Here is a 144,179-nt window from a genome sequence, read left to right on the forward strand (position 1 = left end):
ATCTTAGGTATTAGAGAAATATTCATTCTACCGGCTTACCATGATTTCTGAGGTCCAGCTTTATGTTGGCCCTGTTTGTAATTCCAGCAGAAAACAGAGGGGGAGCTGTGTGTCAAGACAGTAAGAAACAATGAATGATCAGAAATCTCATCATAAAGTTATTCTAGTTAATCTGCCCAAAATAAAATTCATAACCTCATTTCTGTTGATCAAGTCAATTTTGAACTCTTCTGCTATATATACTGAGATATTCCCACCTAAGTACTCACTACAGGCTGACACATAATGCCTTTGAAATAACGTCTAAGCTTGATCATGATATAAATGACAGGACGCTAAAGAAAACACAAAAATGACCCACCTTCTTTGATGGTGTGAAACCCTCTCAATCAGTATAAATCAATTGCAGAATGGCTCAGCAGATGGCACAGTAAGAGTGACCTGTACTGGAGGCAAGGTTCAGCTGTAAAGCAGCCATTCCTTACATTTCATTAAACACTGAGCCAATCATCCAGTAATTAAAAATAAAAAAAGAAGATACATAGCCAGACAGGTGAGGGAGAAAAAGACTTAAATACCCAGCATGCTTTAAGGCTGCCTATTAAGAGTTAGATGTAGAGTGTATATAATTCATTTTAGACATATGCTTCAGTATCCATCTCCAGAATGTTTATTTGAGGTATGCATCTTCGTACACATCTGCTGTTTAAGAACCACAGACAGAAATTACAAATATGAACACAGGAGGAGACACCTTGACAAAGAAAAAAAGAAAAAGAAAAATCAACCATTGTCGTCCCTTCATCTCCGGCTCTGATAACCTTTGTCTTTGTGATTCTGTTGGAGTGTGTTGGCGGTGTCTCTGAGGGGAACCCTGCTGAATTGCATCCATTAGGAGAGGCTTCTTTTAATGTGCACAGCCGTGGAAATGACACACAGTTGATCACAAATGAAACGGCGATGGGCACCAAATGCACCTAGTTCCCAATGTTAATTGTACAGCAGCATCCTACGCACAAACCATCAACTACATAATTATGCCTTCAACACGGAAAATATAAAGCATTAGTGTCTTATTCACAATGAAATGAAAGAATTTTTTTTTTAAATGTGAAATAATGCAAACTGTATTTAAGAAACACAGAAAATGCTTTTGGGAAAGCAATAGGGGTCACCTTTCAGGAAGATGATTAGTGGGCGGAAAAAAAGATTACACCGATCAGCCTTCTGAATATATTCAAGGTGCACTGTGAATTTAGGAGAACAAAGTGTTGAAGAAGCTCCTTGATGTGTTCTAAACCTGAAGGACATGGCTGGAGGGATGTTGTTTCCTCTATGTTTTGGCAGTAATCAAGAATCAAAAATTAAACCATGGAAAGATTTTGTTTTTAAAGATGTAAGAAAGCTGTCATGATATAAGATATAGGGACCTGCAAGTAAGTAAGATGCATTAACTAAGAAAATCTATACGTACTACTGTGCAAATACTATATGTAGTACTGTGCAAAAATCTCAGGCACCTAAGCACATTGTTTAAAATTATTTATCTTAGCAATAAGTGTGTACTTGCTCATAAATTCAATATATATTATTAGAAATGATAGATACACATAAATACAGTAAAAGTAACAAGATTTTTATTTTTTTTATTTAGATGTTATGAACTATTCTGAACAATAAAGTTTGGTTTTCCAGAGGTCTTCTTGATACCCTCAACTCCATCACCAGAACTCTTGATTTCATTTAATGCAAACAAAGTATTGGATGATAACTAAAAAATAATATTGGGCTTCTTCTTCAAGGAGAGACTTGGAAATAGCTGAATGAACACAGCGACGTATGGAAAATCACTACATACTGCATTATTATTTGTATTTATTATAATATCAATGTTTTTCTATGCAAATAAATGCATACTGCCCAGATTTACATCTTTTTAAATATAGGTTGCCTAAAACATTTGCACAGCACTCTCTCTCTCTCGCTCTCTCTATACAAATATATATATATATATATATATAAATATATATATATATATATATATATATATATATATATATATACACACAATCATTTTATTGTAACAAAACCTCGTATGTGCATTTTTCCTGTTTTTCAGTTTGGGACATAGTTTACCATTTTGGAGACACATTCTGACAACAGCTATGAATATATATATATATATATATATATATATATATATATATATATGCATGGAAATGGCTATGCTTAAACCTTACAAACATAAACCTTACAAACATAAACAATTGTTTTACTTGTTTTTGTATTAATTTTAATGTTTGTGTTTTTGAACAAATGAATGCTTCTTGCACAGACAAATCTCTACAGTTTCTCAGATGCCCAAGACTTTTAGTGTAGTAATAGGAGAAGGAACGGTGCTTGAAAAAACGGTACTGTGACGAAATTTTATTCCACGTGATTTGAAACCATTTATATACTGAGATGCTATACTGATACTGGATAATTGATGCTTACATATGCCAATCAGAGGCGACCCCCCCTTTAAACAACTAAGGGTTAAGTGCCTAGCTCAAGGGCACAGCGGCAGTAGTGGAATGTTATCAGTTGGGCTCAAATCCATGACCTTATAGTTCATGGCCATGTTCTCTGACCGCAGGGCTAAAACCGCCCCATTATTACATTACAAATGCTAAATACAAAACTCCTCTTAAACAGCAGTTTAGTAGATGTGTGCAGGTTGCACTGCGGTTCCTCGTGATGGCTAACGGAGGGCAGAGTGCGTTTTCTATACGTGACAGCATAATCCACTCAATCTGCACAAGTGTATTTTTGTATATCCAGTAAACATTTAATGCTTCTAATGTCTAATTTGATTTTGTGTGGTTTTAGTGATTTAAGTGACTTGTAAATGTCTGTGTAACAAGTAGAATCAGTTTAGGCATCATTTCATGGATATTATGTGTAGCACTCATATTGTTGGGCTGCATGTAAGCACAGACAGATCTAAATATATATCAGTACACATTTGCAATGGGAAAATCAGAGCTGATCTTCAAATGGAAGCATGTAAAAGCCTAGGAAATGAAACATGCATGACAGTATGTCAGTATTCCAATTCCAGAGTTTTACTCCTTAATCAATTTCTCAATATAGAGATCTCTCATCAGTAAATATGTTTTCAAAGAGAAATTAAGTTAATTAGTTTTGAGAGAGGTTCAGTAAAGAAGCGATGCTATAAATGTTTATTGTGCAGCGTATAGGTCTTTCTCAAGAATCGCATCTCTCTAGTCTCAGCCTTGCGTTAAAGTTAAAAAGCTCATCAACACACTAAATGAATAGTGAATACGTAGGCTTAACGTTGTAATTAATGACGCACAATTCCACTCATTAAATTTGTTTTGATGTATCTGGAACATAGCAGGAAAAAAAGCACACACTGCCGTTTCAAAAACATTTTAATGATCTTTTATTGTCCTTTGTCCCTATGAATACATGAAAATACATTTACGTCGACTGTAGTTATGGCAATATTGTACATACACACACATATAAACATGTATGTGGTGCGTTTCAAAATGTTATATCAATAGCAAATGTACATTAAGTACACATATGTGCAAGTGTATCTCATGTACAAATACAGTATATGAAATGTAGGTACATTTCATATAGAATTTTCATATATAAAAATGCACACTTACACACTTAATAATAAGTGCACACACGTTCACATGCACACTACAATTCACAAAGGAGTAAAGCGATTTATTATAATCCAAAAACTGAATCTGCATTTAGAGACCTTGAAGAAGACCTATACAGCCCACAATATCCTTACCCATTGTGGTTTTGTAAGTAGATTTCAAAGAGTTTCAAAGTTATGTCTGTATCTTAAGTAAGTGTGCAATATTTTTGCCTCAACACTCTGTGGTGCGTCTCATTTGTGCAGCTACTAAACTGCTCAGTGTAGGGACAGTCTTTCTGAGGTAGACTGCTCAAGTCAAGGACAAGCGTTTTCTTTTTTTTTTTCCTTCCACTTTTATGTTTTTCTGCTTTTTTTTCCTTTTATACAAATGCATGACATTCAAAAAAGACAAGAACATAGGTACTACATGTATGTATGTAGCAATGAGGTAGAAATGGTTTTAGAGAACAATGTTTGAATAAAAAACTGATACACCAGCAACATCTGGAAGAGTGCCGAAGAACGCAGGACACAGAACATATATAGGAAGGGAGAGGAAAAAACAATAATAATAATACACAAAGCAATATTCAAGTGATTTGGGGTTGTTTTGTGTGCTTTAAAACTTGTACTTCAGAGTCTGTTGCTTTCTCCATTTAATGCAGATTTAAACTGAACGCTTTTGCAGTCTCAATTACTTCCAAGTCAAGAATGGCCTGTCCAGAGATCTTTCAGAGGGGGGTATATGTAAGGGAATGCTGGTGGTATGTTCACACAGCACAGTGGTATTCTGCAAGCCTGTTTCAGATAATGACACAGAGAGATGCTGTCCACGATATGTCAGAGCGGCTCTGTGGATCAGTGCTATTTGGCTTAAGTACACACAGAACTTTTTTATTCTGAAAGAAAAAAAAAAACAAAAATTAAAGTCTATGCTGCTGAATAAGCACAGGCTAAACTGCTGTCATTTGCCATATGTTTTTATAAGCCAGTCGAGCAGAGCTTTCATTTTGGATCTTTACATAAAATGGCTGCATTTGCTTTGGTGCCAAGATAACATACTTGACTTTAACACAAATTTGAAAAGTGCATTTGACAAATTGCACAATAACATTTACTTCCTTTTTTTCAAGACGGAATACGTAATTACAGGCCAGACCAAATCCCAAGGTGATCTACTGGATAGACACCAAACATGGGTGGCATCTCACATCATGCAATGAATGCAAAATGGTAAAACAAGTGGCATTTTACAGCTAATAAAAGACTAACCGCACGTCTGTCGTAGAATGAAGGGATATGTGCTGGCGGAAGTCAGATATGCATGTAGTGGAGGGACTGATGGCTTCAGCGGCTAAATAAGCACCATCAACGGGGGAAAATTGCAGTGCCGAAGAGAAACGCGTCCGAGCTCTACATCAGCAATCCCGACGCATTATGTTGTAGACGGGAGCAGTAAAGGCCTGGGAGAAACAGAAACAAGGCAGCTTCCCTCAGAATGCCTGCAGGATTCTCCTTCAGCGGCATACGCTGGCAGCTCTGCACCACCCGGCTAGTGCTTCACAAAACGGCATGCTCAGAAATGCTCCAAGAAAAAAAAAAAGGGTGAGAGTAAACATAAACAAACAAACAAAAACATACATTCAACACAAGGCTTTCTGTTACTTTCCTCGTGTGCAGTAAACATAGGTGCAGGCTTCCTTAACCTCTGGTGCTACTGCCCAAGCATGTGACTAGCTGTTGACTGTTAGTGAAGAAAAGAGCTGCCAACAATAGAAGCAGGGACACCAAAAGAGGAGTCCAGAGAATGGTGCCCTCTGAGTGCTACACAAAACCCATGAAGCATGTGTATGAAGGGGGGTAGTGCGCACCATGTATTGTGAGCAGAAGAATTGCACAGATAGTGTCAGAGTAGCATTTGTTGATTCTTTTGATTGGGGAAAAAAGCAGCTAGTTGTATGAGCAGGCTTTCTAGCTGAGCAAGCCTAAAAAAGGTTAGGACGTCAAGCTAGCCTGTTTAATTCTGCTTTCAGAGGAAACAGTGCTAAACTGAGGTAGAAAAAGAACGCAGGGTACACATGATCCTTCAGGATTGTTACACGGATGACACACAGCAGCAGAACAAAGTCAAAAACAATAGAAGAACATAAACAACCTCTAAAGATTATATCTGGTGGTCTTTTTTGGAAAAAAGTTTTGGTTCACCCCAGCGTGTCTGTCTTTTCTGTCCGTTGACAAGAGACAAATACACAGAGTTTTACAAAACACAAATATCGTGGTCCGCTGCATCTTCTCTTTTGTGGCTAAGGCTTCGAATGAACCTTATCAGCACAATAAGCTGTGCCCGTCACTTACATGTGAGCTTGCGCTATAGAGTCAGTACTGTGCTATGCATGAGGACAGGGTGCTATAGTCAAAACTGGCACACAATTCAGAATTCTTCATTCTTTAACCCTCTGTTTCAAGCAGTACTCAAAATGGAATCATTTTCTTCCAAGATTTGACAATGTAAAGAAAAGAAAAGAAAACATAAAAGAAATACTCCTCAACTTTTTTTCTCCCAAACAACCCAGAAATGCTCTGGTTACATTCATAGTCATATCCTTGTCATTTTTTAATCAATTGAGGTGAACCTTTTTACCTAATTCAAAACCAAACCCAATGTTAACTGCTATATGTAGTGCTTTGACACAATCTTTTGAGGTACTGTACAAATCACAATCACTTTCCTGAGTTTTTGAAGAAAATCAAAAGCAAATGAAGTTTATAAATTAGGGTCCAGATTACAAATGCCACAAGAACCTTCTTTTTTTCCCACTTGGGGCCTGCAGACCAGACTCAGTTGAGGAATACTGTTGTTGTTTTTTTTTGTTCTTTTTTTTGACAGAATTGACAAAAAAGCAGAACATGTCTGTTTTAGTCTCAGGTTAAAGCTTTCTATATTAGCACATGCCACCAATGTAGATTGTGAGGCAAACCAACCAAAATACAAAATAATAAAGCACCACTTTAGGCACTTGATAGCAACAGAATCTCAAAAACAGCAGAATGGTATTTACACACAACGAGTTCATCTTCGCAGTCATCTCAGGACAGTGCGCCTCATTAAGTGACACTCGGCTTCAGCAGAGTTGAGCCAAAGAGCAGGTTTCTCTGTTGGACTATGTGCAAAGGGCCAGACATGGACTTAAGCATAGCTATGCATCATTCAGGTCTATCTGAGTGTCCTTACTGCTGTTCTTTAAGGGTCACTAGCATTTGTAACACCCACCCTTCAAAACTGCATGTTTCACCCAAAGAATTCTGAATTGTATCCTCTCCTTAGAGCAGGAGAGTTTGCCCCCATATGGTTCCCCTTAACCTCCCCTCTTACTGACTACAGCCAAACATTTTATTCCACTCAGTGTATGTGTCCAGTTCTTTCTGTGATATGCTGGGCTGGATTTTGCAAAAGACATTCTCAAAGTCTTGGTACGACAGTGGCCTCATTTGACCCGGCATGATCCCGGAAAGGTCCGCGCTGGACATGCCATGCAAAGGTCCCACAATAGCCTCCTGGCAGAGCCGGACTACGTCCAGCCCCGAGAATCCTTCGGTCCTCTGGACGAGCAGCGCAACCTCTTTGTCGCTGAGGCAGTAGTTGTGCTGGGAGAGCACCTGGCTGATGAGCTGGTGCCGTGCCGTAGTGTCTGGGAGTGGGATGAGCAACCTCTTTACAAAGTACCTCCGCAGAGCCTCGTCGATCTCCTCTGGCTTGCTAGTGGAACAGATGACCAGGACGTGGTCTTCTGGTGAGCTGAGCACCCCATCCAGCTGCAGGAGCAACTCGCTCTTGATCCGGTTCACCGGGCTCTCCTCGCTCAGCTGGGCCGACAGCAGCAGATCTACGTCGCTAACAAAGACTACTGAAGGCTGCCGGCAGCGAGCCACAAGAAACGAAGCCTGCACCACCTTGTCACCCTCTCCCAGCCACTTGGTGACCAGTGCTGAGCTGCTGAGCTGGAGGAATGCAGCGCCCAGCTGACTGGCCACGCAACGGGCCAGCAGTGTCCGCCCTGTGCCCTGAGGTCCGAAGAAGAGGATGCTGCGCGGCAATGGCGCCAGGCCGCTAAACATGTCAGGTCTCAGAATGGGCCACAGGACCTCCTCTTTGACAGTGGCCTTGGCCAGCTCCAGCCCTGCGATGTCGTTCCAGTCAACAGGAGGCGTTTGCTGCAGAATCTCTGTGGTGACCATTTCCACCAGGCCGGCATCACTGTTCTTTAACTGCTCCTCAGCCGGGTGGCCACTTGAAGTCACTGTGCCGATGGAATGGGACAAGTGCTGCCTGTGCTCCTCACCATGCTCGCTCATGACTGGGGAGCCAAACTTCCCAAATGACTCTCCTGATCGCACCGAGCCCACAGATCCTTTGGATGACCCATAGGATGGAGGGGTGATGGCTCTGCCAGACTGGCTGCCAAATTTACGCTGCTGGTCTGAGGACATTGGCTGTTTTGTGGGCTTAAATGGCAGAGATGACGTGTCAGCACTTCTGTCAAACCCATTCCCTCTGCTTGAATCAGCAATGCTGTTATCTGGCATCCTGTACATGGGGCTTTGAGTCGAGCGCTGTTGACTGTAGCTGAAATTTCCATAACTGGAGTCCATGTCTCCTTGTCCTGTCATGTAAAAAGCTTTCCTTTTCAGTGAGTTGGCCGAGCTACCGTTCAGAGGTGTAGGTGCAATCGGCGCATGGCTATGTGACTGGTAGGAATAGCCAGGGAGAGTAGAGGGGGGCAGTGGGGTAGGCGCCGCAATGCCTGAGGGCAAGTAGGCTGAGGGAGGTGGGGCTCCCCCGGGGCTGTAGCCGGGAGCAACAGCAGCCTGGGGGGGATAGCCTGCAGGAGGGTAGTTGTAGCTGGAGAGGTTGGGTGAGCCTGCGTTGTAGCTGGGCACCAGCGTTGGAGGAGGGGGAGGAGGAGGAGGCGGAGGAGGAGGCTGGAGGAGCCCACCACTGTGCAAAGGGGAGGGGTGTGGGGAGGCCAGGGATGGGGTGCTTTGCCCACCGCTGTAAGTGGAATGCAGGTACGTGCCATTGTAGCCACCAGCAAATTCCTGAGAGGGGATTCCCGAGTGCAGGGCAGCAGGCGTGTGGCTCCCGCAGCCACTGCTTGAGTAGCTGGGTTCGCTCAGGCTGCTCGGAACCCCTGCGGCGCTGCAGACACTGGCCGTCGAATCTCCCGGGGGCAAAGCAGCTGGAACAACAGCTTTGCTCGCAGATATCACATCTGCAGTGCAGTTCATTGGGTAGATCCCCTCTTGCCAGGCCTCGCTTTCTGATTTGCGCCCGTTCAAGAGTCCTGCGGCACCTTCTGGGTATGAGCACAGCAGCGCCCTCTCGCCGGGACCCTCCAGGATGCCAGAGTACTTCTCAGCATACTTCTTCAGGAGGTTAGAGGCGGTGAGAGCCGAGATGTCATCGTTTGCCCAGGCGTACTGGTAGGTCCTCTGCAGGTGCCCGCGGTATGCCTCAGCCTTGTGGGCCGGGGAGCGGGTCGTGGAGGAGATGTCGAAGTGCTGCTCTGCCCACTGCGCATGCTCTGGGGTCCACTGCATCTTTAAGCCTAAATATACCCAACAAACAAAACAAAAAAAAACAAACACCAGTGTCAGAAACTTGATGAATAACGTTCAGAGAGCACAGGATCAGCAAAGGCCCCCCTTTTTTGTGAAACTCTGCAGAATCAATGATCCAATACATGATTGCTTTTAAACAGAGAGAGAGAGAAAAAAAACAGCAAGAACAACACAAAAATATTACTTTCTATTTCCTACTCTGCAGCTCTCCTGGAGTGCAGGCTACATATCACAGGCCCTGCTGACAGTTAGTATCACAGGAGCAGTGTGGATTTGGGCACCCAGCACCTGGTTAGCACAGTATAATGCACCCTGCACAGAGCGGAGTGACACAGACATCGCAGGTCACTCTATAATCCAACTCTCATCTAAAGCAGTCCCAGACAGTTTCAAATCTGCTTGGAGGAGTGCAGCAAAGCAATCTCCCAGGCAGCGCTCCGCTGCTTTCATCACACAAACCCCACAGCACGGCATGAATTACAACAGCTCTCTGTCTGCCTGCTGCCTCCTGGAGCACTGCGAACTGGAAAAGGGGAAAAAACATGCCTCTCTTGTCTTTCTCCCTCTCTCTGGCTCACTTGCTCTTTCTTCCTCCCTCTCTCTCTCTCTGGCTCACTCTCTTCTCTTTCCAGCTTCTCTCTTTTATTGCCTCCAGGGCTCAAAAGCCACCATCAAGTTTAATCCCAAACTCCATCTGCAAACACAAGTAGTTACATATGCTGTCATCTTAGACTCAGCATGGGATTATCAAAGAGACATTTACTCGAGAACCATCGGGATGACACAAGCGGTCTACATAGACACACACACACAAACACCCACACACACACACACCCACACACCCACACACACACACACAGTATGGACTACTGATGAGAGTGGAAGTCAGCCCTCTTATCCCACAGGCATGTTGTTGTAGCCAAGCACACATACTTGCTGCTTATCTAGACACACTGGACATTACATTTACATACACACTGATCTATCACTGAAACAAATAATACAAATACAGAATCTTACATTCTGTGCCACAGATCTCATAATTAGTTCTAAAATATTTAACATTTTATCTGATCATTTTGTCCATGACACAGTAAACACAGCCTAAAAGTACATTTTTCCAGTAGTAGCCAACAAAGGGGATGCATGGTAATATCAAAATCATATTGGTATCAGCAGACAATCGCTTTAAACAAATATCGGCATCAGAAACATGTTTGACCAGTATGTCAGACTGATTTTAGAGCAAAACGTTGAACTGTTATGTGATGCTGGACTACTGTACTAAATTGTCTGCATTTTATTCATTTTACTGCATTTAAAAACCTACACAAATAAATAGGTTTATATTCTCTGCTAATCTGAGTAGATCTAGTGCCAGTTTTAGTAGTGTTTATGCATCATAAACATTACTAAAATGTTTATATATCAACATTGGGATCATCATCAGCAAGCATGTACACAACAATTATTAGACATTTTGTCTATAATTCTTGTATCAGTGCATCACTAGCCAACAGTCCATAGATGATATACCACCAATATAACCCAAATACAGCAACGTAGAGCTTTCATAAAGCTTTCTGTCCCTTATCACTGTATGGCACAGGTGCAGATTGTTCTAGTAATGTCAGAGATTTGTAGATCTGTTCAACTAGCAATTGCACTTGAACGATGTGAACATTTTTGACTGATATCGATACTAATTTTAAGGGGCTAAAAATTCAGATAGCTGATATCAGCTGATATAATTTTATACACATCTTTGTTTTACTGTATTTTATACTTTTTAGCTAAACAATGCTCTACTGACTGATAGGCTTGTGAGAAAGTCTTAATTGCAAATAGTCTCATACTGAGCTGCCCAGTGGCAGAACTCTTTAAGGTTTTGTCTGAATGTTGGGAGATGCTGTGACTAAAAATAATTGTCTACAATCATGTGCTAATTATTTTCACCTGATGTCGGTAATACCACAGGTCTTTAATATCAGTTGATATGATCATCCAGCTGATACCTTAGGCCACAATGCTACATAATAAGCACAGTGATTTTTGGTCTACATAGATCAGATGAACTAACAGGTGGAAGAAACAGTTCTCAAGGTGGTGATTTCTGGAGTCTTGCACTAAATTATAAACAAAATCCACAGTGCTGAATTAGCACCTGCAGTGTAGGTTTAATCACTGCTACACCGAAATTAAGACTGTAGGAGTTCAACACTAGAGATTTTGCTGTGTGATTCTCCACTGTTAATGCTTTTAGGTCTGGGACTGAGGTAAGCCTGTGTGCGCAACACTGACCCATAGTATAAATCTCAGGGTCTATTCCAGGAGGCCAGTATTGCCAGTATTTAGCAGCCTTTTCCCTCTACTGTAGCAGCGAGGCATGCGGTTTTCCCCAACAACCACCTTCCCAGCAGCCTGCCTGCACAGCGCACTCACACACACACACACACACACACTGAGCGCTAATTAGCAGGATGATGCTGCGCTAATTGTGTTAATTTACAAGGTTTTAGTCAAAGGGATCGGTGCTATGGCTGGCAAGGCTGTCAGGCCTGTGAGCTAATGACTAAGAAAGGCTAAAGACAAAGCGCTGGCATCAACATGGCAGGCATGCCAGGAAGCCCATTAATAACATCAGCAGTAAAAGCTGCACTCCAAACAATGGCAGGAGTCAATACTATTACTCCGACAAATCATACACGTTCAGATTATTAGGAAATTAATGCCACATTTTATGCACTTTGCTGGAAACTGCTTTTGATTTGCTATTATGTTGCATTTTGCAGTATTTTATGTGTGCTCCTGGCCAGCGTTTTACGCATCGGGCTATGCCTGGTTACTGCTGTGGGACATGTGGTATTCCCACAGCAATTCATTTGAGATGTATGTAAAGATTTATCTCCAATAATAATGTGTACTGAGTGGAGGACATATATTTTCCTTGATCTGAGGATGAGCTTTCATTTCTGTGTGCAGACTATAAACTGTGGCGTGTACTCCAGAGCTGTTAAAGATTACCTTGGGAATTTGGCGGCTCAGTTATCTTTGAGCCTCTGTACATCCACTCGTTAATACATTTATTACTCATCTTTCAAGTTCCACTTTCAAATATATATATTTATATTCTGCTCCTCTCTAAGAGGTAAGTCTTTATGGAGGACGTGGGTGTTGACTTGTGCTGGAATAAAGTAAGACGTTCGGAGAGGCTGAAATCCTCTGCAGCGCAGTGTGCACACGGAGATTTCAAACAATACTCCAGTCTCTCATTCTAATGACTTTTATGAAATGCACCACACGCTAACAAAAGAGCAAATTCAGCTATAGTCATTTAACAAGCCTAACAAATTACCAGCTTCTTACAATAATAAGACAGGAATGTCTTCTTCAAACCGTTTAAAGTGTTTAAGTCGACTAAAATGAGACATCAAGAGATTTAGTTACAGGGGTAACATGGGGGCTGAGCGAATGCACTGTATTATAGCCCAACTAAATCCATATAATGCTCTCTAAGTGACAGTGTTTATGCACGTATTCCTGCCATTCTACCACATAATGCAGAGTCCTCGCTAGGTTATATGCTACTTTGCATGATCTTAGCCATGCCTGTCTTCCAGATTACACGCTAAAATCTGATCAGGTGATTCGTGAGGTGAGATTTAAATAGAGAAAACAACTGAACTATGGAGGGGTGAAGGAGAGGGGGAAATCAGAAAGAGAGTGATTAACAGAGGAAGAAGAGACAGAAGATGCAGAAAGAAAGCGAGTGAGAGCGAGAGAGACAGAAAGGGAGAGCAAGAGAGCGAGGGAGAGCGTGAGAGAGAGTGCACTGCAGAAGATGAATCATCTCCAGTTTAGTTTTAGACTGCACTAAATCAGCTGCAGCTCCTCCGTGCTCTTCATGCTTCTTCAGCCTGGCTTCTAGAGCTGTGACACAACAATAAATAACACAAACACACAGACAAACCTATCTCTTTCTCTAAATATAAAAATGTCACTCCTACTGCTCCCATATGTCATATCCTGCCACTGTTTTTGGTGAGAATGTGTAGTGCAGTTCTAACCATGGAGCCCTGTTTACTTGTATTGTGTATTGTACAGTGTCATCCTTTAACAAATGCTGTAGCATTCATTCATGTTATATTTCACAACAGACAAATTCACTTATGTACACATCCTACATTGTTTATTTCACATGCAATGTGTATTTAAAACACTGTCAAATAATGCTGGGCGATACTGATAATATTTAATATCATATCAGTTTCCAAATATATCACAGTATCAGATAAAATTTACATTTCATTGATAATGACCCCGTACTTCATGAGCACTGTTAAAACATGTTCATATTAAATGCGAGTAAAGTTTGTCAGGTGAAAAAGACAATAAACTTGAATGGGAAAAAAAATCTGGAGGTGAACCATGATGTCTCCTTTCCAAAAAAATCCCTAAACTGCGCCTCAGCCAACATAATGTCACTTGTTGCTCACAGTTGCAAAAAAACTAACTAGCTAATGTTAGCTGTTCGCTGAACTATACGTTCCTTGCAGAACCACATCACAACAGGACTGCCTGATACTCGCCTGATATTTCACTCTCCCCTGCCGAAGGACATAGCGAGACAGAATTTTATACTAAAAATAAATATTTTGATTTTGGCCGATCTGTGTTGCAGTTTTCTGATGTAAATGACGTGAGGCAGGTAAGAGTATTCGCGCTGTATATGAATGCTGCTATTGTGATGACTATCACAATAATTACCTAAACTTTTATCACAGTTTAAAATATTATCATTATTTTGTATTTTAAAAACACTGCATGTAAATGACAAACATACATGTTGTGTTCTGTCCTTTTAACAGTATTAATAGTAGTATAAGAATTTTATACTAAAAATAAATTAGCATGGGTTAACTTACAGGTCCTAGAAGTATATAGTGCACAAAAAACAATTTAAAGAACTAAACACAAACTGACCGGGACACTGTTGTTTCCTGGAATAGAATGCTATTATAGATATAATGCTCATTATCTTTCAACACCTTTAACACTAAAAATTCATATCACAATGTGTCAATATTTCATTATATCACTCAGCATAAGTCGTGTCAATATAAAAAATGACATCACAATAATTACCTAAACTTTTATCACAGTTTAAAATATTATCATTATTTTGTATTTTAAAAACACTGCATGTAAATGACAAACATACATGTTGTGTTCTGTCCTTTTAACAGTATTAATAGTAGTATAAGAATTTTATACTGGATCCTGTATGAAACACGTGATCAGAATTTGACTAAAATGCAGTGACAGTATTTCAGTGTCCACAATGTGTTCAATATACCTTATTACTGAACATCACCACAAGTTCCTAAACACAGAAATAGAATCTGCTCAGTGTTCCAGATGTTTGCATCACAAATGGTCACTGAAACAGCCCATTTAGTCTATCCACAGACACTGACCAGAAAAAAAAAAATTGAAAACAAAATTAGACACAACAAGCACTGACCTGCTCTCTCGCCTTAGCTGCATTTGGCATAATTAGTGCTCATTTCATTAGAGGATGCCTAAAGACAGGCGGAGGACCTCCGCTCAAATTCCACTCATTGGCTCTCCACAAAAGCCCTTTGTTTAATTTACCAGTGTCTGCGAGGCTACCTTTACAGTACGCCTGGCAAATCTTAGATTACACTCTCACTCAGAATTCACCCAGCTAAAACAGACAGTACCAGGCACGCAGCATTAAGAGATAAGGGTTTATAAGAGCAGCTTTGGCATTACAAACAGGTGAGCAGTATGCAGCTGACAAAACAAGACTATGATGTTGTTTAGAGTAAAATGTGCAAATTACGTAGTAGCAAATCATTTAGAGCATGAATTATTACAAACACCCACACAAACACAAGTCACAACTAACAAAAACGCAGAAGACCAAAAAACACACATGAAGTATGCGGCTGAAGCGTTAATTGCTCGTCCAAATAATTAAAGATGTGCAAGTCCTGCATCACCTTTTATAGGCTGCACAGTCTTCCCCAAGCCTGACAGTAATTATGTATGGTTTGTGCAGGCATCTAATAGGTGTGTTATTAGTGAGAGTGATCAACAGTAAACCCCCGGAGAGGAAGCTCTGCTACAGCACACTGTTTAATTTCAGACACTGTGATCATGGCCAATGAAACAGAGAAGCTGACCTTTTTGGGAGCTATTAATCTGGCTAGCCTTGGCCGATTTTAAGCAAACAGCGGCGCGCCCGCGCTCTGTCCGTCCAATTTCCCAGTGCGTAAATTGGACTGCCGCTTGCACAATTCTCTATTCATTACTGCGCAGCTGAAAGGAAGCACAGAGGTGGCGGAGTGGTTTTCTTTTCCTTTTTTTAGTGCGTGCGTGTGTGCGGGAGTGTATGAACACGCAATGGCTTCTAGCAGAATTCCCAAGCTCTCCCGCTTGCTCTCTCCCCCTCTCTCTCTCTCTCTCTCTCTCTCTTTCTCTCTCCCACTCTCCTGCTCTTACTCTCCCTCTTGCTTTTAGGCTTGGGGGGGATGGGGTTGCTTTAGGAGGAAGCTGTCGTAATTGAAACGTGGTCTAATCAGACTCATTACCATTTTGGCCAATTTGCACCACCAAAGATGCTTATTAGGTAACTGTGTTTAATAAAGCGCTCTTTAGAAAGCTAACTGTAATGAGCTCTTTAGAGTCAGGTCCGAGCGTGATTATGCCAGTGGAAGTGTTTAGCTGGGCTCAGGCAGACGGCTACATTTAGTCATGTACAATGTCATAATTAAGCCACACAACCTGCTTTCCCCAGCGCACAATGAACGCGGCTGCAACCGGAGAAACTCGGAAAAATATTTATAATTACTGATCATTACAGCCCAGGGATTTTTTTATCTGTGGATGTAAACATAATTATGAGAGCCTCTTCCTTTCATAATGCGCACACAGCACACTCAACATGACAAGCGTGCGAATACTGTGGACAGACATTAATTACATTTATAAATAAAAACAAGCTCATATTCCTCTTCTAATGCACTGTAGAGATGTGTTCCCCTCTCTCTCTCTCTCTCTGTTTCTCTCTCTCTCTCTCTCTGCCCCCCTCTAGGTGGGGGGATGGGATACAGTTCTAATTCAATCTCTGCTGGTAATCGTTATGGCAACAGAAGGCCATTCATCTTACATATCAACTTAAAACCATTTAAAGTCAATTTGGAAATCCATGTCCCACTCATTCTGATGGGTCCGTGAGACCAGAGGGCATCATTAAGCTCCTAATTTAGCCAAGAAATTCAGTCAATGTCCTTTTTCCTGCTGTACAGCACACGTTAAGACTCCCAGCACCCAGCCGCCGGAGATGATGGAGGAGAGATCATGCAGTGTAAAGCGTGACCAAACAACAAACAGCGTTTCAAAAGACAGAGAGAGAAAACCTGCATAGTCACCCTACCTCCAGGGTACAGTAATTTAATTAAGCATTCTAAACACAATTAATCAACTAATTAGCCTTAAATGCATGTCACAGGATGAAGTCCACATCATTTAGTGACTTGGCTAATTGTGATCTTGAGCTACCCTATGAGAGGAAAATTATGATAATATAAACATTCATAAACGCTCTCAATGGGGGCATTTTAGATCACTTTGACATTAGGAGGTCTAAATAAAACTGCAGGGACGTATGTTTTACATGAAGAATGTCAGATTGGAATGTGAGAACTGTAGGTCTTTACCATGTCATGAATTTGCTCAATGTCTCTCAGTGTTACGTCACCCTATGAACAACTTTCGAACAATGTTAAGAACGACAGCCCACATTTATCATGTATCTCAGAGTAAGAGCACTGATCTAAGATCAGATCTCATCAGGTCATGGAATTTTATTCACTGTTAGATAAAAAGCATGAGTTGATCCTAGATCAGTATTATTACTCTAGAAAGTCTGATTAATATGAGCCAATGTTAGCAAGAACAGCTGGGCCTGAATAAAAATACTATTTTTGGATAGAACTGTTACAGTCCAGATGCATGCAAATGTAATTACATCAAAGCTGATTTGGTCTCTGTAGTATGTTTTCACAAATCCTCCCTGTAAAGCTGAACCTCACATACTTTCCAACTAAAAACCTGCACCAGTGTTGTTTGTAGAGAGAGCCTGCACAAAAACATTACTGTGATTACAATGGAAAAAACTCTGAATTGGTCAACGACACATTTGCAGTTTAACAGTTCCAGCTTTAGTCCAGTTATGCTGCCCAACGGTTAAGTGGTGGCGTCCAGCTGTCTGTACTCGAACTAATAATCATGACACACATCAGCAGCTAAATGAACGCTTCTGCTGCTCAGTCTCAAGCACAGCAGTTAAAGTGACTCACATTATTTGTGTGGACTAAAAAAGCAAATGAGTACATCTGATTTTTAATGCAGGTAACAAGTTCTTAGAAAACAACAAATAAATATAACTAGGGATGACATTGGAATCATATCATTATTGCCAGTTATTTGTTAAAATGAAAAATATATATAACTGTGCAAAAGTGCACAGTTTTTTTTCATTTTTCCAAACATTTTATCTTAGCCATGAGTCTGTTTTGTTCATAAAACCAAGTCAGATGCAAATAAACATTAAAGAGTAATAAGAACGTCATATTAAAGTAGTTATTTAACTAAAGTAGTTAATATAGGGCTGGTACGGAGAACAAAGTCTGGTTCCAGATTTCTGTTTGAAGCTTCCAGCTACCGCATGTATTTGCTGAGTTATTACATGATAAATACAGATAAATTTGGGCTATTCCAAGGAAAGGTTTGGAAATGATTAAACAAATGCATTGATATACATTAAACAACTACTTACTGTATTAATATTATTTGTAATTATTCTAATATTAGGGTTTTATATGTGTAAATAAATGCTTACTGCCCAGATAAACAGCCTTTGATTCAAATTTTCTCAGATTCCCAAAACTTTTGCATAGTACTGTATATATCAGTAGGGCTGGGCAATATGACCATATATATCACTATCGTGATAAATTATGTCACAGTGCAACACAATATGCTTTTCTGAACATACTGTGAATATCAACAGTACTTGTAGAACACTGACCAACTGCATATTTCATTATAATAAGAGCAAATTTAGTCCGGTTTAACTGGATTTAGTGCAACACAGTATATGAAATATTTAATAAAAATCACTGTATTTACAGTTTTAATAGTATTTTTAAATGTTGCACTATTAGTTCTTTTTCCTCTATCCCAACTGATCAGATGTCTGAAAAAATAAATAATGACACTGTGTATCTTGAAAATTTCTTGAAGTATCACAATATTGTATTTTTGCCATATCGCCCACCTCTGTCAGCATTGGACGGATTTTCAGATTTGATGTTTCAAACCACTATATAATGACATGTTTATTGTACTTCAGAGGAGTAGAAGGTTTAGGTGATTCTGGGCTTCTGTTGCATTTCAATTAATTTCACTGCAGTTAAAAAATCTATAGGAATGTTATATTTCTCTGTAATGCAGATCCAGCTGGATCTAGAGCCAGTTTCTATATTTTTTTTATCAGCAATGTTAGATATGTACCTGAAAAATATCAGACGTTGACATCGACCCACAATTCCAATATCAATGCATCCCCAAAAAAAATCAAACAGAAATTCCAGATATGTAGTGTGCCAAGCCCAGTGTTCCGGCATAGTGTCCTGTGGAAGTGTATACTCACAAGGCAAACACTGATTTTTCATTCCTTCAGATCATCACAGCTTGAGGCTTTCTCTACCCTGTCTGTTTGCATTTCCAGACCCATCGTCTTAAGAAAATGTGAACAAACCCTCGGCTTAAAAAGTCCCCTCATATTAATGGTAACATTTACCACCATGAAATGGAACAGCATTAGGAGGGATAACTGTGACAGCAAATTGGGCTGAGTGGGGAAACTGCTTTATCACTCTTCTCATTCTTCTAATAAGATTACACCTGCATTTAATAAGTTCTGTTCCTATTGACATGCTTTTGATTTTAAATGTTAAATGAGATGCTTCTCCTCACATACGACATCCAGTGTGATGTTCGCTGTGTTCAGATGAGATCTGCTGTATTATATGTGACGCACAGGACCACAGATGATGGCTTTGCTCATGCTGAGTGTAATCCAATGTAAAAAACTGCCTATGTGCTACAGAACAAACAGGGTAATATAGATAGAACGGAAGAAAAATTTCTGAAATAAAAACACACAAAGCCACTGCAGAGCCTGATGCAACACTGGGGATAAATCCACTAGGAAAGAAGGCAAATGGGAACATGTAAAATATTGGTTTACCCACTTTCCTCTAAAAGGATCTGCTGTTGACTTTACTAAGCTTAACAACATTTCTCTGTCTTATAATCATCTGCCTGAGTTTAGAACCCAAGCGCTTGCTTGGAGCTCAGTCAGTCAAGCTGTCAGTTAGACAGGTCCACACGTTGGTGTATGAGAAGAGAGTACCTGGAGGAGGTTAATAAGGTGATTTACTTCTAATGTGCCATCTGCTTTTGTCTCAGCGCCACTGTCAGCATGCTACAACTTAACTCCCTGTATGTAAGCGTACATCTCGCAGCAGCCGCAGCAGTCTGTGATGGAGCGGCTCCATTACCGCTTGCGCTCGCTCGCTAAAGACAAATACCACGCCGGGCCAGGAGACATTTGGAAAGAGAGAGGTGGCGAGAGGCCGAAAGTGAGCAGATGCGCGCCGTATGTTAGGAGTTGGGTGTGAATTTATATGGGGCACTTATCTTTAATGTAGTTGGCATGTCAGTCAAGCAGTCAATTTCCGAAGACAAGGCCACTCTTTGTAACTGGGCGTAATATTCATGATTGTGTTCGGAGAGAAGACGTGGCGTGCGCGCAGCCTGCTGTGACAGAGCTGTAATCATTTCAATCTGCTAAACACCGATTATGCCTCTCAAAGCGGCTGACTGTTTCACTGATGCAATGCTCCCTCTCCTCTCCCTCTGTTCTCCTGCCCCTCCTCTTCCCTCCTCTCCTCCTTCCCCTCCTCCTCTCATCTGTTCCTCGTCCACTTTTTCTCCTAGTCATCTCCTCCTCAGCCTTTTCACTTCTTCTTTCCTCTCTTCCAGCACACTGGTCACTTAATGTGAACTTAAGCAGCTGATGAACTCTGTCTGTGTCAATCAGAAGGAATCTGAATTCATAAACATCTGATTATCTTGCAAAGAGTTATTTACGTATTGTGTATTTACGTGTTGTGTAAAACCCCAGGCCACAAGTATCAGCCTGCCGGGGTTTCGTTATGAGGATGGTTTCAATATTCATATATGGATGAGTAGAAGAAGTGCTGTGCAAAAGTCAGAGACCACCCTTTAGTTATTTAAATTCCACTCAAAACAGCCATCAAGTACACATGATTTTTTTAGGTATGCATGAGGAAGAGTAAGATAAAAGGAAAACAAGTGGAAAAAAACGTTTTAAAAAAAATTATTAAAAGGTAAAGAGAAAATGGGACTGTTAACAATCATGCAAGATTTGTTAAACCGCCAAAACTGTCACCATCAGATAAACAGTACTTAAAGCTTTCATCTTTGAGATATGGGAGAGAATCAAGTTCTACTCTTCCTCCAGATTTCAAAAATCCATATATTTCTGTTGGTCTTACCACTGTGAGATGATAACTCAGAGTTATGGGTCTAAAAGAATGTGTAGCTGTCAAGAGGTCCTTACTGAGAAAAGGAAATAGACAAAAAAGTGTTAATCAAACAAAGAAGCTGCTGACGTTCTCAGAACAATGGACTGACCACCCCAGACCTCAACATCACTGAATGTGTTTGGGATTACTTGGATCATGAGATGAAGAAAATAGAACCAACTTTCTAGTGAGGAAAAACATTCCTGCAGATTTCTTTAAAAAACCGAAAGCAAGTCTTACGAAAAGAATGGAAGCTGTAATAAAGGCAAAAGATGGACACAAATACTTCAGTTGCTGAGATGTTTTCTGTTAATTATGTGTTTTTATGCTGAAAAAGGACATATATTAGGAAATGATTAAAGGCATTCAGATGTTGTAAACTGCCAGATGTTTTATTCACCAAGCCAAACGGATAAGAATTTCAGTATCAAACCAACAAACTCAAGTCTGTTTTCCTGTGCACTATACATAGCGTAATGCACTTTACCAGTCTTCTGCCCCCCACCCCCTCAATAGGACCTTAACTCCTCCCCTTCTTCGTTGTCATCCATCAGTCCTAACACAATGAGCTAATTATTTAGCCAATAACCGCTCCACGACGCACATTACGCTGAGGTAATTATAAATCATTACACATGCTACGCTTTCTGATATTAAGTGGCTGGTAAGTACGGTGGATGCATCATATTTCAAGAGTGGACAATATACGTGAACGTGACAGCAGGGAGAATAATGAGTATCCATTATCTTATATTGCTTGCAATAATAATTTTCAAGACCCTCGTTTCGTGAAGGGTGGTCCATCAGATGCTTAGCTCAAAGACTTTCCTACGTAATCCAAAATTGATCTTTAAAGGTCATTAGCAGAAGTGAGGTAACACAGAATCCATGAGAGCCCCCCCACGTGCCCTGTTTATCTATGTGCTTTTTCACTTCTAGAAAGGTACAAACCAGCACACTCACACACACACGTTCATGCACACATGCATGCACAGACTATGTGGACCTACTGTACAACCTAAACTGAGCATTGATTTGAGCTTTCATACTTTCATACTACTAAAGCAACACTTTCAGTTGACTGTCCATCAGTGGACAATCTGAAATTTGACATCTTTGATGCCATGAAAATAAAATATGCCAAAGATTTTTTGAAAATCCAGCTGAAGGTTAACAAGAATTCAGTGTCATTTTTTCTTTTGTTTCTTGTCACTATAAAACATATCTTGGCAACAGGGATGGATTACTGACCAGGTCTGTGGGCCCAGTGCCCAGCGGCTTCTAGCTGCCAGGGGACTTGGGGGCCTCAAATACTTGAAACAATCCACTGCATATATAAACATTGTATTGAGTATGTACAAATAAGTGTGGACAACATGATTATATTTTATTGTTATTGTGATAAATTACGTCTCAATATACATTTCTGAGCATTCTGTGGATATCATCAGTATGTAGTGACCAACTGAATGTGTCATTACAAAAAGAGCATAATTAGTGCTGTTTAATCAGATTTAATGCAGAGCAGGGTGTGAAATGCTGATAAGTCACTGTATAATCACTATATTCATAGTTTTTGACAGTATTCTTTTAAATGTGGCAGTGCTGGGGCTTTTTTGTCTGTTCTAATAAATCAAACGTATCTTTTCCACTTACCAAACATCTAATGTTGTGATATGTGTCGTGAAAACATTTTTAACTATCATGATTTTGTATTTTAGCCATATCACCCACTCCTATGTAGAAATGACTACATACGTGAAATAAATGAAGCAATGGTATCTGTTCTCAGGCCCCTTAAACTTTATCACTGATTACTGACCTGCAGGACGCTGTTGCTGCTATTCAAAAAGGATATTTTCATAGTAGTGTCAGTGTTTACGCTTCAGTGTATGTAGGACTGCTTCTGTTTTTGCACTGTGATTTAGTTTGGCCTCAAAGGTAAATAGAATTTTTAACTCGTGTGTGTTTTTTGACATGCACACTTTTTGACATATAAATCTTACATAAAAAGCATAAACTGCTATGATGCAGACACAACACATTACTGTATATTAAATAAGGCTAACTTTCAAAACTAACATATATGTGAACTGTTTAACCTCACTTTTCATGTCTCTATTTATTTATTTATTTAAACTTGGGGGGGCCTCAAAAGACAATGATCTGTCCCGGCTTGTGAATGCTGAGGTGTCTCTACTTCTGAATACACTGTCTAACACAGCCAGCTCTCAATTGTGCGCCTAAACACAAACCAAAAAAAGACGCATCTAATCCAACATGGGTGGAAATTTGGTCTAAATACATAACTGTATACTGGTTATGTGTAAAACATCATAGCTGTCTAAATATGAGCCACAGTTTAGATAAATTGCAGATGGTCAGATGTGCCATGTAAGTGGTCTATCAAACAGAGCGTGTCTGCAATTCTGAGTACCAAGTCCATGAAAGTGAGGAGCAGATGCCTGTAAGCACTTATTTGTCAATCATTTTTACCTCGGGGATAAAGAGTATACTTGTGGATGGCATTGGCCATTATTGATATTACAGGGAGGAAGGGAGGGGAGAGAAAAAGAGAGAGAGAGAGAGAGAGAGAGAGAGAGAGAGAGAGAGAGAGAGAGAGAGAAAGAAAGCAGGCCTTCTTAAACTCATTCACTGTAATGAAAAAACAGATAAACCGTGAAGTAAATGAACAAAATGCTAACGCATGAGAGGCCTCAGAGTACATGTATAGCGGCAATCTCGGATGAAGTCAGAAGATTAGCAACAGAAACACACTCATGGAAATGTTCCTTTTGTACATAACCAAGGTACTTCGGGAAAAACAGTGTTGTGAAGAGCACTTGACCTTGTTCATAACAAAGCCTTCTTTTGTAAGTACAGAAAAATAGCTTATTGACTATGGACATGAAGTTCCTTTTGCCGTTTATCAAACCTTTGAATTTAGTGAATTCAAATGCTTTAAAACTTAATTTCCAAAACTTAGTAATTTAATTTCAATAAAGGAAACAGAAATGCGAAGTGAAGAGTGTCTTCCAAGGACAGAACGGTCAGAGGCACTTTGAATAAAAAATATCTTTATATGGTCTTCTATAGAGGAGAGTAAGCACAGCCAGCAGACAAAAGACAGATCCATGTTGATAGAGCTCAGTAAAACATTTAAATAACAAAGAAAAAGGAATAAAGATCGTCCCTAACAACTGATTATAACTTATTAAATGTTAAATAAGACTTTTTAACAAGTGTTCTCTAATAGCAAATGTGCAATTAAAAACAAAAAAGAGAGAGAGTTAGTATATGACTATGGTGAAGAAAAAGTTCCAACTTCCAAGAGCCAATATGTATTTTTTTTTTTTTATATATTTTTGCTTATGCCACAAATACTATCCGAGTCACCTAAACATTCTGCTCTTCTAGAATACAATAAATGTGTCATCAAATATCAGTCTGAATATCAGACGAATCTAATCTGATGCCAATATATTTTTCTCAGCAGTTATCTGCAGATGCCAATATCATTGCGCATTCCTGAGGATAATACTTTGCTGATGCCTGATATGCCATGTTTAGCCAACATATCCTACACTGAACCAAAACAGGAGGGTCAGCTATACTAACAATTAAAGAGTCTGGCATAGAAAAACTAATTTCTCTCACTTTTTAACAGGAATGAATGACAGGAGTGAATTCTGATTGTTTTTTGTACACAGACCCACACAAATGTCACAAGTGGACATAAGTGTGCATAAAATCAAAGAAAAACACAGAATCTAATCCCTTTAAACGTACAACTTTCAAATAAAGTTGTCTTAAACCCTTTTCCTTCAGTGTGTTAAATTTACATGCTGCCAAGGCCTGATCAGGCTGCTCACAGAAGAATTTAAAGATTTCATTGAATTGTGAAAAAATTTCACAGAATTCACACATTAAAAGAGAGACTGTATGTAAACACACAATTGCATGGTACTGTGAGTCTATCCTGCTGTATTTTTATGAAGGCTCAACTGATATATTGTTAGCTGATATCTGTGGCCCTTGGTTTTATTAGTATCAATGAAAATACTGCAGATAATGCACCAATAATTAGCAAGTTTTTTTTTTAATTAGCAATGTTGAAGCATCGCCAGGATTCAAATTCCCTCCTGATGACAGAGTAAAAGCTCAAACAGATGTGTTGCCAGCATGAGACACTCACTGTTTAACTATGTGACACCTGTACAGGCTGAACTGAAAAACCAGAACACAAAACACCAACATGGTTAGAATAACAAAATCATGTTAACATGAGAATAACATATTATAACACACAAATAACATTTAATGAAGAGAAAAAAAAAATGAACCAAACCAAAATTGAACCCGCAAAGAGTATCATGGGTAGCTAGTTTTATAATTTAAGACTGTGAATTTCTGCTTTATGTGAGTTTAAGGAGTCTAACAACTGTCAATCATGTCTGTCAGTAAAGCTCTTTTTAACTATAAATAGTGAAGCATAACATTTAAATAACAAATCTGAAATATAAAATTGTATTTGCTGAGAATCTCAGTTAACCTAAAATCAGCGTCAGCCACGTTTATCGCTCAGGCCCTTATTTTTTTACACGAGGGCCTGGCAGATCTAAAAATGTGTCTGACAGCAATTGTCTGTTTTCTTAGTAAATCAACAAAATATAATTTGACCTGGAGTGCCCATACCTCTGCATAATAGGTAAGGTCAACTTTGCAACAGGTGTGAAAATGTGGTGCTTTTGTTTTTGTTCCAGTGGGTCAGCAAGCCTAAGACACGGTGATACAAAAGGTAACAGAAAATAACAAAGCCAAAGAAACTTCTTGTGAGCCAAATTAAGACACTTCGCAGCACTTCAAGGATGAAAGGACTACAAACTGAATTAAAGCTTTTTTCCAAAGAAGTTATTTAACTATTTTAGCTCCTCAGTATTTCATTACTGCTGTTTAGATTATTCATTTTAAATGTCTAGATATAAAATGACATGATCTTGTTTTATAACTTATCCACTTCCTTTTTTTGTGAAATAGAGGGAGAAAATGTAGGAATCTAAAGAGAGACAAATAAATCTGAAAACTAAAATGGAATTTGCAGTTTGCAGCAAATGTGGTGCAAGAGAATTTACAATACAGCTCAACTTAATGACAAATGAAATCATTTTTTGTGCTGGACATGTTAAATCTTTATGAGATCTGTGCAGCAGAATGTAGGTGCGGAAGCTGGATTTCTCCAGCTCTGAGGGAATTTAATAGAGATGAACAGCCTCTATAGAGAAAATGAACCAGCTCTATAGAGAAGAGCTCTACTGAAGCACTTAAGCACTAAATGAATCAGCAACATTATGCAAATCATTAGCACATAAGGCTTTTGGTCCTTCACCATCAGACATTATAGACATAAATAGTTTTCAACTTCAAGACTTTTTGCAAACACTGACAACACTTCTGAAAAGTTCCGTGACACAAAGGGACATTTTGATCCGTTCTTAAAAAGAAACAGTAATAGCGCTCGACAAAATCTAAAAGAGATGCCATGTTAAGGCCTCGCCGCTGGCAAAGGCTCACACGCAAGCAAGTCTTCCTATCCGTGAGCAGTGAGAGAGTGTGAAAGTGATCTATCAGTAAGACCTGCATGGAGCTGAACTCGTTTTGGCTAGCGAGCTTCCAGCACTGGCTCGAGTTTGTCCGCAGATCAGAGCAGGCAGCTTGTGTTCAGCTGCTGCATATGAAAGTGAGCTGGCCCGGACTCAAACTCTCCCCGCAGTCGATGTGTTGAATAATGTATCTCGAGGTGTCACGAGGGCCTCTGCAGCCTTTTCTGAGCCAGATTTAAATGTTTACACTCAATTGAGTACAGCTATGACACACACACGCTACCACACACACTCATGCAAACAAATATGTACACACATAATCGGCATTTTACTGTTTTATAGAGCACATGCTGAAGGTTTAGGTAGATCAGAATCTGCATGCATATAAGCATCTGAGCGCTTATCATGCTGCATTAGTGCCACACTTAATGCCTGTGTAAATTACATCAGGCCTCCACTGGATACAAAGTCAGAAACAATTAAACATTTGCTTCAATCGAAGACAAAAATAGACATAAGCATCAGCAAACCCAATGAATGCCTTTGTTAATTGCAAAATATTTACATTTTAGTTACAATCAGTAAAGAAATCAAGTTGTCAAACCAATACTACACAGTTGTATGCAAATGTATGAACGCCCCCCGGTCAAATTACATGTTTTGTTGATTTTCTAATTGAAACACATGGTCTACAGGGGGACAAATTTAAACAAGGCATTTTTCTGCAAATTTCTATTTATTTGCTTTATGAGTTTAGCGTATTGGATAAAAAATAAACCATGAAATACAAAATGCACCATAACTTTTGCACAGGCCACATTTTATGTTTTTTCCAATATGTTAAATTCAGCAAATAAGTAATCATACATTAAAAAGTGTAGAAGTGTGATGTCTGTAGATGATGTGTTAACTTATTTTTATTATGAAAATCAACAAAACGTCATTTAACCAGGGTTGCCCAAACTTTTGCACATGAATTTATATTTGTGCTGTCCAAAGAAAAACAAATATCTCCAAAACAGGAACTTCACAGGAGAAGGCAAAATACTTTTTAATGCAAGTTAGAGTAAAGAGATTTTATTCCATGCAATTTTGGAGCATTTCTATTGGTCCGTTCATCATGAAGGTTTCACACCATGTAAAGTGCTCAAATGATACAAAAAAAAAATAAAAAGCTTGTTTTTTGGATAACAAAATTATGCAAATTTGGTTATACAGAAAACAGTAGAATTTTTTTTTCGAAAATAACAACTTTTCAACTGACGAGATCATTGCAGTTTACAAATTTTACATAAACATTTAGTGTTTCAGCAACAACAACCTTGAGATGTTCCAAAATAAAAATGTAGGGATCCATGATGATATTGGAATCATATCGGCATTGTTAAATAATTATTTGAAAAAACTATCACTATTGGACAGATGACGTGACGTGACGTGATGTATGTTTCAAACTGGTATTTGATGGCATATTTATTGTTCTCCGGAAGAGCAGAACGTTTAGGCGATGCTGGGTTACTGTGCTACAATATCTGCATGTTATTCATTTTACTGCTTTTGTAACCCTACAAATATAAGAGTTATATTTATCTGTAATGCTAATCCAAGTGGATGCAATTTCTCAGTTTTTTAAATGTATGTTTTGGCACTGGCATTGGCATCAGCCAATATGTACAGCCGCATACAAATGTTTGGGCACCCTGGGTCAAATGACATGATTAATTTTCTAAGTTAAAATAAATATAAAAATAAACATGTCCTCTACAGAGAACACATTTCTGCACATTTTAATGCACAAGCACTGTTTATTTGCTGAATTTTACCATATTGGGGAAAATTTTATTACAAAATGTAGCCTGTGCAAGTTATGGCACATTTTATATGTTATATGTATATAACTCAGCAAATAAATTATGAATTATGTACAACAAAAATATTGTACATTAAAATTTGCAGAACATTTCCATAATTTATGTTTGTTCCCTGCAAAGGATGAGTTAACTTATTTTCTCTTAGAAAAAACATGTAATTTGACCAGTGGTGTTTAAACCTTTGCATACGACTTTACATAAAAAAGTATCGGATACTGGCCCACAGTTCCGATATTGTTTCATCCTAAAAAATCTGTCAGGTAGCATGGCCTCCTGCCAAAGTCTAAACATAAAGAGAGCCAGCGTGCTGGAGACAGGCTGAAATGCACTTAGTCACGAGACACGCTCCAAGACAGCATAAAAAAACATTTCTGAATAAAAAACGCATGGCCTGGTCTTTCAGCGAACAAATATAATAATACACATCACATCACACCAAATTCTTCATTACATTGTTAAATGTACTTGCATGTCAGCATTCAAATGCAAATTTAAACGTTCCAACCTTTCCACATAATCATAGATGATTTCAGAGCGGATGAGCCGCTGGTGTTGACAGAGCTGCCTGCGCAGCCTAATAGCCCATGATGGCGCTCTGTCTGCCTAGCGCTCGGCTGGCGAAAGAGACAAGTGTTTCACATTTGGCATTTTCTTATGCAAAGCAATAATTCATGGGGTCCCGGGCATATGTGGAGCGCCATTGTTCTGTCCAAGCGATGCTCATTAAGGCATGACACCAGAGGCCAAAAGACTAGTGAGCCCGTCTCGCCACTCAAGAGCTCTAAAGCACGCTAAACACAGCCAGCGCCACCGGAAAGGCCTGATTCGCTACTATACAGAGATTAGCACCCAATAGTGTCTCTATCTCTCTCTCGCACACTCTCACACAAACATAGGAGGGCAGTATGTGGAGGCCTTTTTTATCAATATGACACCAGCATGATCTAATGTGGTCAAATACGTATCTATGTCTATATGTGTGAACAATTTTGACTCCAGCAAGGAGCTGACACTAGAAATCTGACGATACATGACGAGTCTGAAAGAACTTTCCCGGTGGCTCCTGTGTAGAATCCCTCAGCCCAGGATTGGTGTTTGAACTGGCAGAGAGTGGTGGCGTGGGTGACAGTCAGCTTGGTCTGAGGATTCTCTCTCTCTCACTTTCTCTCTCTCTTTTTCTCTCCTTAGTCTCATGCATACTCACTCTCTCCCTCATAGACACGCTAAGTCTCTAGGGATCACTTACACACTTCAAAGGAGAGGAGCCCAAGACTGCGACCTTGCTACATGAAGCCTCATTGACCAAACCCCACTCCCTCCCTAGACAGGCCCAGTCCCAAGGCCATAATCCCCTCAAGGATGACTCCAGAGCACCACCCCAAATTGCTGGCTCCAGAAAAGCACCCCAAACTGCTACCACTGGGAAAAAAAGCCCAAGACAAAGCAGGGCATGAACACATAGGGGATAAGGACAAGGAAGAAGATTATACTAGGGGTTCAGGATATATCGGTGACCGATATATTATTTGATGATGATAATAATTAATAATTAAATTTTCTCAGTTTTTCAGTTCGATTTTGAAGTTAAAACTGATGTTTTAGCGCCCGGTATTTGGCTTGTGCATAGTGTTGTAGTCAAGACCACTAGAGGCAAGTCCAAACCAAGACCGAGACCAGGACACATCAAGTCCTTGTCAAGACCAGGACTTCGGAATGGTCGAGCCCAAGTCGTGACCGACACTGAGACAAGACTGAGATCAAATTGAGATTTTTTCAGAATATAAACATAAAAAAGTGCAAAAACTGAAAATCGTTTGAAGTTCATTGCACATTTATTTTCATTCATTATACTTGATATATATTAGTAAAATAATATCATTTTATAATATATTTTTTAAAATAAATAAAATATATTCTAAAAATACAATTAATTATTATTATTAAATTACAATATTAGTCCAACTTTGCATTGTAACTTTTGGAAGCAAATTAAGGAAAGGTTTTCTCTGTACCTTCTTCTCTAAATCTTATTCAGAAGTCACCATCTAAAGTCAACTGAATAACTGAATATAAACATCCATTTTATCGTTAAATGAAAAATTAGTAATAAAAATATTCTGCCCTGCACTCAGGGATTGTATGAATTTTCAAGCCCACATCAACAAACAAATAATACCCAGTTAAGTCATCATGGAAATGATCAATCAGATCTTCAATCGGCAGCGCACAGATTTTATTTAAACATGTAGACAGTAGGACCGTCTTATTCTGTTTAAAGGAATGGTTGAAATTCAATCATTTTTGAAAAAGTACAGGGGCACTGCACTCGGCTGGTCTCGAGAACAATTCCTGAGTTCACCATACACTGAGAACGAGACAAGACAGAGTCAGAATGATGTCGAGACATGACTAAGACCACTAATTTGCGCTCTTGAGACCAGTGGGAATTTCTGTTCTTTTAAACTCTCACAAATGGACAGCAGAGTGGATTACACCAGCACCCCACACACAGAAGACTGAGATACAAAAATCAGCACAATAAAAGTCCCTGGAAATGTGATCACTTTGTGAACTGCTCTAGAAATTAATGTCTTGTAAATATTGTAAATATTTGCATAGACTTGCACTTTCTGATTTAGACATGCCATGGCTATGTAAAATTAATTGATTATCCATCTAGGAATGCAAATTAAAAAAAAAAAATACACAAATGAATGCAAAGTATTCTAAACTAAAAACATTAAATCACAAAATAATGGATGTTTTTTAAATGGAATGTCATTGGATGAAGTTTTTATTGTTTTTTTTTTTTCAGTTTTCAGCGAAGTGTGCCCTAAATTTTGTTTTTTTTCATCCAAGAATTTTCATTGCAGTGCATTGTTAGTTTTAACCCATGGAGGTTTATATGGAGTATAGAGTGAACTTGTCTCAAAATGCAAAAAAAGTACAATAATCAATTAATAATATCTCATTAAAATCAGATCAAATATCAGTATCGGCCCTGAAACTCCTTATCAATACAACCTTTATTTATACTTCCTGATTTAGCAGATGCGCCTCTCCTGAGCAACTCACAAAATGTGCAGACAACAGATAACAGTGATGCAAACAAAATAGGCCCTGCAAGACCCGTAACTCAAGGACAAGTGCTTTATATGGGCTTGATCAAGTGCAAATGCAACTTAAGTGCCATGTAGGCAGAGAAATGTACCTCAGGCACTGTGTAGATATAGAAATAACTCAGTAACAGCAGTTACTATACAGCAAGTGCAACATATGCAACCCAACCTAAACGCTTTAAAGCAGGGTTTTCTCTGTCACATTTGAGAATACAGGAATATAATGATGAGGTGAGCTGGGTTACTGCTGGATGTGTGTACACTGCTGCCTTTCACTGCGTCTGTGCAAATGCGAAGGCAGCAGGCAGTCATTTGAATTACAAACCAACAGGCCTGGGCTGCTGCAAATGAGCGCATTACCTCGTTCAGTGGTCCGATTCAGGCCTGTGATTACTTCACACTCACCCTCCATTACACACACTGCAACAAAAGTGATTCTGAAGTGGAAAAATAAACCCAGCGCTGGATAATCTGATTCCTGTTAACATGTTGTTGATGTAATTAATGAAACCATTTTAGTATCGCTCTGCTGTTTGTGCACATTTCTGTTTACAGAAGAAAAACTCAAACCTTTCACTAAACAACAGGTGGAGACAGGCGAGCTCTTTCTGATGAGGTATGAGAGACACATGTAAGAAAAACAGGTCAAACATTTACATCTAACCCCCTGCAAGAGTGCAGAGGTGAACTTTTGAACAAGCAGATAAAACCAGGGGAAGTGAATTATTAACCCATTTAATGCCAATTTTGTCCCAGTTATGCAAGTACATGAATTTTACTCCTTGGACACCCTTGTGACAAAATCTGTGTGAATTTTCAGAAAATATTTTGGAAAAGTGAAATAAAAGAGAAATAAGTTTAATTCTTGCTCACAATTGTGACCAGTGGGAAACTACAATGTTACACCAGTAGTTTCCCACTGGTCAGTAGTTTTAGTTTTTAGTCCCAGTTTCCCCAATTGATTAGACCCAATTACACAAGAAAAAAAATAAAACAAATGACCTGATAATTGAAGAAAACTCTGGCAGTATACTGATATGATGATGGAAATGCTGTATGTAGTCTCTGTTTGGATCATCATGTTTTAGCATGACCAACAAATCAGCCAAGTCAAACTATATGAAAGAATACAACTGATAGAAGTATACAGCAAGTGAGATCCACTGTGTTATCCTGCTGGTCACAGTTTGGACCATTCTCATGTTTATATCTCCTGTGAGCATGATATAAATGTGGTAGTACAATCTTATTGTAAGTGAACAATTGTAGCATGTGTTAGCTAACTTCCTTTTGTAGAGCTCCAACACAGATATGCATATATATATATATATATATATATATATATGTATATATATATACACACACACAAATTCAAAACAAAATTTCATAATTGTTACCTTTGGGATGTATTTTTCTCCAAATAAATATAGTACTATATATTTGTTTTTTTTCCAAATATATATAGTGCTGTGATTATTATCTAAGGAGATTAGATATAAAACAATCTACTTGCACGAGGAAGGTGAAAGTCAAAGTGGAATAACAGGAGTTTCTAAAACTGCACCTAATGTGGAGGGACTGATGTGTCTAAATTTTTAATAGGAATTATCTGGATCGTGAGAAGCAGAAAATACAACAAACTTCCAAGACTGAACTTTGGAGGTGTGCAAAAACATCCCTAGGGTTTTCTCTGAAAAAAGTCCCCTGAAAAAAATGGAAGCTGTAATAAGGCAAAGAATGGACACACAAATTACTGGAAAAAATAAGTATTTAATCACTGAGGCTTCTGCATAATTTTCTGTTAACAATACATTTTCTATCACCAAAAAAAAAACAAAGAAAAACATATAATGGCCATTTTGGCTGAAAATTAACAGTGGTCTCTGACATTTTGCACAGTCCTTGTTGCTGCTTCAACCCTGCAACTTGCTTCAGAATCTATTCATCCATCCGTCCATTCATCCGTCCATCCATTAGAATGTTACACTGTATCTGGCTCTTCTGTGGTCTGTGCAGTGTACAGTGAGAGCCACTGGCAGTGCCATGCTTTGGTAAAATGTGCTCTTTGCTGCTTAATGCTCATCACACAGAAGCACACTCAGCCAGTGAAACGCAACCCTACACAGGCAGGCCTGTCGCCTCTGTCCCTCACATACTCCCTAACAATACCCCACAGTCCATCACCCTCCTGTTCTCTCTCTCTCTCTCTCTCTCACAGTAAAGTAGGATTTTAATGCGAGTCTAAATTTAGCAGAGAGGAACCCTCAGTTCAGAGTTAATTTGCAGGTGCTGTCCCTCCCTAAACCTCCCCACAGAAAACACACAGGCAGCTGCACTCAGACCTGCACCTCCTGCTACTTAAATAAACATTATGCTCCACCTAAAGGTTTTACCCAAAAAGGACTATGCAGCTATAATGCAACACAGCAGATGCTACAAGCATATGACCCACTGCAGTCTCCTCAATATGATCATCAAAAAAGTTTTAGCTGAGGATGTAGGAGCTATGATCGACCTGAGCAATATACTGATATATAACATGACATGTCAATTTTAAATATCATCAGGAATTAAACATCATAATATGACCTACTGAAATAAACTGCAATGTATCAGCTTGACCCAAAAGATAACCTGGAAAAAAATAAAATACTAAAAATCAGCAACCAAGTAAATTAGTAGCTGGTAATAAAACCCCCAATTTCATGAAGAGCTTACTGACTATATTTATACGTAGAGTAATAGTCAAATTCATTTGACAGGTTTTCACTATGTTTAGCCAGTATTATTATTTAATTATATTATTATTAACATCATTATTGTTACTATCTACAAAAATGTTCAGCATTTTTATTATTCTGCAGCCAGCTACACTGCATACATCAACACTGAGGTATCCCGTTTATGTGCTAGACAACGCCTTGCTTGGTTGTGTGATGGATCAGTGTAATACAAGTAAAGAGATGAACCAAAACACTTTCTTTTCATTCTTTGAAAAACAAACTAAAAAAATGGACACAGAATGATAATAATAAAGTTAAAATGCACAATGCCAGCCTTAATTTGAGGGTATTTACGTATATACATCTAAATCCTATGGGAATCACAGCCCTTTCTAGCTGGAGTATAAATCTCTGACCTCACAATGTGATTGCAGTTACTTATTAAACAATTCAATGTAGCATTAAATCTCAAAATTCACCCGGAATCATTTGTGGTATAATTCAGAGTTATTTTTAAAAATACCCTGAATACACAACTATTTGCACAGTAGTGGAATACAGATAAAAACAAACAAAAAAACCAATACACCAGGATTTACATTTCTTGCACTTTTTTGTTTAAGTCTACTTTTTTTAACAAAACTGTAAAATAAAAATGCAATTATTGGATTTTAATGTTTAAAAATAATCCAATAATTTCTACTTGGCCAAAAAAAATTACCCTATATTTTACAATATTTGTACAATCAACTTTAACATTACAAAAACTATACACTTGTAGTGTAAGCTTTAGATCAGTGCATCGTAATTAACCTCATTAAACTAATGAATATTATTCAGTAATCACATGGAAAACAATGCAAACTGGCTAAGTTACAGGACTGAGGAATGCAAATCTAAAGGCATGGGCGTTTCCATGGAGTTTAAGAGATGTGTAGAGATTTCAATACAGTATCAAAAAATCAGTGTATCGAAATTTAAAACTGAATTGCTGATTTACCCCTCAGTATCATTATCTTCTGAGGGTCTCTCATTTACTTTCTTGGGTGGGAGGAGGACTCAAATGACTGGGCTTTTTTCTGAAGTTACTTACAAACCCTAAGGGTTGCGATCTACATAGTATACAATTAGAGCTCTGTACAATCAATACAATCACACTGAACCTGAAAATGTGTGTAATCACAATGCACTGATGTATTTTTGTACTCCTAATTCATTCTGCTACCATCAGCAGTGACATCATCAATAAAGACAAGTGAGCCACGATGTGATGAGACATTATGCAACAAACCCTGACAGTTCCTTTATTCCCTACTATACTTTTCTCAGCCCTTCACTCTGCATGTTAATCTTAAAACTTTGTTCCATGTTTCTGAGCTCTAAAGGCTTTTATGTATTTTTTAGCAAGCAACCTGACCTTTCTGTTCTTGAGGCGTACCGGTGCTTTGCATCTTGTGTTAAATCATTTAAGGTCATGTTGATGTATTGTTCACTTTATGGTAGTGCTAACACGTCTATGGCTACATCCTGGAAAGTGGTCTTGAGCTGTTCAACTGTTTTTCACAATGAAATAAAGTAGTCTTTGTTCAGTCACTACTGTGGTCATCTGTGGTTTTGCTAAGTTTACCAGTGCGATCCTGCTATACAACAATGCATTAAACAGTTGATCTTGGCACATATAATGTCTTGCTTATGTTTCAACTGTTTATTATTTATTTACTATGTTTTTTAACTCACATTACTGGCAAAATGCTCTGCGATGAACTGGTGACCTGTCCAGGGTGTTTCCTGCCTTTTGCCAAACGACTGCTGGGATAGGCTCCAGCACCTCCATGATCCAGAAGGATAAGTGGCTTAGATAATATATGTGTGTACTGGCAATATCACTTTTTGGGTATTTTGAGAGACACCAGCAACAAACATTGAGTGAGACTGCAAGATCTAGAATCAACTCTAGACCTGTTGTTAGCACTTGTGCATGAACTAATATTAGTTAAGCTGGCCAAAAAACAACTGAGCACATACTTGTCCAATTACTTTTGGTTCCATGAAATAGCAGAACTATGTACAAAAAGGGCTGTGTACAAAATGTATTAAATTACTGCACAGTCCGCTCAGCACAGTCGTGAATACTCTTGAAATTAAAGCCAACATTCTGCACTGTAACCTCACAGTCACTGTTTCATTTTCATCATATTTTCATCAAACTGTGTCACTGTCCAATTACAGTTAGATTAAGTCTAACTATTTCCATCCAGCAGGTATTTTCATACGTTTCCTTTTTTTCTGATATAGACTAATAAAAACTGAAAGATGTGGTGACTGACCAGCCCTGTGGCTTATGAAAAATGTAGAGCTTTGTGGCTACTGGATATCTGAATGAAATTTAAAGAGCCTCAGAGGTACGGCAAAGCTCCAAACCACTGCCTTCCCCTGGTCGTCTACTGATCGCTAGAAAGAGGACAGGCGAGAGAGAGAGAGAGAAAAAGCGAGTGAGTGTGAGGGAATAAGTGAGCGAGAGTGAGAGCGAGAGACACTTGGGGCTCATTTGATCAGTCTGACCAGCAGATCAGAAAATCAGTTTGGATTCATATTATATTGATTTCTAAGTCTCTCCTGATTGAAAATCCTTTTTAAAGTGCAGAGCCAGGCTTAATCTGCCTCTGGGAAACCGAACTTGTATATTTCACAGAAAGCTAAGACATACCTAATGTGCTGCAAGTTAACCAACTTTTAATGGAACAAGTTTTACTTCGCTAAAGCTGTGGGAGAAGTGACACTATGGAAGATCAATATATGCAAATGAAATGGGTCATTTACATATTTTACATTTTAAAGGTACGCTTATATCTAAGAGGACATTCGGTGTACTGTACATCGAGGTCCTACTCAAGCTCTTCACTATACAATAGTAGGCGTTAGGAGCAGACAATTGTCACTTATATGAACACAGCTCTCAAAACTCCCTTCTGTTAGAGCAGCCTGGGAAAGCTTTTTCAGAAAAAGGTACGTGCCTGCAGAATGTAATTACTGCTACTGACCATACATCAAAATGACACTCTGTTTTCTTACTATTAACACACAAGTCTACTTACAGTGGATTAACAAATAGAACACGTTTGGTACAAATGTTCAGCAAGTGACCTGCATGTCTCATGTTTTTGCAGTTAATGCGATCAAGCCAGAAGATACACCTTACAAAACAGAGTCTGGTGCTGAAAATGTAAAGCAGGAGAGCATGAGGCACGACTTAATAACACTTACTTTATACATAGTTAAACAGCTTTAAGTGACTCGTATTCCCATAGCAGCGTCATCTGCAAATTCTGACGTCTATTCAACTTACATTTCTTGAGATTCACCCTGAAGACCTGAAGTTTTGTTCATAAGCAAAAGTCACATAATTAACACTCATATTATTTTCATCTCCCACTTTGTGGCTGTAAATTAGCACCAACTTACAACAAGAGCATAAAACTAACTCACAGCGAGCACTATGCAGGCTAAAGTACAGCCCCCACATGGCAGGGATAGTTTGAACTTTTTATTCACACAATGAGTATGAACATTTATTGTTATGTTAAAGGGGAATACTACCATATTTCTGCATAATTCAATCTTTAGGGTGAAAACAAAGTCAACAAAAATGGTTTGGTATGAAATGCTCCATTCTAGAGAAAGTTACCGAGTCAGAATTGTTCACAGCAGTAGTGATGGGAACCAGACGTCCGAGGAATTACATATCACTGAAAGCTCCCTCCTGCAAAGTTACTACATTAAATGGTTGTGAAGTTGCTGCCTGATGCCTGAGACATTGTATAACCCTTTAAAATCCGAGGCTTATTACATACCAAGGCTTATGATTCAGTAACTACAGGGACAAACTGGTTGAACTGTTCTTTGGTTATAAAAGTGTGTAATAAAAACTTGGGCTGGCCGGAAGGCCCTGGTCATTAAAGGAGTTAACAATAGTTCTGAGAGAAGCTTTTGGCCTGAAACTAATTTTAAAACATCCATTCATGGTGCGTGTACAGGCAAAACAGCCCCCCCAAAAAGTTATTTTTTCCTCATTTATCACTATTTCACCATCATGAACATTACATATAAAAACTCGGAAGACAGGGGCAGGTTCACTGGTGGTTTTGTATAGCAAATAAAGTGGCTCTATTTGTGAAATAGACATTACACCTCCTGCTTCCCATCACTGCCTGGCATGTATTTCTACAATTAAACATTACACATCAAACCACTGAATGACTGTTCACATCTCAACCGTTGAATTATCAGTGGACATAATACATATTTTACCTTATCTTCATCTTGATTTGCTTTTTTGTGCTCAAAAATAAATTTACCAGTATTTGAAACTTTATTTTCAAGGGTGCATTTTACGCATGTAGGTTGGAAAGCACATTTGGTTCAAACAATAGAGAACCGCTGTGAATTTAACAGGCTAGTGTTTGTTATGACTGGCCCTTCAGTCTGTTACAGAGATGTGGATGTTGCTTGTCTAAAATGACATTCATTTGGCTCAAATATTTTAAGAATGATTTAATGAAAATCAAAATGTGTTAGGTCGTCCCTGGTTCTCCCCTTTAAAAAAGAAATAGATAACAAAGAAAAAGCTGTAAGTCTGGGTGTGCTGTCCAGACATTGTTCCTTCAGTACTGTACAAACAGGCTGCAATTAAGAATCCCAATAATGCTTTAATTGAACGATTAAGCGTTAAGAGCAGGAGACAAAAGGGACGGACAGCGTGGTGGTCAGCTGTAAATAGCATTGCTCCGTCTGGAGCCCCTGGTGTTCAGCGGTCACTATTGACTGCAGTGGCCGGGGAAGGTCAGCTGTGGAACACGAGCCGCTCAAAAGGTGGAATGAGGCAACTGAAGCAATCTTTGGTCAATATGAAATAGAAATCTCTGGACTGTACTGCACCAAAGTTACTGGAGTGAGGTAGCCCTGCTGCACAGGGAACTTTCCCGAGCGGAGGGGGTGTTATGGGAAATTGGCTCACCCACTGGCACGCTCTAGCATGACTCAAATGGAGGAACATGCTGAACACATCGGAGAATACAGATCTGAGCTCAGAGCCGCCCTGTATGCTGCACACAGGACCCAGCCAAGTGCATCTCAGCACTGTGGAAAACTACTGAGTGATTTATCAGTCAACAAGATTATCCTTCAGGCCTACAGGTACATCAACAACACCACATATAAACAGACCCAAGACTTCCCATTAGCAGCCATTCAGACCAATGACAAATATCTCAACTGCTCCACTCTAAAAATTGTTTCTAAATGGTTCTTGGTTTTGGAATGTGCAATTCTTAAAAAAACAAAACAAAACAAAAATAAATAAATAAAAAACCTTTAATAGGTATGGAACCAGGTTTTTAAAACTTTAAAATGCTTATTCACGCACACCTAAAAGCACCTTGAAGGCACCTGAAAAAGCACCTTGACAACAGCAGGCATGATTTTTCTTCTTTCTTCACATTAAGTCCTAAAAGCACTCTGAAAATCCAGGAAGAAGAGTACTGCAACTAAAAGGTGCACACACTAGGTACACCCCGTTGTACAAAGAAAAAAGTGGGGAGCTTCATCAACTTCATCAAACACAAGAGCTGTATAAAAGCGATATGATAAGCGATCCCGAAAGTATTTAACAGATACCTGCAGATATCAGTGGGGAATTCATGTTTGCTATGATCCACCTTCTATTTTCTATTCCCTACAATTTTTAGACACCATGTTGCTTGTCATATATTTGTTTTGACTGCAACCATAACAATGCAGCTCTTATTGCTCAGGCAAATTTTTACAATGCAGAAAACTGAGCTGATTAAAAAATTTTCAAAGCATCACAGTCGTTCAGCTTCGGAGTCGCTAGGAAACATGGCATTAATATACATGTGTCACACTTGATGTCTGTGTGAACAGGCCTTAAATTTAGAGTGTGTGGTCCAACACTCCATACGGGCTCAGAGCGTTAATGTTATTTCCTGTAAAAGCTGGGTAATGTATCATGTGCTGGGTCAAACAACAACGCTGATTGTGGCATTACATTCATGACAACACTCTATCTCTCAAAGCAGCGATATCCCTTCCACACCAGTTGAAATACACTGCCTAAAATTTAACTGCTGTAATTTTAAGAGAAGAAAACAAAACAAAACATTAAGTCAGAACAAGCTATTTTAGGTTTGTGAGCCATTATTTTAGCACGGGAAGCAAAGATTCATTAACTCAGGTTCATGAACTGCATTAGCACTATTCTTATAGCAAAACCGAGTGGCAGCTTTGAGAAAACTAGAGTAGCAATACGTACCATATTATCTAAATTTAATTTCTGGCCTTCTACTGTTTCCTTTCTCTCCTAGAGTGTCCCTCTGAGAAGAACAGTGTGTTGTGCAGCACAGTGCCGCTCTGACATGTCTCCCGCATAACCACTCATCTGTCTCCCTCATTCTCTCTCTGACAAAGCAACAGGTCTCTGGCACACACTGATCTATTTCTCTCTCATGCTCTCTTTCTCTCTCTTTCTTCCTCTGAAAGAGCGATACCTTACAGCCAGGGTTCGTCTGTCATCCCTGTATCGATTTGACAAGAGAGAGAAAAGGTATAACTCACAGCTAATGCAGGTGTGAAGACTAATGCTCAGCTGAGCAAAAGCACACCCAGACTGCACACACACAGTCACACACGCTAAACAGCGAGGCAAATACATGCTTCTATATGATGATACTTAATAAATAATTGTCAGAATTGTAGCATCTACAACATACATCACTGTGAAAAAGTCAGAGACCACCTTTCACTTATTTAATTTCCAAAATTTCAAAACAGCCATTAAGTGCAATTTATTGATTTTTCTGAATAGATTAGATAAGAAGGAAAGTCATAAGGAAAATCGAACTGAAACAGACTGAAAAAACAGCAGTTTCCAAAACTGGGGTTCAAAATATTATTTAAAGACACAGAGACAACGGGGCTCCTAACAACCATACAAAATCTGGTAGACCACCAAAACTGTCACCATCAGATAAACAGTAATTAGAGCTTTCATCTTTGAAAGAGAGGAGGAAATCAATCTCCGCTCTTACTTCAGATCCACAGGTGTTTCTGTCCATCCTTCAACTGTAAGAAGACAACTCAACACTATGAGTCTGAAAGGATGTGCAGCTGTCAAGAAGCCCTTACTGAGAAAAAGAAAAAGACAATAAAGAAGAAAATTAGCTAATCAAACAAAGAAGCTGCTGGTGTTCTCAGAACAACGGACTGACCATCGCAGAGTCCAGACCTCAACATCACTGAATGTGTTTTTGATTACTTGGATTGTGAGACGCAGAAAATGCAACCAACTTCTAAGACTGAACTTTGGAGGTGTGGAAAAATGTCTCCGCAGATTTATTTAAAAAACTAAAAAAAGAGCCCTGAAAAAATACTGAAAAAATGATATTATATAGCTCTTTAGGCTTCCGTGTATTTACCTGGTTAAATATGCATTTTTTTGCTGACTTTTACTGATTGTTTGTTTTGACTGCAACTTAACTAAATGAAGGGTGGTCTCTGACTTTTGTACAGTATATACAATGTGATGAGTATTTAGAAAGGACCATGAGGAAAAAAATGACTTACTTTCCAACTATAAATATAACATATAATATCAAGTGTCCAACATCTCCAGCTCTGAACACTGATGTGTAAATAATGTGATTTTTTTTTCAAAATGAAAATGACTATGATGTTTCTATAAGGGCCTGGCCGTATGAATCTGTGTGGCTGCTACGTCAGTGTGTCTAACCTTCGACGCCACAGCTGGGTAGTCCATCAAGAGCACAATAAATCAAACGGCCAAACAAAAATGCTGCTTTTAACCTCCCGGCCCAGAGTGTTAATAAATATTAATAGCTTTCATTTGCGCGCCACTTTCAGCTCTATTTAAGAGCCATAAAGGCATCGTCAGCGCACATTCACAGCAACGCTCACATCCCAGCCACGTGGCAGAAAACGCCGGCTGACAGCACTACTGCACTTCTAAGTGGATGAATATTAAATTGACATTTTGCGCTCTCCTCTGATCAAGCACAGTTTTCCTTCCTGCGCGTGAAACCAATCGCAAATAAAGCCACTTGGCTCATGGTCCTGTTGCTCTTTCCCCAGATAGAGCGCGTGACGGCAAAGCGGGTTTACAGCGGCTGAGGCGGCTCACTGGCTGTCTTAATGGCAGTAAATTGAAAGCATTAGCTGGAGTGAGGCCTGAAGGACAGCTAGGGAGAGAGAGAGAGAGAAAGAGAGAGAGAGAGAGAGAGAGAGAGAGAGAGAGAGAGAGAAATAGTGTAAATGCAAGACAAATGAAAGACTCCAAAAGAGAGACAGCATAAGCTGTGATGCAGAAACATGAGTTTGAAAAAAAAAGAGAGGTACATCAACTTGTCTTGATTGAGAAAATAAAGAGTAAAGCTAAACTGGTGAATGCAACAGGTGTTTCACCTCCCACCTAGAATGCAGACAGCACATTTAACTTACATACCACTAAACATAATATCCTCCTACCTGCATCGATTAAATTAGGGATGCACTAACAATCGAATTCTAGACAGATGTCCATATCCAAGTTTTCACGTACTCTGAAATCATTTATAAAATGTAAAATCCTTGACTAAATCCACCTTTATTAGCTTTATATATATATATATATATATATATATATATATATATATATATATATATATAGCTTCATTCCTTCAACTAAGAGCTCTGACCACGGATGTATGATATCGGTATATATGATATCAGTATCGGAATCATATCAGCATCAGACAGATGTTTAGATTTGGATGCGTCTAACCAATGCTTGATAATGTATTTAATGTATTTTACTCTTGAAGAGCATAATGTTTGGGTGGTACTACGCGTATATATGTGCTTTTTATTCAATTTACTGCATTTGTAACATTATACAATGACTATTACATTTCTGCATAAGGGTAATCCAAGTGGATCAATTGCTATATTTTATAAACGTTTATTTAGGGCTAAAAGATTGATCATATTTTATATTAAAACTGCAATTTGAATGAGTGCAATTGTCAAATCGCAAGAGCTACAATTTTAATTATAGCCTTAACAAGCTGAAGGCAGGACCATTTAACCTAATAACACAGAGTGTGTGAAGCACCTGAAAATGACTTGGACTAATCATGCTGTGCACATGACAACCACAACCACAGCTAACTGGCAGTCTGGCATGCTCAGCGTTCAAGCCTCAGTCCAGAAAAAGTGGACATGTCAAAAAAAAAAACAAAAAAACAAAAACAAAAAAAACCCAGCCTGAACCTTAAGTTATACAAAATAATCACAATTTTAATCACAGTCTCAATATTGCTCAGCTAGATATTTTCCCCAAATTTCCCCTACATTTATGTACCAGTTTTGGCAGATATGTACATGTAAAAATACTGGCATGGGCCCACAATCCCAATATCATGCACCTGTCACTCTTGATGACTAAAATAATTCATTTATAAAGATAATAATTTGTCATTAAATAATGTAATGAAATATACAAAGATGTGCTGCTATTGAAGCGGCTTTAACGTCACGTTCACTGGCATTCTGCTGGTCCACTGAGCGTAATGAGTTTGTGTAGAGCAGAGTGAGACCCTGACACACACAGGTACTGATCAACAGCTCAAATAAACCACAAAAGGCCTTCAAGAACAGCCACCTTCCATTAAGAGCAAATGAATGTACAATTATTTATGCAGTTAAGAAACGACTGAATGTGAATGTGCTGTATTTGCATGTTCTGTATTCTCTCAATTAAAAGCTAATTAATTAGATACAATTCTATTAAGGAACAAATCCCACTCATCAATAAACACAACCTGGGGTCAGTCGCTGCTCAAATGAGAATCGTTTTCTTGTGCCGCAAGCCGCTAAAAATAACACATCATTTTCTGATACTAGAACTAGAACAGAACGGTAAAGAAATAAACACTGCAGACATGCAGAGATGACCTCTGCATTCACTTCAACAAGAAGACACTAACGTAATTTAACATGAGTTATTTTGAAAATGGAAACATATGGACACGTATATGAAATGCTTGATCAATTTCCTTTGTGGTTATGTTTAACTTAACAATCCTATATTTAATAGCAGAAGCCAAACAGAAGAGTGGAAAAGGTCCTGAAGGCTAAGGAAGATACAGTAGCTAATTTCACACAATCTGCCAAACCTGTCTGAAATATATGATCTAATCTTCATTACCTGGACTCAGGAAGGTAATCTGAAAGAGAGTTAAGCGATATTAAACAATGCATCAAAATCTATCAAAGAGAAGCTGAAAGAAAAGAGAGCAAAACAAATTAATGGCAAATTAACTGCTGGAAGAAATGAAACAACTTTTCACAAAATACAGTATAAACAAAGTTATTGGCAGAACTGAGATGTTCATGTTTATGTTTTGTCCATAAAATAAATGCTTGTCATTATGTGTGCCTTCAGCGCGTTAATGGTGGTCTCGGCTGTCCTTAAATGACGCTTACGATGTTACCTTTTTCCTTACAGATAATGAGCATATTTGTTCTCAGTCTGCCTTGGCGGGCTGCAGTCACTGGAGTTTAGTGAGACAAAGTCAAAATGCCTCAGAACTAACTAACAAATTTTAGATTTGTCTGAAAAATGTACAAGTGTGTATTTTTCCAGTATAATTTCAGAATGTCATTAAAGCTAAAATATCATTTTTGGGATGCACTGATATGAGGACTCTGGCCCTATCCGTTGGGCCGGTCTCTGATACTCTTCATGTGCATATCTGCTAATGCAATACCAATACATGAACATTTCAGACCAGATCCACTAAGATTGGCATTACAGAGAACTATAATATTAATTTCTGCAGGATTAAAAAAGCAGTAAAATGAATAAAATGCAAACATTACAGCACAACAGCCCAGCATCCCCTAAACATACTGCTCTTCAGATGTTCAATAAATATGCTCTGAAATATTGGTCAAATCTAAACATCGGTCCAATGTTGATAATTATATTTTAATCAACTGTCTGCCGATACCGATGTGATTCCGATATATGCATCCCTGGATGATTTCTCTGTTTATTTTAAGCTTCTACTCTAAGCTTCAAATTCTTAATCAAACAGGGCTTACTGCAGAGTTGAGTCTGATATCGCCCTCTACTCTCTCTCCATCTCTCTGTGCTAACAAACTGATGAGAATCCTTACGAAATTACACACACGACACATTTTGTGACATCACTGCACACACACAGATGTTAATCTTAAGAACTTCAGTGCAGCGCCACCCCATCTAACTTACTGCTTTCTTTCTTTCCTTCTACCACACGCAGGAAATTACAAAATTGTATTCCTCTTCACCTAAACACTCGAGTGAAATGAGCTGAAATTCACACACACACACACACACACACACACACACACACACACACACACACACACACACTCACACTCACACACACACAGCCTAAGGGCAGTAGGGAGGTTGTATTCCACGGTGCTGGAGGTGGTATGACGTTGCAGGTTCTATTTCCAGAGAGAGGGTTGAAGTGAGGCTGCGGAGAGTGTAACACTGACCCTCGTGACCTTTGACCCAGAAACACTGCCCGAGGCTCCTGCTCGCCAAATCCTCATTCGTTTGCAATTACCACCATGGCCCTTTTCTCACGAGAGAACTCTACCTAAATCGGTGTGCCGGTAAGCAACATTTTAGTCAAAAAGGCTTTGAATCGGGGCCACGCTGTGAGCTCTGTTCTGTAAAGGTGGGCAATATGGCAGAAAAAAAAAACTATCATACTTGACAGTTTGGCAACACACAATGTGTCTCACAAAGCTGTTAGTAATGCCACATTTTAAAAATGAATACAGAAAAACTATGAATACAATTGGTGGTCATCAGTTTTTATGTTCAATTCCAATACAGCCAAATTAGCTGATGGACACTTTTTTGGCCAATTTGCTTTTTTTTTTAACCCAAAGCTCCTACTGTGCTGGCTAAGTGAACACATGAAACACACTAGCACATTTTTAGTTTTGTCTATTAGCCAAAGTCACAACATAAATAACATTATTTTAACAGACCAAACTGGCATTTTAAATTCATAAATGAAAAATCAGCTGGCTATTCAAATAACATGAATCAAAAAAGTGCTACATTGAAAGTATTTAGCATTTAGTGTTTAGCACAATGAGTCGTGTATAATTATGCTATATTTTGGTACAGGTGTAGCTGCAGCATTCAAATTCAGCGTGAGAGCACCTACTTAACTCCTGTTATTTACCTCACAAAATTGCAACATAAATAAGCCAATGTTAAAATTATAAACTGGCCAATATCAAAATAATAAATGTGTGTATATATGTGGAGCAAAAATCTGTCAATTCCAATGCTGGCCAATTCTAATCATGCACCCCTAAATAAAATGACTGTTTTTTCATTATTCAAAAAAGAAAAAAAACTAATTAAGAAAGAGAAAAATTGAAAAAGTAGAACCAATAACTTAAGATAATAGCATAATTGGCTGACATCCAATTAGTTGCTTGTTTCTGTTTATTATACTCTGGTTGTTGTTTATAGGCTGTCTGTAATAATTGGTCTAAATATACCTTTATGATACACACATTTGTTCAGTGTTCCATAAGTATAGACTACACCCACAATATACTCAGAAATGTAGTGTACTGTGTAGCATTGTGGGTGTACCCAGTACTTATGAAATACTGAACAAGCGTGTGTATCATAAAGGTATGTTTAGACCAATTATTGTAGACAGCCTATAAACAACAACCAGTGTATGATGAACAGAAGCAAGTAACTAATTGGATGTCAGCCCATTATGCCCTTATATTACATTATTGGTGCTACTTTTGTTTCAATTTTTCTCCTGTTCTTTCTTAAATTTTTTTCATTGTATTTAGGGGTGCACGATTAAAACTGACCAACATTGGGATTGACAGGTTTTTGCTCCATACACACATTATTATTATTATTATTATTATTATTTGATATTGGCCAGTTTATAATTTTAAAAATAATTTACATTATTTGATTGATTTTATTTGACTTGCTTCACAACTTGTAATACCAAGGATATACTCAAAAAAGCTTACTGATCATTACGATGCACTATGTTATCAGAATCATATCTGTATCGACAGCTATGTCATTAGAAAACATATCAGCATCAGACAGATAACTGATGATGAATTAATTATAGTCTGGAAGAGCAGAACATTTAGGCGATGCTGAGCTGTAATGTGAATCCAGGTGGATTTCGTCACAATTTGTACATTTTATGAATGTTTATGTATTGATGAGAATCAGCAGATTCGTACATGAAAAACAGTAATTAACAGCTTTGGCCCATAATTACCATATCGGTGCACCTCTACTGATAATGATGATCATATTTTGATATTGCCCACCACTAACAATAATGTATCGTCATATTGCCCACCCCCAGCACCATGTGTGTCTGCATGTGTGTGTGTGTGTGTGTGTGAGAGAAAGGCACGGGGCTTCACTGTTTTGTTTCACTCTGTCAGTGCTCTAGTTGCATGTGAAGGGAGATGAGAAGCAGAGTTTTCCTCAGCGCGCTGGATCCTGCAGCCTGCGTGTCTGCACTCATCTGTCACTGCTTTACATACATGCAGTGACACCTCCAGTCTCGGTGGGCAGCCGGTGTCAGCGCGCTGCCCTGCTAAAGGCAGCCAGGCTGGGTACGCCTCTCCTCCAGGTACCCCTCGGGAGAGGCATTAGGACTCAGTGACAGCATGACAGGCCCGCACACACGCACGCACGCGCACGCACAAAAGCCTGCCACACACACATGAACATGCTCAGGCCTCCTACACAACCCCCTACACTCTCCCAAGGCAGAGCAGGGTTTTTTGCATAAAGCGCTGACTTAGCTACACATAAATTTCGTCAGACACAAAATTATTTTTCACCCCCCCTGGCCTCCAAGCTACATAACTTTTGGAATGAATAATGGAAACAAAGAGGTAAAAGGCTTTTGGGAACATTAAAAATATGTGGGGGATGAAATGTCGTATGGGTAGAAAATGGGGGGGGGGAGAAGGAAAAAAATACTTCTGTGGGCAGATCTCCTAAAACAAAAGTGGAAAAAAATAAAAATGGAAAATCAGCACTAATGGTCCAAACAAGTGTTCAGTCGCTTTGCCTCATCATTAACATGAAATATGAAATTCATAATAATTCATAATAATTTGTGAACAATACCAATTTTAAGTGAATAAAAATGTGAAAACTGATGTCAGCTAAAATAAATTTATATTTATATATTTTTTATATTCCAAATGTTTTTGTTAAACAGTGTTTCACTAACTGATATGAATGTCACACTTCTTCTCAAATATTCCAACAGCAGAAACTCTTTAGGTTTTGGCTTCTTTTGATTTATCTATTAAAAACAAATCTAGTAGATCAATTTTTTAAATTATTTTTATATTTTTTTGTGTTGTGTCATTCATCATTGTATGAGTCATGCTAACAGTTAGATGTGGATACACTCTGTATTCAATTTACCAGTTCAGCCTGTATTGCCGCCATACAGTTAAACTAAGGATTAGTGCTGGGTGATAGTGATAAAACTCGATATCACAACATTTTCCAAATATGTCACAATATCTGATTATATTTAATTTCATATTAATGAAGTCACTACATTAGCTTTAATAAAGTTCATGAACTCGTGCTTTCTTTGCTAAAAGATACTGGGCTGTTATGTTTTCTTAAAATTACACCAAACAGAACCTTACACAGTACTGTAACTGTTAATCAGACAGAAAGCACTGTAGGAAAACTACACTATTCACTATATAGTTTTTAAGGATTTAAAACTGTTCTTTCAAAACAACCTGAGACACTCAGCAAATTGCATACATTGCAGTTAACGGTCAGGCCCAGATACACCACTTGTATTTCTATTTTGTGCACTTTACAACACTTTAAAATTACTAGGACTCTCATAATTTTTGGGCATTATGTTTCTGGATCTAATGCTTCTTGTTAATCAAATATGTTAAGAGAAATATTGCTAAAACTGAAAAGCAATATTACGGTATGACAATATCATGATATACTGGTATAGGCCTGCTGAGGATGACCCTTATTGGGCTCCTAAGTGTCTAAAGTTTCACCCTCTCATTAGGAGATCATGATTTTCAGTACTGGCATTACCACAACAGCAGCAACAACAAAAACATTTTGGCTAATACTAATAAATCTGTGGGTCATCAAAATCAGCTAAGCGATATATCGGTCAGGCTCTAACTCAGAGTAATCTAGATCCTGGCCTCCACCTGCAGCCTCTCTCTCTGGTCCTCGAGGGCCGAGTGGAGCAGGTGAGCATGGTGCCACGGAGCCTGGCTCTCTTCTGGAGCTGCTATTTTGGATGGTGCAAAGTCAACATTACTCCCTGAGGTGTTCTGCTGATAATGAGCACAAAGGAGGCGTCAGCCCTCATAAACCTTGGGGATGATGCTGAACTCCTTATGAGCGCTCATTTTTTTTTTTTTTGCTCTCTCTTTGTCTTTTAAATTAATCTAATTCCATGTGGACACTTAAAGGAACAGTCATATAGGCCACATTCTAAACAAGCTTTTTATTGCTAGCTGCTTCTTAAAGGGAAAGACACTCTTCCACTTGGAATCCAAAAAAGGACTGAATAAGTAATTATTTTTTTTATTTGCATATTGAAAATCACTGAGAAAATCCATTACTCTTTTTTAATTTTCATAGGTTCAGTAGATGACACAAGCTGACGAAGACTACAAAAAAATTCTGTCCCAAAAAAAAAAAGTTGTTTTCCTGTCTCTTTGTCTTCATTTGTTTCATAAATTATGAATTGCACTATTTCATGTTTAATGTCTTAGTGTCACCCTGAGTATTTGCACTGTTTAATGTTTATCACCCTCAGCACTGTCTATCTATTGCTTGTCTCTGCTCTGTCTTGTTTGTCACTGCTTAATTATTGTCCTGGTCTCATGTAACACCATAACCTGAGGAGAGTACTGCATTTCTGATGTACACACATGCACAACAGATATCACAAAGTAGACTTTGATCATGTGATGATCTGGATGACAACTTAAAAGACATATAATACTCCTAGTACGCTCCTATCTAGATCCCTTTGATAGATAGATAGATGAATAAATAATTAGCACAGAAAAGTCTGAGAATGAAAGGCTGGCAATAAAAAGATATAAAATTAAAACTACTTAATAACAATATTTTGTGTTGTGGTAAATCTGCTTGACAATATGAATAATAATAATAATAAAAATTAAAACTGTTTAATAAAGATCTGTTGTTTTGAAGGTCCATTGTGTTTTGTTGGTGGTCGAGTTTAATTTTCATGTAGTTAAATTCAATCACTAAATGCAGACCTTGTAACATCCACAGCAGCAGTGACTGTTCAGCTCCTGAAAAAGCATTTATTTGAGCCATCTAGATGTTACATGTTCTGTTGATTAAGTGATAATAAGTTAACACATCATCTACAGGCAACTTCTTTGTATTTTCTGTAAATTTTAGTGCACAGTTTTTATTTTTTTGCTGAGTTTAACATATTGGAAAAAATAAAATATAAACTGCTCCACAACAACTTTTGCACAGGTCATGTTTTATGTTTAATTTTGTTTCTATTGCGTGAAATTCAGCAAATAAACAGTAATTGCACATTAAAATGTGCAAAAATGTGTTCTCTGTAGAAGATGTGTACTTATTTTCACCTGGAAAATCAACAAAACATGTCATTTGACCAGGGCACCCAAACTTGACTGTATGTAAATATATATATACAGTATTGTGCAATAGTTTCAGGCATCAGAGAAAAGTGTAATGTAAATCTAATGTAAAATTGAATATAAAACGTTTTACATATGTCAGTCTGTTCCTTTAACCATTTAAAAAAACCTCTCATTGTGGTTCTCAATACCTGGCTTAGCTAATCAATACTTCATTATGTTAAATCAAGTGTGCTGGTGATGAAATTTAACAATCTATGCAATGATATTACTTTTCAATTTTTATCCTTCAAACTAGAACACAAGGTATCTGCTTTTTTCAAAATAAGAAATTCTTGTTGCTTTTTACTGTATTTACGCTTATTTGCCTCTATTCTAATGATATATGGTGTTTTTCAAGGAAAAAGAAAAAATACACTGAACACTTAATGCCGAGATAAATGGCTTTAAATAATGTGTTTAGGTAAGTTAAGACTTTTGCACAGTATTATATATACACTATAAACATATAATGTGTGTGTGTGTGTGAGCACACACACTTTTTTATCCATATCTTTCACACCTAATATAGTGGTTTGTACCAGAATCTCATTAAGAGAAACCTTGAGGCTCATTCGAAATCAAATTGGCTTGACTTTCGAACATGGAAACAGGGTCATTTTCAGCACTTCTTTAAAAGAGGTAAAAAGAAAGGCAGGAAAATTGAAAGAAAGACAGGCAAGAAATAGCAATAACAGAGTAAGAAAGAAAAATGATGGGCGCTTGTTGGAGGCAATTGCATCACGAAAAATAAAAACACATCCAGGACCCAAGGGAATGGTCATTACAGTGCTGCACACCTAGGACTCTGAGCCCTAAATGTTAGTGACATTAATCAACTGACCCACAAACTGATACCCCATTGTTTAGGAACAATTAATATATGGTTAGAAAATTAACAGCTTGCATTAATGTAACTGAACCACAGAGGGATGCTAAAATGTGCCCTGGTTGACAGTGCCATTGCTTATCCAGCACTAGTGTGAGGGTGGACAGTCTGTGCAACAGCCTGCTTCATCCATGATGTTGAATTAATCAGAATATTTAGATATATACAAAATGCATGCAGGGCAGTTCCAACAATTAAATTCATCAAATGCACATTTACTTTCTAATTACCTTAGCTGGAGGACATGCATGAAGGGCACTCCTCAAGCTCAGGCAGACAGGCAGCTTATGTGGCATTCTCTTATGCAGATTTGCTTTAATAATTGATGGGGATTTTAGCAGATGCAAATAATATCAAACAATTTTCCACTGGTCTTTACATAAGTAGTATGTGCGATTGGTATATTTCAGCAGTAACCATGAAATAGGGGAGACTATCACACTATAATACATGATAAATGTGTCCAAATTAAAGAATTGGTCAAACGGATGAATATTCTCTATAAACATCTGATGGATTATTAGGGAAAAAAGTCTCTTTTTTTACAATGATAAAGTTACAATTCCTGTCATGTGACCAGAACAGAGCCTGTAATATGCCACTGACACACAAGACATACAACTCTTCTTATTGCTCCATTAAAGTACCTTCTACAATGCAGTAATCACGGAGCCTCAAAAAAGCCTGGTACGGTATAAACCGCCTGCAATTTATTACACATCTGATATAAAAGTAGCTTTCCAGATCCTGACACAAACAGGAATATAAGCCACAGGCCCAAATAGCACCACAGAGGCCGCATATTAAGGTGGCTCTGCCGAGGCGGCAGGGTAATGCTGGGGAGAGAGGAGGGGGGGGCAGTAAAAAGCAGGGGTGAGCTGGGGTCAGCGGTGTGCCGGTGAGCACGACAGCTGAAAAGTGCTGCTCCGCAGACGGCTGAGATGAGATAATTACATTACGGCCCATCATTAGTGCCGGCCGTCTCCCCACCAGCCAACATTAGAAGCCTCCAGTCAGAGCCGCCAGCCAGACGACTAGCCAAGAGCCCTGGTGCAGCTTTAGCTTCCAGCTAAGCTTCTACAACACTCCCAACGATCGTAGACTAACAACCGGTGCAGCGGAACACGCTCAAATATACTCAAGCATGTGGTCTAGCTCCAGCTTAGAATGTTTCAATGAAACAAATACTCTTTTGTGATCAAACGGATGGTTACGTGGCTTCCTTAGCATTGCCTTTTACATCTTCTAATTCATAGACTACAAATAGCCCGGGACAGCATCCAGAAAGCAGTATACACTGGTCTAAAGGTCCTGCCAGCCCCCCCGAGCCCTAGCCGGCTACCGTGTTGGTCTACCAGTGGTGTGCGCTAACCGCTAACCTCCCTCTGAGGCTCCAGATGCTTCAGGCAGCCCTCCCTCTACAGGCTTGACACCTTAAACCTACATGGCACTTTACCAAGGCTCTCTCTCCTCTCTGCCTCCAACCCTTTACCGAGCCCGCGTGCACCCTGCCTTCAGTCCTTCAGACGGGCCTCACACGGCGCCTCTCTCCACTGCACCCCAGCTTCTCTCCCTCCGTCAATCCCTGGCACCTTGCCAACCTGTCAGCCAGCCGGGCCCTTCCGAGGATGAATGGAGCGTTGGGAAGTTAGCGTGCAGCGCAGAGCGGCAGATAGCACACATCTCCCTATGATCATCATCCTAATTAAGATCTGACTGCTTTTATGTGATCTTTAGTAGTACATCAAAATATCAATTTGAGACAATTAGCTGCTGAACGTGAAGACTCAATTCATCATTCCTGAAGGATTTCTCTTTTCTTTTTTTGCCAATGAGGAACGGGGGGGAAAAGGCAGCCAAAATATTGGCACTCACATTCAAGCACATGAATGTTTTCTGTCATGCATATCAATGGACAATTTTTCTCAGAGGCTAATTTCAATACATTAATTACAATTTTATGTTCTCATTAGATGATATAATTCGCTCTCGAAGCTGAGCTCAGAATGACTGTGATCTTCTAAAGCCATGTTTTTCCCCGGCTTAGTGTAATTTACAAGGCTTCCGATGAATTTAAATGTCAAGAAACATCAAATAAATGAATAGCGGCGAAGGGTTTTTAGCACCCTGTAATAAAAGCGAGCGATGCTTGTTGGAAGGAATGGGCTGACTTTTTGCTCTGCACCCTTTATGCAGTAACAGACAAGAACTATTTCACAATTTTGCATCAATTAAAACCCTCAAAATGTTCACATACCGAAAAGACAGAACAAATGAGAGGGATCCAATGAATATTTATCTGACCAAGGATGAGAGGTCTTGCAGCCCACAGAGAAAAAAAGGGGTGAGGGAAAAAAAAAAAAAACCCTTGGTGTTCTCGCTGATGTCTACCAGATAACCAGGAAAAGCGTTGTGGATGCCTGTGACAACAGTAAACCAGACTTGTTGCATGTATAGCCTCTGAGGCCACAGAGTTTCCAGCCATCATGGAGATTTTTTTATGCTATTTCTTACTTTCTTACATTTCCAGACACTTCAGCAGCCATTGAAATCCTTCCTGGAGTGCACAGCAAAACACCTTGAAGGACGACTGAAAATGCACGTCTCATTTTTCAAGGTTGTTCAATGATAAAAGCACGTATTCCTGCAGCGGCAGACAGCCACGGACAATCCATCTGCGCCCCTGATATTCTGCACTCTATAGAAACTGTTGCTCTGCTGTGGGGCAGGTCCTGGTGGAGTTGTGATCAAGTCATTCAATTTCACATTTCAGAGGAGCGCCAAACAAGCAGCAAACAGAAACAACATTTCCACAAACTGCTGGGAACTGCTTCAAATGGCAAAGTCCAGGATGAGACGAGGGTTAAAAGAAACCCTATCTTAGCGAGAGCAGAGACAGAAATTCAAACTGCCCTCTGATCAGCCCTGAAACAGCTTTGATTTCACTCTCTGACTATTAGAAAATTTTGTGATTAGCTGCCAATGTCATTCCAAAACCTAATTCACAAAACCTTAGCACACGGGTATTCATCATTGGCAGAACCCACAGCATTTCTGGCCATGCATCAAAAGCATATTTAAAAACCACTAGTCTTGCACTCTAGGTCAATGCAAAAATAATTATTTTGATCTCAGAAATATTAAAAAAAAAGGTGCACTTCCTTTTCTCGTGGCAAGCAGAGAAGTGCAAAGAGAAAAATAAAAGCTCCATTTCCTGACCGTCTCTCTCTCCCTCTCTCGCTCCCCCTTTGCATCCCCTTGAACTAAAGAGGATAAAATCTCCCTTCTTAAAGGCCATTAAAAATCAAAAGTTTATAATGTCTAATTAGAATGTAAACAGAGAAATGAAGACATCAGTGATTTAGGTAGCCGTCTCTGCTCCTGCCACTGGGGGTATGCTAATTGCTCCCACAAAGCTGGGAATGCGGGAGGATCTTGGAAAAGGCCAGATTAAAAGTATTACTGCTAAACCTAGTTTTGCACACCTGGGGATTGGCTATTCTGAACCAATCCCCAACAGGCGCTGCGCTGTCTCTTTGCTTTATGTGCAGTGAGACAGCTCCAGTGAGGACCAGCTCATTGTTTGAGATGGCAGGAAAAAAGAGAAACAGCACTGAGGTCTTTGCTTATGCTTAGTTCTAATGGTCTACAGCACTTGTGTCAAGAACATGGACTGCGTTAACAACTTTTCCCCATGTGTTAACTACATCAGAGGACACCATGTTTTACTCCTTGTCTAATCCATCACTGTAAATGTCTATCAGCCAGATGTATAAACCAGAACAGAACATGTCGGTTTACATTCCCGAGATACATACCGCTGAGAAAACAGCCGTGCTTTAACACTTTCAGATTTCACCACACAAAACTTAAGCTAACCATACTTGATTACCTCTGAATAAAACAACACACCATCTCCTCTGACATCTTTTCTCCTCATCTATTTCAAATTCCATTGTGGAAAGCTGAAAAAAATCTCAAAAAGGAATGTATCTCAAATCTTGATGTCAGCTTAACATGATTGCTGTGGTTATGATGCTGTCAGCTTGTGCTGCCTCCGCCATGCGTTGTAATGAATGGAAGTCTAGTGCCAACAGGAACACATTTACAGCAATCTGTCAATCATAGTTACTGCTGAAGATTTCAGTGCTTCTCTCAACACACAGATATACCAGATATGGATCAAGCTGCTGAACAAAACGTGTTACAATAAAGCACATTCTTTAACTTAAGAAGGCCTGAAAACATTATCCATATCACTTTAGATTCTCTCATTTATGAACACTCTGAACAGACAAAAGCGGAAAGTGGAATAATGGTATCTGATGAAAGCTGTTCTTTAGAAAAAGTCTTAAACTGATGAATAAAACTGACAAAATGCCACTTTTTGATGTGAATTAAACTACACTGGCTTTCTATCATGTGTACAGTCAATTTACCCAATTTACAAATTTGTCTGTGCTAAATAATAAGCAAAATAAATGACAAGTTAACAATATGTATAACCCTTTATTCACAGATTTCTGCAGGGAAGTGAGCCTGTATCTCAGCTATTTAATCACCAGGTCACTCTCTTTTGGCTCAAAGTTGCTAGTCGCTGCATGCATTTTCTGTATTATGAAATATTGTGTTCAGAACCACTTGGAGATTGTTATCCAGAGGTTCTAGAGCCAAAGAAAACAGTCAGCATCAGCACCTCATAATGTCTGATGTGGTAATAAATCACTGCATGCATTATTACTATGTTATAATGTTACAACAGTGTTATACTGGAACAAAAGCTGTACTGAACATTTAGGCTAACAACAGTGTTCTTTTCTGTTTAGACAGGCTACAACAAAACAAAAATGCCTGAGAAGTATCCAAATTTGATATCAGTTTGTAATGAATTGGTTTGAGTTCAGAACCGACACTTTGGTGTACCATGGTTTGCTAACTACCATTTAGAGCACCTGCCTGGTTTATGAATGAGCACCGGGCCTGAAACAGTGGAAGAAAATTCCCCTCGGCTCCACGACTCAGGAGATAATCTGTGATCGGACAGCAGAACAGCATGCAAACAGCAGCCGGAGTGCACCGACACAGCACAGATAATGGACAATATGCATTTAAAAAACATCCATCCTGTATGCTGTCAGTCACAGAGAGGACAGAGGAAAAAAATACACGCAGAGCCGACAGACAGTGAGTCTAAATGAGCCAGTGTGTGTGTGAGTGTATATGTGAGTGTTGGGGGAGGGGGAAGCAGAGGGAGCATGTCAAGGATTCGAGGTCCTTCATCTTTGCAGCAAAGCATACACACATTACACACACACACACACACATCTCTCAGTATAGCAACAGACAGCTGCAACCACTTTCTAATGCGCCCCAACTTAGATCAGTGAGAGAACTGACAGCGGACTCAGAAACGCACAAAGATAACACAGCCAGCTGCCACGGGAGAGAGAAAAAGAGAGAGAAAGGAAGAGAGAGAGAGAAAGGTTGGGGGGCTCTCTCTCTCTCTCTCTAGAAATGGGTTTTGTATTTGCATGCGTCTCTCTCCCTTGGGGTTTTCCTCCGTTTTCAGATGAAAAGCACACGAGACAACACTTAACATATTTGCTTAAAGATGACAACCCGGTACTGATTTCATTTGAGCTGGGCTTTGTCTGGAATGAAGATGGGGGAACTGAATGAGATTTGTTACAGAGACTGACAAATGTATCCGTCTGTACGGATGAGTGTTTCATCAATTTGAAACAGCCCCCGAGATCCCCCAAGGTGCTTGTCCGCCGGCGAGCCGACTTAGTCTGAAGCTTCCTTTAATTGTCACCATTAGATTGAGATAAAAACTGTCAGTCTCATTTACACAAACAATCCCGGGAGGACAGTGCCGGTTAGATGCCAAACAGCGCGCACTGTGCCGGCTTTTTATAACACTGAGGATTTAGTCAAACTACTGACAAATGAGCACAAAGAAAACAGTTGCAGCACAAAATCGCCTGTATTAAATTAACTCCTGCAGATTTGAATTCGACTCTGGAGGAGTTAACCTTACACCGCTAATGTGTGCGTGTCACACTGTACATGTGCATGGGTAAAATGTCAAAGGGATCAGATGGAAAAAAAAAAAAACATACAATGCTGCCTACAGCTTATGCCTACTTTTGAACTGAGAACCATGAAGATATGTTTCCTCTAAAAGCATGTTTATGAAAAAAGTCAGCCCTTAATAGATACAGAGAATGTATTGCGCACAGAAAGAGTCTAAACATTTGCTTTTGTATATATCTGTGTTTGTGTGCATGGTTTAAAAGCCTCTTTACGGTGAATTAATTCAAAGTCTAATTAACAATAAAATAGCATAACTACATAAATTTACTTTGGATCATAACTTATACCTAACACTACACACAATCATCATAAATGAATTAAAATAATATCTTACAAATCAATAAATCAGTACAGACAACTATTAAAACATTCATCAAAATCCACCACAATTCATAGATAAACAAGAATCTATACGAGTGCAAATTTGCAGTAGTGTAGTCTGCGAGTGCGAAAAGGGGGAATATGTATACATTCATATTGATTCATATTATTACACTTATGCAAGATCCAAAATTATTTCAGAAACAATGTTTCAGCAGTTTTCCATAGCAAAATAATACTGGATACTTAAGCATTCGAGCATGCGAGTGTAATATAAAGTTACCATAACTCGCAATGGCTGGTGGGTTTTCACTCTACTGTGAATTTATAGTGTGGTCATTAAAACCTGATGAGAGTCTTATAGTATTTTAAATATGGACAGCTGACCATGTCCACTCAAACTAGTCACAACAAATTCTTACGTAGAACAAAATCTACTGAAGAGAAAAAATAGTAATAGATTTTTTTAAACATACTGAAAAATAATAGTTTTGTTTAAAAATAGACAATAAATAAATAAATAAAAAATAAATAAGGGATGTCACCTGTATTAATAAATTCTAAATGAAAAAAAAAATCACAATTAATAGCTGCCTCTCGCGAACATGTTTGCACGCTGTCATACTATCACGCAACAAAACGATTAACGCACTAAGGTAGCAACAGCAAGGCTAGCCTTGCAGTGTGTGCGCGCTGGTGTGTGTTCCATAGGTGTGTATCCCCAAGGCTGCCTGGCCGCCTGCTCTAGCATGTCAACACGAGACACATCAAGCAAAGAGGGTGCTGAAAAGGGGAGGGGTCAGCATCTGTCATCAAGCACACCACAAAACTCAACATGAGCTTTCATGTCAACACACACACACACACATGCGCACACACAATCAGAAGAGAGTGGCGCTGTCATGTTGCTTAACATGCTGATAAAGCCGGGCCTGGGGTTAAATCAGGACTAAGCCCGACCTGAGCCAGCACCACACACGTCCTCCGCTTACTGTGTTAAATAAGCAGCACCACTGCAGGCTGCAACCCACCGCATCCTACTAGCAGCCCAACAGCACTTAACAAAAGCACTACAAAAGCTGCAAAGACCCAAACTAACATCTATCCAAAATATGTTTGACTCCTATTAGCAGATTGCAGCTGGTCAGATAACATTCATGCACTTCACAACAGCTTCAATTAGGCCACTAGGTCCTGTTCAGCTACTACCTACAAAAACCGATGACTGCGTCCGCTTTAATAGCTCAGGTATCATACGTCTAATGGCTTCCAGAGCAAAACTAAAAAAAACTGCAGCAAAACACTTCAACTTCTGAATAAAAAAGCTTGTGTAAATGTAAATGTACATTTCTCTATTGATGGATCCTCAGGGCTGAAGAGGAGTGGAAAACACACTTGAGTCCACGCCTGATGATTTTAATTGTGTGGTTAAATAACAAAATGCAAATGCTATTGATGTGCACGTTTCCACTTTCCACATTATCACTTAAGACTGATATTCTTTCAGGGATTTATTTGTATTTTTTATGGTTTTAACCTACGCATGTAAGATTATAAAGCTGGTCAACATTCTGCCACAATTACTCCAACCAGCCTTACTGTTTGCATCTGCTTTACTGACTGTTTATGAAACTAGTGAAACACAAATGTTATAACAGTAGCATAACTGTCGATATGTATAACATCCATCCTCCTGCCACAACAAACAATTCAGAGACAGTGAGAGTTAGTGGCAGAAAATGTCAGAAAAAAACAGACATGTACTTTTCTTGCAGGTTTAGGTAAAAAAGAAAACACCTCTCAAATTCACTGAGAGTTGGACAAGGGCACAGTTGTGCATATTGCTTTTTGCACAGCTCCGCTCTGCACGCTTGATGGATGAAGCAACATGGCCAGACTGAATAATGCATGCGTCCACATTCAGTAAATAGTTCTGCTAACTTTGCTCCGCTTCCAACACGAGTGCAGCGAGCGCGGAGCACATTTCTAACACTGGATGCAGGCAGAGACAGAAAACGAAAAGATGATTATCAACAAAAGTACGTACAGCGAGGAAAACTGTCGCACACGATACAAACAACACATACACATCCTTGTGTTGAGCACAGTTCAGAAAATAAAAGAGCATATTTACAGCAAATTCAAGGTGTGTTTCTGGTTTTGTTCCTTCAGATCTGTAAGGATTGATGAAGTGTAATATGACTACAGGCCTAAAATGAACTGAAAGCTTGTCTGCTAATTAAACCTCCAAAATGTGTTATTTTTGTGTATATTTCAAGCTTCACATAACACTTAAGAAAAAGATATAGCACTGGAGTGTGAGCTTAATTAAACTATAGACTATCACACACAGATATGAAAATAATGAATGTTAAAAACATCTGTCAGCTTTGAACTGATCATGAAAACGTATGACTGAAAGTGCACAAACAGAATGAATGCAGTCTAATGGGATGAAGGCAGTCTAACTAAGTAGACTGAGCTACGGCGCAGAGTGACTCTCCAGCGCTGTAATACTACACAGAGAACACAGTTATTACTTTGTAAACACTTTACAGTCCTAAAAGCTGCGTTTTGTAAAGCATTCAAACAGGTAGGCGAATCTGTCAGTGGCGTTCAAACACACAGACCTTTTCAATACTAAAACAAATCATGCATTTTAGAAGAAAAGACTCAAAATGACAGACATACAAAAATAATAATAGACGTACCATACACACCGGTGCTACTGATCATCTCTGCCACGCTAAAACAAGGGAGAAAAGGGGGGAACCAGCAGAATGGGAGGAATTCCAAAGGTTGGCTTTCAATACGGCCACTTTTCCTCTCCGCTATCGCATTTCAGCGCCGTGAAACGGGGGGCCTTTTCGTCAGGTATTCATTTAACCTACATGCATATAATTAAGGAGAAGGGAAAAGCAACAAAAGCTCTTGGATAACGTGGAAGGAGAGCAGCTCGTACAGAGAGAGAGAGAGGGAGAGAGATAGAGAGAGGGGGAGTGGAGAAGGCTAGGAGGGAGAGAGAGAGAGACTGGTGGGGGGAAAAACACATGACCACGACAGCAAGCTCATGTCAGTTTTTCTCCCACCGTCTGCTTAAAACTAGCAGAGCTCCAGCGCGGGCTGCTGATTGCCTGAACTGACATTAAAAAAACGCCACGCTCTGAACTCCTGCTCTCTCGGCATGATGTCCTCAGCTTTAAAAATAGCTCCCAGTCCTGCTGCCTGTCGGCGGCTGCCCTCAAACAGCCATGCAGCAACAAAAAAAATTGCACGTTTGCCAAACGGCGTGAAGGCAAAAAAGGGAGGGAAACTTTTCAGATACTGCAAGAGCCGAGCTGCCTTTTGCCAGGAAAGTTAGTTTGGAGCAGCCTCAACCCCACCCCACTGTTACTTTCCCCAGCAAAAGCCCCCTTCCTCCTAACGATGGACTGCAACACAAGCAGCGAGGTCAAACTTCACCTACCCAGGCGCACTCTCGCATTTTCACGCTCTCCGCAAAGCCGTGTTCAGAGCGAGGTTCGGTTCGCTGGGATGTTGCAGCTGGGGCTCGGTGCACGGCAGCGATCCGGAGAGGCGGTTTATTAAGCAGGGCGATAAGAGAAGAAGGAAAAACACACACACAAGGCAGAACGCTCTTCCTTCCGTAGTCCAGCAGCTCCCGTTGCTTTTCTCTTTTCTCTCTCTCTCTCTCTCTCTCTCTCTCTCTCTCTCTCTCACGCTCTCTCTCCTGAAAACTGTTAATATCGTCGAAAGAGCCGGATTAACTCTTACCTGTGTGTGTGGCAGGGTGAGCTCAGGGCTTTAGGGCGACATCGATCCGCGCAGGCTCGCCGACGGACGGGTGGTTGGGGCTCAAGCGCAGATGCTTGCGATTTGAAACCATTCCAAGTTAGTGAGGGGAAGACTGACCGCTGCCTCTGCCATGTTGGAATTTCAAACCCCAAACAGCTGCTGCACGGAGGAGCCAGCGCGCCGCGGATTGCGCATGCGCCCTTCCGAGGAGCCAAATTCAAAGCAGGGGCTGCACGGACGAGGCTGGCTTAACCACAGGGGTCAGTGCGCTGAGGGGATCACACCCTCACTCGCAGCGCATGTAAACATGTAAGCCTTACATGTTTGTGTTTGAAGCAGTCAGTTAATTGTCATAAAAAAGCTATTACTGGACATTTCTGTCGCTGCAGTCCGCTTTGTTAGAGAAACACTCACCCCTTAATATTCACTGGCCACTTCATTAGAAACACCTAACTTGTACTAACATGCACTGGCCACTTCATTAGAAACACCTAACTTGTACTAACATGCACTAGCCACTTTATTTATTAAGCACTACCCCACCGGCCACTTTATTAGAAACACCTCAAAGTACCACTCACTGGCCACTTTATTAGAAACACCTATATTATAGTTACGCTCACTGGCCACTTTATTAGAAGCATCTTCCTTGTACTAACGCGCACTGGCCACTTTATTAGAAACACCTACCATGTACTAACACGCACAGGCCACTAAATTACAAACACCTACATTGTACCAACATGCACAGGCCACTTTATTAGAAACACCTTGAAGTACCACTCACTGGTCACTTTATTAGAAACACCTCGAAGTACCACTCACTGGCCACTTTATTGGAAACACCTACCTTGTACCAACTTGCACTGGCCACTTTATTGGAAATATCTACCTTGTACTAACACGCACAGGCCATTTTATTGTAAACAACAAGCACTATATGATAAACATTACAACACAAAAAATGTAATCTTAAGTGAAAAACTCTTAAATCTAGTCAATATATCTAATATTTTTCATTATGAGATTATTGTAAGAGTTGCCAGATCATTTTACTTAAATAATGCAGATAATTGTGCAACTGAAAATTATGAAATGCAATGGAGTAAGACATTTTATTTACATAAAATTACTTAAAACAAGTAAAAAAGTCTAGAAATAATCTTATAATATTTACACAAATATTTATACATGTCATAATGAGAAATATTAGATATGTTGACTAAATTTGAAATGGTTTCACTTGCTAACATATCAGTTTTTTTGCGGTGTAGAAACGCCTACCTTGTAGTAACAGGCACTAGCCACTTTATTAGACACATACCTTGTTGTTACACTGACTGACCACTATCCACCTCATAGGTCCAATATTTAGGTGTACAATTACAGACTGCAGCTCATCTGTTGCACAGCTTGTCATTCACCCTCAACCCCATTCATCATCGGTCAGTTTCTGACCACAGGACCGCTGTTGACAAGATATTATTTGTGTGGTGGACCATTCTCAACACAGCAGTGACACTGACATGGTAGTGGCATGGGTAGTCTGCTACCATAAATATCCAGCGAAGAAAGAATTCATGAGCAGAAGCTGACCATGGATAAATGACTAGAAGATTGCCAAGACAAACTGTGCATGTCAATTGATATATAACATTAAAACAATAGGCAAGGTGAGCCTACAAGTTAGATATGTCTAATTAGTGGCTGGTGAGTGTTTGAATATATTTTAGGATGGAAAAAATGTTTTGATCTCTTATGCTTCTCAGTTGCTTGTCACAATTTATTAAAATGTCTCCATCATAAAGGACCCATATCATGGAAAACCAATTTTCCTCTTTTGTGGAATTAAGGAGTTTGATGTAGTATGTAAACATTGTTACACTTTCGAAATGCATCATTCACTCACTAGTCCATTCAGTCCATATAGGAAAACTAAGCAAAAACAACCCGTTTTGAATTCATTGAAATCATCACCCTACAGCAATTTAGCTCCACCCGTTCACGCTGAAGTTATAGAATGTTTCAGCCTAAACTGCTCTTTGAATGAGACACAGTACAGGACAGCCAATCAGAGGAGATACCACTTATCACTCTTGCACGTATATCAGTCTTAAAAGCACGGTATCTAATAGAGCCTGTTTAATTCTAAGGGATAAAATGAGATTGAAAAATGGTCATGTTAAAGTTAATTTCTGGTACATAAAATCACACAAATGTGATTATATGTAAAAGTATGTAGAAGTATGTAAAATGTATTATATGTTAAAGTGAACCTCAGAGGAAAAAATAAGTAAGAAAAATGCAGGATTTGGGTCCTTATTACTGTAATAAAATATTACAGTATGTTAGAATAACTTGTAAACAGACCCATACATAGACAGACAGCTATAATAGAAATATATAATTAGTAGTCTAGAAATACTGTACTGGGCAAAAATCTTGTGAAGCGATTTATCTGGTCAGTAAGTGTTTATATAACACTAACATGAGAGTAATAAATAAAAATAAATAAATAATAAATAAATAAGAAAACATTGTGATTATATATATATATATATATATATATATATATATATATATATATATATATATATATATATATGTATGTGTGTGTGTGCGTATCAGTCTTTCATTAAATTAAATCATCTGTGCTGCTGATGGAATTTGACAAATCCATACAATAGCTGGAGGACACCGAGAAGTGAGGAACCTCATGGAAAAAGGAAATGTTTTACTGAATTTATGTTTATTTATATTTATATTTATTATAACGCTATATAGTGTTTTTACTAGCTAAAACACACTGTTGAGATGAATAGTTTTAAATACATTTCTTGGCTGTCTAGTAGTTCTACACTGTACTGTACATGTGTTTTGTTTAATTTGGAGCAATTTACAGTGAAGCTGTTTGCTCATGGCTGCCACTTTGACTTTCCAGAGAAAACTGAAATCTGTTTCTTGACTAAAACAATGAGTGGAGTCAGCTCTTTTATGATATTCATACTGTTCTCAGTTGACATCTAATCACACTCAGTGATGCTGTGTCCTGCCTGGAATTATATATTGCCTTGACAGTCAAGAGTGAAAGCTCGTACATCACAACAGGCCACACTCCACACGTCTGTCTCTGTTTCTCCTGCAGAGGATTCCAGTGTTTTCATGGACTGAGGACATAAGTTTAGACACACACTACAATGAGCGTCACCCATGCTCCCTCGTGCCTCTTCCGCTCTATATGCGGAGCCTTGGAGTGATGCATTGATCCGGCCCTGAGCGCTCCCTGGTGAGCTCACTGGCCATTTTCAGCACAGCCTTCAACCCCTGAGAGAATTCCTGCCCGCTGGGCACCCACCTCCGCTCGACTCGGCCTCCCTAACAAATGACCACCCGCCTCACTCCAAGGTAATAATTACTGTCCCGGTCCTGACTGTGTCCGGCTGCTGCAGCTGGACCCTCGACTCCTCCGTCTTTCGCTGCTGTAGCTAATCTCGATTTAATTGAGTCCCACCCCACCTCGTTTTTTGGCAGAGAGGAGTGTTCATTATTGAGAAACAATGTGGATGTGATGATCAGAAGAGAGTATGCAATGGGGGGAAACTTAGAGTACACTCAGAAATATAATCCACATCAGGCAGTGAACAAGACTGTACAAGAGGGAGTGGAGCGTGGGGGGGTGGGTGATTAACAGAAAGAGAGAGAGAGGAAGGCAGAGAGAGAATGAGAAAATGAGAGGCAAAGAGAAAAGGACATGTAACAGAGCAGAGAAACAGAGGGAGAGAGAAGGAATGGAGAGAGAATGAGGGATGGGAACTGGAGAGAAGGAGAGGCAAAAAGGTAGATTAAAAAGATTAAGAGATGGAAAGAAACAAAGAAAGAGAAAAGATAGAGAGAAAGAAAGGGGCAGAGAGAAAAGAGAAGCAGTAAAAGAGTGAAAAATGGAAAGAAAAGGTGAGTAAGAAAAAGAGAGAGAAAAATAAAAAGGGAAGAAGGAAGAGATAGAGAGAAGTAAATAAAGAAATAGAGTAGGAAATTTAAAAAAAGGAAAGAGAAAGAGACAGAGAGAGAGGAAGAGAGAGAGAACAAGTGAAAGACATTAAAAAAAAGCAGACACGTAAACTATGAGGAGAAACAGAGGGAGAGAGAAGCAAATTAAGAGAAAGAGTGAGGACTGGAAGAGGCAAATAGTGAAAGATGGAAATAAAAGGAGAGATAAAGAAGAAGAAGAGAATGAAGGAAATATGAAGAGTGTGAGACATAAAAGGAGACAGAAAAGATGAAGAGGGTGAGGTAGAAATAGAAGCCAAGAGAAAAGGAAATGAAGAAAGAGAGAGTGAAAGATGGAAAAAGGGAAAAGACAGAAAACAATTAAGAGAGAGAGAGAGAGAGAGAGAGAGAGAGAGAGAGAAAAGAAATGCAAAGAGAAAACTGAATAAAAAAGAGTGAGATGGTAAAAAAGAGAGTGAGATGGGAGACAGAAGGGACGGAGAGGGAGAGAAAGAAAAGCAGAAAGAGAAAAGGAAATAAAAGAGAGTGAGATATGAAAAAAGACAGAGAGGGAGAAAGAGAAAAATGAAAAAGTGAAAACAGATTGAGAGAAAGTGAATAAGTCAGTCAGCTTTATTGTCATTTCTTCACAGTTGTGTTAAGAGAGGAACAAAATGTAGTTTCTCCATCACACGGTGCTACATTTAAACACAGAACAGCAGACAGACAGATGATAAATACCATTAAATACAGATGAGAGAGGAAAGAAGAGAGGTACAGAGAGAAGGAATTATAAAGATAGAGAGGTAGAAATAAAGGGAAAAAGGACAGAGAGGGAATAAGAGAACAAGAGAGAGAGAGAGAGAGAGAGAGAGAGAGAGAGAGAGAGAATTCTATTATAATCTATAATATTATCTTTCTCTTTATGTTTATGTGTTTCTTGTTAACTGCTTTGGCAACAGTGTATTTTATTACATTCATGCCAAAGAAGCACAATTGAACTGAACTGAGAGGCAGAGAGAGAAGGAAATAAATAGTGAGAGATGTAAAGAAAGGCAGAGAGAGAAAAACGACTGAGTGAGAGAGAGAGGAGAAGAAAAAAGAGAAGCAAAGAGAGAAGGAAATAAAGAGTGTGAGAAATGAAAAGAACGAGAGAAAGACAGAAAAAAGGTTGGGGTAAAAGAAAGAGAGAGAGTGGCAAAGATATAACAAAAGAGAGTGAGAGATGGAAAGAAAGAGAGAATGAGAGATGTACAGAGAGTGAAGGACAGAGAAAGAGAGGTAGAGAGGGGGGAAAATAAAAAGAGAGCAAGAGATAGACAGAATGGAACAGACTGAGAAAAAGACGGAGAGAGGAAAGAAGAGAGGTACAGGGAGAAGGAATTAAAGAGATTGAGAGGTGGAATGAAATGAAGAGAAAAAATGACTGAGAGAGAATAAAAGAACAAGAAAGAGAGAGGCAGAGACAAAAGAAAATAAATAGAGAGATATGTAAAAAAGTGAGAGAGAGAAAAAGGTTGAGGGATAAAAGACAGACAGAGAGTGGCAAAGATAAAAAGAAAGTGAGAGATGGGAAGGAAGATAGAATGAGAGATGTACAGGAAGTGAGGGAGAGAGAAAGAGGTAGAGAGAGGGGAGAAAAGTGAGAGAGAAAAAATGGAATAGACTGAGCAAAAGACTGAAAGAGAGGAAAGAAGAGAGGTAGAGAGAAGGAATTAAAGAGATTGAGAGGTAGAAAGAAAGGAAGAGAGAAAAGGGACTGAGAGAGAGAATAAAAGAACAAGAAAGGGAGAGACAGAGAAGGGAATAAATAAAGAGTGAGAGATGTAAAGAAAGGGAGAGAGAAAAAAGATTGAGAGAGCAAGAGAGACAGAGGGAGAGAGAGAGAGAGAGACAGAGAGAGAGAGAGAGAGAGAGAGAGAGAGAGAGAGAGAGGGAGAGAGAGAGGACGACCGGTGCGGTAGATGTAATCAGGACAGTTATTAATCTCCTGGTTGAGGTGTTGGCAGTGGAGGAAAACGCTGCTCATCAGTGCTGGAATTGCTGTACCTGCGTGCAGCGCGGCCGCAGCACTGGAGAAATGCAGGAGCGGCCGGCCGGCCGGCTGTCTGCTGCCTCCAACCATCACTCTGAGGACGAGAGGTCAGCGAGAAAACAACCGCTGTGTAGTCTGCAGCCCGAGCCGCCACCATTGTCTCGCCACCACATATGAGAAAGTTCTCCCCGTGCCTTTTGTCCTTGTGTCAGCAGGCAGGACATTCTAAATTATTTTGCTCAGCTGCCTCCCTGAACTCTTGCTACGGCACGTCAACACACACATCATCCGTGCACACACACACACACACACACACATACACACTCATATTTCGATGCAATGTGTGTGTGTCTCTGCTCTGTCCTACAGTTCACCACAAACCTTCACACACACACACAGATGCACATGCACACACGGCTGATGTTTATGTGTGAAGTTATTCCTTTTGTCTGCTTGTCTGAAACATTTGCAGCCTAAGAAGAGAGGAAAAAAAAAACACAAAAAGAAGAGGCTGAATATTGATGTTCACAACATGTAGCAAATCTTCAGTTCTGTGCAAAAGTCAGAGACCACCATTCATTTATTTAATTTCCAGTCAAAATGGTTATTGTGCACAAGTCATTTTTCAGCGTCAGAAGGAGAAAAGCTGAAAATATACATCTAACAGAAAATTGCACAGAAGCCTCAACAACTAAATATAACATTAACATTTTCAGTATTTAATGTGTGAACCCTTTATTAAAGATCCCATTCCTCTTTATTACAGCTTAGCGATATTTCACACCCCCGAGTTCAGTCTTAGAAGTTGGTTGCATTTTCTGCTTCTTATGATCCAAGTAATCCCAAACATATTCAGTCACGTTGAGGTCTGGACTCTGGGGTGGTCAGTTCATTGTTTTGAGATGGCCAGCAGCAAATTTTCTTCTTTTTTTGTCTGTTTCTCTTTCTCAGTAAGGGCTTATTCACAGCAACACATTCCTTCAGACTCATAGTGCTGAGTTGTCTTCTCACAGCTGAAGGATGGACAGAAACACCTGTGGAGTTTTTCAGGTCTAAAGTAAAAATGGAGCTTGATTTTCTTCTCTCTCTCAAAGAAGAAAGCTTTAAATACTGTTTATCTGATGGGGACAGTGTTGGTGGTCTTGCATGGTTGTTAGAAATCCCATTTTTTCAATATCTTTTAATAATGTTTTGAACTCCAGTTTGGGAAACTCTTGGAAAGTCATTTTCCTTTTCTCTAATTTTGTCAGAAATATCTTCTGAAAAATGAACCTAATGGCCTGGAACTTAAATAAATGAAGTGTGGTCTCTGACTTTTGCACAATACTGTACAAAAAAAAAGAACTGAAATCTAAACAATTAACTGTACTGTTTTCCACATGATGGAAACATAACAAAGCTGAAAAAGTGAACATTAAACACTGGCTGTTTACTCTTAAGCTGCATGCCAGACTCCAAAGCTGTGATTAAGAACAGCATTTATCTAAATGGATTTCAACTGATTAACCAGTTAAGCAGTAATGATCGGGGGCTGTGTACACGCCGCATCAGGCTCTAATTTGATAGGAATGTGTTGCCATGGTTGTTCTCTCAGACACCCCCCCCATGCTGAAACTGTCCGTTTCCTCAGGAACAAGGTTAGGGGTTTACCCAGTCACGTGACGCGCTGTTTTTTAACCTTATGCCTGCAGACTCCTCTGTCATCTCCCATCACTTCATCCGGGCTTGGACTGGGGTCTTTTTTTTCTGCAGTGGAAAACACATGCTTTGGAGGAAAAAGCTAAGAAGCGTCTGCTCACAAAGGCTGACGTGCGATTTGTGATGTTTAATCTAATTCGTTCCAATGTAGTGTCTAACGCTTTAGATCAGTGCCCCATGGAGGAAATAAAGCATGCCTTGTTCTTCATTCAGAGTGAAAATGCTTTGATTCTCTATCATTCTGCCTTTGAATCAAGCATCAAATGTATTTTAATTGTGCAACAGGCCCAGGATTTGATTCTGCTGTCACACAGATCAGATATATAGTTTAATATGTAAAGGATGCACCATTATGAGCAAGATAGGAGAGGGAGGATGCTGTTCTGATTTTCCTATTTGTTTTATCAAGTGTGTTTTAACGATGCAGCATTGTTTAATCCAGCACTATAAAAGCAACAGTACACTGAAAAAAAAAGTAAAAATGGTGCTTTGAATTTACATGATTCAAATGTGTCAAGCGGTTGCACATGAATAAAATATGTTACATCAACACAATTATTACCGGAAGAATTACACTGAAAGATAGCTATTGTGCTGCACATACAACCAGTGGATATATCTGAATCATGTAAATTCAATGCTAGTAGTCCGTCGTTAAATGCAACAGTGTACATATATGCTTCTTTTATTTATTATTTATTTTTTTGCTGTTTTGTTTGTTCTTATCCTACAGTGTATTCAGCAGAAGACACATTTTCATATTACTCATTCTGGAAATAAAATATTAATCTATTGGTCTCCAGGGTAACATCCAGTTTTATATCACTCAGATTTTGTAGGCAGTAATTGGAGACGCTGTAGCCGCTTCTTATCCAAGAGGTAAAAACAGTCATAACATTTTATGCCCTAAAAAAAAGCGAGAGATTCAGCGCCGTTATGTTCTGACACATCTGTATAAATAACGCAGGAGCAAACAGCCAAGGTCCATTAATAGAAATAAAGGAAACACTGATAGTGACAATCCGCAAGGGGGAGGCTGCAGCCGCTTCCGAGTCCAGCTGTAAGACTCTTAGCAATTGCCGAAGAATAGGCTTAAAGCAGGAATAAAAAGACAAGCAACAAAAGGGTGGAGAGGAAGAAAGAAAGTGGGAGAGAGAGTGAAAAAGAAAGAGAGGGAGACTGAAGAGAATGAAGAGCAGTGAGAGAAGGAAAGAGAGAGAGAGAAATGAAAGGTTTGGTTTCACATTCTATGATGATGTGTAGCCAAGTCCCTTTATGGTCTGAGGCTAACATCCTAATGGGGACAAGCTCGAAGTGAATGGAGCCCACCGAGGATAAGCTACTAAATCTTGCAATAAAAGCAATGTGATTTACAGTAAATTCCAGGCGGCTGACAGCGGCAGAGCTGAGGGCATAAACAGGCCTTTCAGCACGGCTCCTTCCCCTCGCCTCTCTCTGCTGAGAACAACAATCGCACAGCCAGGCAGCCTGGCTCACCAGCAATGACTTTGATAAATAACCAGGAAGTCCCACTGTTGGCTTAAAACTAGAAGTTGTTCAGTTGCAATTCTGCATTTGTCCTCCTTTAATGGGTATGGAAGTGGCTTTAGCTGTAATCTGGCATTGATTGATTAGGTCTCACTATAGCTCCCACTCTCTCGTCCTGGCTTTGCTCGGTGGGGTGGGCGCTCGGCCGCAGCTGGGCTCCTGGCTGTATTAGGGCCCTGCACGGCTTATTTACCTGCAACACAAACACAGTTAATTCCACTTGGGTGGACGGACGCAGCGGTGGACTCCAATAAAACGAGAAACGAGAAGTGACATGCTCTTGTTGGTGCTGAAGACATCCAGTGAGGGGATAGAGGAAAAAAAAACATGGATTCATAAAGCTGGGAGAGATCTGGAAAGGAAAAGTGTCCACAGTTTATATCCAACCCACACATACAAACTCAGAACAGCTATTAAAGCTGTCCACAGGCATTCCGTTTGGGTTCAGCGGTACATCATTTTCTGTTCCACAGCCCAGTTAAAATCAACAGCACCTGGATTAGCATTAACTGACCTTCTGGAACACTTTCTGCAATACTACGCTGCAAGGAGAAGCTCAGACTTAAGCCTTTTTTTTGGGTATTTACCATTAATGTGAATTGAAAACTGAGATGCATTTTCCTTTTGTACCGTGACATATTTCCAAGTAAAACACAGTGTTATGCAGGGTCTCTGAGCTAGCTGATTTCGCTTAAAGGTAGGTGGGAGTGATAAGAGGCGAAACATGATATTATTGGTCGATATAATTTTCCCTGCCCCGGTGCATGGTGATGTAATCAAAAATCAGAATAAGTTTTAGGGGCAAAAGTTATTTTATTTTGATAGAAGACAAGAATTTTGATTCTTTTAGGTGATATGATGATTCTTAACATGACCAGGCACATGAACCAACAAGGTGAAAAAGGTACATTTTGATTTGTGGTTGACATTCATCTTGTGTCTGTAAAGGAATCGTTTTAGAGTCAGGTTTCATAGTTGTGTATGTTCATGCTTTGGTTACACCTGGTACCTGGTAATGGGTTCTCTATAGTTGTGCAACTACTAAAGCAGGGAGTACAATGGATGCAGACTAAAGCTGTTAGGAGAACCTGTGGGGTTTTGTTTTTTTCTTAAGTGTGCCATGAAGGAACTTGAACCTTCACTTTTGTGACAATAGCTTCCATCACACAGGCGTTACATGTGTGAACGCTGGTATCCTGAACCCAGTAACCCCATCAAGTATCCTTTAATAAGTCTTAATCTTGAGTTTTGCTTTAGGACCCTAGTGGCCCTTTACTTTAGGTGTTACGTTGTTCCTACTGAGTGGCCCAATCCGGGGGCGTGACAAGGCTAGTAACATTATTAGTTTAAGTCATCAACAGTATTTTGCATTTATTCTTCATTATTTAACTGTGCCATCGTGTCTCCAAATTCAAAATATCCTGTGATAACAGGGCATGAACCTGGGGAGGCGCTGCTGCCGCTCTAATTTACCTGCCTCAGTGGTGCTACCAGAGATTTTCTAACAGGAAACAGCAATCCTCTTCTGTTTAGCATTAGGAAAAAGACCTCTTAAGCTCTAAGTCATATCGTCAGTTAGCAACCACTAAAGTTTTGACAGGATTTTACCTAAAAGCATACTAAAATAAAGATTAAGCCTTATTCAAAATATATAATATACAGTCTGAAACAGTCAGAAGGTGCACAGTGCAGTTTTCTACCTACAATATGGATTTGTTCAAATAGTTGTCAATATAGTTGGCTATCCAGTTTTTAGCAGGTTGTTTGTTAGCTAGCTAACTTTAAGTTCACGTGAGGTAAATTAAAGGGGATTGGCCATAAAGCATGAATGTTAGCTATCTGACAAACCAACTATTTTAAGAATTTTACAAAACTTCACAGATTATTTGTTTTTATGTTTCTATTAGGTATTTTAAAACACTCATCCTTATTAGCTATATGTTGTTTTTTACTGTATGTAGCTAATACTGCTGTGTTGTGTTTTACTGTATGTAGCTAATACTGGTGTTGTGTTAATTGTAACACAGTTTCATATCCCTGAAGTCCTCAGTCTGTAGATGGTAAGAACTGTAGAAGACCAGTCAGGTGAGAAGATTTTTGCCAGAGGGAAAGAAAGAAACTGAAGGAGACTGACAGAGTTAAAGAAGCAGATCTGATAAAGGTTGGTGATCAAGAAGAAAGCGAGTGAGTGTTTAAGTTTTCATATAAAATGAATACTGAATTTGTAGAAATATTATGATAATATATTATAATATAAATTAAGAATATATCCTCATTTGTGAGAATAAAAAAAAATTGAAAAAATATAATTTTTGTGCTGTCAAATGTCACTATGACCATGTCACCTAGATTAATAAACATGTAAGCGTAACTACAGAACAAAATCACTCTCTATCTGATTGCACAAACTGAGACTGTATCTGTAATCTGTGTGTTTGAATAACATGTTTAGGAGCTGCAGCTTATCTAAGAGAGAGGAGATAGCACTGCTTGACCTTAATACCTTTGTTTGATCTGTGATCTGTGTAGGTGGATGGATATAGTATTTAAATCGTAAAAGATCTGTGCTTAATACACCACGAAGAGACAGATCTTCTGTGTGCCAACTTGATCAAATAGCCATTTTTAAAAATATTCTCCATCAATTGCTGCTCTAAAAGTTCATGATGAACAGACATTTTAGGGCCATTAAAAACATCTTCCTGGGAGTATGCTCCCAGAGCCTCTTAAGGCTTAGCCCTTCATCTATAAATCTCTAGTAACGCCCTGGCCCATTCTCTATTTGCCCACAAATCCTGCCCAAGTAGACTGGAGTCTCTATTATATGCCACACCTACACTTCTATGTCAGGTATCATACATTCTGATAGTGATTGAACTGAAACAACACAAAGCAATGACCATGAAGAGAACAAGACTTCTGGATGATGTCGGTTATAATGAAATAGCGATGTTTATTTTGAATGAGGCACAGGAGGTTGGAAATGCAATTTAGACAGAAAGCTGGATATTGATTGTGTTTTACCAGCAGATCCATTTTAATTAAATATTAAATAAGAATGCGGGGACACGGGAGCTACAAGTTGTTTTCGACTGATCATCAAGCATCTTCTCAGAAATCATAATCGGTGTGGACAAGCTATTCTTTAATCAAGTATTTAAATCAGGCTTGGGTTGAAATGCAATTCATTTGACATGCAAAGAATACTCTAGTTATTTTTAACAGGAGGTCTGGCCATGAAATTCGTGTATGAATTTTAATGGAGACACTTAAATGGTAATTATTCTACTGCGGCTCAAATGCAGGTAACAAATGGAATTCAATCAGTGGCCGTGCATAATGACCGTCATTAGGAGAAAGAAAATAATAATGACATCCTATCTGCATTAGAGTCGTATGCTCTCCACACCCCGATCCCATAGCCATTATTGATCGCCATGGAGATAAGCAATTGTCACTTTCCCACAGCATTGAGTGTGAATGTTAAATACAGCAGGATATGTTTTTTTTTTCTTCTTGTGTGTCTGAGTGTTTTAACAGCATGATTATTTTACAGAGGATTTTCAGTTCACAACATGCATGGTAGACTATGTGAAGTGGCCACACGCTTTGGCCATTACTGAAATAAGAGAATTATATTGTCAGTGCTCACAAGAGGGTCAACAATATAGAGATTTCTTTGAAGACAGTGCGCAAAACGTGCAAATGTGCAAAGGCTCCCACACGTTCGGACAGCAATGGCTCGGGTTTATTGTATGTGGGTGTCTCAGTGTTTTGCAATGCATCCGTCTGGCTTTGAAAGAAATGCAGCTTTGGAGAAGTCGATATTTTACAAGAGCAGAGTTTGTATATATTATTGTGAAAACTAATGATATACACTGCTCTTGGCTCTTCAGCTGAGGCCTAAGCTGTTCATTTGAAAGGCAATGTGATAATCGGGAGGCGGGGGTGGTGGTAAAGGTACAGAAATGTAATTTAAACTTCACTCACGCTAACTATGCGGTAACAAATGTAAAGTTGGGTGAAGGAGTATTATAACTTATTGCAGACATTAGCTTTGCAATTGCATTGATCAAGGATTGGTCTGTTACTCAGAGCGCAGGGTTCAATTTTCCTGTAGTTTTAAAAGCTGAAATAGAAAAAAATATCCTGCAATTTTTTGAAGCAGTGTAAATCTTTTTGAAGCAGTGTAAATCTAACATGGATGGGAATTGAAGATGTAACCAATAGAAGTTTATTGAAGTTCCACAGCTTTCATAGATGATACAAAAGTGCTTGTTATTGAGGCGTTTTCTAAGTGGTCACCATAAAGTTATTGTAATTGCACGTCAGGCTGCTGCTGGGGAAGGTGAAGGACAATGGTGTTGAGTGTAGTCTGGCCTCGTGCCAGCGGACAGCACGCTACACCCCCTCCCCTTTCTCTCTCTCTCTCTCTCTCTCTCTCTCTCTCTCTCTCTCTCTCTCTCTCTGCTATATGGTCTTTTTCTCACAATCTCTCTCACAAACAGAGTTCTCCCTCTCTCTCTCTCTCCCTCTCTCTCTCACTCTGTCTGCTGCGGACTCTCAGTAGCGTGTGTACGAGCCCACCCCAGGTGAGACAGGCTCTGCTGCTTTGATGGATCTGCCATTTCAGCCCTGTTCTGTCGGACAGCAGGAGTCAGGCCTTCACCCTCTCCTCCTCTCTCTCTCCTCTCCTCCTCTTCCCCCCCTCCTCCCCTCCCTGCTCATCTCTTAATCTCAGAAAAAAATATATATCCTATATCTCGCAGATATACACCCCCAGAGGTGCCTAGAAAAGCACACACCAGGAATGCAGACAGGCACGGCATTATTTATTTAATGGGCTGACAGAGAGAGAGAGAGGGAAAGAGAGAGAGAGAGAGAGAGAGAGAGAGAGAGAGAGAGAGAGAGCAAACAAACAGAGCAGCAGTGGAGAGGGTGCAGGCATTGAGCTACGCTGAAGAGTTTGGAGTAATTAGTGTCATGCAATGGGAAAGTGCAGAGATTCTTCTCGCTCCTCATTCCTCCATATGAAATATTTGTTTCTGATTATTATGTACATTTTTTTGCAAAGACACTTATTGTATAATACTACGGCTTGTGAAACAGGCCCTATGAATATGCAGCCATGTTTGATCTGGCTCTTGACGAGTGTCTCTTGATCGGGTGAAATGCATCTGGACAGACACATTTCGCCGCCACTCTTTTGTGGGTTTCAGACATGCTCAGTGTGGCCCATTATATTTAAACCTCTCCAGGAGACAGCTGAAGAAGGTCACAACTGTTAACCAGAAAATGTCATTTCCAGCAACATTGGTCAGTATTCAGGGAGACATGGTCAAAGCGTGAAATTTTAAAATACCCACTAAAACACAATTTTTCGTTCCTCTCGCTGCTTTCGACGCTGAAGTGGATCTCCTCATGAAAAGCCATCCATGCCAAGGTCGTTCAATTAACGCTTTTCTCTTTCATCCTGTGTTGGAAGCAGGAGCGTGCATGCAGGAGAGAGATTCACTGCCCATCACTGTAAACTGCCATGCCCACAGTGAAGGCCCACAGCCATGAATCCACGTCCTTTTTATAGTTCCACAGAACTGCACTCAAACATGCCTAGCATGTCACAGAATAATAGATACATCATACTAGATACATGAAAACATTTTAATGGATGCTACAAAGGTTCAAGAATATACTATTGCTACTAATGTCACCACTACTACTACTATTACTACTACTACTACTACTTGATAGTGTTATTATTATTATTATTATTATTATTATTATTACTACAACTTATTAGAACAACAACAATAGTAATAATAATCATAACATGATTAGTATTATTATTATTATTAGTAGTAGTATATTTAATTAACAAAAATGTATACATTTAAAATGACTGTGGAATACATAACAAATATACCATGTGTGCCAATAAATTATAATTAAACATTATCATATTAAAGGCACATTTTAGTGAAAAATTAAATGTACCCTAGATGTAGTCCGTATCCTAAATACTGTGTCCTCAAACACACCGCCAAGACTTTGTGATCTTAATTTAAATCTATATGCAGTTTAAGCATGATGAAAGAAATTTGGTAATGTATTTTTATGGAAACGATTTCTGCTATTTTGGTGACTATTGAGTTCTATATGTTGGTAACACTAGACTTGTAGCTAAAGTTCTAAACAAATGAAGCAAAATTTGGACTCCAAACATGTCCTGGCTGATTGACTACATTTAAGGGAAGCAGAGAATTAGATTTGTCACTGAATTATTCCTTTAAGAATCATTTTTGGAAATTTGTCTACATTTCATGCTTAATGGCAAAGCAGCATTGCAGTCCATGTAGTTACTGAATAATAAGCCAGGGACATAACAAGATTGAGAGCAAAATAAATTCTTCCAGCAATGAAAGCCCGCAGCCTATGACGGTTTTAACAGCACAGTGTGATTGAGTACACTCAGTCAACTCTCAGAGTCAGTATGCTGGAGGAGGTGTGTGTTTGTTTTGTGTGTGTGAGGCTAAATTTTCTGTTCCATCACAATTAAAGAATTTCACAAACACAGACATGGTCAGTAGCTGACCCTTCAGTCAGGGTCATTAGTACAAGCCAAAACAAACATTTTATGGATGAGATTTACTTGGAATTTATAGTCTATCAAATCCACTGTGAGCATTTTAAACATGCTAAATGGCTCAAGCGGTGATATTTAGTCATGTTCAGGCAATGTTGGAGTGGCTAATGAAGAGAGTCTGGAGAACTTCCGGAGGGCCGGCAACTTTTTTCTAGTTACTATGGACTAAAATATATAAACACACACATATAAACACAAGATCCAAGTCTAGAATTCTAGTAGTTGAAATAATTTAAATTCGTGCCCCCGTCCTCCCCGTGCCCCCCTTGGTACAGCCCTGGTAGCAATTTCCATATGTTGATCATATGACGGTGGGCACCATTGGCAAACTCTTGAGGAGCATGCAGTGAAATTCCACAAAATATTGGAAGGTTGGTAATGAGAAATGCTGGCAGAAATCTTAGTTAGCTACAATAGTGTATAGCATATTTACTGTCATGATTATGTTACATTTAAGATTAAAATTCTCCAGTTTTCATTTTATCATTAACTTTACAGTGTAGCAAATAAATAAGAGTAAATAAATAAGATTAGAAAATGAGGAAGATGAAAATGCCAAGATTTTAGTAAAAGCAGTTAGCAAACCTAATTTGAACAAGTGTTTAACACCCTTACATGGTAATGGGCCCACCAACAGGCCCAAAGCTATATTATTACACACTTCTATAACCCAAGAAAACTCAACCTGTTTGCAATGAAGTCCCTGTAGTTAATGAATAATAAGCCTTAGTATGTAATAAGTTTGAGATTTAAGGTGTCAACTATTCATTCTATGCTAAGCTAGCTGTTAGCAAGTAAAAAGTCAGATATTAGCAACTTAAAAGAAAGTGACTAGATTTTACTGTCAGCATTATTTGTGATGTCTATAATCTTTAGATTTGCTGCAGAACCATAAACAGCCATGGATGGAGTAAACTGGTTTTGAGCATTATGAAAACTGATACACAAAAACCTGAAAACTGATGTACATCAACCTGAAATCAGCCACAGGTCAGTTTAGTTCCACTGTTATTGCAGCATGTACACTGTATAACTCCTTATGTGTCACTCTCTCACTTTCACTGTTGATGTCCTAATATGAACCTGGGTAAACTGACAGTTGGAACTTAACCAAACTTTAGCATTAAAAAAAACAAACAAAAACCTTCCTCAGTGTTTCTCCAGCTCTTTTTCTTGGAATTGATCGGTGTGTATATCATATGAATAAATGGACTATGGATAGAGAGAGTTTCACCTGCAGGACCTTCCTCTAATACCTCTATTACACGTGTGTTCATTCGCTCAATATATTGAGTACTGTGCTCGGGCTGAGCCTATAGAAATCGCATGTTTTCAATGTCAAAACAACAAAGTAGCTCAGCCTCCATCTGCACATATTTTGCATTATAGATCTAGAGAATAGCTCGCGGACGCTCGAGATGTGTGTGGGCTCTGTGCCTGTGTGTGTGTGTGTATCTGTGCAAAATGTTTGAGACTTCTTTAAATAAAAGATTTTTATTTTGCTGAAATATACAAAGAATAATAACACAATAGTCACAGTTGCCCAGTGGTTCCAGTGTACAGCAGAATGAAATGAAGGAGCAAGCAGGCAGACAGACAGACAGACAGACAGAGATGACTGCTTCCATTTGATCTGAAAATGCTCTTGTTTTCTGCCACACTGGATTTCCTCACATAACTCCTGTACTTCCTGCTCACTGTTTCCTCCCTTCCTCTCTTTGTAGGTTTCAGACACACACACACACACACATCATGTTTGTTTTTATATCTTTTCAGAACATAGTGTCATACATATGACACTATATATAATATGTACAGTACTGTGTGAAAGTCAGAAACCAACCTTCGTTTGTTTAATTTCAGGTCAAAACAGCCATTGAATATAAATGATTAATTCTTCAGCATCAGGAAAAAAGCAGAAGATATGTACCAGAAAGTTTCTGTTTCTGTTTATTACACACTTCTATGACCTAAGAAGCTTCAATAACTAAATATATTATTACATTTTTTAGTATTCAGAGTGTCCCCCTTTTGTCTTTTTTTACAGCTTCCATTTTTTCAGGTTTTTCAAAGAAGTCTGCAAGGGTATTTTACCACAAGATCAGTCTTAGAAGTTGGTTGCATTTTCTGCTTTTCACAATCCAAGTAATCCTAACATATCCTTTCAGACTCATAGTGTTGAGTTATCTTCTCACAGTGGAAGGATGGACAGAAACACCTGTGGATTTTTTTCAGATCTGAAGCAAGAGTGGAGCTTGATTTTATCCTCTCTCCCAAAGATTAAAAGTACTGTTTATCTGACAGTGACAGTTTTGGTGATCTACCAGGTCTGGCACGGTTGTTTCAAGTCCTCTATACATCATCGCTGTTCAAAGAAAAACAAGTATCTCCAAGATGGTAACTTTACAGGAGAGCGCAAAAACTTTAACTTTTAATGTAAGTTAATATAAAGAAATGTTATTTTAAGTGATTTTTGGAGTATTTCTATTGGTCCAATAAACATGAAATTTCACTGCTTATAAAGGACAGCTGCCATGCTCAAATGATGTAGAAAAACAAAATCAACAAAAATTGAGACATATGTTTTTCTTTGGACAGCAACGATTTTTTATTTTAATTTATTTTTTGTTTTTTTCACTTGTTTTCCTCTGACTTCCCCCTTCCTTATTCCCCCCTTCCTTATCTAATCTCCTCAAAAATATCTCCTAAAAATCTAATAACTTAATGGACATAAATAAATTGTGCATTGTGTCAGCCTCACACTGTAGGTTCCCATGGGTTTCTCTGGTTTTCTCACACTTAGTACACTTTGGTCCTAAATTTATAGGAAAACAAACACACACACACACACACACACACACACACACAGACACACACACACACACACACACACACACACACGCACACATCATTGCAGGCGATGGAGTCCTCTGTGTTTACTCACACCAAACCAAATGATCTCTCTGCAGTGCTGCCACTTCAGATGTGAAATGGAATTTGCTGCTCTGTTCTATTCGGACTTCATTTCTCTCTCTCTCTTGCTCTCTCTCTTTCTCTCTCTCTCGCTCTCTCTACGCGCTTTACCAGTTCCCAAATAGAGTTGGCCTGCTCACACATAATGTGTAAGAGGATGGAGTCGAACTCCTTGGCTCCGGGGAGGACTCAGGGGAGACACCTCAGGGGAGCGCTGGAGGAGGATTGGACAGCACAGGACGCTCAATTTCATTCTGTACTATTTGCCAAATTGTGTTTGTTCATTTGAGGATGGCTGGATATCTACATTTAGTGAGCAGCGAGTGAGCAGTGAGAGGGAGATCCAGCCGAGCCACAGGTCACAACACACACTTGCATTATAAACACACACACTTACCCAGTAGAAATGTGGGCTTTTATCAGTCTATCTGAGCGTTGGCATGAAAACAGAGATAAAGCGCATTAAGAACACAGAATGTGTCATTACTCTTCATATGAAATTATGCTTAAACAGAGGAAAAAGAGCAGCAATTCACCACTCAGTCTGTGCCTATGCTTAATAAGTATAGAACAAGATAGTAATGGGAGAATATGTGTACAATGTAATAAAAATATATAAAAACACCACACCACATAAAAAATTACTCTATACTGGATTTTTACCCTTTTTCTTGAGGTCTGTCAGTTAATTTAAAACATTAAAATGACACTAATATTAAATCATCAGAATATTTTTGTATGTATACTAAAAAAACAGGAGGAGAAAGTCAAAGGAAAATAATTTAATAAAACAAGAGTCTCCAAAACTGGAAATGAAAAAAAATAAATAAATAAATAAAAGATGCAGAGAAAATAAAACAACTGACCTGGTAGACCTGGTAGACCCTCAAAACCATCACCATCAGATAAACAGTACTTAATGCTTTCATCTTTGAATGATAATCAAAATTTAGGCTCCAGGTGACTACAGGTGTTTCTGTCCATCCTTCCACTGTGAGAAGACAACTCAATACTAGTCTGAAAAGAGGTGTAGCTGTCAAGTAAATCAAACAAACAAGCTGCTGGTTTTCTAAGAACAGTGGACTGACCACCCCAGAGTCCAGAGCTCACTGAATGTGTTAGCGATAATTTGGATCGTGAGAAGCAGAAAATGAAGCCAACTACTAAGACTGAGGAAAAATATCCCAGAAGATTTCTTTGAAAAACTGAAAGCAAGTTTCCAGAAAAGAATGGAGGACAAAAGGGTAAAATAATGGAAATTTTAAAATTACATTTAGTTGTTGAGGCTTCTGTGTAATTTTCTGTTAAATATATGATATATTGATAACCCCTTAAATCCCAAGCTTTTTGAATACTAAGGCTTATTATTCAGTAACTACAGGACTTCAGTGCAAACTGGCTGAGCTGTTCTTAGGTTATAGAAGTGTGTAACTTTGGGCCTGCTGGTGGGCCCTGGCCATTTAAGGGGTTGAGTTAATGGCCATTTTGACTGGAAAAAAAATGAAGCATGCAGCTTTACAAAGTCAGGACTATTTTATTTATTCTTACATTGTAGGTCCCCTTGTTATTCCCTGGTTTTCCTACAAAGTGTTTCAAAAATGTATGAACACACACACACACACACACACACACACACACACACACACACACATTTACACCCAGACATAAAGGAAGACAATCTTCTCAGCACCTGTCTAAACTAAAAATCCTCAACACTGTGTTCGAGCCCAATTAAAAGACAGACAGGATAAACACAGCTCTCGTGTCTCTGTGCTTCCGGAAGCCATGATTAGCTATTAGCTGATCTATTGTATTTCTGCTCCGCTATCTGGCCCCGGACTCAGACACTGAGCCTCTGTATATGTGTGTGTGTGTGAGTGTGCGAGTGAGAGAGTGTGTGTGTGTTAATTGGGGAGCAGGGGGAGAGAGCTGCATTGATATGTTCTCCACTCAATCTGTGGATCAGGCCTGGACTCAGTAAAAGAAAGGTCACAGGCTGAAGCAACTCTTCTCCCTGTGGGGTTCCAGCATCAGCCCAACCAACACCACAAACAATTACACGCGCGCGCTTCTGCCGGCCCGTGCAGAAGCAGCACTGGAGGCTGGAGGAGCCAGGCCCCTGCGGGTTGTTGCTGGTCACTCCTTAGAACAATAAACTAGTGGCCTGAGCAATCAATACGGCCACAGCAGCCACCGCTTCCATTATCGTCCCCACCGTCCCCCAGAGCGCGCGTGCATGAGTATGGAGAGACATGCATTCCTCACCACCTGTGTCTCACACTATCACTGACTCTCTCTCTCTCTCCTCTCTCTCTCTCTCTTACTCTCTCCCACTGAGACCAAGCAGAAGCCACCACTCAGTGCTCTCTTTAAAATCTTTCTCTGCAGTGAAGTAGCTCATCATGACCCCAAAACACAGACTGCTGCATATGACTGCACACACAGAGCACTACAGAACATCTATAACACTGGCAAGTACTTAAAGTTATTCACTATCAAATGGTCATTTTATTTTAGCGCTGCTCATACCAGATGTGATCTGTCATGACATTTACCTGTAATGGTAATATGACACTGTAATATTACATAATCTGTCATAACAATAAATGACAGCATATGACCAGGGGTGGTCATTGCAAAGGTAGGCAGCTGCCTAGGGCCTCCAGGAAAATACAAATGAAGCCCTGTTTGAGCTGGATTAGTTTAACCAGTGGAGGTCCAGTAATGTAATTTGTGCGTGATTTGACTGGCTGATTCTTACGGCATAAAGAATCAGTGCAATTTCCCCATATTACCCCAAATAGCCTGGATAAAAACATCATTGCATGGATGTTTACATCAGCATTATGCAACAGGCACCACACTTCCAAACAATAACAATGGCATGGCATATAGATGATGGCATACATACTAGCATTAGGCTTGTACAGTGGATTCATTCAACTTACCAAATGCTGACCAACAAGATAGAAAATGCATTGCCTTTTGAGAAGCACTTTCTAAATATTTCTTTGTCCTTCTTCTTGTATTTCTGCCATCACCAACATTTTTGTGGATTGCAGTAGTCTTGTCATGAACCTGAGGATAAATGAATGTGGTCAAATCAAGCTCCAATTTTAGCTGTTAGCCTGGTCTTCAGGTTTTTTTATTACCTGGTATTTATTACCGTTTATTACCATTATTTATAACAGTTGATTCAAACTATTACAGAAGGAGCTCAGAGTTCGGTGAATTATAGAAGATAATTCACCCCAGAATTATTACTTAGCAGATTTGTATAAACTACAGACAAGACAGATTCACACTAGATTAAAATCAGGGATCTCGTAGGTGATCACTTCACCCCTTAAATGGCTACAGCAGGCTCTAAGTTCTGATACATACTCCAATAACCTAAGAATAGCTCAGCTAATTTGCATTGAAGTCCCTGTAGTTACTGAATAATAAGCCTTAGCATGTAAAAAGCCTGGGATTTTAAAGGGGTTAAACTATAACACCTCCACAGACAAAATTCATCCAGCTTGAATAGTGCTTTAGATATGTACATGCACACACTGATGTTAAATAACCTACTCTGAAACATATATACATTTTAAAAATTTAAAAATGTGACACATCAATTGTTCTGAACATTATCAAGTAGCAAGAATGTACTGTTAGGCCTAGAAAACAACCTGGTTGACCATGGAAAACCACAGCAGTGACTAAAAAACAACTATTTTCGAACATGGAGGCAAAGTGTCGAACAGGTCAAGAACACTCTCCAGAATGTAGGCACAGATGTATCAGAACTACCATAAAGAGATGAATACACCAGCATGACCTTCAATGGTTTACCACAGGATGCAAACCAGAAGCAAGCCTCAACAACAGAAAAGCCAAGTTACAGTTTGTAAGGACATAAAAAGTCAGTACAGTTCTAGATCAAAGTATAGACAGATGAGACAAAGATTAGCCTGTACTAGACTGATAGATAGAGGCAAGTGTTGTGAACAAAAGCGCTCATAATCCAAAGCCATCTTGTCTGTCGCATGGACATATACAGCTGCCAGTGGACCTTGTTCACTTTTCTTTCAAGTTTCAACTTGCAGCAGGTCTAAGAACTGAAACACAGTAATAATGCATGGTGTATTTTAGGGTAAAAAAAATGATTTATTTTTTAGCAAACAAATCCATCATCCAGCCTGAATGTAATTGAGCATGCACTTTACTTACTGAAAATCAGTGGCGAGCTGTGATCATTAGAGGTAGACCTTCTGTTCGAGCCATAAATGTCAGAATTTTGCCAAAAAATTAGTAAAAAAGCACCTTTACAATAATGCTAGAGGTGCTTGCTTTTTCCTGCAAAGTTGGTTCCAATCACTGTAAATCAAAACATGATTGGTTGCAGCTCCTAATTACATGTTGAAAGTTAGTCTAATGTGTAAGACATTAAGTTTAGCTACTGAAGTCCTAACCAATAGGAGATCTCATGTGCAGCCAAGAATCACATCACTTTTTATACAGGGTTCGGGATGTAACTGAATAGAAGTATTCGGAATGTGTATTCGGAATACAGAAATTAAGTATCTGCATTAAGTCTAAATTACATTTTGTAAAGGCAGTATTCAAAATACAGTGACTTTTTACATTTTTATGAGAACAATATTAGAGTACTCACACATTAAATGAAAATAAATCTTCAAAAGAAACACCATCAATGCTTGTTTATTTAATCATTTTAAAATCATCACATGGCATGTAGCAAACATGCTTATTAGATGAGCTCTAAAGAGAACATCAATTAACGGCTTTTTACAAACACTGAAGTTCCTGCGAAAGCCTAAGTAGACTCATCACTCATATCACTGTGATGATCAGTTATTAATCTGTTATTGAGCTCTGCTAAAGCTTGAGTAGACTGATAAATCAATGTGACGATCAGTCATTAATCTCAGTGTTACTGAGCTCTGCTAAAGCTTGAGTAGACAGATAAATCAATGTGATGATCAATTATTAACCTCAGTGTTGCTGAGCTCTGCTAAAGCCTGAGTAGATTGATAAATCAATGTGATGATCAGTTATTAATCTCAGTGTTACTGAGCTCTGCTAAAGCCTGAGTAGACTGATAAATCAAGGTGATCAGTTATTAATATCAGTGTTACTGAGCTCTGCTAAAGCCTGAGTAGACTGATAAATCAAGGTGATCAGTTATTAATCCTAGTGTTACTGAGCTCTGTTAAAGCCTTTGTAGACTGATAAATCAATGTGATGATCAATTATTAATCTCAGTGTTACTGAGCTCTGCTAAAGCCTTTGTAGACTGATAAATCAATGAGTCAGTTATTAATCTTAATGTTAATAAACTCCTTTGAGGTATGGTCAAACTAATAAACTAATAATAATAACTAATAATCTCCTCAGTGGACGTGTTTGTGAGGGATAAGTTTAACATGTTATAGTGGACTCCTGCTCGGGGGATTGTAGGAACAGCAGTAGAATAAAGCAAGAGAGAATTTCAGAACTTAATTTCAATGATAAGCAAATTTTTACATTAAACATATTAACAGAAGAATGTCATGAAGAAAACTGCCAACCAGTAACAGCGAGGAACAATGTAATTTAAGTAAAAATTACAGCTTTACTTTTTTATATATTATAACAAAATACATTACTAAATACATTTCGGACAGTGTATTCAGTATTCAGCCATCACTACTCATCACTAACAAGCATTTTGCCCAACTCTGACTGCACTGTAAAAATTCTGACAGGATAGACTTCCACTACATTCCGCACACACACAAACACACACATATACTCAAAGAGATTCACGACTGAAAGATATTCAGGATCTGAATGGTCTGAATGTGGTGAAAACCATTCTTTTTTTCCTTAAATATGCAGCATCCAGCACTGCAAACCTGCTCTGTCAGATCCGCTCGGAACCTCAATGATCACACTGTGCTCTGCTGAGAGCCAGGGGGCATTTAGCGCTGACTGAAGATGACAATTTGTGTGTGAGTGTATGCGTGTGTATGCCAGGAAGCCCATGTGTACCTGCTTTGACACACCGGCACTCTGCCTGGGGGAAAGCTAACGGAACTGCCATCAAAGCCAGCAGACACAATGCACCAGCTAAGCCAGACAGCACACTCATCTGCAATAAAGAACAGAGGAAAGAAGGAAGGACACAGAACACAGAGACAGAGAGAGAGAGAAAGAAAGAGAGAGAGAAAGCGAGGGAAGGGGTGGATAAACCCTGAAGCAGAACACAGAACCTAGCCTGAAGGCCGTGATCACAGAGTGTAGTTTGATTGTTCGCTGATATTGTTTTGTCAGAAGAGTATGATGACAGAATAAAGCAGCTTTTCTAAAGGTGAGGAGGAATTATACAACAGTTAGCTCTGACGACACAACCGCTAAGAAGTATTCTACCCATTCTATTATTTGTAATAACAGCATATCTATTTTTCCACAAAGCTAACCATAACTAATTTTCCACAAGAAAACAAAAAAATTGGATACATCCGATAATTTCTATGAGATAATATTTGATCTGCAGCCCGTTTGCTCAGATTATGAAAAAGAGTGTGACAGCAGGCCTACATCAAAATCTGAACCTGTTACTGCCCGAAAAGCCCCAGTTTACCTCAGTTTGTTTGGTAGTTCCACCATCACAGCTGCTGACCAAAAAGCCTGCTTAAACCCTAATTGAGTTTCACCTCGGGGATACTGTAATTTGAGTGATTAACCAACGAGATCCATGATTTTAATTCAATACGAATCTGCCGTGTTTGTTCACATTTTTACAAGTCTGTAAAAATGTAATAACTCTGGAGTGAATTACCTTCTATAATTAGTCAAACTCTGTAATCTTTTAGTAATAGTAGTCTCATTTGAATCAACCTCACAATAATATAATAACAAAACCTAGCACTTTTTTGGTCACCAGGAGACTAAGCTAACTGCAAAAATGGAGCTCTCAGTTTCTTTATCCTCAAGTTTAAAACAAGACAACTGTAATCTAAACATTTTAGGGGATGGGCTTATTAAAAGGAGAATGAAATACCTGAAGGTACCTCTAGCAAGACAGAGTGATTTTTGTCATGTTGGGCAACACTTGTTAAGTTGAATGAGTGCACTTTACTAGCATAACGCTAATCTATCTGATATTAACTGAAGGTTTGTTTTTGATGTTTATTGCGGTTTTAATCTGACACTGGAGTGAACCTCCAGGCTTTGACGTTTCGATTTGGGCTATCTGAGGTAATTTGGGGAAATTACACAGATACTCAGAGAAAACTCAAATAGGGCTTCAGCAAGCTTTTTGGTCTGCAGCTGTGATGGTGGAGCGAGTATAGTAAACAAACTGGAATTAGCTTGACGCTAACTGACTACAATTTGTCAAACAAGATGCTTCACGGACTGGGTGCAACAAAATGACATTCAGGATAATCTGGTAAGTACTGAAAAAGCTAAACTGAACCTGATATTGTGACAGCTTTATGGCTCTATCTGTAAAGCAAAAAGGTACTACTTTTTGGTGGAAGGATTGTTCAGGGTTTCTTTTCTCTTAATTTTGTTGTATAAAAGCAAGAGAATGCTCTGGGTTGTGTGTTATCCTGAATAACATTATGGCTATGATAATCTACAGTACTTGCCTTGTGTCTGTAACCAAATCATAACCATGATATTAACCTCTTGTGTTCTACTGCTTAACTAATGAATGGAGGAGTTTAGCTGTTAAGGTACTAAGGACCCTGAAAAATGTAATAAATTTACATAAATCCTGAACACAGTAAGCAATGATGAAAGAGAATTGTTAGAGAAAACAATTATGACATTGCAAGTTGTCTAATGGGTTCTGTCAATATGCTTTAGCTCCAATATAAATTAATGAATTCCTTCTTTCCACTGCGGGAGTATGTCTTACCTAAAGCTTTAGCGTAATGGTGGCCCACAGGCGTTCACTCTCAGTTCTTTCTGAGTCTCTTTCTGTCACACATACACACACACACACACAGCGCAGCTTTCCCCCTAATGCTATTGGCACATTTCCAACAAGTAGCTCTCCAGGGAGACGCAATGCTACAGTGCTTCCATAATTAAGCCATTGGCAAACAAAGAAATAGTCAGCTAAATGCTTCCTGGAGAAGAATCATAACATATCTGCTGGGATTTACTGTAGGTGAATTTTTTTTTTTTTTTAACATCTCAACAAACTAATTGGTTCCCCTGTCTATTGTTTGTCATGCACACAGATATGAAAGCACTCTAACTCAGAAGCGCTCATCCAAAAAGAAAAAACTGAATTTAGACACACTCGGGTCATAGGATTCTTCCTCTCTCGCTCGTTCTCTCTATCACACACACACACGCACACACACACACACACACACACACGTACGCAAGCACATAGACGCACACACACACACACACACACACGCACACACGCTGTCACTTGGCAATTAGAGGAGACTGATATGTCTCATTTGAGCCAAACACCTGTCCATCGTCAGAGTAATACCACAGGTATGATGCTGGAATTTCAATTGGCTAGTGGGTGTGGATGCATTCCATAAACAGAGATGACTGTCAATTAATTATTTCTCTACTCACTTTAGTCCTGTAAGTGTAGACACTGCTCTGTGGGTTATGCTGAGCATTTGGGTTCAGTGTAAAACACTTTCATGTCAAATCCAGGAGAGGAAAAAGTCTGTTTTATGTGAATGTCAGAAGTTTTCTTCTACAACATTCAGTCACATGCCACAAATTGTAATGTAGGCATGTTGCGGGCTGGATAAGAGTCTTACAGAGGCATAGATTTGGTTGAATCAAGGCTGTGAGGGTCAACCATCAGCACACACAGAAAAACACTTTAATTTCACTTCAACTTTCAGCAATGTGCTCCTGTATACAGACACACAAGTTTCTTTTCAGCATCAAGCAGGGCTCGTCTGTCATGTAGGGCCCTCTTTATGTGGCAAACTGTTTTAATTTCGAGACAAAATTTAAAACCATACAAAAGAGAGGAAAGAGGTTACATGTATTCGTCACCATGTCCAGTTTCTTAGCTCTACTCAGAACAGGTCTATGCCAAGGCTATGAGGAGAAACAGGAGAATGAGAGTGGGGCTTGTGAGTGAGTTTCCTGCAGTGGTGTAGAAAGTAAGTCTCCTACAGCTGTACAGCACTGCAGGCTAGATGTTTGTACATGTGCAGCGCTGGAATTGACATAAATGTGCATTTTACTAAGGCTGTCCTTAATCTCACAAAACTGCCCCCACTAATTCTGCACGCTTGTGAGTGAAATAGTGGAGTCTTCAACAAACAATAACAGACGGTGTGCTCATATTAAGTAGCATCAAGGCATATTACTTTAGTAAATTAAATATAATGTGTTATCAGCCTTATTTCTCATTTCCAATATCTGCACTCTTTTTTTAGTAATCCTCCCACATTTTGTACAATATCTCAAATACATATGTACATAAAGTACCAGTAAACACTTTGGACGCAAGTTTTGATAAACTTGGGATTTTCCTCCCTTTTACTATTTTTCGCATTTTAGAATAATTGTGAAGACTTCAAAACTATAAAATGACACGCATGGAAGTATGTAGTGACCAAACAGAATTAAACAAATTCAAACTGTCTTCTGTTTTAGATATTTTTCAAAATTAGTCCCACTTTGTGTTGATACACCCCAGGCACTCTCTTAAGCAGCTTCAAGAGGAGCTAGCTGAGATGACTTTGCAGAATGAAAACCCTGTTGTTACAGAAAACCACTTGTTGAGGGGCATTTTACAAACATATTACTGTGTAAAAGTAACCACCACCCTTTGATTTATTTAATTTCCAGTCTGAATGACCATTAGGTATAATCTATTCATTAAACAATAAATGAACAAATGAATACATAAATAAATAAAAATGATATTAACATTTTCAGTATTGTGCCCAGTCTTTATTACAGCTTCCATTCTTTTTTGGGAGACTTACAGTTTGCAGGGAGCTCAATTTTAGAAGTCGGTTGCATTTTCTGTTTCTTACAATCCAAATAATCTTAATTACAAATTTAGACTCATCAAATCCAAACTCCAGAGCTCAGACATCCAGTTTTGGTGTTCTAGTGCAAATTTTCTCCTTTTTTGTCTACTTTCACTTTTCTCAGTAACAGCTTCTTAACAGCTACACATCCTTTCAGACCCATAGTGCTGAGATGTGTTCTCACAGGGGAAAGATGGACAGAAACAAGCAAGACTGGAGCTTGATTTTCTCTCAAAGATGAACGCTTTAAGTACTATTTATCTGCTGGTGACAGTTTTGGTGGTCTACCAGGTCTTGCACAGTTATTAAGAGTCCTGTCTTCTCTACATCTTTAAATAATATTTGGCACTTAAGTTTTAGAAATGTCTGTGCTTTCACCTATTTTCTTTTGACTTACCCTTTCCTTAGGCAAGTGGATTATTTCATGTCTAATCTCCTTGGAAACACCTCCTTTAGCCATTTTGGATGCATGTGAGAGAGAAATGTGCGAGGCAGCTAAAGTGTGTTTTATGCTTGTGTGAAAGTTAGTGTCTAATTGAAGGGGAACATTATGCCAGTGACACTTTTGGCAACAGCTTTTGTTGGGAGGACAGTCGTAACTCGTTGGTTTAAAGATTAGTAGGATTAGAAGAGTTACAATGGCAGTATGTTGCACAAAAGAAGAGAGTGGACAAATTAAATACTGACAGATTTGATATTACACTTGGAGGCATTTGTGCAATTTTCTATTAAATATGCTTCCTGCTACTTTTCTGACGCTGAAAATTAATTACTGTACACAATGGCCATTTTGACTGGAAATTAATTCAACAAAAGGGTGGTATCTAATTTTTACACAGTATTGTATACAAATTGTTTTATTTTTCATTTACATTTAAGCATACGGTTATGCAAAATGCACTTCGGGGTGTCCAGACTTTTGACTGGTAGTGTAGAGAATAAACTCTGTATTTAGGTTTGTGTACCAGTTTTGTACATAACATGTTCAATATGCAGACAGAATGAGCCCAACTTAAACCTGAAAAGTCCGTCTAGCCTTGTGTCTCAAACTGGACTAGTTCTTAGGTTGCCAGTTAGCTATTTAGCAAGCTCAATTTAGATATAATACAAACATATCCAGTCACAATTAGAACATTTTGAAATTTATTTTTATCAATCTTTTATTTAACATGAATAAAATAATTCAGAATTGTAGTTGTTGAATGAAGTGTGGAATATTGCACACAGTGCACAATATTCCACACTTCATTTTTTGGTGGTTCTAGTACATAATCTGCCTATTAGCAGTACACTAAACCATGAAATGTTTCATTTTCCAGTGTGGAGACACTACTTGCACTAAAAACAGCTAACACACTATGCTAGTACTCAATGCGAGACAGAGGGTGAGCGAGACTCCTACAGCACTAGAACAAGTTAGACTGAGTGAGACTCCAGCATAGCTATGAGGAGAGAGACTCCTGTGTACTCCATGTGAGAGTGTGCTGAGAACAGCTCTTCAGCCATTACATAATCAATTGTATCTGTAGTACAATCCTTCTCCAAAAGGCTCTCATTACACAGAGCTACTCTGGAGTACGAAAAGGGGTCCAAAGAGCACAACACTCCACAGCTAGAAGCTAATCTTGAAATTTGCTGCTGAAATAAGTGATGGAACGCTTCTATTTTTATAAATTAGGGTTTCTTCTCTCTCTCTCTCTCTCTCTCTCTCTCTCTCTCTCTCTTTGGACTGTATACTCTCACACTATTATTTTTAAAGTCAGTTTGTCAGTTCTGACATTGATGAGTAATTTTGTACCAGTACCATTGGTACAAATAGTATTAGTACAATACTATTGATTTCTCTGTCAACAATGGAATCAAAACCAAAACAGACTTGATTTTGAGGATTAAGTCCCAAAGTCAAACCAGAAAACTTACAGAGCAAGAGTCAGATATAAATATGCTCCAGAGATATCATATCAAAACTTTATAAATCTATTTATTAATTTGTTTGTTTATTTTCATTGAACTACATTATGTTGTGTGAGCATTGAGTATATATCCTTCTCATATAAAGTTACAATTTCAGAGATACAATGCTTTGTTATGTGAGTGTTAAAATGCATGGCTTTTCAGTTAAATCTTAAGTATTTGATTATTTAACATTTTTTCGCTATATTTTCAACTTTATTCGAGGACTATCACAATTACTTGATCTAAATCAATTACTCTATTTAAAAAAAAAAATGTTGATTTATGAATCAGCTTGGTACTTAGTATGCAATCTGAATGATAAACGGTATTATAGTTTTTATAAAGTCTGAGCATTCTCCACAGCGGGGAGCTGTTAGCACTCAAATCACTTTTGTGAGCATCATTGATAAAGAGGAAACACACACCAGCAGGATCTCGTAAATGCTCATATGTTTGTAGTTACAAACCACATGTATATGAAGCAAAATTCAATGTCACTGTAAAAATGCAACATACAAAGTAATGTACCACTGCTAGCTTCAGCTAAATTAACATTGCAATTCCCATAGACATGCATAAATGTGCATTATTGTAGAGGTGGTACTCAGAGTACTAATAAAGTGAAGATTTCTATATTAAGCACTGTTCCATGATGATATGTGCAGTGGTGACAAGTGTTTGAAATGACTGGCTTAAAGCAGCATTACAGATTTCTCAAAAGTTCTCAAGTTTTGGCCTTAAAATTTTTAATGATTAAAAAATATTGAATTAAATATGCTAATACATGTAGATAATGCATATGTTGAATACTCATACTGGTCTCTCAGCTTGATGGACATATATCTTTCTATGCAATTTTGCCCCAGAATGTTCTTTTATGTAAAGATGTATGTTTATAATATCTTTTTTCAGTAAAGTATTTTGTAATCTTTGAAAAGATCTGCTGAGTATATTATTAATCTGGTAAGCCTGTTTAACACCTTGGGCAGCACCCACCGGGGGGCCCAAAGTTTTATTACACACTTCCATAACCTAACAATATCTCAGCCTGTTTACAGTCCCTGTAGTTACTAAATAATAAGCCTTAGTATGTAATAAGCCTGGGATTTAAACACATGCACATGCGCACACACACACACACACACACACACACACAGATTACTCGATTAATAATCAAACATAGATAGATCACTTGATGTATTAATTTAATCAATAGTGATAACCCTACTACATTCCCTTTGTGTCTTTAGTATTTGTCTCCTTCATATTGGCTACTATCAATTCTGATAGTTGAACCTAGTCTGACACACCAAACATGATTCAAATAAATACACATTCAGATACTAATCCTTCACCAGAGACAAATGTGATTGGTTAAGTTCATGTCGTGTTCAGTAAATTAACAAAAATTGAACAAAGTGAAAATGAAATAATGTTGTATTTTTGTTGTCAGTAAAAATAGCATTCAGTGTTACATCAGTTACAGTGTGTTTGAAATCATTTATTATGTCTGAAACATAAAAATCCTTGATAAATTATGCACAGTGTGTAATGGCCTTTAGACTGGCATTTATCACAAAGAGCTTTGTCATATCAAAATCTCATAACTTTTTTTTTTACTAAGTATGAAAACATCAGCTGTTATTTACACTGTGTGCATTTAATGACAAATGGACCAGTAGCAGTAGTAATAGAATCTTATTACTTTGCCTTTACCTTTATCAATAAACTTATTTTAGGCATCATACAGTTTTCAATGCTGAAGTCAGAGTTCAGTTTGATTTTTGATATGCTATTTGTTAAATGTCTTGATTATTCAGAGTTCTGATTATATGCTACATAGATTGGAAAGGTGCAAATACAAATCTTAGATCAAAACAAAAGCTTATAAAGCAGCTTGTCCTTGTGAAAAAAAATACTGATCTTATAAAACAGTGCATGTGAGCTACAAACAATACTTAAATAGACAGGACAGGATGCACCCAGATGCCTAGTTTTGATAATTGATGATGATTTCCAAGAAAGATGAGAGACCCTCAGAAGTGACAGAGGGGCATATTGGAGATACGGTTATAAATATTACAACACTTTTTTAAAAAATGTTTATGCTATACTGAAATCATTACACTCTTAATTATCTTACGTTAAAGTTTTTTCCTCTCTTCTATGAAGTTACACACACACACACACACACACATATATACATATATATATATATATATATATATATATATATGTATGAATGATTTGTATTGAATACATGTATATACTTCATATATTCTTGATCTCTCATACGTCTCACAGACAAATTACATGCATAGCACACTTGGTTGCTGTCACTTTATACTTCGTCATGACTTTATGTGTCTTGAGCGAAACAAATGCAGGCCAATGATCACTCCAAACTCCCACTGCTGCATGTATCTGATCTGTAGTCTCCTGTATCCTTAAAAAGGCAAACATTGTCTTACTGCCATGCTCCATCATCACCAAAACCTCTGCGTGCTGCCATAACATCAGTGACTTCTGAGAAACTCTGTAACCATCTTTGTAAATGATTGCTGGAACTGAGTGTGTATTTTGAACTATTTACAGGGAAAATATTGTGCATTTGGTCCGTGTAGTGTGATTGCTGGATAGACATAGCCAAAGCAACAAAACTTGTTTCACTGTCCAATTGCTTTCAGATCTTATTGTATTTGTGATTTAGGTGATGGAAAAAGATGTAATCCACAACATTGAGCTCCTAATGTATAGGGAGTCAATTACATCTGTTTGTACAAACTCCAGACTTAGGAGATCGATCGCACTCGTGCATGGGACACGACATGTAGTGCGATTTGAGTTAAGACTGCCATTATCTAGAGATTAACAAGTTCAAGTCACCAGAAGCAGCACAGCGAGTCCTTCTCCCTCAGCTCCTGGCCTCACGCCAGCCATGAAGGTGACAGCAATCCTGCCGATGCTGCATGGCAGGACAGAGGGGGGAAAAACACACACGCACACACACACATTCACAGGGGAAGGGGAGTGTGAATCTGAAAGTCAACTCAGTTATGGGTTTCCACACTGTCCTTACAACTCAAAACAGTCAAACGCAACTCCTTGACTCAGCAAATTCCACTCCCAATGGGCAGAAAGGAAAGGGGGGGAAAGGGGACAGAAAGAGAGAGGAGAGAGAGAGAAAAAGAGAGAGAGGGAGAGAGAGAGAGAGAGAGAGAGAGAGAGAGAGAGAGAGAGAGAGAGAGAGAGAGAGAGAAAAGACATTCTAACAAACAGCCTTGTCAGGGCCCTTTCGTTCCAACGCTAATTATTGATTGGATGATTAAGGCAGATGAAAAGATCTTTCTTTTGAAAGCAAGGGCTCTTTTTGTGCATCCTCAATGTGGCAGAGTGAGAGAGGGAGAGAGAGACAGAAAGAGAAAGGAAGAAAGAGTGAGAGAGAGAGAGGGATCAATACTCTCAATCAGGTTGGAGAGCATCTCTGTCAGTCACAGCAGACTGAGGTGATTAGGATTGAGTCTTAAGACGATGAATAACTTCACACAGCCTTCTCCCAAGCCTCCAGCTGCCTAGCGGGGTGCCTAATGAACTCCGCTCCACTCAAACACGTAGAAACCATTAACACAGAGCCAGCAGAGGCCTAGCACAGCAGCCTGGGCCATGCCTGCTCTCAGCCATCTCCCAGCCAGTTCTCCATAGCCAGCTCTAAGCTCTCAACCTCTACCCAGCCTGTCCACAGCCCACTCCCAGCCTACACCCAGCCTTCCTTCAGCCAATGTCAGCCCACGCCCAATTCACATGAAAGCCACGTACAGCCTCTCTTCAGCCCTGGCCCTGCCCACACCCACCCACACCAGCCCAACAATTACGTCTCAATTATTCACCACAGAGTGATTAATTAACCCCAAGAAAGAAGTCTGCTGGCCAGGCAGGCCTCACCCAAGAAAGGAAGGGAAAATGAGAACTCAAAAGTGGCTTTACAAAATATGGGCACCACTTTATTATAATCCTTAAGATTGTGTTAACATTTTAGGGATAATGAAAGAAAGTAGCTCATGCAATTTCATGCACAAACGTGGATAAACTATTTATGATCATTCTTTTCTAATAGTTTCCACTTTTTAGTGTTGTATGCATAAGACTGACCATACAAGTACAATAAGGCATGTGCAACCTACTTGTTCACAGAGACACAACACTTGTATGAATGTGCTATGTGTACGTATTTCAAACACGTGGGTCTAAATTACCTCCTTTTTTGAGTCAAAAACTACTGAGAAATATAAGAGAATCAGGTAAGCAGGAAAAATGAACATTGCTCCAGATACAGCTCTCATTATAATGTAAACTGTAATGGTGCTTACAAATGTCAAATGTAATGTTATTGCTCAAGCTACATTTATAATCACTCCTCCTTTAATTTGTCTTGGGTTTTTTTCTGTAACCATGTAAACATTTACATACGCTGAGGTTATTAGGTAAACTACTGGCCGCCTCCATAGATGTTTCACTGGGGTATAAATATGAGGTGTCATAGAGGCAAAATTTTCCTAGTCATTCAGCACAGAGAAGACAGAGAATACACAAATTGTTGCAGCACAAAAAAAACAAAAAAAACAAAAAAAAAACAAGAACCTCATAAATACAGTAGATAAAAAAAGATCTTAGCTTTTAATGTAAGTTAATGCAATAATAGTTTATTCCAAGTAATTTTGGAGCATGAAGGTTTCATACAATGTAAAAGCATCAGCTGTGGTTATATATTATGAAGTTTAAAACAACTGGAGCTATAGTGAACCTGCCTGGAAGAGGACAGTGAGGAGAATAGTTAGACAGGCAAAAATTTCTCCTAAGATCACAGATGAAGATTTTCAGAAGATGGTAGCATTTTGAGGTCACCATGTCTGCAAAAGTATAATTAAACGCCAACTCCATGTCAACAATCAATCTGGAAGGCATGCAAGAAGAAAGCCTTCACTTAATACAAACGTAAGCACCTGGAGTTCACTAGATGCTACTGGAACTTTAGTATTTTGGTGAGGTTGCTAGTCTTATAATGTCAGTTCAGTGCCGATAGCACGCATGTAGCAATATTTGTATTTTGGCTCCTTAACAACCTCGTAATTCTGAGGATTCGGTGATGTTCGGAGGAAAAATGTCTGTATGGCAAAACAATTTGGCTTTGGAATATTTTTGTTTACCACAGAGCATGACCAGCAATCTTTAAAAATGCCATTCATTTATCTCATCGAAAAAATCAACTTGGATCTGGAGTTCCTAACATGGGCATGACCAACTACAAAATGATAAGGTGACTTCAGAGGTAATTCTCCAGTCTCATCAAGCGTTATAGGAGCAGATTCATTGCCGTTATGTTGTCAAAGGGAGGTTATACAAAGTACTAAGGTGCCTGTAATTGTGGCACATTTGGTTTTGTTGAAAAGTGCTGAGGGTTTTTGTTTTGTAGACTAAATTTACTTCAATTAAAGGTTAGACATTTCTCACATTGTCAGTGTGAGACTGAGCTAATAAACCATAAAGACATTTTGTCATGACATTCTTACTTATCTTTACCAAGGGTGCCAATAATTATGGAGCTGACAGTATGTTTTCCTCCTACCGTGAATCAGTTGGTAAGTAATGAGTTGTAGGGGGAGGAAGGAGGTGATGCCAGTTTTGATGATTGTTATTCTCAGAGGAATAACACTGAGTCTGGGTTTATAATACTGCTGAGTGACTGAAGCAGAGACAGTAATGGAACATGGTGTGTCCTGTTTTAGGCTTTGTGTGCTCATCTTTTGATACATTTGGTTTGCTCATTCTCTTGTCACTCAAGCTTGGAGTCTGGTCACTCTGGCAACCACACTCTCTCTAAGGTGGGTACAGTCATCTTGATCTAGCCCTCAAATGTGAGCCACATTGAGCTTTCCCTCACTGTCTGGAGTGATGTTGCTCTTTAGATCTTTAGAGAAATTATGTACTTTTTTGTATGAACCTTCTGCACTGCTTTCTCAGCCTCTCAGATGGTATTGCCTCAGAGGAAAGTGTGGGCTGGTGGTAATGTGTGAGAAGCAGTAATCTTTGAAGAATTTCTTGAAATCACCTGCAGTTAATTGTTGGTGACAAGCTCATCTGCACAGCCCCATCTTTCAAAGAAATGTTTCAGACAAGGTGCAGGTGTTTTTACGTTTTCACCTCCAGCAGATGTGCAATGTCTAGATAATGTGAGAAGTACTCAAGCACAATCAAGCAGTGCAAATGTCTGCAGCAAATCTTTTCCATAGGTGTGAGAGGAATGGAGTGGACATCAGTGGATAGCTCTCTCTGCTGAGTTTGTTTTGTTTTAAGACAATTCTTTTAGACTGCTATAATATCTATTTTTCTCAATACCTATCCACCACACACTCATACAAGCTTTTTTTCAGTACTTGACAATGTTTTGATATCACTCAAGTGCTGAATAAGTTTACTGTAATATCTGCTGTAACAGTGGTACATATACCCCCAGGGGTACGTCAAATGATATCGGGGGTATGTCAAAAATTCTGACATAAATCTTTATTTAATTTTATTTAATCAGCCAGCCACAAAATTAACCAGGTACTTCACTGATACAACCGACAGATTCCAGCACGTGGCAAACTCTTAGTTTGGTAATTTACTCTTTCATCATAAAAGGTTGTATTAGTGAGGGAAGTGTTTCATTCCAGCCCCTTCTGAGTGCTGTGCATTCAGGAGAAACTAACAACAGTAGAGTTAATTTAGTTTAGAGCACACTGTTGTGTGTATTAATGAATATCCTTTACTAACTGTAGTTAAGGCCTGTATGACCCTCCTTAGTCATGCACTTGAGTTAGTTTCACTTTCGCAGATGCAGTTTAGATCACAGTTTTAGTGAGTTATTCATTTGTAGCTGCTGTGATCAGTGCTTACCCATTAATCTTTTGCACCCCTTACCTGTTTGCATCCTTGTAACAAACAGCAACAATGAAATTACTTGAACGTGTTTTGTAATTTTTAAATTTTTCAGGAAAAGTGGTGTTTCATCAGTGAGGTTTTTAATGTGAAAGTGTTGAAATATTACAACATGTTTTGTTTTTTCTTTACAGGAACCATGAGGAAAGTTACTGAAAATTGTATAATTTTATGGTAAAACAAGATTGATGCTGTTAATAAACTGGGAATTAGTCTAAATTAATAGGAAGGTACTGTAATTTTACAAAAAAGCACTTCATCAATTAATTGGTAAACTGTAAAACAACAGAAAACATTCTATAAAAAAAATTAAAACATTAATTTATGGAAAATTCTGTTTAAGTGATGACATAAGACTGCAAAATAACAGGAGAAAAAAAATCTATTTAATTGATGAAGAAAAATTCTGTAAAATAACAGAAAAGAAATCTGGGTAATAAACTGCCAGTACATTTTCTGCAATTTTACAGATTTTTTTTTTTACAGTGCACGTGTTTGTAGATTTGTTAAATTCTGAGTGGAGGATGTTAGCTACTGTGATATACGCAATCTGTGGCCCCGGTTAGTGAACTTGTTACTCGTACATTTAAACATTTTACAACCGCAGACCTTTTCTCACACATGTGCCCTCATATTGATGCTTCAGCCTTTATGATTACAAATGATGAAAGTTCAATCCTCTGCCACCCTGAGCTATTACCAGAACTCCAGAGTGACCCACACCTACACCACAGTGGTATAGAACCATCCTTAACGTTAATTATTTATTAAGTATTATTCATTTTAAGATGACCATTAACAAAAATGTCTGTTAAACAATGTCAGAAAAAAAGTTACTGTATAAGCATACTTTTGTTCACCAAAGTACAAACAATGTATATAACCCTCAAAGGTACAGTAATGGTCTTGAGGTTCAATTGTGTACCTTAAATGATGTATACTTGAGGGTCTCCCCAGTGACAGTTTAGTACCTTTATTTTCTTTTTGAGAGTGTACAACTGGTTTATTGTGTCATCATGTTGTAGTGTCAGCACAGAAGAGGACACAGAAAACGTTGTGCTTACAGGCAAATGCTCTTTTATTATCAACTGCACTTCAATAGCAAGTCTTAGACCCAAGAGTAGAAATGCCCAACCCTGCACAATCCCAATATGAAGCCAGTGATGGGGTAACGCGGAAGGACCCAACACATGTGGAGGGTGAACAAACTCACACACAAAACACACCCTCTATTGATACAATTTAACAACCCAAATGCAGCACATTAACACACACAACAACAATAACAACAGCTACAACGAATGTCCTTCTTCTACCAGGAGTGTGGCCATACCCCCTAAGCTCCCCACGGCAGCGTGGCCCGTGGCGAATGCCACAGTATGATAAACATATAAATGCATTATATATTAAGGTGGATTGTATGTCAAAATGTCTCACATATGCATCATGGCAAAATCTACATGTATGTGTGTATAAAGATCTGAGGGGGTGCGAGACTCTAAAAGTTTGGGAACCCCTGCGTTTAAAGAACCCTTTTTCTATACAATACCAGGATTTTTGAGGTAGTGAGCTTGTTTCTTCAGGAGAATACTTCTAATTATTTTAGGGAACATATCAAATAAATAGAGTCTTTCAATTCTTTAAATTCACTAAGTTCTCTAATGTGTCAGCTGCAGAAACCTCCAGATCATTGCACTGTGTGGTGGTACCAGAGGTCATGAATAGTGAAGGAGTAGCTGTGAAACTTTTCATGAGCTCAGACAGTTCTTTCTCTACACTCCTTTCTACCTTCATAAGCATTTGTGAAGAATGCCACAGGTTCTAAGTGTTTTTTATGCTGCTTTATTAACACGGTCCCAAAGCCATTATATCATACAATGCAAGTGCCTATGTTTGAGAGATCAAGAGTTTTACCTTCTGTATTTGCAGCAGTCCATATTCAGACAGTTTTGCTTTTTACCAGGCCACTGAGTGGTTTTGATACTTCTAGCAGGTTAGAAATGTACCTTCATGGAGGTCTGTAGGTGTCTTTAGCTCAGTTTGTCTTTCCTTGACTGGATCTGAATGAGTGCCTTTATTTTCAATGCAGTGCCGTAAATAGTTTAATTTCCTCAGATTCACTCAACACCAAAGCGAGATTTGCAAAGCCTTGTATAGTTGCTTCTTATACTTCTTTGCTGGCTGAAGGACAAGATGTCAGCCATGTTGCCCTCAATGCTCTCGAGGGCGGTGAACAGCTCAAACATTTCTCTGATACATCTGAGTTACGCAGTCAAATCAAAATGGCAATCTATGAAAGTCATATCTTCCATTTCGTGTGACAAGTGTTGTTTTACATTCTCTTTCTCAAGTGGCATTGGCCAAACCAGTAGTGAAAACGCACACGCATGAGCAAACCTGAGCAGAATATCGTCTACTGAAGGCAACACACATTTCTGTCTTTTCACTGCTTTGTTTGGATGCTACCAATCAACACGAACATCCTGCCTACATTCTTTGGTCCTGGAGCCACAAAAGCACACCATTCAGTTTGCTCTTTAATCTCCTTGATAAATCGACACCTATAACACAGTCCATGTATGACCTTCAGAAGATGTGGTACTGATACTCATCTAGCTGTTGACATACTGTATGGAACTGCTTCTTCCTGCTCCTGCAATGTATGTGCTCTGGTTCTCTTGAATTTTTTCAATAGTCCCATGGTAACAGCCACAATGTGGCCTGGTAGACTACTCGCTGGAGTACTGATTATGAAGACACTGAATGTGAACTGTGTCCCTTGTGTCATGCTGTGGCTGTGAACTGACCCAGGTTATTCAGCTTACCACCAGGGCTTTCAAATCAGGCTGCTGTGCTCTAAAGCTAAGGTGGATGCTTCAAAGTTCTGCAATGCTTACTCTGAGGTCATACTTCTGTCCACCCTGTGTGTATGTGTAAGGTAAGTAAGCTTCCATTCACTTTCAAGTTGACACGCTAGGCTGAATTTTAGTCTGTGACTTCTTAAGTTTTGACTTCTAAAAGAAAATGAACACCACTCTGTGCGTACTCTCTAGATCAGCTAACTTGTAAACTCTGCCAGTCCCTCATACCTTTTGCAAAGTGATCACTTTTTCAGCATCTGCATGTGGCCTTTTTTTTTAGCACACTTCACTTTCTTTATATCTAACGGCAAGTTAGCATTTCTTCCCCCATTTGTCCTCTGGTCGTCTGTCATATGTCCTGGCCTGACACAGTGTCACAGTGGCAGCTGGTAGTCAAGTTTGGGAATTAAGCAATGTGGAAGGGACAAAATATATGAATCACCTAGTAGCATCTGTACTTAAGCCAACAGACTAAAAAGTTAAGTAGCACAGAGGAAAATTTAGAAGCAAAAGGAAGAGTAGCTTTGAAAACAAAGGTTATTGTTGCACATTTTTCAGTGCAGACATACATATCTGTGACTTCAGAAAATATGCATATAAGGCAATTTTAATATATAAAAAAGGATTCTGGAAGCCGTGTTTACATTAATCAAATCAGAGTACTCTGGGCATCAATCACAAATCCAAGCGCTGGTTACGGCCACAGATGTGGTGATGTGGTTTAAGACACAGTATGACTGACTTTAAACAAAAAAAAATCACAGTCACTAAATGTAGCATGCAGCAATTTCAATCTGCCTGATTCAAATTGATTCATTTTTATTTTTTATTAAGCAGTGCCTTTGTTGATTAAGTGTACTAACCGCTTCTGGTCTTTCGTGACCAGTTTTGTTCTTGCTTGTGTTGTCACTTCGATTAGCTGTGTGGTAGTAGTATCTCCTTGCTTGTTTTTGACAGACAAATGATCTCAATAGCTCACTCCAGCATCAAGTCTGAGGTTAATTGTAGTTTCTCAGAGAGCTCTTTGTCAAGTATATCCACTACAAGTATGTCACGCATGTTTTCTAATTGCACATGCCTTAGCTAATTCATACAAGATTCTTGTGTAGGCTGCTCTTGTGTGGCTGAAGTTCTAAGACATCACGTACATTCAATCTTTTCAATCCTTTTTAAGTACCATGTGCTACAAGTAAACATACATATTAGCAGGCTAAATATTGCTATGCTATAAATGCTATGCTAATAATGCTATGAAATCTTCATGCAGCATGTTCCTCAATAGCAAGCTAGTGCTTACATTGGCTTAAAATATAATTTCCCACTCATATTGTTCACAGAATTTAGCACCAAGGCCCATGAGGTCCATGCTTGAGATAGAATGGATAAATGTGAAATAAAACAGAGAATCAATTTAGGACAGTACAGTTGAGTGCAGCAAAAAAGATGTTATTAATTAATTTGTTTGGCCAAAAATATAATTTATGTGTTTAATACGTTATATGTAACGTTCTATGTAATGAAGAGCTCTGGGATAGAACAGGTGAAAGCTAACTTGCTATATCAGTTTCAGACTCAAAGTCTGATGATGTGGTTTGGGTCAGGTTAGATTTAGACTAAATTTTTGTCTTGGATCAGGTTTGGGCTCAAAACTGGTGCTGTGGGTGGGGACGGTTTGGGTACACAAAGAAAGTTTTTGGGCTGTATTTGAGTTTAGACCAAAATTTCAGGCCCAATTAAATCCCTACATGCTAGTCTGTGAACTGCACCTTTTCTCAATGTGTTACCTAAAATGAAAGAGAGAAATAATAAAGCCCTCTGTGTTCTTCTCGCTGTCATCGTCTGTCAAGAGTCTGTAGATGTAAGCCAATCAGACCGTGTTTACAGTTCTGCTACTGTATGTCAGTATGTTAATGCCAATGATAGCACTGTGTGAATAAGCACAGAACATCTATCAGAGCGAGAAACAGTGAGAGTCAGGAAAAGAGAGACAGAGAGAAAGGAGAGATGAGATTGACAGAGAGATTAGAGGAGGACTCTGCTGCTGTCTCTTTGTGTGGTGCCTGTCTGTCAGCCAAGAAGGAAAAGAAAACGCCTTCCTCTCTCTCTCTTTCTCTCTCTATTGCTCTCTCTCTCTCTCAGCACTGATCTGTGTGTCCTTGTCAGACTTAAAGAAAGGACTCTTCGCCAAAACTCCCCATTGTGAGCCGATGATTCCAAAGGCGGACACCACAAAACACAAGAGAATTGAGCAGGGGGGTTTTGGGGGAGTGGTGGGGGGGACTTAAAGTGAAGCTCCACTACTCTTCAACCCAAAAGCTCTTCAGTACAACATTCTATAGACGATCTCACTCTGCTCTGTGATGTCTGTGTGTTCCATCACTCATCCCCGTAGTTTACTCACATTTCACTTCCCACTGTTCCTCCTCCACTGTGACCATTTCAGCTTACTACCTTAGCTTTCAGCATTCAGCTTTATTTGTTTCTCAGTTCAGGAAGATCCCCATCATACATTTTTAATCCCACCAGTGATTGTTTTTGGTATGATCTACCTACCTAATGTTCTCTTTCTTACTTTGTGGAACAGTACATTACTATTTTAATGCATCAGAAATCAGGTATTTTTGTTGCTTTGTTTGGCCACAAAGGGCAGAACTGTTTCTGAGTGACTGGTTCTTCCCTCATGTTTACAAAATATGATGTAAAAGTAGCAACTACCTCAAGTGTATGACTCTGAATATTAAAACATGCAAAATGGCAGAGAAAAAAGGTCGATTTTTTGTGGTGATGTTGACCGTTGGCTGTTAATTCCCAAGCTAATGCAATAATAATGACACGTTGCATTAACTTAAGGCAGCTAGGAAAATGGTTATGGTACATGAAATTAAGATCAAACCAAATGTTTGGACACGTTTCCTGCTTGTAAGCAGCTGACCATATTGATGTTTTATCCCAGTTGAATCTGTCACAAAAATTACAGACATCCAGTGGTAAAATTATATTACCCCATCTGCCCACAAAATGACTCATCCTATCCCAACAGGAAGGTCTATAAGAAATAGTCGACAACTAACCCAACTTTGTAAGAGTTAAAAACTGTTTACATCAATGCAATCTATATTGTAACAATACTATAATGAAACAATATAAATTGCAGGGATGCAGAAATAACTCAGAACACATGAATACTGATGAAGCATCACAACAGAACAAGAAGCAAAACTATGATTAATGTACCTTATTACACAAACACAGGAAGCTTAGAAAAATGCCCTGACCATTAAATTCTAAAAATTTTTTAGTGCAATCCAACCAAAAATGTGAATGCAAATACATGATGTAAAAGGTCAAATTCAGTGCAATAATAGCATGTCCCCTCAGCCAGCTAAAGACATTATACAGTACTGGCCTAGGAAGAATCAGGATCAGCAGCACTTTGCACAGTTGTCTTCATGCTACATGAGCAAAAAAATCTTTCTTTTTTTTTTCGTTATTCATTTTTTTGTCATACTGTGATTTCACAGAAAATACAGCCATCTTGCAATGAGACCCACTAATAACAATGAAAAAAAAAAAGATTGTTCTTGATCATTTTAGTTCCTGTTTACAAGTCATCTCAGTACGAGTAAGAAAAAGGAAAAGAAATTTTAATATTTTAAGATTTTAATTTAAAGAGTATTTTCTAGACAGATTTTAAAAGAAATTAAAGGGCTCACATATGAAAATTGATGAAATCTTTCTTACTTACTTGACATTGTAAGTAATAGTTTCATGTAAACATTGTTAAACTTTCTAAATGTAATATTCATTGCCCAGTCCATACAGTCCATATCTGCATACTGAACTGCAAAAACATATATATAGATAGATAGATAGATAGATAGATACATAGATTAAATATATACACCTATTCAGCTTACAGCAGTTTACCTCATTCATTCATGCTGAACTTAAAAAGAATGTTTCAGTCCTGAGTGCTTTTTGAACAAGGTACAACACAGAACACAGAAACAGTCTGTTTCATTCTTAAGGATAAAAAAATTCTTAAGGATAAAGAAAGGCTGGAAAATGGACATGTACAAATAAATTATGGCTGTTTACCACATACATTTTATAAGTAGATCTTATATTTCTATATAAGAATATGTAGGGCCTTTTAATGAATACCACAATCAAGACATTCAAACAACTGCAGAATATCATCACAACAATGTCTTCCTTAACAGGGGTCCAGGGGCTTATTCTTCACTGTCACTGAATTCTACAGGAAAGTAGTGCCACAGTCATAAATGCAGCCTTTTACTAGTCTTTAAATGTACAGCTAAGCAAAACAAATATACAGCTTGCTTTTGTAACATAACTATCCAGGAATGCTGAAATGTCAGCACTGTGTTTTATCCTATAAAAATGTCAGTTTGCTTATTGTGTGTAAGTCTTACTAGCACTTTGCCTTTTTTAGTGCTTGGGGGCAAAGCATTTGTTAGCTAGATTTGATGTTAACACTGGGCACTGGTGACTCCACTTGACATACTGTTGCTGCTGGTCTGCTAATCGCCACTCTGTTGAAAGTGGGTTGTGGCATAATTAGCTTAGTCTATGCTACGTTGCTTTCATTTGCTGCTTCAAAATCCTTCTTTCAAACCTAGCCAGAAGAGTGACATTTATTTGCTTGCTGAGCTTCATATTACTCCTAGCTGAGTGATTGCTTATTATAAGAGTGCTAGCACCATGTTAAACAGACTCAGCCTCAGCTCCTTAGAGTCCCCCACTCTCTCTCTCCCTCTCTGATTCTCTCTCTCTCTCTCTGTGGCTGACACCGGCTGGCTTTGGGGGGAGTGAGCGACTTGTTAGTACTCTAAGCAACAGCAGGAACAGATGTGTCCCTGACAGTGGATGGATGGTCATGGTCCATCTGGCCAGTGCAGCACTGGACAGGAATGATGAATACAGCTTCATCAGTGAATGGCTGTCATCAATCCAGCGTGGCCACCATCCACCCTGACAGCAGCCTGCCCCAGGTGGGACTGCCCAGAGAGGGACCATTCCAGAATGCAGGTCAATCAGCAGCAGCCAAAGCCAATATTAGCTTTCAATATATAGAGCACCATACGCATTACAGGTTGAAATCAACTCCACACTTAGAGAGTGAGAGAGGGAGAGAGAGAGAAAGATGGAGAGGGAACAAGACAGAAAGAGACTGCAAAAGAAAAAAAGGGGTAAATCAGCAAGCTTTGACGTGGACATGGGGTGGCCGATGTAGATTTATTTGCGCTTAGTTGGTTATGATGTCACTTTCTTGGGCGGAGGTGACTGCAGCCACTGCGTCTTGGTCAGGAGGATGGAGAATCCAAATGAAATGCACCCCAGCCTGCCCGCCTCCCCACATGGCAGTACGGGCAAGGAGAACGATTGGAGAACCGACCTTGCCATGGCCCATTTTGAATATGTTAACAGTCCTCTGTTCCCTTGAACTGTCACAACTTCAAATCGAACACTTTTAATGCTTTCCCAGAGCTGCTTATAATAAATGTCTCGTGGCATGGCCACTGGACGTTTCACCTTGTTTCAAAAGGTCTGAAGGATCCATATAGGGCTAGGAGGGATTTCATCTTTATCTAAATTCTCTACCCCCATGATCACTTCCTGTCTGCCATAGAGAGAGAATGGTAAGAAGAAAGGAAGATGTGGATTGTGGAGATGGAAAACAATTGCAGGTATGATTGCCTGTCATAATGAGAAGGGGGTGGTGGGGGGGTGTGAGGAGAGGACGGGCGCGCTGGACCTTGATGTCAGTGGTACGAGGACACTTCAGCTTTCGAGGGGCGGTTCAATAGCGCGTACACGTTTATAAATGGCGACACTAAGAGCGACGCTGAAGAAAATGACATGCCTGAAACCCTGAACTGTAGGCAGCACATAACAGCCCACAGAAAATATATATCATCAGAGTCATCGCTAGCAAACATGTGAAACAGCTCTGCATATACACCAACCTTTATTTTCCCCCAAAGCAGGCAATGTCTGTGTCCTCTGTCACTCTTTGTTAATGCTGAATCAAACAGAAGCAACAAGCATTATTCAATCTGGCAGCTGTTGAAGAGACATTTTCTGAGAAAGTCAGAATTAGATCTGTTGTTTTTTTGCATCTCACAAATATTTTAAGTTTTGATTACTCATGCCAGCACTATTTTTATCTAGTGCACTGGTAAACTTCAACATCAATTAGACAGCTACAGCAGATTGGCATCTGCAGAGAATGAATTAGTCTTGTTGCATTTTATGAAGTCTTGCTCTAAAAGGAAAGGCATAGCTGTCTTTGTATAGTTTGTACAAACACATTTCTCTCTGAAGTGCTCCTATTTTCTGTCATTTTAATGTGTTTACAAGGTGCCACATTAATTCTAGCTTTCAAAACACTACACCCTAGTGCCACTCTGCTTCTTTCCTTCCATCCATTTCAAACTTTCAGAGGCAGAGATGTGCTCTCTCAGATGTTATTCAGAACCTGGAGAATTATAGGGACTAAGACAGGCTGACCAGATGCTTCTAGCCAACAGTGTGCCAAGACAAAGCATTAGCCCGAGCTTAGTCATGTCCAGCAATGTTCTGTGTTGTTAAATCTACCTGCTTCTCTCATTTAGAACTACCATGGTATGAATTGGTTGTGGAAGCTTTGAATAAATTAGAAATGGCTGTATCTAACACCTAAGTCCATATTTGTGATAGACTCCAATGAAGGACTCACTAATCCTTTTTGGTAGTTTTAGCATAAGACAAACACTATAATAAAGTGAAAAGGCCAGAACTAATACACTACATGTATGAATAAAGAGATTAGGCCCTAAAGTCAACCTGGAATCAACACTGACCTTTTGAGCTTGTTAGTTCCTGGTCATCTTAAACTTAATTCATCATATATCATTCACACTGACTTTTGTCCACCTCATAAGCAACTTCTGAGTTCTGAAAAATATTAATCAATATCATCACCTATCATGGAGAGAAAATGCTCACCTAGCTCAGAGACCCTCCTGATACTGTGTTTCACTTTGAAATACATCACAGCACAGAAGAAAAATCAATCTGTTTATTAATTTATGATGAATGTTGACTTCAAATGATTTTTCAACATTTTTGCATAATGAAATTGTTAAGATGTAAAGTTATTCAGACTGGTTTGATGTAAAACAGAGTTCAAAGCAGTGGTGATGGGAACCGATGTCTGAAGTGTTTAATGCTCCTAAAAGCCACCTAACAGAAAGCTATTACATGTCTGATGCCTCAGAGAGTGTTTTATAGTTGTTTTAACATAATTTTTTAAAGCTATTAATGACACATATAGGTTAACTGGTCATTTTGGATTGCAAATAAAATGGCTATATTTATGTTGTAGGCATCATAACCCCTAGTTCCTATCACCGCCGCTGAAAAGAAATCTGAATTTTCTTTAAAAAACACCTTTTTTTTACAACAAGCCACTCTGAATTACTTTGTTTACCTCCTAATGACTAAATTATGCAGAAAGTTTGAAAAATTGGTGAAACTCCCCTTCAAAGTTATTTATCTTACAGCTTATCCAATGCTATATTGATGCAATGTGAAGTTCTGAAGATTAAACAGTGAAATTCTGGCAAGTGTAAGTCTGTGGTGCTGCACATTTTGCGGCAAATTAACTATTAGCACTCATCCTAATACAGCTGTTTCTGTTTGCAGGTGGCTGCAGGTCCGTTATAAATAGCCTTGCCATATGTAGTAAGCTGTCAAGAAGACTATAGAGAAACAAGTGCCCGGATGACCTCGTGGAGAGCTGGATTCCCAACTCTTATACATATTTATTGGCGTGATTCACCTCTAGTCTTGTTGACAGCAAGACTGAGCTTTGAAAGCCAATCCTCACTTGTGATGTACTCCATAGACTAATATCCCATGTTAAAAGTCTCCTGCGTTCATGTTTTAGTGCTTAAAAAATTGTCCACCTGAAAGGTTTTTTTGTGATCTTTTGCTACTGGTTAATGGAACAGTGCGTTTCTACTCAGTACATTTTTTTAAGTGACAAACATACTAACCTATATATCATCCGCCTTTGTCTGCAACAACCTGTGTTGTCTGCATTCACAGTCGTGTTCATGCACACTGTAATTAGACATAGTAAACAGAAAAGCAGACATCTTCCGCTAACAATGCAGAACAATGCAATTTGATTTGGACAATGAATGGGGCCTGGCCCGCTTCCAGAAACTTCCGTTACACTGCCAGTCCACAAAAAGAAACATGAACGCGTGAATGTGTCTGGATATTAATACAGCAAATTAACACTTGGGATCATCTGAATAGCAGCCTTGGCGTGTTATATTTAATTCAAGGCAACAAATTGTGAATTGTCAATGAAGGTGAGAAATGTTTCATAGAAATTTTATCTTTGAATTTTAGTTTCTCTACTAACCTGCTGTATGCAGATTGTGCCATTTCAGGGACTATTTTAATTAATAGTCAGTGATCATTCATTAAATGTGATCATTGTCATGTCTCACACAAACACACATATAATGACTTAAATAGGGGACTAAAAGAAGGGAAAATATCTATATGCAGTTTTCAGTGGTTATAATTAGCGGGAATAAGTCTGGGCTATTAAAGAATCATGGATGCAATCAACAAATTATCATTGTTTAGATTCCATATGGTGTAGAATTCTGATCTGTTCCTGTTGATCTGAGGGGAGAGAGAGAGAGAGAGAGAGAGAGAGAGAGAGAGAGAGTGAGTCAGTGAGGCTTGAGCCAGAGAGCTGGTTTTGTACATTTTTGCTGCCCTGTCGTTTTCTCAGCAGGGCGTCTCTTGGGAAAATCAGGGCTGACGGGGAGGAGAGAGAGAGAGAGTGAGAGAGTGAGAGAGAGGCAGAAAGAAAGAGAAAGGGATAAGAGAATGGGAACAGACAGAGAAAGAGAGAGACAGGGAGGGACAGAGTGAGTGAGCAAGAAGAGATAAGGAGAGGAAGAAAGAGAGTGAGCAAGAGAAAAATAAAGTAGAAGAAAGAGATGAAAAGATGGATGGAGAGTGTGACAGAGATGGGGAGAAAGAGGGAGAGAGAGAAAGAGAGAGGGAGAAGAGAATGGGAAGACAGAGAAAGAAAGAGACAGAAAAAGGGAGAGAGTGAAGAGAGTGAGTGAGCAAGAGAAAGATACAGAAGGAGAGAGATGAAAAGATGAAGGGAGAGGGTGACAGAGATAGAGAGAAAGAGGGAGAGCAAGCAAGAGAAAGAGAGAGGAAGAAAGAAAGAGATGAAGAAGGGAGGGCTTGGCAGTAACACTGCACTGCACTAGCAGTGCTGCATGCCAGCCGCATGTGATTAGCACACACTCACTTAACACTCTGTCTGATGGCATTTAATGGCTCTGAGTCTGTGTGTGTGTTAATGACACTGGCCATTCAAACAAGTGTGTGAGTGTGTATGTGAGAGAGAAGACAGGCCTCTCTCTCTCTCTCTCTCTGTCTGCCTCTCTCAGTCATCAGAGGCTGCAGTGGCGGTTGAAGAATGCTTGTGTCTCTGTGCTGATCTCTGCACGCTCCTCAGAGCCTCCCTGAAACTGACAGTAATCCGCTTTTACTCAGAGAGACTGACACTCGAGCACAGCACAGACACACCGAGCTGCAGTGTCACGCCACACGCTGCACACATCACACACTGACCGCTGTCTCTAACACACAACAGTCACCGCATCACTCATGACATTCTGTTCACACATAATAATGAAAAAATTAATGTAGTCACAGATCATTTTTAAGTAATCACAACTGAACTCATTCTTAACTGTGTGGCTTTCTGTGCTAAACATTATTTAGATTTTTTTTCTTTTATCTAGTTTCTCTTAAACGGCCCACAACCTACTTTTTTTCTGGTATTTTCTTTTTTCTCCCGAGATCCACTTATGATGTTTGAGTGTTTTTATGCACCAAATCTGCCAAAGGCTTATTATTCTGTAACTACAAGGACTTCAGTGCAAACTTGCTGAGCTATTCTTTTGTTACGGAAGTGTGTAATAAAACTTTCTTGGCTGAAACACACCTCAGCATTATTTGGCAGGCTTGAACTGTTGTAGGTTAAATAGGCAGGTAATATATGAAAATGTGTTCATTTTCATGACATCACAAAATTCAAAACGGGGCATTTCTGCAACTTATTCTTATGGGCCCTAACAGCTACCTGCAGCACATGAAGGAAATGACTGGAGGCTGATATCTTGGCATTAACGCTTGACTGTTTTAACCAATCAGTGACTCAAGCCTAACCATGTTACAGTGAGATCAAATCAATGAGCACTTCTGTGGTTCTCTGTAAACATTTGTGCTATCCTACTGAAATGTAATTAAAATCTAAATCATGATAAAATATCTTCTCTTTTTTTTGCAAGTAAGAAAGAATGGAGCAAAACATAAGAAGAGGGGTTAAAGGCTTTATCTTTTTCTCTGGAGTGACTGAGCTCCATGAAATCCCTTTGGGATGAGCATTTGTGATCCAGAAGCAATCATCCAGCATCAGTAGCTGACCTCACTAATGCTCCTGTGCCTGAATGCCATCAGATCCTCAGAGCAATGTTCCAACATCTAGTATAAAGCCTTCCCACAAGAGTAGGGTCTGTATGAGCATGAGCAGCAATTTTTAGATATTTTACTCGATATTAAAAAAAAAAATTAAAAAAAACCAAAAAAACAACACTATACAAGAAGCCAATCAAATTTCCTCTTACTAAGCTACCTGTCCTGCCAGGTACATGAAGTAAATTCAGTCAAATTGCATTATTATTGTTATGTTTTTATTGTGGTGAATACATATGCATACAGTACAAGATGCTGCATCTCCACTTTTAAAATCGAATAATTCTAGATAATAATTTTATGACTTAACTCCCAACGATACGCCATTTTCTCATTTATTTTAGGATCATGTACGTTTCCACTCATCTTTCTAATCACATCTAAAAAGGTTATTTACAGCATCCTAGCACACGACTACTTAGTCAGTGTTAATGAAGTATTTTACAATCAAATTTTGGTCAATTACAATTACAAAGTATTTATATGAGACAGGCCCACATACCTATGTTGTTATTCAGGAAACCACAAGGTACTCAGATGTGGCAAATACACAATAATTTTGATGGTGTTTTTTTCTGTGCCTTATTACTGAGTAAAAATAAATGATTAGCATAAAGGCGGTGATATTATTGATTTTATCTGCTCTTGGATCCATGCTATGTGCTAAATCACTGATAGCCAGCAAGCCAGGCCTTGGAATGTTTTCCTCAAAACTAATATAAGTACTTTTGAAATGATTATTCCGATTGACAGAAATATTTACTATCAATTACAGTCGATTGAGGCTAAAAGATAAAGCTGAATATTATCTATTATTGGTTGATGTTTTATTGTTTAGAATTTGTCAATATAATTATGAACTATTAAATATTAATGCACTGAAACTATACTGCAGTAGAAGTAGGTCAGAGTCCACAGCTCTCTTTAGCAGCAGCTCTGTATCCTGATCCCGTCCCTTCCCCTTCTGAAACAAAAACAAACACCACGTGCTGACAGCATATGCTCTGCACGTGTTTCAGGTGTATATCCATCTCTCTCTCGATCAACAAAGTGAAACAAAATTTTTGGAATATTGGAAATAAATGTTAACTGAAATAAATGTTAAGTGACAAGATGTGTTTTTTTAAGTATGTGTTTTTAAGAGAGAAGAGAAAAGGGACCTAACAAAACACACACAGTTTATGATATTAAATATAGAGATACAATACAGGATAAAGAGTAGATTCTGTTATTTCTTCCAAACAGAATTACTCACTGATTGCCACACCTTGATGAACCCGCAATAGTCAGAGGGTAGATCCTGCTGTTTTGATATATATGTATCATGTAAGATAAACCCTTCCTATGGTATGAAGCCTAAAAACAGAGATATATTTCAGGGTAAAGAGTGAATTTGGGGTCATTTTATGAGTCAGATTTCTTGCTGACGCTTTGCCTAACCTCAATGTAAAACAGTGTAGTTAAAGAAAATAAGGCCTGCTGACTATTGGGATATATATTTCATGTCTATAACTGAACATACCTTTCTTGAGCTATGAGGCCTAAAGATAGTCATGCAAACTGCCAGCAAAGTGCTTCAGGTTTTAAGGGTTAAAATTGAAAACACAAAACCCTTTGGAAATGACTCAATATAGCAGAGATTCCTGAGTACAGTCAGCTTACATTCATAGGTAAAGTACACTGAAAGCAAACTGAGAATTTCATGAGATTTCAGTTAATACAGGAAGTGACATTGTTAAAAGAGCTGAGTTTACTTAAAAATACTGTGAAACTCAGTGCCTTACCTTTTCAGTTAACATTTCAGTTAACACACACACACACACACACACACACCACAAATTGGAAATCCAGAGGAGATCATCTGTGAAGAACAAGCCCAAGTGTGAAAGGAGGAAATATCAACTTGCTTTCCCCTTTCTCTCTCTCTCACTCTGTCTCTGTCTCTCTTTCGCTCCCTCTCTGAAAGCACTTTAGGAGGATGTACAAGACAGTTTAGCAGAGGTGACAGTTTGCAGTCACTATTGCCTTAAGGAATACGGAGTGTCGTACTTGTCTCAGTCAATTTAATGATGTCTCTGTTAGCAGAGCAAATGAGAGGAATAAAATCATCAATCAGTTCCTATGAAATCTGTGAAGCCGACTGACTACAACACTGAGGGAGATCACTATAAGTGCACTCAGATATATGAACGTGATTATAAGATGAATGAGAGACATTCCACTAAAATCAAACCAAATATTTTCTAGAATAACATGTACATCAAGGTGTGGATAATATAAGAAAGCTCTTCAGTGGAAGGGCACTGGGATAATGACTTAGATAGGCATAATTTTTGTCAGTATTCTCCAAGCAAGATCTCTTCAATTTACCCTTAGAAGCTGCATTTTTACAGGCAGTAACAATTGTTGCAATTTGATATGTATGATTTCTCACTCATTGCTTACTGAAATTCTGTTGAATTTGTGGATCCTAAACTTTCTACTAATGCCACATTTGTGTATTTATGTGCAAGGGGATACCTTTATTATGATTTGGAGTTGATAAAGTTTTTGTCTTGTGCTATTTTTTGTAGAAAAAAACACCCTTTACATCTTTGTAATTTGTTGACAATAAAACAAACAGAAGAAGTTTTAGAAAAGTACAGTTGATACAGAATGTATATAGAATCTATTAACACAGTAGTAATCACGTAATTACAAAGCAAGTGTGTAATTACATTGAATAGTATCGCAAAATAACAGTAACAACACAAGACCTGTAAAGGTTAACCTTAAACCTCAAACCTAACTCTAATATTAACCCAAACCACTACTTGAGACTCAACTGGGCTTTTATTGTAGCATATGGTCTTGTCCATATCACTTGATCTACATTCAGATAAAGCTTTTATTTCTTACTGAGCTTATTCCACATTGATTGAACTTCTTTGGTGCTCACAAATGTGAAATGCTAGAAATATTATGATGCATTCTGTTTTAATTCTGTTTTAGCAGCCAAAGATCAAAAATCCCTCAGGAATATTGCTGGAACAGCTATGTTTTTAGCAGGCAGCCATATGCTCTCTTTTGCCTGATAATAGCCCGACGCTAGCGGCGGCAGCTTGTGTTGTGGTGCAGGTCATTCTCTCCTTCGGCATCGCTCTTTTTTTCCTGACAGTGCTGGCTTAGCCAATCGCAGGCATTTAGATGGCGAGCATGGTGATAGCAGGGGTCCCAGGTAGCGTGTCCCAAACATACAGCACACGGCAAAGAAGCAGCAAGAGGCACAAACTAACAATGGCAGCACTGGTGCAGGTTTTTTTTTATTTCTTTCTTATATTTATAGCGCCCAGCAGGTGCGAGACACTGTGTTCTCTATGGCCCTGCAACACCCCATGGCTGTAGAGAGAGAGAGAGTGAGAGAGAGAGAGAGGGAGAGGGAGAGTGAGAGAGAGAGGAGGGGGAGGGGGCAGCTGCCGGCTGGGATTAGATACCTGAACCCAATCTTGAGGAGCAGTGGGCTCCAGCCGCGCTAAAGTGTTTTCTGGAGAATTTCTCATGTTCGCCCGCTAGCTGATTACTTCCAGATTTTAGTTCTGCTCCGGCGGAGATGAGCTGCACAGCACACGTTCTGTCAGTCGTGGTTAAGATGCAGTTTGACACACAAGCTGCCCTAAGATGTGCTCTATAATCACGCTTAAAGGAAGAAGAAGAAGAAAAAAAAACTAATCCTCTATTGCCAAAGCAAAAATAGATGTGACAATAAAATTAGAAAAATGACTAGTATGGTCTGATGAGACGTGGTGCTCTAGAATGAATATATATGATGTATGGAACTGTTTACAGTCATCATGCCAACTGGAATACCAGAACTTTTTTAATGTGGCCCCCCCAAATGGAGGGCAGGGGGGACGGGAAGCAATTAATTAATAAATTGAACATATTGAACCAAAATACACACTACAATACAGACATTTTTCTCTAACCTCCTCTTTGTAACTATACAACAATATCTAAGTAGAACAATTAATACAGCTTCATCTACAGCACTTCAGCTGTCAAAAAGTGGAGACTATGTGTAGTGAAAACGTCTCGCTGTAGTCTTTGTTGCTTAAAGTTGGGAGACGGCGGCTAAAGCTGTCATGTGGGAACGGAATCAAAGGGAATGGGCGATATCTATTTCAGATGTGACAGGACTAGAGAAAAGCGCTTTTCTCAAGCTCGCTTTGTGCTCTCTTTTTTTTTAACAAATGTCAGTTCTGCTCTTTTTACTTTCACTCATTAACCTTGCTTGTTCTTCCACTTCATGGCCCTCCTAATACACCCCCTCACACACGCATAAGACTTCCAATCCCTCCTGGGACTCCGCACAGAATGGAGAAGTTGGTTAATCATATACCCTAAAGCTCTGTGAATTTTCAGTCTGTGAGTAGTCTCTCTCTCTCTTTCTTTCTCACTTTCTCACTCACTTTCACTCAATAATTTAGCTAATTAGATTATCATTTTTGCACACTTGCGTGTCTATATATCCAGTTTATTTAGGTGCTCAATGAAATTAATTTGAAGACTGTCAGGCTAATTGGCCACAGGGAACGAAAACACGTATTACCAATAAGCATATATTACCAACAAAATCCGTTCTTTTAGAGAAAGAGGTGCTGGAACAAGATTGAAGAATATGTTTAAAACTATCATAAACAAACCCACGCCACAGGTAAACATCATTATGGCGAGTGTTGCTGCCTAGTCATACAAATCAGCACTTGAACTATCACTGTTCCTGCCATGAACCTGCTTGAACGTCTCCAAACAGAAATGAACCATTACAGAGCAGTTTTATGCACACATGCATGCTACACACCTATCTGTAAAATCCAAATCACACCGCACAGCTTCTCTGCTTTCTATTTTGTAGTGCACAAATGGGTTAAGGCCTCGCTCCATTTCACTGGCTGTTCTTCTCGAGAGACACTAGTGTGGTCTCAATAATTCAGCAGCACAATTGCTACAGTGTGTACACACTGCAGCGGACAAGCTGACACCAGGAGCAGTACATCCTTACCATCTTTACACAATCATTACATCGGCCCAGAACGGCCCGTTTCCTTTCACACTTTTCATTAAAAGGCGCGCAGTCTTTAAGTCTGCTCTTTTATTCTCCTTCATTTGAAACATCTCAGATGCCCGTTATTGCAAAGATCTGTGGGGCTGAAGAGCGAACATTTCACTCACTGCTAAATGTCTACAACTCCATCTGCATTGGTGATTAACTCATCAGTTGGTTACTATAGTAACAATACAGACACGCTGAAGTGCAGTCATTGTAATTAACCTCCATCAGATTGTCTTTTCTCATTTCATAGAACTTTCACTATGTAACCCACATAAGATTATCAAGGTAGAATGAAAAAAGCTCCACCCTCTGGAGAATTTGTGATTTTTTTCCACTAAGACTAATGATTTCATTTGATTAATGATCTAAAACACTTACTATGGAAAGGATGAAACTTAAAAAAAAAACAAAAAAAACATGGAAGCAGTACAGATAACGCCACAGCCAACACATCTTTACATCTGAATGTGTGCTTGTAGTGCAGTAATGCAGTTTTACACTGACAGACTTGTGTTGGTGCTCCTTTCCTCATTAGACTAGACTTCCAAAGTGTACACATTTCAGCGCAGCTTCAGCTCCCTGATTTAATTTACCATCAGTAATTGTTGTGGTCAGTGGTGACATATTTTCATGTACAGTACTGTTTAAAAGTCAGAGACCAAGCTTCATTTCATCAAGCTCTGCTCTTGCTTCAGATCTGCAAAACTCCACTTCCACTGTGAGAAGACAATTCAATAATATGGGTCTGAAAGGATGTGTAGCTGTCAAGAAGCCAGTACTGAGAAAAGGAAATAGACAAAGAAGAAGGAAATGAAATGAAACTAACAAACAAAAAGAAAAATTGATGACAATCTCAAAACAATGGACTGGCCACCCCAGAGTCCAGTCCTAATATTAATGAATGTGCATATGATTACTTGGAAACAAAAAAAATGCAAGGTCTCCTGAAAAGTATGAAAGCTGTAATAAAGGCAAAGACTAGACACAAAAATGCTAAAAAAGGACATTATTTTTAGTTGTGGGGGTTTCTATGTAATCTTCTGTTAAATGTATGTTTTCTGCTTTTTTCTTGAAAAATGAATACCTTGTGCTTAATGGCCATTTTAACTGGAAATTAAATAAATAAAAAGTGGACTTGCTCAGTATACTAAATCTTTACCCTCTGGATTCCTAACTTCTTTGACTGAAAAGCTGTTATGAGAGCAGTAGACACCATTCATGGCTGTGATGATGTATGTTCAGTACGAGAACAGTGTTATGTGTAAACCTCAGTAGGGTTCAGTTTAATTTACGTGTAAGCAGGTGAGTGGAGTGAGCAAGAATTCTAGTGCACTTAATCTTCATAGCCAGTAAAGCATCCAAAATCTGAAATCAATTCAGTGTTGAACCTGATTCCACAGCATGAAGGGTAAAATAAAAACGCATTTCAACTGTTTTACACAATCCATATAGGACATGCACATATTAAACATCAAAGACTTCTTCAGCTGCCACTGCTGGAACATCTCTGATGTATTGAATGTGAAGCTCTGTCCAGGTCAGTCAGGTCTCTCCCTCCCAGTCCTCCATCAGGTTGGGAGCAGAGCAGGTCTTCTGCTCGTGTGTCTGCTCTGCAGTTATGGCACATTAAACAGACTCCTGCTGTCTGCTGCCTGCCTGCACCAGACGCCCGGCCACCCGGCCAGCCAGACAAACTCAAGCCGACAGGTATGGCAAAGCAGAGACGCTTCCACGCACGACACTCGCCCAACACGCCCCACTGCCTCCCGTCTCAGGACTTTCTAAACACACCCTCCTCTCCTGGGCTGCATGGTTAAGACAGACATCATGCTGACAGCGAGTCAACTTTTGCTTTATTCCGGCTACGACAGCAGACAGACACGAAAACGCTTAGCCAAAGCAAAATATTAAAAAGGAACAAATGGGACCTATTAGAGCTGTGTGTAATGCTTACAATTTCTTATAATATATATGTATATATGTATATATATATAGATTGTAATGAATGATGGTGATGAGGTTGGATTGTATTAAAGTCATTACTTTAACTGTCTATCCGTAACAGCAAGCTTCTACAGTAACTGTTTATGTACATATTGTGGACACACTCACAGGCACAAGTGGTATATTAGTGCAGCGAGTGCAACTCACAGAGTGATAATTACACAGGCTGCTAATAAGTATGTATTTGCATAATTACATAAATATGTAATTACTATAACAGTCTCATCACACGCATGTGGTTAGTATGTAAATACTAAAAAAAAAGCTGCCTCTTAGTTTTCAGAAATGTACTCTGAGGAAAGGCAACATTGTATTTTTATGTATTACATATTGTGTATGTTAAAATTTGTTTAGGTTATATGAAAAGTTTAATTCCAAAGTTTAATTCCAAAATGTTGCATATCCGCATCTCTGTGTGTGTGTGCAGAAGTCAGAGACCACACTTTATTTATTTAATTTCCAGTCAAAACAGTCATTAAGTAAAAGTTATTCATTTTTCAGCATCAAGAAAAAGGCAGGACATATTTCGTCACCGTCCAAAGAAAAACATGTCTCTTCATTTTTGTCGATTTTAATTTTTCAGCATCATTTGAACACTGGCTGTCCTTTACATCATGTGAAAATTTCATGACATATGGACCAATAGCGATGCTCTAAAATGACTTGGAATAAAATATCTTCACATTGATTTGGAATAAAATATCTTCACATTGACTTATATTACATTAAAAGTAAATCATGTTTTTGCGCTCTCCTACACAGTTACCATTCCCATTCCTTTTGGAAGATTTTCTTCAAATTTCTCAAAGAAATTTGCAGGGACATTTTTCTTTACTTCCAATGTTTAGTCTTAAAAGTTGGTTGAATTTTCTGCTTCTCATGATCCAAGTAATCCCAAACACATTCAGTGATGTTGAGACCTGGACTCGATGGTGGTCAGTCTATTGTTTGAGACCACCAGCAGCTTCTTTGTTTAATTTGCAAATTTTCTTCTTTTTTATCTGTTTCCTTTTCTCTGTAACAACTTCTTGAAGTGCTGAATTGTGTTCTCACAGTGGAAGGATGGACAGAAACACTTGTGGATTTTTTCAGATCTGAAGCAAGTGGAGCTTAATTTTCTCCTGTCTCTCAAAGATGAAAGTGTTGTACTGTTTATCTGATGGTCATCATCAAATAAAGGTCCCACTTTCTCTATGTCTTTTAACAATTTTTTGAGCTCCAGTTCTGGAAACTTTGAGTGTCTCCTTCCTTATGCAAGTGTATTATCGTTTATCTAATACTCTCAGAAATATCTCCTGAAAAATTAATAACTTGTATTTCTTGTATCAGGAAATAAAATAAGGAACACTGGTCTCTGACTTTTGCATAACAATGCATATACTGTATACACAACAGGATGCTACATAAAAGGATGTTAAAAAATAATAGTAATGTTAATTAATGACATTATTTTACAGTAAAATCCTTTCTTCTCTGGAGTAGATGGGACCAAAATTTTTACTTATTGTAACTTATGGTAATATGGGTAAGGTGGCTTATAATAAAGCATGCAGAGAAGTATAGAAAGTGATGCGATAAAAAGGAGGAGGTGCTGTACTACATTCCTAATGATAGCACTTTAAACTGGCTCTCTCAAACTCACTGTTGGAACTAATGATGACATAGCAGGCCACTGCGGCCACGAGGTCCGAGGGAATTTGACGAAAATGTTCATTAAAAGGTCTAATAATTAAAATATTGATTAATTAGTACAAAATTGATTTACAGTCACACTTTATCAAGTGGAGAGGTCCTAATTACCGTGCCATTACGGCTTGGCCTGCCCTGTTCATTTTTTTGTCACTTGTAATGAAAAAGAACATTTCTTTAACTGCCTTTTAGGTTTTTGACCTGTAAAATTTTAATAGGGAGTACAGTGGCGGTGGGATATGGATTGGCAGTTAAGTCATGGCAGGGCTAATATCTCTGAGTCTGGTTAAGTGGCTGTACACACAGAGGGCTGAAACCCCTCTCCAGAGGGATCGGCTGTTTTAACTACCATCTTCAGCCATTAAAACCAGCGCCGCTGGATAGTGAAGGCTCACAGGCACTACACACTGTCTCCTGTAGCCTCTCCACAGCTCATTTTCAATTTCGAAATCTGCAAAAGGAGGAGTGAAAAAAAAATACAACAAAATTCTCAAAAGTATAATTGGGATGAATAATAATATACAATTATTGTTCTACTTGGATACAAGCACACACTTTCTGTGGATGACATTCAGCAGTCGGTTAATGAAAAGGCGTTGAACAGGAATTGAATCATATTTTCCACTCCATAGAGTCAGAAAATGGTGCTTCAGACACTTGTGAGTGCAGTCAGGAATCCCAATTTGCCTGCTGGAAATTGGAAATGGCGGAACGGCGAGGCGCGGTGCCAGTAAAGTGGGTTTCCTTTCAGAGAGCCCTTGGCATGCAGGCGACGGGGGAGTGGACAGGGTCCGGCCTGATTGCGGTCACAACTGAGCCAGCGTCTGGCCGTTCTGGTGGGCCTCCACACTGCAGGCATGTGCAGCATGGGTAAGCGTGTCTGCGCTTCGACTTATGATAAGAGAGCTGTCCAGCTGCCACCTCAAAGTCCCCCAAAAAATCACAGACATGTAGCACACATCTGATTTCAGAGGAGGATTGCCCATCACAGCACAGTAAAACAGAGTGTTTTACACTTACTAATCGGGACTGCACATTAGTCAGTCAGTTCAATAAGGTCTGTTAATAGCAAGCAAAATGTTAACTTGAGTAAAGCCATGTGCCTTGAGAACTGAGGTTGGGCACCCCTCCTTTAGAGGCTTTGCGTGTATGATGCGTTTTTGTTTGTTTTATGTTATGAATTGAAAGTGAAAGAATGAATAGATAAACTCAAACTCCAACATCTACTCCAATGTTTATAGGCAAGGTTTCAGATTTGATTGATTTAAAATTGTAACTTACAAATAAAGACCACATTTATGAGCATTGTTTGTTTATCCAGTGAAATGTCTCAGACATGTTTATAATTTGTAAACCACCTCGTTACGGCCTTTTATCTTGAGAAATTTGTGTTTCTGAACCCAAAGACTGATCACATCACACATGCTTCTCACCAAACATCTACGAGCAGGAGATATTGTTCAAATAAATTACAAACAAACTGTAATAAACTGTTTAATGGGGGCTTTTTTCAGGTTCCTAATGAGATATGAGTATTATCACGTCTCTGATTCCTCCAGAACAGGAGATCCGTCCAGCAGCACCTTTGTTTGCACGTTCTATTTGCATTTCAAAGAAAGCCCGGGGGGAACCTGCTCTGCATATTTACATCTGATTAGCAACTTTAAATGAATATGTCAAAATCAGTAAAGTGCTCATCACTGACTTTGAGGGGACTGAAAGACCACACACATACACACACGCACACACATATGCACACATGAGTGTACCATACACTCTCACACACACTCTCACACACACACACACACACACACACAAACACACACACACACACCAGCTAACAGTTTCACTTTTGATGAAAGAAGGTTACCAATAAAGTAAATATATTCGCATTGGGACACATGCACATACATACAGAAACATGTTACCTTTTGAAACCTGGTCTTTGCTTCAAGGACATACATCAAATATCACTTAATTCCAAGGGATTCGAGAATGCGTGGGCTTTTTTTGCAATGCAACCAGTGAATTAAACTATGTTCATAAACATAAAGGCATTTACTCTGTATTATTTTGATTAATTAAATGAAGATGTAAAAATTGCTGGCCTGTGCACTTTGTGAAGCTTAATGCTTAGACGAGGCTGAGGTAACGGGGTCAAGGCCATGCAGAACATGCATAGAATTATGCGTAGGGCCTATGTGTGAAATAATGCCGTCCACTGAAGTGTTTAATGTTTTATTCTTATTTTAATCGAGGGCTGAGGAAGAGCCCATTCTATAGCTAATACATGGATGTGTTTTTCAAAATATGAAATATGTGTGCATTGTATTCTAATTAAGGGGGGAAAGCATTGAAATTTCATGGCCATTCCTTAGTGGTTTTGTTATGCATTTTTACGCAACTCGCTGCCTGTTACAAAAGGAGAAGCAGAGAGAATGTCCAAGCACATCATTACCGCTGCCGCATCTCGCCCATGCAGAGTGCACGGAAAAACACCAGCAAAGTTCAAAATGTTAAGGTGAGTGAGAACTGAGCATGTGAGGAGAGAGAAATAGATAGAGTGAGAAAGTGAGAGAAACAGAGAGAAAGAGAAAGAGAGAGAGAGAGAGAGAGAGAGAGAGAGAGAGAGAGAGAGAGAGAGAGAGAGATCCCAAATTTCTGCTTGAAAGAACTTTGTTTCGGCGTAGGCTCCGTGTGGCGTATAAAATATGAACTAACTATGTGATTATTAATTGGGCCCATTTTGATTTCTGTATTCTGGGCTGCATATTGTTGGCGGCTCTCCACGGGCTCTGTCTGCGTGTGCGCGTGTCGAGGGGCTCCACGAGCCGCATGCCTCAGCCATTTAGAGAGCGGCTCGCCACTCGCGCCGCGGAATACCAATGAGTGGGGTTAAAAAGGCACGGCTCCTCTCGGAGACTGCTCTCCTTCTCCCGCACACCTCCGCCGGGTCTCCACGGACTAATTTTCAAAACCACCTCTTAATGTGGGCTTGTGTCAATCACCCGAACAGACAGCTTCATCCCCTGATATAGAATAGTCCTACATTAGAGCTATGCACACCAGCGCCTGCACAATGGGGGCCCCGACCGCTCATACAGAGAAAAGGGGATGAAAAAAGGCACTTTAATGCCAATTGAGTCTGAAATAATGCCTTATTCATGTTTTTATGCTCACATTCACATTCTAATGAAAAGAGTGTGATATCAAAATGTGTCCAAAAGTCACACAGATAAAAAAAGGGGGCGATACATCAGGGCTCCTCTTGGACACAACATGAAGAACACCAGCACGCTCGTGCTCGCACCAAGAAGTGAGGATTTCTGAGAGCAAGCAACAATTCCACCCGCCCCTTCTCTCCTTTTTTTCCCTCACCCTCTCTCTCTTTCAGATGAATGACCAGTCTGTAAACTTTCATCTTTTCATGCTGCACATTTACGTTACGCCTTCATCTTATGGCCGTGGCACTCTGAATCAAACTTCAAAAGAAATCAGCGGCAGATAAAAATAATACTATGGGAATTCATTGGGCCCTGAGAGAGCTGTCTGTTGTAGTCATTTCATTCCAGACTTTATCTCTCTTCCCTCCTTCAAAGCCCGGGGGTCTGAGGAGCAACCGAGGGGACAGGAAATCTCCCATTCAGAAGGCGTTTGAAAGGAACAATATTTATTGCGCTATCTTGTTGCCTTCAAGAGCCCGTTTTTAAAGAGAGTCATTTGCCTCGCATATTAAAAGTACAATAGTGCCTGAGGTTCGCCCAGATTGGACCATTTAGGGGGGTCCGAAATAGCGGCAGAAAATATTCAGCAAGAGTAAGAGAGAGTGAGAAAGAGAGAGAGAGAGAGACTGGAGAAACAAATACCCGCTCCCTTGCTCGCTCTGTTTGAGAACAATACATATTCAGCTGAACTGTAACTGTCAACCAAATTTCTGTCTTTGTTTTGGACATCTCTCTTTTTTCCCTCTGCTGTGACAAAATCTCTCAAACCCGTCAAAACTGTTTATGGATGTGTCGTGTGAGAGCTTTAAAGGGTCTGGGAAACAAACCCACAGAGAGGCAGCCAGCTATGACAGGGCTCATCTCATCAGCATGCAAGTGTAGGAAAACATACGGATGGACATGAAAGTGGAAGTACACACACACAGACGCGCACACACACAGACACACACACTTGTAGATGAGTTATGAAGAGAATGCTCCAAAGACGTGGATATTTTTAAAGAAAATCACAGATGAAACTCTGGATCACCTTTGAATAAATGAAAATCACATTTATAGTGGCCTACAAAAAAAAAAGAAAACGCAGACATAAAGACACACATACACGAACGTTCACACGTGCACATATTCACACATGCCTCCAGCCAACACATGTGATACAATTGATTGTCCTTGTGAGCAGTGCATTGCATACACAGATAGATTTAATTAAAATGCGATTCAATAGCAATTCAACATTTCCGGTGCTCAATGCAATCACCTCTCATTTAAAGCCTTTAATTAATATTACATCCAAGCCGACACTCTCCCTCAGAAAAAAAGACCAAGGCCTGCTCCTAGATCAGCACCATGAAGAAGTTCTGATGCAATTACCCTACTGATGGTCCATGGTTAGCAAAGTTATTAAAGTTATTAAAGTCAATTTAAATGACAGATATAAAGGCTTAATATTCACAAAGAATTGTAAATAACTTGCAGCTTTCAGCAGAAAATGAGGGCTGTATCAAAAGGAGCCGAACGCTAGCGCAAAAGAGAGCTGCAAGAGCAAGCTGAAAAGCAGAATGCTCTTTCACTGTAAACGTACAGCATGACATGAATTTGTTCTCGGAGAACAGTGCTGGCTCTACCTAATAAGTGACATAAGGGCCCTCACAGGGCCCCTTAACAATTTCTGGGTTATAACTGTACCATAATGTCTAAGATGCTTAAGTGAGGGGGAAAAAGCTACTGGTTAGTCAGGCCTCAAAAAAGATCATAAGAATAGAAAAGAAAAAGAGAAGATCAGAAGAAAATGCTAAAAGATAAAGCTTTTTTTTGTGGTGCTAATGTAACATTATGCCATTTGCACATGAATTGCAGGATCTGGAGTCTGTCTAATGAAACAGTTCAACCTAGACTGGCTTTCTGATTAAGTGTCAGCTTCACATAACAAACGCATAAGTGGTTAACTCGATTAAAAACAGTGGTGAACAACTTTATCTGTTACTCAGACAACTTATTCAGACTTTGACTAATCCTTGTACACACGCACATCAAAGCATGGTAATGAACAGTGAATCATGTAAAACATGAGGCGTTGAAATGTAGAAAATAAATATAAAGAAAGCAAAATATATAGAACGTTTCAATATATAGAAAATGTAAAGTATTATATATATATATATATATATATATATATATATATATATATATATATATATATATATATATATAAAATACTGCGTTGTGAGACAGACCCTGACTTTGTTACTAGTTACTAGTTTGTCACTAGCACGGAATTTTACAGTATATCAGTTAGATGTGGGGCCCCCAAAATTCTGCTTAGGGCCCCTGAAAGGCCAGAACCGTCGCTGTCAGAGAACATATTGAGCGTCCTCATATGTTAACCTAAGGAGATAATGGCATGGACCGTGACTGGTGTGCTACACAAGTCTTCGGAGTGTCAGCACTAAACGTAATTATCGACCACAATACGATACTGCTGAGTGGGTTCGGTCCACATACTGCCAATCAGCACAACTTCCATCCAGCCGCAAAACAAATCAAATACACATGCCCCTGTCTTATCCAGACGGTGATGGAACTAAACAGCTAAACTGACTCTCATCTGACAAAGGAAGGCAATGCACAAATCCTAGAACAGCACAAGAGACCACAGTGGCCTTTAATGCGCCGGGATCGCTCACAAGGACATATAATAGTCACCCCTGCTGTGTGTATGTACACAGCATAAAACACAACTTATCCTCGCGATCACTGAATCGAAATCCCCATGATCAGGCCTCTCCTTCTATATCCCGGCTTTTCTTAACACTGAATAACACACAGACGGGGGAGGGAATAAAAACGCTATCCCCCATACTGAGCTTGTGCTTTTTCCGAGTTACAGTCGGAGATGACACACGACACTGGAAATGATGAGAAAACGGTGGGGAGGCTTCCACTAGATTGATTCCCCCATCCTCTCATTCTTTTCTAGTTAGTCTTTTATTGACTACAAAGGTAGAGGCGCGGCGTGGGGAGAGAGACAGCCTGGCCTGGTTAATCCCGGGGGCATCGCGAGAAGGTGATCACATCTTAAGGACGTTCGGGCCTACAAGGAAATCAGCACCACAGAGAAGAGACTAAGCTACTTAAACAAGAGACAGCCAGGGATGAGCTCCAGCCCTTAGAGAGGACAGAGGGAAAAGGGGAGAAAGAGAGAGAGAGAGAGAGAGAGAGAGAGAGAGAGAGAGAGAAAGAGAAAGACAGAGAGAGGGACAGAAAGAGATACACACAGAAAGAGATACACACTCGGAATAATTGCAGGAGGCTTTGGAGGCAGGTGGTAGAGCGATTCTTGATCAGACAAGAAAGTTTCCATCAGTATGATGGCCTTGTGTGGTAGTACAGGGAGAGGAGAGAGAGGGAGGGAGAGAGAGAGAAAAAGACAGAAAGTCCTTGATGTGAATACCAACTATCCTATCAGTTTATACTGTTCTTTTATCAACTCCAGGCCTGGTGGACTTTCAGGATTTAGATGAACAGATTAAATATTGCATTTAGTCTGTAATGTTGATGCTTCACCTTTTGGTGCTTTTTCCTGCACTCTGGCTGTCTGCATTTGGCCATGTCAGACAAGCAGCAGCCACGATTACCCACTCTCCTTTGGGAGAGCAGAGAGGACACACTAAGCTCTCCATCCAGCTTAAACTGTATCACACTGCAAGGCAGGCCACTGCTATTTATTCAGCACCAAGTAAAATACCTCTCCCACTCTGATCTCTTATCTTTTCAGAGCTGTCACTATGTACAGAAATGGATTTCACAGTAACAGAACGAATAACAGTAGAAGATGCATTTTAAAACCATTACAAAACAATTCTCACTTTGTTAGGTTATCTATAACAAACCTTACTTTGTTTAGTTATGTTTGTAATGCAAGTCTGGCACAGAAATCAACATTCTAACAAGGTGCTTTAAACAAGCCAAACAAACGTGACCCTTCCATTGCAGAAAGCTCAGGCTGAGTAAAGTGCTTGGGCATCAATGAGCAGAGTAAGTTCAACACACAGTCAATCACCATGCTCATCTCAACATTTTCCTTGAACAATATGAAAGCCTACTCCAGAGGCCATAAATACATCTGTCTATGGCACTTCCATGCCTTCAGCAGAGGAATCACAAAGCGTTTGCTGCATTAACCTCCTCACCTCAGTATGTTTGCATCATGGAGGGTTTTGGAGGAGCCCTCCCACACAACACAAGGTCTCAGCTCACATCTTTCCAACACACCTCTTTTTTCATGGATGCTGCAATTAAACAGCATCAGTTATGGGTCTAAATGAGCACTATTAAGGGGCCTAAGCTTTTTTAGGTAGGCCCATCACCATACAACGATGACAAACGCCTACCCGGATGACTGCGGAGTTAAAATACATTGTGAAAAGAGCGATACAGATTATCGTGGTGAAGTGGGAGACCAAAAAGTAAAGTGTGGCTGAAGCTGAAAGGTTAGCAGCGGCTGTCATGTTTGAAAATGATGAGTGACAAGGCGAGAGCGGTGATGGGGTAGCAGGTTTCTCCACGAGGCCACGGCGAGACTGAAAAAAGAGCTGCCTGTCCGAACACATTTCCAAGTCTGAGAGAGTGACTTTAAAATTAATGAAGGAGGAACTCTGACTTTTAGTCAATGTAAAAATTTCATTAATGTTATTATTCAGTTGTCTGCGTGGTGCTGAATTTCTATCACTTTGGGTTCTGCGCTTTGAATTTTTATGTCTCGTATCTTGAAATCCCTCTGAGTCAAGGATGTGCGCAGACGTATGTAATGAGAACTGTCTGCTGGACAGAAAAAGAAAGAGAAAGACAGAAACTTTTCATCAAGTGTAAGAGTGCATTGGATATGTTGAGCAAAATGTGTAAATGATATGGATTTTGTGGATGGCTCTTAAATACAGTTATACTTCAAACTGTCAGCACTCATTTAGAGAAGGTAAAGCCTTTACAACAGCAGAGGGCCTATACTGCATCACCTAAATTCAGTATTGAATCACCTACACTTAATACTGAAAAGAATATGTCAGAAATGGTAACTGAAAAAACATACTTACTTTACTTTTAATGTAAGTCAAAGTAACCAGACTATCAAGTCATTTTAGGCTGTTTCTTTTGGTCCATTCATCATGAGATTTACACACAATGTAAAGGGCAACAGGCATTTTTAAATTAGGTCAAAAACTGAAAAATATATATTTTTTTTTGTTCTGACAGCAGCGATATGCTAACATGTTCTGTGAATGCCATATCCATAAGAAACTATGAACACAGGCATGATATTAGAAAGGGTTATAAAACGTACGTAAGGCATTATAAGCATAAACATGAATAAAAAAACATTACACTTTATATTAATGTGTATTGAACATTATATATTGTTAAAACGATACTTTATAAATAGTGTTCATTGGATGTGACACCGTCAGTGACAAATAAACTTGCATAGTATATAATAAATAATGAATCTGTCCAGTCATAAAGACATGTTGATCCACGCTATGGTTTATTTTAACAACTTACTGTTGCTGTCCAAAAAAAGGTATCTCCAAAAGTGTAACGGTACAAGAGAAAGCAAAAACATTCCTTACTTTTAGTGTATGCTAATGTAAAGAGATTTTGTTCTAAGCAATTTATACTGTACCATTAATCATGAACTTTTTACACAATGTAAAGGGCAGATGCTGTGCTCAAATGATGTACAAAACATTTTTTTGGACAGCGACATTATGAATGATATTGTAAAACATCTTAGTTTGAAGTGGTAATTTAATTCATATCCTTGCCATTAAGCATACAGATTATTATTGATAGACATATAACCCAATTATAAGAACCTATAGGTTGTATTTGTTATTTAATTAAAGTGATATTTAAGTCTAAAGAAATGTTAAGACACAGCACTAAAACTTCTCCCAAGCTACTGAGTATGAGGTCTTAAGTGCTAACATTTTAGAAATCACAGCACAGCTTAGCTGTAAGATGAATCCATTCCAGATTAATATAACTAATAAACTGTTAAAAACAAATTATGGCAAGGATTAGTGCATCTTTATGATGAGACAGGTTTGTTATTCATAATAGACTTTGGTACAGACAATATAATGTGCTATGAACACCACTATATAATAATATCTTATGAATGCATTATAAGATGTTATGAATGTGTTCATAGTTTCTTGTTGACATGGCATTCATAGAAAGAAACATTTATAAATTTAATTTCTCCAGTCAACCAAATTCAAATGGCGCACTGTATCTCAGAAATAACAGACAGAAGTGCATCTCCAAATCTATTTTGCCAGGATTTAACCCTCTTGTCTCACGGAGTCAAACATTTTTGTGAACAGAGCTGCTAGTTAGAGAGGGAGTACTGAGGAATGAGCTAATCATTAGGCAGGCTCTGGCACTCTCACTCATGTGCATCTGCATGCCACTTCAGAACGGTGGCGCTTAGATTCAACTCCACAGCGACTCTGTATCAGAGCCAGGTGTTTACTGAATTCAGTACAGCTGGACCCGAGACTAAACACAATATAACGCACGCAGGCAGACCCCAACTGCCACACAGAGAGGCAAACACACATACACACACACTGTCCACTTCTACAGTTACTGTTGTTTCAGAGTGCTGTAAATTAATGAGGAATCTTGAGATAAATCAACAAAAACAAAAACACACCAGCGTTGCTCTGAATTGATTCTCTATGGTGTTTAGGATGACAGTGAAGCCCCTGAAGAGGCTACATGCTCTTGGGAGGTAAATGGTTTTCTGTCGATAGCTCTGAAATGCTATCCTTGTCTCAAGTAGTCCTTCACATGGCCTAGGGCTGCTCCATTGTGTGAAGCTTCCAATAACAACTCACTTCAGTGTTCAGGAAAACAGGATATTCACCCCAAAGTGTCTCAAACTTACAAGAGCAAATGCATCAAGAGGTGCACTACTTTCAGCTTCAAATTCATTACACGCCTGTAATTGGGAAGGTGCAAGTAAATAGTTACTACTTAGGGGGAAAAAAAAGAGAAAAGCTTTTGAGTCAACAACAGCAACAACAACAACGTAATAATAATAATGTTAATAATAATAATAATAATGACAGGAGCGTCACTAGACATTTATAGTTAGGTGGGCTAGACCTTTACTAAAGGGGTCCAGGGGTATGGTCCTCCAGGAGAAATATCTGTTTGCCTTGCTTTTTTAGAGTAGCAATAGGCATAAAATTTATCAAAAATATGACAGTTTGGTGAACTAGGCACACAGCAGATTTGTCTCTTTATCTTTCGTATTAGGCACAGATCTGACTTAAATGCTGTCCATCCAACTATAACAGGCATAATCAGGCAACAGTACTGAAGTCCAACAATCCTATCTTCTCTCTCTTACATATGCTGCAGGTCCTTAATATGTTTTTTAAATATATAGACTATAGATTAGTACCTGGTCATACCTGCTCCTTCAACCCTGTCAGTCTCCTTTAGCTCTTTCTGTCCCTCCCCTTGCTTATGTTTAGTACACATTATTTTTATTAAACTCAGGATTACATAAACAAGGCTCATTTTTGATTGCTACAGGTAGAATCTTCTCACCTGACTAGCCTTCACTTGAGCCGCCACCTCTCAAAACAATTCTGTATATCCACCTACACACTGAGGATATAAAACTGTGCTGTGATCAACACTATGTGACCTCTTCACTGACATCAACTTACAGTAAAGAGCTGCCAATAATGTTATTTCTGTCTCTTCTGCTCGTTCAAGCTCTATCTAAATTTTTAAAACAGACCGTTAGCTAGCTAATGTCAGAGTTATATTGCCTGTCACCCAAAGTAAACCTAAATTTAGCTAGCTAACAAGCACACTGTAAAAACCCAATTGCCAACTACATTGACCATAATTTGTAACAAATTTGTGTTGTAGGCAAATATAGTCACTCTGTAATTGCTTACTATTTCACTCTGTATATTATAAATTTTGTATAAGGCCTAATGTTTATTTCGGTAAGCGGTTGCTAATCTTCACAGAGTGAGTGGCACCAGAGACCCTCCCCCAGGTCTGATATGATTGGCTTACAACTTACAGGGTCTGATATGATTGGTCGAGCCAGACGTCCACAATGCTTAACCACAGGATTGCCGTCTCATCATCTATTGCCCTAAACTATAATAATAATAATAATAATACTAATAATAATAATAAAAAGAGTGTTTACCTGGTTGTCATCACACTATTTGAATGAAGCCACAGTGCATGTAAACTGATACACTGATTAGATTGAATAATGTCACTGTCACGTTACTATTTTTGGTCTTGGACTGCTGTTGCATACAAAATTAAATATCTGTAATTCATTTGCATTCGCTGTAAACCTAACTTACTTGTCAGGTAGAGTTAGAGAGAAAGAAGGAATGGTAGTCTTTGTAAATGAGGTGTGGTAACTGTTACTATGGTAGCTGGTGCTAAACAGCAAATGTTAAAGAATGGATGTCAATGAACTTTAGAATCCCATCACTGCACAGCAACACATTCCCCTATGCTCTCTCTCTCTCTCTCTCTCACACACACACACACACACACACACACACACACACACACACACACACACACACACACACAGAGTGAGTTTTCTTTCTTATTATTCCCATTGAGGTGTCCTTCAGACAGCCCTCTGAAAGGAACAAAACCCACAAACCCACAACCTGCTCGTGTGGCCCGACAGTGTCCAGCGCACAAGCACGTCAGCCACTGAATTCTGAAAGTAGAAGCATCTTCTTTTCATTTCTCCTCCTTGCTTGTTTTTCTCTTGTCCTCTATTCAAATGTCTCCTCCACTTTGTCTCTACTTCTCTCACCTCCTTTCTCATTTTCTCTTCTCTTCTATCCTTTCCTCTCTTCTCATCTTTTCTCCTCTCTTTTCCTCTCTGATCAAATCTTCTCATTTCTCCTATCTTATTTAATCCGCTTCTCTTCTCCTTCTATCCTCCTCTTCTTCTCTGCTCATCTACTTTTTACTCCTCTCCGGTCCTCTCCCACCTCTGCTTTCTTCTTGACTCTTTTACTCCTCTTCACTCCTCTTTTCTTTATTGCTCTCCTTTCCTCTCTTTACTTCTTCTCTCTAATACTCTGCCCTCCACTCCTCATCTCTCTTATTTTCTATATTTCTCTCCTCTCCACCCCTCTACTCTCCTCTGTTCAACACTAAGCTTGCTGACCCTGATGTTGCCCCATTCTCCTGCTAACTTTCTCCCCTTTAATCTGAGGGATCAAAGATCAGTCAATATGAGTCATCTTAGAGCTTTCTCTGAAGGGCCAAAGTGCATCTGCTATAGCACTAATTGGGAAACATCATATTCATGCGTAAGAATAAGCTTATTTAAATCCAAATAAGCTTTTTGTTTCTTGTTGGCGTTTCTCTGGCCTATTGATAATGCATGGGCTATTGTTTGAGGATATGCAAGAGCATGAGAGCGAAGTAAATCAATCTCCTTTTCATGGGTCTAAATTTTTAAATCTTTAACAAATGGAGAGAGCTTGTAGAAGAATAACCGTTGTAGTTCCAATTGAAAAATCAAAGTCTTGTCATTCATGTAGATATACTGTTAGAATCAGTGGAATTAATCTTAACTGAAATATATGTGCAACAAGATTATGTTCATTAAGCCTAATCCTGAGAGTCTGGGAACAAGGTTTAAATCTGCAGGAAGAGCTGAGCATAGGACGAAAATAATTACATAAGAAAGATCTGGGTTCTTAGCTAAGCAGACACAGAAAGAAGTAAATGCACCAAAGGGGCTTAGTCACACCGTGAGTGATCCACAAAACGCTCACTACTAAGACGAAAAATATCTCAGTAACAATGTCTTGATAAACTGGCACCTGGGACCATTTTAAACATCACCATTAATCTGTGCTCCATGAAGACGTCATACAATGAGCACAAATGTGCACAAACACAAGCACATACACACACACACCCACACACTTACCCTCTGTTTGCACTGAACCGCTCTGTTTCTGTCGCACGGTTGGTTGACGAATCATCTCAGGACTGAGCGAGTGCTTGCAGGGTCAGAGGTTATCGCTGTGGAGAAAGAGAAGCTGGACACTGATATTGATGAAGGGCCATTTTGATCTCATCCGGCTCAATATTTTACGATTTAACAAAACTTCTTACTCACATCACATGTCAAATGTGCGTGTGGTATGACCCATAGCCTGCGTTGCCATGGATCACTCACAGCACTGATTGTATGTGTGTATGTTTGACCTAGTGGGGACTACCTAGCACTGGAATAACAAAAACAATGACCACAAAAACTAATGAATAGGTTTGCCTAGATGATTTATTCACTAAAGTATACCACATAAGTCTGCTAGCTGTCAGTGTCGAGATTGGGGTTAAGATTCAACTGGTCTTGGATTGCAATCCTTTTGCTGTATAAAAAGGAGCTGTTGCGTAAATGCAGTGCATGAAAAGGTGTTTGCAGAATGTACATTAAACGGAAGACTTAAGGCATTAACAGTTTGGTATTTTACATGTACATATTCGCAGCTTTTAACACCAGTGGTATGCTGTCGTTGATGACACACCTAATTGGAAGACTGGGTCTTTATTGTGTAAGTTGTTAGAGTCACAAACCTCTAGACAAGGTGATAAACGAACAGCAGGCAACGTGGTTGCGTGTGAGGCCAGACGTGATTTCTAAACAAGAACATCTGGGGACAACCATAAGAAATTTTGAGCTAAATGTGGCTGGGAGCACAGGCTTGGCAGTGGGTGGGGTGTAGGAATAAACTAAGTGTGAGATTTCTAAACCAATCCAATGCCTCATTAAAGCTGAGCCCAAAGTAGGGGGCGATGGTGCTTTCACCAACATTGTCAGACGGACAACACGCCTAGCGTTACCCAATGGCCTCTGAAGTTGCATATTATCCTGCAGTCGCTAGTAGTTTACCAGTTAGCTTATTTTGCTTGTGTTATTGATCAGAATTTTTCTTCTTTAACGTGATGTATTTCTGAGTAAAACAGGATATTTAGCCAGGAAATAATTGTGGGTGGGACATAATTTTATTACTCAGGATTTAAATGAATTGTGAAAAGTGGCCGTTCCAAAAAGAGCATGCAGTTAGACTGAGTCAGCCGAAACTGTTGGTGAAAATAAATAAATAAAATAAACAGATTCTGTCAAAATACTACAATATTTTGATTGTGCATTTTCTGAAGTTTCTGAAACTTTTACGGCAAAAGCAATGTACCTTAACAGTTAAATAAAAAATCTAGCTTATTTTGTGAATTAGCTAGCCATGCCTTGGGTCAAGTAGTGCTGCAGTGGAAAAGAGTTTTATTCCATGTCAAAAGATCGCTTCTATAGAGCTGTAGGTAAAGTACATTTCACAGTTTTGATGCTCCTCATCTGTCTCTTTCAACATCAGTCTCTGTAGAAAGTGACAGCAGTCTCTGGTGAGTCTCATTGTAAGTGTGAATAGTCTATCGTGTTTGGACAAAGCCTACAATATATATTCACTAGGGGTGCGGGAAAAAATCGATTCTTAGATGAATCGCGATGTGGATGTGAACGATTCTGAATAGATTGACAAATGTCAAAAATCGATTTTCTAAATATTTAATTTATAACGTAATGTTGATGGAACGCAAAAGGCGGAACTTGGAAGTGCGGAAGTGCAGCGCCCGGACAGTCTGTAGTGGCACACAGCAAAAACACAACTGGATGAGTGAAAAATCCGACCGGCTCCCTCTGCATTAAAGCCAGGTTAGGTCAGGAGTCTCAACACAAATGTTAAGAAGAGCCATTTTGTCCTTTCAACAAATTCAAACCACCTTGGGAGCCACAAGATTTAATGTCCAGTATGTCTCAGTATGTGTGAAGTGTGTCCTAGTATAGGCTAAACAATATAAACGAAAATGCAGATTTACTTTGCTGTGCTTTAAGCTTCGCCTACAGCCGCTTTCCTCCCATCTCCGCCAGAAAACTTTTCCTCAGAAGTTGATCAGTTAAATGTCTCTCAACGTTCGACTGATTTACAAGGCTGAAGTCGCTTCTTGTTCGAATTTACCTGTTCCACCTTAAATTCTGCCTTAGGCGCCAAATGTAAATGCGGCACCATTTAAGGTGGAACGGGAGAATTCAAAAGAGAAGCTGACTTCAGCTTTGCCACTTTTTAGTGTGTGACAGTCTCTCGTTGCAGATTTAACGTACCAGGAAACCAACTGCGCTGCTTATAAATGCGAATAACGCATCGCTGCTATGTGACCTGCAGTTCTCAGTCGTTGCGAAACAGGGCTTTCGCTCTATGTTTCACACGTCCCATCTCAAAGATACTTGACTGACACAGCGACATTTCAATGCATAAACGTCCTGAGATGTTGTGCAAATGACAAATAAACTTGAAACTTGAACTCGAAACTTGAGCTCACACAGTGAGAAAATATAAATGCTATACAGAAAAAAAAGATGCATCGAGATGCATCGATAATCGTTTTATAATCGCATCGCAGCCCTCTGAATCGTAATCGAATCGAATCGTGAGGTGCCTAGAGATTCCCACCCCTAATATTCACACTGTATGAAAACGCTCCGTTCAACTGACCTGCTATTTGAAATACAGCCTCTACAGACAGCTCTGTCTACAGACAATTTTAAATAAAGCTGTTTCATTCAAAATAACTGTGCACCTGAGTACTGGGCAAACACGCAGAGAAACTGAGCTACAGCAGCAGCTCGACTAACCACTCTGTGCACTGAAATATACACGGTAAGACAATACGGTCTCTCTACAGCCTATTTTACAGAGACAGTTTTAAAAATCAATGTTATAACTCGCAATTCTACTCTGTCAAACAGAGTAAAGTCAGCACAGACGGACTTTGGTAGGAAATGTTGATTTTTTACCTCCATTTTGCTATGTGTCTCCACCAATATTGGGGAAGTAATCGTAATTGTGTCTGTGAGTTTTTAAAACAGGCTAAAATCGCAGTGTCAGTGTCACACAGTATCAGCAGGTATCGGAACATTGGTATCGGTGATTATGAGTAAATGAGCATGGTATTGGCCCGATACCAGTATCAGTATCGATTCATCCCCAGAAATAACTCACCCTACAAATGGTCCAGAACCAAACGTGAAAGTGAGAGAGTAAAGTGATGAGAAGAAATGAGGTTGCCCACAGATATATATGTATGTGCAGCCAGGAACGAAGGTGATGACAGGTGTCTCGCTTGATGATAGGTCAGAGTGGAGGGAGGGAGAGGGAAAACATGCTATGACATTATTAGTTAGAATCATTTATCCCAGCCTGGCACACAGTGACGCAACAAAACTGCAGAAGGCATTTCAAGACCAAAAAAGTTACTATTTCAATTAAAGATTACTGAAAAACAAAAGATTTTTGTCTTCTGTCTGAATGATATGACACAATGGACTATGCTGATTTTGACTACAGACATGAACTAACTAGGTTAAAAAAAGGTCTGTTGTGATTTCAGATTGACTTTAACAAGATGTCCCAAGATGTGTATTTTTGAGACAAGATCACGTGTGGCCCTGAGAGAATAATGTAATGGAAGACTGGGAGTTTGAATATGTGTGTTTCTATTAGTCTGACTGTCAGTACTGCACAATACTGGCTCTATGCTGTTAAACATTCCACCAACAGCACCACTCTCAAAGAAGCTAAAGTATGACTTTACCTTTATGACAGAGAGGGAACCCACTAAAGTGCACTGCATGTTTCACCATGAAACAATTTAGAAACAGCCCTTCCACCATATTCACTCATCCTGTGAGAGGTTTTAACGTGTTGCTTGTTTACAGGCCGTCTTGCTTGAAGCACCACATACCTTTATCCTTTTTAAAATCGTTGTATATTCCAACTGGACAAACCGCATAACATGCTGAATGAAATGTAGAATCCCGTGTATAAAGCTAAGAGCCTTCTTTTCAGAAATGAATTACATTGCAAGTGCTCAGGTAATGAAAGTAACAACAGGTCTTTCACACCTTCCTGAAACCCACATCAAACCTTATTGACGGAAAAAATGCCGCGTGGCTCCATAAAACGACTCCGTCGCGTCCTCTGTAGTGTCTAAGGGCAGTAATTACAAAGCTCATTTCAGAGGCAGCACACCGTCCGGCCATTAGCCCTATGAGAAAAGCCATGAATGCAGCTCGTCCATAGCTGAACACAACGCAGTAGTCAGGCCAAACACGCTTTGTGCCTCTCCTATCCACCAATGAGGAGGGTGGGGGTGGGGGGGGCGGGCGGCGGAGGGGCTTACTCACCCTGCTGTCTAAAAGCTGCAGGCCGGCGGGGTCACGGCCATTCTGCCTGTGTCCACATCAGAGAAGAAACCCACAGATATCTCTCTCTCTCTCCCTCTCTCTCTTTCTCTCTCTCTCATTCCTTCTCTCTCTTTCTCTGGCCAGAAGAACATGCACACACAGTAGCCTGGACCTCTCTCAGATGTATCAATAGACTGATATGTACCAAGGTCAGAAAGAAATCTTTTGAATGCAGCTGCGATCAGAATAATATCCAGAGGTGAAAAAAATGGAGAATGTTTACAAAGCCAACTTCTGCGTCTGCTGCTGAGTCTGCCCAGAGCAAAGCAGATCTTTAATGGAAAGAAGCGTTAACACGGCTACACCTGCTCCGGCACTTTTGTGCTCTCGCGCCGAGGAGCATCTGGACAGACGAATTGAACTCGGATTCAATTAACTCGTCCTGTAAGAAGGGGCAAAGTGAGGGAGTTAGCTATACAAGCCTGAGGAGCAAAGGTATGATTGGTGTTAGCCTTCATTCAACCCACGCACGAAAGGCAAGTGCAATGTAAACAAATACAGTGGCAAATGTTTGCTAAACGCTCTCTCTCTCCGTAAAACCGCGGAAGAAACCTCTGTCTCTCTTTTTTCCACACGAATTCTGTGCGTACTTAAAGGGACACATCAGAGCGCAGATTCTAATGGAGTGGCAAAACAGGCAGACAAGAACAATTAAGCATCAGCCGAGCGGGCTGTTAGAACTGACACTGGGGGACGGGCCCATATTGTGTTATTGCGGATAGATCTAACAAGTCGGAGACCTGGGCCGTAAATCAGCTGAGTGAAGGACATTCTGCTGCCAGAGAGAGAGAGAGAGAGACAGAGAGAGAGAGAGAGAGAGAGAGAGAGAGAGAGAGAGAGAGAGATCTTAAAGTGATAAAGACAGTAAAGCCTTCATGAGCGCTGTATACAGTAATAAGAGGCAGTACAGTACCAGCGGTCTTCGCATGTGTAGATAAGCTGTCAGCCTTGTTTTAGCCCTGTAGAAACCTTCAGAAACCAAACGGTTTAATAGGGAGTGTTTTTAGGGGGCTGGTTTTGGGCTGCCTCTGTGGGGTTTGATGTCTGGGTAGGAGAGAGAGAAGACTTGCAGGGGGTTTGGTGAGGATAGGGCTTTTTATCTGCGCGGCGCTGAACGACACAGTGTCACATCCTGTCTGGAACCTTTCATGTTTCACTTCGCTGCACACTTCACAATCCTTCCCCTTCCCTCCGCTGCCACCGAATACATTAGCGTTGTTGTTCAGGCAGTTGTCATGTTTTGGAGACACAGAAGTAAAATGCAGAATAATAGCAATAACCAAGTTAAATCTTACTACCCCCCAGGGTTAAGTTTTTCCCCCTATAGTACTTGGGGAAGACTAATAAACAGGCCTTGTTGCCAGGATGCAGAGAAAAAGACCAGACTTGGACTCTAAGTGGTCATCAGAAAATCTGAAAGTGGAAGCTATTTCTGGGGCCATATTACAGAAACATGCTAACTCTGAAATCTTATCTGTTTATTCACCCTGACAACTTGGGCCTGAATTTAGGAAGGTAGCTAGCGTTAGCGAGCTAGCTACTACAGAATAACAGTTCTCTTACCTTAACGTTAACTCCTGACAGGAAAAGAGTATTGCAGAAGCATCCTAACCGGACCCAATTTCCTATATATCGTCCTAACTTCTATTTTAACCTTCCATATCTATCGTGTTTAGGCAGCGATGACAGGCAGCATAACTGCTAGCATAATGACCGTACATTTATTTATGTTGCAAAACGGTGGTTTTCGTTCGATACGTTTTTTAAACTCTGTGGTTTCGAAAATCCCGGACTGTAGCCTCGAACAGCAGGGGTCGCTGTCACAGTATTCTTAACTTTAGTTTTATCGCAGTTTAGTTTAGTTCATTTTTACACAAACAGTAAACAGTAGCTGTCTTGCTAACTAACGTACAATTTCCAGTTCTCTAACATTTCTACGTCATTTCATTAGCTACGTATTTACGTTTCAGCCATGCGCGGAAGTCGGTTGCTTAGTAACAGGATTTCCAAACTTGAGATGCTGTAAAACAAGATATATTCACTAAATTAAGATATGATTTACTTCTATAATACAAATTGTCGTATCTTGACCTTGTGAGATCTTAACTTAGGACGACAAATTGCAAGTTTGTGTATTATAGCTCCTGACAATCTTGATAATTCATTAAGATGAAAATGTTTTCTTAAAACTTTCTGTGTGCGTCAAATTAAGACATATCCCTCTTTTTTGGAGACAGACAAAACTCCTATCTGATAAAACAGCAGCTTATGGCTTTTAAATGAAGTGAGCAGTGAACGAGAGTAAAGAACCAAGGCATCGGCATACAGACTGCAGGATCACAGCACCCTACAGTCTGCCAACACACTGACATAAATAAAAAACTGTTCTTTAAAACGTTTAGCATCTCAAAATACTCAACTCTTTCTCTGAGGAAAAAATATATAAATAAAAAAAATCTGCCACCATGGTTTGCTATTATTCTGATGTTGTGGGAATAAAGAATAAAAAAGATCAATGTTTAGATTTTAAAATGGTAATTAGCATTGATGAAACAGTAATTATTCTATCAGAGTGGTAACTGGATAATTGAATCCAAACAGGGACGTTATTTCTATGCTGTTAATTGTATATAAGAGAGTGTGTGCTGAAATGTTTGAGTGTGTGCAAGTGTGAGGAATTCTGAGTCCTGACATCTGTTCTTCTCTGGCAGCCTGTGAGGGTGAAGCAGTCCCTCAAACACACTGACTTGTGCAACACACACACACACACACACACACACACACACACACACACACACACCAAGGGCACACACAGCTATTTGACCATGCTCAAGTACCCATTTACCTGTATTTTAAAACAAGACCATGTGAGATCATGAAATTGTGTGATTATACTTGCTTTATTAAAAACACAATGTTTTCTAATAAATACACTGAATACATTCCTTGTTAATGAAGATTAGCCTTTATGGCTCTGACTGTATGCTGATGTATGTGATATATGGAGTATATATTTGCATGAACTTGTATGTGATGTGGCCTGAGTTGAGAGGCAGTGTGGGCTTCAGCTTAGTCTGATCTTCTGTCTGGATCTGCCCTGCCCTCTAGTGCTTAACTGAGGAAAAAGTCCATACGAGAATAAGAGAGCAGACTGGAGAGATTTATATATATAAATCAGACTGGACACACACACACACACACACACACACACACACACACACACACACACACACACACACACACACATACATAAATACATACATTATATATACATATGTATAATGTACTGGGCAAGTCTTAAGCATGTAAGCACATTATTTAAAACCATTTATCTTGACAATGTGTGTGGTTTTGCCAATAATAACACTATATATCCTTAGATTTCTCCGCAAAGCCTCCAGCTATTTCATGGATTTGTTAAATTTTGTCACCAGCACACTTGATTTAACATTATGAAGTACTGATTATCCAAGCCAGGTGTGGATGATAACCACAAGTGATACTAGGCTGACATGAGGAGCAGTTTGGAAATGATTAAATGAAAACATTGATACATAAAATCACTACTTATTGTAATAGTGCTGTTTTTATTTATTGTAAAATTGGTGTTTTTGAGCAAATAAACACTTCTGCTCAGCTTTTTAAGTCTAATTTTAAACTTTGAAAACACCTTAAATGTGACAGAGAAGAAAAAAAAATGTCTTAGCCACCTGAGAACATTATACTTAAAAAACAATTATCCAGTATTTTCTGCTCAGAAGAACACTAATATTAGAATAGATGCAAAAAAAAAAGAACAGAAAGTCAATGTTTTCATTTAACCATTTCCAAACGCCTCATTAAGCAAGCCCTGTATTACTATTAGCTATCATCTAATGCCTAGTTTAGCTAACCAATGCTTCACTAACGTGCTGGTGTTAGTATCTAACAAATCTATGTGATGGCTGGTGGCCTTGAGGAGGAATCTGTAACCAAACCTGTGTTCTTCTAAGCTCATAAGATATCAACTACTTTTCTGAAAACAAAAAATCGTAAAACTTTTTACCGCATGAATGTTTGTTTGCATTTTTTCTAATGTTATATGGGGCTTCTACAAGCAGGAATACAGTTATTGTCCAGATAAATTGTCTTAAATAATTTGCTTAGGTGCCCAAGACTTGCACAGTACTGTATATGTTTGTAGGTTTGTATTTACATGTATGTGTAGATCACACATTTT

The 144,179-nt window shown here is 39.1% G+C and overlaps 1 protein-coding gene across 3 annotated transcripts; it reads right to left on the bottom strand.

The window, feature by feature from the left end:
* Positions 1–2,284: 2,284 nt before the first annotated feature.
* fign (fidgetin) lies at positions 2,285–62,383 on the bottom strand. Of its 3 annotated transcripts, none has more exons than XM_036567827.1 (2): positions 62,239–62,383; positions 2,285–9,273 (listed from the first exon to the last, which is right to left on the bottom strand). In XM_036567827.1, the coding sequence occupies exon 2, from the start codon at positions 9,263–9,265 to the stop codon at positions 7,037–7,039; it is 2,229 nt and encodes a 742-aa protein (XP_036423720.1). In that variant the 5' UTR covers positions 9,266–9,273; positions 62,239–62,383; the 3' UTR covers positions 2,285–7,036. The 3 variants fall into 3 exon arrangements, with proteins under 3 accessions (XP_036423720.1, XP_036423728.1, XP_036423714.1); XM_036567835.1 differs by having other exon boundaries at positions 61,931–62,383; XM_036567821.1 differs by lacking the exon at positions 62,239–62,383 and adding an exon at positions 61,176–61,891.
* Between the last annotated feature and the right edge of the window lie 81,796 nt (positions 62,384–144,179).

Source organism: Colossoma macropomum, unplaced genomic scaffold, assembly GCF_904425465.1.
Source record: "Colossoma macropomum unplaced genomic scaffold, Colossoma_macropomum, whole genome shotgun sequence".
Taxonomy (NCBI): domain Eukaryota; kingdom Metazoa; phylum Chordata; class Actinopteri; order Characiformes; family Serrasalmidae; genus Colossoma; species Colossoma macropomum.

Excerpts from the sequence above, each read along its gene's own strand:
- fign (XM_036567821.1), bottom strand. The coding sequence starts at position 61,200 with ATGATCAGTAGCACCGGTGTGTATG. Across the intron at positions 9,274-61,175 it reads CAGTAGCACCGGTGTGTATG|GCTTAAAGATGCAGTGGACC; the intron begins GTACGTCTATTA and ends GGGTATATTTAG.